The sequence below is a fragment of the Giraffa tippelskirchi genome, chromosome 10 (assembly GCF_054371585.1).
Source record: "Giraffa tippelskirchi isolate mGirTip1 chromosome 10, T2T-mGirTip1v1.2.pri, whole genome shotgun sequence".
In the NCBI taxonomy this organism is placed as follows: domain Eukaryota; kingdom Metazoa; phylum Chordata; class Mammalia; order Artiodactyla; family Giraffidae; genus Giraffa; species Giraffa tippelskirchi.
In genome coordinates this window covers 136594979-136736176 of record NC_137284.1, presented here as the reverse complement: position 1 = coordinate 136736176, position 141198 = coordinate 136594979, and the positions used below count along the sequence as shown (strand labels likewise).

The following is a 141198-nucleotide window of genomic DNA, read 5'->3' as shown; positions in this document are numbered from 1 at the left end:
AAAGGTGGATCCCGAAGGCTGATTATGCTAACAGCTAACTACTGTTAACTGCAGTAACCAAAGTTGGCCTGGGCAGTCAAGAGGCAAATGACTCACCCCTGTACTGTGGGCAGCTTTTCCTGCAGTTGCTGGACCCCAGGAAAAAACCCACCACCAATTCCTTACTGAGGTGGGAAATAACCCCAAGATGTTTGACTCTGAGTTTGGGACAATCAAGAAATGAGTCAGCTTTCTGGAGAAAACAGTCTATGATTCACCAGCTCTACCAGGCCCCCACTACCCCACCCCCACACTAGTGAGGGCTATGCATTTCTTTCAAGAGCATAATAATACCTTATATCGGAAAAGCATTGAAGTGCTGTACCTTTTTCAAAGTACTTGTGCATTCATTATCTCATTAGGAAACCAGATTTGCTATTTTTTTCTTTCAGATTCATTTAAAAAAAAACTCATATCCAGCAGAGAAATTTTGTATGTGGCTTTCAATGAGCTTTGAGAGGAGAAAAATCAGAATTCAATCCAAGAGTGAAGCTTTCCTGAGAGCCACAGATAAAATCCTTTTCTCTTATGTCAAACATAACAAGAGGGCAGAGGCTAGATTCTAGAGGAAAGAGCACTGAGTGGGAGTTGAAACCTGGGTTCTAGCTCCATATCTGCTGCTAAGTAGCTGTGTGACTTAAACAACCCCTTAATCTCTCTGGGCTTCCGTTTCTTCCTTGTAAAATGGTGTCATTGAGGCTTCCTGGGGAGGTTGGCCTTGGTACTTCCTGAAGGCTCTGAGTGTATACAGCTTGGGGAATAGAAGAGCCTAAAGGGACTGATTTATAAGCAAGTTGGCACATTTTAATAAGGCCAGCTGCTATTCTGGGGTGTGCAGAGGGGAGCCCCTATCCAGGGTGCTAGGACTCATGGCACAGTATGGCATAGAGCTAGAGACCCCAGAGACCACAGAGCCTCCCTCAGGACAGCCTCTGAGGGTAGTGGTTGGTTGGTAGTGGTTATTCAGTTAAATGAAGGATAAACACCTATCACAAAGTGCTGGCCTCCTGATTGATCAGAAAACTCTGTGGCCTGTGGAGCCACAAATGTCAGTATAGTTCTTAGAATAGAGGGAAGTGTAACCCTGTCATTTTTCTGAAGGCATGGCCTGTGTAGGGCTTGGCAGGCCAGAGTAGTGGGCCCTACTTTGCAAACACAGACCAATCCAAGAATTTTTCTTGTGGAGTTCAACATTCTCTCTACAACCCTTTCCTCCAGCAAACACTCTGCCCAGTGGGGACATAAATGGACCCCTCTCCTCCACAGACCCCTTCTGAAAGACTGTTGTTCAGTTGCTAAGCCATGTCCGACTCTTTGCTACTCTCTGCAGCACACCAGGCTTCCCTCTTCCTTCACTATCTCCTGGAGTTTGCTCAAACTCATGTCCATTAAGTCGGTGATGCCATCCAACCATCTCATCCTCTGTTGCCCCTTTCTCCTCTTGCCCTCAATCTTTCTCAGCATGAGGATCTTTTCCAGTAAGTTGGCTCTTCGCATCCAGGTGGCCAAAGTATTGGAGCGTCAGCATCAGTCCTTCCAATGAATATTCAGGACTGATTTCCTTCAGGATTGACTGATTTGATCTTCTTGCTATCCAAGGGACTCTCAAGAGTCTTTTCCAGCACCACAATTCAAAAGCATCAATTCTTCAGTGCTAAGCCTTCTTTATGGTCCAACTCTTTTATCCGCACAGGACTACCGGAAAGACCATAGCTTTGAGTATATGGACTTTGTTGGCAAAGTGTTGTCTCTGCCTTTTAATATGCTGTCTAATGCGTTTGTCATAGCTTTTATTCCAAGGAGCAAGGATCTTTTAATTTCATTTCTGCAGTGATTTTGGAGCCCAAGAAAAGAAAATCTGTCACTGCTTCCACTTTTCCCCCTTCTATCTGCCATGAAGTGACATGACAGGGATCTGTAGGACCCTAGTTTCCAATATATCCTGGCTCATCCTTCCTTTTCCAATGACTACTTTGAGAGAATAGAATGTCAGTGGTTTATTTCCCTAGTGCCTGAATGATGTCTCCTTTGAGATCAAGGACTATGATATATCAGAATGCCTCTTACATTAATCAGCACTGTTTTGGCTCTGAGCCTTCCTTCAAGTCACCTCCTCCCCATCAATAAAACAAAACAACCAATTACTATCACCACTAACACAGCAAAACCCCCTAACCATCCCAAACCGTATCTTGTCCTCAGGAAATTTTTCTTTGTTCCTAAACTAATTCATGCTGAAGTACTAATAGATGCTAAGGTTTATTATTGACCCACTCCCTGTCACTGCTCCAAATATGTATTTGCATCTTAACAGGGATATTGGATCCAATTTGGCAGAAACACTCCCATTAAAGGAACAAACTTGTTTTCAGAGTCCAAAATCAGTCCTATGATGGGAAATATTTTTGTCCTTAAGGAAGGACCTTTTTGGTCCCTCCAGTTACCGAAAGGAGGCTGGGTCCTGTGAGGTCAGAGCTATTGGAGGGCAGCCTGGCCAATCAGGACTTGCCCAGAGATAGCAGAGTCATCCTATTCATAATCAGACCTGCAATTTTAATACCCAGAACAAGATCTGCCACATTGCATTTGTCAGCCTCCCTGCATTTCACAAAGTTATTTTGTTGTTTCTGGGATCTTCTGTCTTTCTCCTTAAATCCTGGCCCAGCCTTAGATGCCCCTGGCTCTATATGGGCTATACGACTTAATACTAGGATGTGGAACCTTGGCATCCCCTGGGAACCCCTCAGATTTGTCTGCCCTCTGCCCCTCCACACACCAATCCTATGCCCATTACAGATTCTCTCCCATGGCCTGACCTTAAAACAGAACCAGAGAAAGGGACCATAATTCCATTAAGTAAAACCAAATTTGAATTAATCCCAGGAGACCAGCTGAGTTGCTAGAGCTTCCACTTCTTTGTTACAAAGGAACAACCTTCTATCCCAGTTGTTTGTGGACTCTTGAGTTTTGGTTCCAGGCCAGTACTCTCTGCTACTCCCCTTGCCCCACCCACTCCCCACAACAAGGTTGAGAATGTCCCTGTGAACAGGAGCTGGCCAGATCCCTCCACTTGGAAGTCAGCTTGATTTTTTGAGGGGAAAGTTTAGAAGGCTCAGGCCCAACTAGGGGACAACCTTAAATGATTAGATGCTCTGAGTTTTGCTGGCCTGTACTGGTGTTAATACACAAACATAGGCAAACTATGAAGGTGATTGCACTGACATATAAAATATGGTGGCCAAGAGAAAGTAATAAAGCAAATAAACAAATATAAGGAAGGTTAAAAGTTAAAAGTGTCTTGTAAGTTTAGAATTCTAAAATAGCACAGAGGTCCACGGGAAAACCAATACCACTCCATCCATTGTCCTTTCTCACTTCCACAGCCTGGATGGTGAGTCCGGGAGCTAAAGAAATGGGAAAGAGCCAGCTCTCTTCCAATTGCTGATTCATCCTGCTTGGCGCTGCGTGGTCCATGCCTAAATGCGCTGATTATAACTGTGGTCACTTCAGGCCTCTCCTGTCCACTCATCTTGTCCTGTTTCCTGCTGATGATTTGATGGACAACACAGTAAAAGCCACGGTGAGCCCTCTGGAGAGGAGCAGCACCACAGAAATTTGTTAGGTCACAATGTAGAGATCAGTGATTAGTGGCGAAGAAACTTATAGGGTCCATACAAAAAGAGATATGACTGGAAAGAAGGAGAAAGAAGGAAGACTAGGGCTGAGGCTGAAGGAAATCTATCAGCCAAGTTCAGTTCAAGGTAATCTTTGCAGCTGTGTCTGTGGTTGAGTGGACTCTTGCACCTGGGTGGGTCCATGAGGACCTTGCCCAGCAATAAAACTGGAGCAGCCAAACCCCACTTATTTTATATGAAAGAAGCTTTATCATCATCTCTAGGCTTCTAAAACCTCACCACTTTCTGCTAGTTTATTATCCCAGAACCAGTCTTGGGATAATACAGGCTATGGAAAAGATTCTTCTTCCAGTTCTCTGACTCACACACTAGCCAACAATAGTCATGACCACCAGCACCGAAAGAGCAGAGTGACTCTGGGTTAGCTTTGCTTCATGCAAAAATAAAATATAGAAATCCAGATTTTTTTCCCTGAAATGATTAATTTGGGAGGTGACTATATATTGATGTTTGTTATTTATTTATTTACAAAAGTATCTCAGTGTTTCTTCAGGTTTTCTATGGCTCTGGGGTTTTTTATTGTTGTTTTTTCTTCTATTTTATTGAAGTATAGTTGACTTACAACATTGTGTTAATTTCTTCTGTACAGCAAAGTGACTCAATTATACATATATATGTTTTTTTTCGTATTCTTTTCCATTATGATTTATCACAGGATATTGAATATAGTTCCCTGTGTGGTTCTGTTTTTTTAAAAGATCATCTTTGGTATAAAATAATATAATCATTTTATAAAAGACTTGGGAAAAACAACCAAATAAAGGAGATACTCCTACATGACTCCATCCTCTTAATGCATCTATCACATGCTAGCATTTAGAGATTTTCTTTCCCATCTTTTCTCCTACACATATTTTCCCCTTCTAAGCATTAGAGGATTGTTTTATTTTAAATCTGAAAAAAAAGTAATTGAGGTACATGATAAAAAGTGTGAAATAAAAGGTAACAGTCTCTCCTCTAGCTTTATCCCCAGTGACCACTGTCAACTCTTATATATCTTTTCAGGAAATAGCTTTTTATATAGGGTGCATGGCTAGGTTGGCACGTGTTGTGAGAGGCTAGGGCAAGTGGTAAATTTGATGCTGTTTGGGGTATGGATGCCTAAAAATGTGAGCAGTACCTCCTTAGTGTTAGAACAGCAAGTGCAAAATTTGGGAGCTGCCACGGATGGTGTATCTGGATATGTTACTAAAATAAATGACACAAGAACTGTAGAGAGAGCCCTGGTGCTATTAGAAATTCTGGATCTAGCTCATTCTGAGGTTGATTCATGACCCTAGCCTTTCTATGATTTAATTGTTTGACCTTTCTCAAAGTTCACAACCAATGAATTTTCTGTCTGCTTAAATCTATTTGAATTGGGTAGATGTCTTGTGTCAAAAAAAAAATTAGCGCATTCATCCTAAGCATGTTTTTCTCTGTACAATCTTCCTGTACATAATTTTCTTCCATTTTCATTGAGATATTACTGGCATACAGCACTGTATAAGGTGCACAACATAATAATTTGTCTTACATAATCATGAAGTGATGATCAAAACAGGTTTAATAAACACTCATCATCTCATATAAATACAAAATTAAAGAAACAGGAAAATATGTTTTCCTTGTGATGAGAACTCTTAAGATTTACTCTGTTAACAATTTTCATATATAACATTATAATTAACATTAACAGTAGTGTTAATTATGTTTAATATCATATTGTACATTACATTCCTAGATCTTATTTATTTTATAACTACTACTGTGGGCAAGAATCCCTTAGAAGAAATGGAGTAATCATCATAGTCAACAAAAGAGTCCAAAATGCAGTACTTGGGGCTTCCCTTGTGGCTCAGCTGGTAAAGAATCTGCCCACAATGCGGGAGACCTGGGTTCGATCCCTGGGTTGGGAAGATCCCCTGGAGAAGGGAAAGGCTACCCCCTCCAGTATTCTGGCCTGGAGAATTCCATGGACCATATGGTCCATGGGGTCACAAAGAGTCAGACACGACTGAGCAACGTTCACTTTCACTTTAAAAAAAAAAAAAAAGAACAAAATGCAGTACTTGGTTGCAATCTCAAAAACTACAGAATGATCTCTATTCGTTTCCAAGGCAAACCATTCAATATCACAGTAATCCAAGTCTATGCCCCAACCAGTAATGCTGAAGAAGCTGAAGTTGAATGGTTCTATGAAGACCTACAAGACCTTCTAGAACTAATACCCACAAAAGATGTCCTTTTCATTATAGGGGACTGGAATGCAAAAGTAGGAAGTCAAGAAATACCTGGCGTAACAAATTTGGCCTTGGAGTACAGAAGGAAGCATGGCAAAAGCTAATAGAGTTTTGCCAAGAGAACGCACTGGTCATAGCAAACACCCTCTTCCAAAAACACAAGAGAAGACTCTACACATGGACATCACCAGATGGTCAATACCGAAATCAGATTGATTATATTCTTTGCAGCCAAAGATAGAGAAGCACTATACAGCCAGCAAAAACAAGACCAGGAGCTGACTGTGGCTCAGATTGTGAACTCCTTATTGCCAAATTTAGACTTAAAGAAAGTAGGGAAAACCACTAGACCATTTAGGTATGACCTAAATCAAATCCCTTACAATTATACAGTGGAAGTGACAAATAAATTCAAGGGATTAGGTCTGATAGACATAGTGCCTGATGAACTATGGACAGATGTTCATGATACTGTACAGGAGATAGGGATCAAAACCATCCCCAAGAAGAAGAAATGCAAAAAGGCAAAATGGGTGTCTGAGGAGGCCTTACAAATAGCTGTGAAAAGAAAAGAAGTGAAAGGCAAAGGAGAAAAGAAAAGATATACCCATTTGAATGCAGAGTTCCAAAGAATAGCAACAGAGATAAGAAAGCCTTCCTCAGTGATCTATGCAAAGAAATAGAGGAAAACAATAGAATGGGAAAGACTAGAGATCTTTTCAAGAAAATTAGAGATACCAAGGGAACATTTCATGCAAAGAGAGCTCAATAAAGGACAGAAATGGTATAGACTTAACAGATGCAGAATATATTAAGAAGAACAAGAAGACACAGAAGAACTATACAAAAAAGATCTTCATGACCCAGATAATCACAATGGTGTGATCACTCACCTAGAGCCAGTCATCCTAGAATGTGAAGTCAAATGGGCTTTAGGAAGCATCACTATGAACAAACCTAGTGAAGGTGATGGAATTCCAATTGAGCTATTTCAAATCCTAAAAGATGATGCTGTGAAAGTGCTGCACTCAATATGCCAGCGAATTTGAAAAACTCAGCAGTGGCCACAGTACTGGAAAAAGTCAGTTTTCATTCCAATCCCAAAGAAAGGCAATGCCAAAGAATGCTCATACTCCCATACAATTGCATTCATCTCACACTCTAGTAAAGTAATGCTGAAAATTCTCCAAGCCAGGCTTCAACAGTACATGAACCGTGAACTTCCAGATGTTCAATCTGGATTTAGAAAAGGCAGAGGAACCAGAGATCAAATTGCCAACATCCACTGGATCACTGAAAAAGCAAGAGAGTTCCAGAAAAATATCTACTTATGCTGTATTGACTATGCCAAAGCCTTTGACTGTGTGGCTCACAACAAACTGGAAAATTCTGAAAGAGATGGGAATACCAGACCACCTGCCCTGCCTTTTGAGAAACCTGTATGCAGGTCAGGAAGCAACAGTTATTACTGGACATGGAACAACAGACTGGTACAGAACTTGAAAAGGAGTATGCCAAGGCTGTATATTGTCATCCTGCTTATTTAACTTATATGCAGGGTACATCATGTGAAATGCCAGGCTGGATGAAGCACAAGCTGGAATCAAGATTGCTGGGAGAAATATCAATAGCCTCAGGTATGCAGATGACACCACCCTTATGGCAGAAAGCAAAGAAAAACTAAAGAGCCTCTTTATGAAAGTGGAAGAGGAGAGTGAAAAAGTTGGCTTAAAACTCAACATTCAGAAAACTAAGATCATGGCATCTGGTCCCATCACTTCATGGCAAATAGATGGGGAAACAGTGGAAACAGTGAAAGACTTTATTTTTGGGGGCTTCAAAACGCTGCAGTTGGTGACTTCAGCCATGAAATTAAAAGACACTTGCTCCTTGGAAGAAAAGTTATGACCAACATAGACAGGATATTAAAAAGCAGAGACATTACTTTGCCAGCAAAGTTCCATCTAGTCAAAGCTATGGTTTTTCCAGTAGTCTTGTATGGATGTGAGAGTTGGACTATAAAGAAAGCTGAGTGCCGAAGAATTGATGCTTTTGAACTGCGGTGTTGGAGAAGACTCTTGAGAGTCCCTTGGACAGCAAGGAGATCCAACCAGTCCATCCTAAAGGAAATCAGTCCTGAATATTCATTGGAAGGACTGATGCTGAAGCTGAAACCCCAATACTTTGGCCCCCTATGGTAAAGAACTGACTCATTTGAAAAGACCCTGATGCTGGGAAAGATTGAAGGTGGGAGGGAAAGGGGGTGACAGAGGATGAGATGGTTGGATGGCATCACCAACTCAATGGACATGAGTTTGAGCAAGCTCCGGGAGTTGGTGATGGTTAGGGAGGCTTGGCGTGCTGCAGTCCATGGGGTCGCAAAGAGTTGGACAGGACTGAGGGAACTGACTGTACCTTTTGACTGCCTTCATCCAATTACCCCTCCCCTTACACTCCTCACCTCTCCCCTTACACTCCTCACCTCTCCCCTTACACTCCTCACCTCTGTTAACTACAAATCTGATCTCTTTTCTATGAGTTTTTCTTTGAAGTATAATTGACCTATAACACTATGTTAGTTCCTGTTACATAACATAGTGATTCCATATTTCTATACATTTCAACAAGATCACTATGATAAGTCTAGTTACAATATGTCACCATACAAAGATATTACATAGTTAATGATGATATTCCACACATAGTATATTTCATACCCATTTATTTTTATGAAATAAATAAATATTTCATACTCATTTATTTTGCACCTGTAGTTTATACCTCTTAATCTCACTCACCTATTTATTTTCTACCACCACTTCCCTCCCCTCTGGCAGCCACTTTTTTTTTTTTTAATTTATTAATTTTATTTTTGGTTGCACTAGGTCTTCATTGCTGTGTGAACTTTTTTTCTAGTTGCAGTGAGTGGGGTCTTCTCTTCATTGCATTGCATGGGCTTCTCATTGCAATGGCTTTTCTTGTTGCAGAGCACAGGCTCTAGGATGTGTAGGCTCAGTAGTCATGGTTCAGGGGCTTAGTTGCTCTGCAACATGTGGGACTCAAGTTACCTGCATTGGCAGGTGGATTCTTAACCACTCGGCCACCAGGAAGTCCAGCAACCACATTTTATTCTCTGTATCTATAACCCCATTTCTGTCTTATTATGTTTGTTTTCTTTATTAGATTCCACACAAGAGTGAAATCATACAGTGTTTGTCTTTCTCTGACTTATTTGAGTTAATATAATTTCCTCTAAGTCAATCCATGTTTTTTGTAAAGGGCATGATTTAATTCTTTTTTATGGCTGAATAATATTCCAATGTGTATGTGAATATATTAATATATATGTATATACACACACATGTATATATACACACACAAATAATCTTCTTTATCCCTTCATGGGCACTTAAATTGCTTTCATACTTGATTATTGTAAATAGTGCTTCAACAGATATAGAAGTGCATATATCTTTTCATAACGAGTGTTTTCACTTTCTTTGAATAAATAGCCAGAAGTGCAATTGCTGGATTTATTGCACTAAATAGTAATTCTATTTTTGATTTTTTGAGGAATCTCCATAATGTTTTCTGTAGTGGTTGCACCAATTTACATTCCTACCAACAGTGCACAAGGGTTCTTTTTTCTCCACATCGTCACTGTGTTATTTGTTGTCTTTTGATACCAGTGATTCTGACAGGTGTAAAGTGATACCTCATTGTGGTTTTGATTTGCATTAATCATTCTCTGGTTAGTAATGTTAAGCATCTTTTCATGTACCTGTTGGCTATCTGTATGTCTTCTTTGAAAAATGTCTATTTAGATCTGCTCATTTTTTTGAGCAGATGGTTTAATTTTTTGATGTGGAGTTGTATGAGTTCTTTGTCAGTTTTGGATATTAATCCCTTATTGGGTATGTTGTTTGCAAATACCTTCTCCTATTCAGTAGCTGGCCTGATAGTTTCCTTCACTGTGAAAAATGTTTTTAGTTTGATGTATTCTGTTTATTTATTTTTGCTTCTCTTTCCCTTGCCTGAGTAGACACATTCAAAAAAATATTAAATTGTGTCCGCAATTTTTAAGGATAAACAATAACAGCAAGCAACAAAAAGAAAAAAGAGGTAAATCAGACACTATTAAAATTAAAAACTTTTGTGCCTCAAAGAACATCATCAAGAAAGTGAAAAGATAATCCACAGAATGAGAGAGACATTTGTTGCAAATCACATTTGTGATAAGGGACTTGTATCTAGGATAAACTTAAAACTCTCACAAGTAATAAAAAAAAAAAGACAAACCACTCAATTTAAAATGGGCAGAAGATTTGAATAGACATTTTTCCAAAAGAGGCATACAAATGGCCAGTAAGCACATGAAAAGATGCTCAACAGGGAAATGCAAATCAAAATCACAACAAGATACCAGTTCACACTCACTAGGATGGCTATATCAAGAAGACAATCATGAGAAGCCTGGTATACTGCTGGTGGGAAAAATGGTACAAGTTGCTTTGGAAAACCATGTGGCAGTTCCCCAAAAGTTTGAACATGAAGTTACATATGACTCAGCAATTCCATTCCTCAGTACATACCCAAGAAAAATGAGAACATGTCCACACACGTGCACATGCACACAAGCAGCACAGTTCATAATAGCTAAAAGACAGAAACAACTCAAATGTCCATCAACTGATGAACGAATAAACAAAATATGATATATCAATATAATGAAGTAGTATAAACTACCGAAACACTACAAACTGGATGAACTTTGAATACACTGAGTGAAAGAAGCCAGAAAAGAAGGATCACATACTGTGCTTCTGTTTGCATGAAATGTCTAGACTAGGCGAACCCGTGGAGACAGAGAGTGGATTTGCCTAAGGATGGGAGATTGAAGGGAAATGAGGAATGCCTGCTAGTGAGCGTGATGAAAATGTTCTAAAACTGCATTGATGGTTGTGAGACTCTGTGAATATACTAAAAACCATTAACTTGGACACTTTTAATGGTTGATTTGTATGTGAGAATTATGATAAAACCATTATTTAAAAAAAAATAGCCTACTGAGTGGACGTGTCAAGGGGATTACTCACATTGTTGTCAGGTACAAACTGTTCCTCTATTATTTATACTACTCTGTGTTTCATATCACTCAACAAATATTTACTGAGCATCAGATGTGTCAGGAATATAAAAAAGCAGAAGAACATCTCACGCTCCAGCCAAGGAGGCAGCACTTGTCCACAGAAGGTAAGTAATTGGCCAAACAGAATATAATATATGCTACTGGGTTCAGGGGCTTCCCCAGTGGCGCAGTGGTAAAGAATCTGCCTGCATTGCAGGAGCCACAAGAGACACAAGTTCGATCCCTGAGTTGGGAAGATCTCCTGGAGGCAGGCATGGCAACCCACTCCAGTATTCTTGCCTGGAGAATCCCATGGACAGAGGAGCATGGCAGGCTACAGTCCATAGGGTCACAAAGAGTCAGACACAACTGAAACGACTTAGCAAGCATGCACACTCTGGGTTCAGAGGCAGGCTTGCTGTCACAGGCTTTGCACCCAAAGAAAGGCTTCACTAAAGATGGAAAACACTGAATCTTGAAGGATAAATGGCAAGAAACAAAACATAACAGTTACTGTTTGTCAAGCACTTCCTCTGATGCGCACTGTTCTAAATACAATACATGGAACGTGGAATTTTTAGATGGCAGAGGAAGGAGTTAGGTGGATCCTCTCCCCAGCAAAACAACAACTTAACTGGTAAAAACTGTAAAACAAAGCATACACTATCATTAAAAATCACTCAAAACTGCTCCAAGAGCAAAGAGCAAACAGAAAAATAGACAATAAATCCCTTCATACAAACCCTTAAGTTGTGAACTTTCAAAGGTGAGAATGTGCATTCAAGTGCTGAGTGAGATTGCAGCTTGCCCTCCCTCTCCTATTGCTGACGATCCTTCAGCTTTACCATCTCCCACCTCCCCTCTCTCCTCCAGTCAGCAACTCTTCTTGCCTGTTCACTTGATGCCAGCCCCTGTATGCCGGCTGTTGTACTGTACTACTGTACTTTTCAAGGTACTGTATGTTTGATTAAAAAAGTTTTCTTTATTTTTGTGTCTTTTTATGTATTATTTGTATGAAAAGTATTATAAATCTATGACAGTACAGTACTCTATAGCCAATTGTGTTAGTGGGTACCTAGGCTAACTTTTTTGGGCTTATGAACACGCTCTCGGAATGGAACTTATTCGTATGTAGGGGACTTACTGTACAAGAAACCCACATTTTAGGAAGAACGATAAGAGTCTACAGCATTTGAGCCATGACCCATGATTCCCTTAGGCTTCCTCTACCGGTTTTTTGTTACAGAAACTCTCCCGGAGAGCTCTCCTTTTAACAAGAAGATTCACCCCAGCTCCCAATCTGTGGCTGATTTCACCCTGTGAGAAGTAGACTGTCAGAATTTGCATCCCCTAGTTCTCTGTTATAGGCATGGCAGGCTGAGAATACTGGGGCCCCCAGTCTTACACCCCTCACCTAATCCCGTTGTAGAGTGGGGGTTCTACACCAGAAGGAACAGGCAGAGAAGATCAGTAGCTTCCACCCCCCACCTCCACCCACTGGAAAAGCAGGATGTTGCTCCAGGAAAAACGGGTCCCCGCCCCCAGCTCTGATGCTGTGGGTTATGCCAAGGAGGAAAGGCAACCCTTGAGGACAAAGAGCTTCAGAAGTCTGCTTAAGACGGTGTTGGAACAGAGCCTGGAGAATTCTGCCTGATGGTGTTGTGGAAAACAACCGAGTCCTGACGTAGAACAATTAAGAGGAGCTGGTAGCTCCATGATATAAGCAAAATAGCAGTGTTGCTATAAATTTAATAGAGAACCAGGGAAAGAAGAAGAAGTCAAGGTGCGCCCTCATGGAAGCCCGTTTAACTCTAGGGATCAGACAGGCTGAGTGCTCATGCCTGGCTGTTCCCACTCAGGGGCACTCAGGACAGGGCATGGAGCAGACTTGAAAACTTCCCCAAGACACACACTGGCTGTTAACACAGGGCTCCTTATGACACAAGGGGCTCAAATACAACTTCTGACCAAACACTGACAGAACAATAAGCTACTCTGACCAGGGACAGCGCCCGGGAAAGTAGTCTTAAAAATAAAATCAGAGCTTTCCCAGTGGTCCACTGGTTAAGAATCTGCCTGCCCATGCAGGGGACACGGGTTCAATCCCTGGTCAGGGAAGATCCCACATGCCTCTGGGGTGACTAAGCCTGTGCGCCACAACCACTGATGCCCCGAGCCTAGAGCCAGTGCTCCATAACAAGAGAAGCCACTGCAATGAAGAGCAGTCCCAGCTCACCGCAACTAGAGAAAGCCCTCGAGCAGCAATGAAGACCCAGTGCAGCCATAAATGCGTAAATAATTTTTTTAAGAAAAGTCAAATCACACTCACACCTGGCAGTCGGGATGACTGCAGGCATGCCCGAGGCTGCACCATATCAGGAGTGATCAGAGTGATATCTGATCAGAGTGATATCTAAGCTATATCTGGACAAACATGGGGCAAAAAAGTAAACTCCCTTAATGTGACAGTAGCCTCCAAGCCAAATACACATCCAGTGATAAAGGGTAAACATATAACTGGCTAAGGGGCTTTAAGTGCAACCTGCAGCCAATAAGTAGCTGAGGCCAATCCAGGGTGACCTCAGTTAGCCAGGCTAAAAGATAAAAACAAGGGCAAACTGTCTGAGCAGGAACATCAGAGGCTGCACATCAGAGGGGTAATAAACTTTGCAACATTAAACAATGCATCAGTCAAGCCATTAAACAAACAAATGATGATGAAGCAAACAACAAGAGCTACAACCCTCTGGGATGGGAAATCAGCATCCATTGTTGCTACAATCTATTATCCAAAATGTCCACTTTTCAATAAAAAATTATGAGACATACAAAGAAACAGAAAAGTGTGACCCATCCACAGGGGAAAAAATCAGAAAGTAGAAACTGCCTTGAAGGGTCCGGATGGTGCACTTAGCAGACAAAGACTCCAAAGCATTGATTATTTGTTGTTTCTGTTCAGTCGCTTGTCATGTCTGACTCTTTGTGACCCCATGGACTTCAGCACACCAGGCTTCAATGTCGTTTACCATCTCCTGGAGCTTGCTCAAACGCATGTCCATTGAATCAGTGATGCCATCCAACCATCTCATCCTCTGTCGTTCCCTTCTCCTCCTGTCTTCAATCTTTCCCAGCATCAGGGTCTTTTCTAATGAGTGGGCTCTTCACATTAGGTGGCCAAAGTACTGGAGCTTCAGCGTCAGCATCAATCCTTCTAATGAATATGCAGGATTGGTTTCCTTGAGTATTGACTGGTTTGATCTCCTTGCAGTCCAAAGAACTCTCAAGAGTCTTCTCTAACATCTCACTTCAAAAGCATCAATTTTTCAGCATTCAGCCTTCTTTATGGTCCAGCTCTCACATCCGTACACGACAACTAGAAAAACCATATGCTATGCTCTGCTTAGTTGCTCAGTCATGTCTGACTCTTAGAGACCCACGGACTCTAATCTGCCAGGTTCCTCTGTCCATAGGGAACCTCCAGGCAAGAATACTTGAATGGGTTGCCATGCCCTCCTCCAGGGGATCTTCCCAACCCAGGGATCGAACCCAGGTCTCCTGCATTGCAGGCAGATTCTCTACCGTCTGAGCCACCAGGCAAACCATAGCTTTGACTATACGAATCTTGGTTGGCAAAGTAATGTCTCTGCCTTTTAATATGCTGTCTAGGTTTGTCACAGCTTTTCTTCCAGGGAGCAAGCCTCTTTTAATTTCATGGCTGCAGTGACCATCTGCAGTGATTTTGGAGCCCAAGAAAATAAAGGCTGTCACTGTTTCCATAGTTTTCCCATCTATATGCCATGAAGCAATGGGACCAGATGCCATGATCTTAGTTTTCTGAATGTTGGAGTTTTAAGCCAGCTTTTTCACTCTCTTCATTCGCTTTCATCAAGAGGCTCTTTAATTCCTCTTCGCTTTCTGCCATAAGGGTGGGTGTCATCTGCCTACCTGAGGTTATTGCTATTTCTCCCGGAAATCTTGGTTTCAGCTTGTGTTCCTCCAACTCACATTCCACATGATATACTCTGCATTTAAGTTAAATAAGCAGGATGGCAAATACACAGCCTTGACATACTCCTTTTCCAAATAAAACCAGTCCATTGTTCCATGCCCAGTTCTAACTGTTGCTTCTTGACCTGCATACAGGTTTCTCAGGGGGCAGGTCAGGTGGTCTGTTATTCCCACCTCTTTAAGAATTTTCCACAGTTTGTTGTGAGCCACACAAAGGCTTTAGTGTAATCAATGAAGCAGAAGTAGATGTTTTTCCGAAATTCTCTTGCTTTTTCTATAATCCAACAGATATTGGCAATTTGATCTCTGGTTCCTCTGCCTTTTCTAAATCCAGTTTGAACATCTGGAAATTCTCGGTTAATGTAGTGTTGAAGCCTGGCTTGGAGAATTTTGAGAATTATTTTGCTAGCATGTGCTGCTGCTAAGTCGCTTCAGTCGTGTCCGTCTCTGTGCAACCCTACAGACAGCAGCCCACCAGACTCCTCTCTCTCTGGGATTCTCCAGGCAAGAATACTGGAGTGGGTTGCCATTTCCTTCTCCAATGCATGCATGCATGCATGCTAAGTCGCTTCAGTCATGTTGACTCTGTGCGACCCCATGGACAGCAGCCCACCAGGCTCCTCTGTCCACAGGATTCTTTAGGCAAGAATACTGGAGCGGGTTGCCATTTCCTTCTCCTGCAAGCATGTGAAATCAATGCAATTGTGCAGTAGTTTGAACATTCTTTGGCATTGCCCTTCTTTGGGATTGGAATGAAAACTGAATTTTCCACTCCTGTGGCCACTGCTGGGTTTTCCAAATTTGCTGACATACTGAGTGCAGCACTTTAATAGCATCATCTTTTAGGATTTGAAATAGCTCAGCTGGAATTTCATCACCTCCACTAGCCTAGTTCGTAGTGATGCTTCCTAAGGCCATTATAAATATGTTCAAAGAGCTAAAGGAAACCATACCTAAAGATTTAAAGGATTTATGATGACGACATCTCATTAAACAGAGAATATCAGTAAAAAGATAAAAACTACAAGATTCAAATTGAAATTCTGGAGTCAAAAAGTACAGTAACCAAAATGAAAAATTGACTAGAGGGGCTCAACAGTAGATCTGATCTGTCAGGAGTAAGAATCAGTGAAGTTGAAGGTAGATCAATAGAGATTATGTAATCATAAGAACAAAGAGAAACAAGGATGAATAATAATGAACAGAGCCTTGGAGAACTGTGGGACACCATTAAGCATACCAGCATATGCGTAATGGTAGTATCAGGAAGAGGGGAGAAAGAGATAGAAAAGAATATTAAAAGAAATATTTGAAAACTCCAAACTTGATGCAAAGCACTAGTTGACATATCCAAGGCATGACTCGATTTCCCTTTGTAGCTCATAACCAAATGCAAGAGGAAAGACACAAAGTGAAATAGAAACAATTTCTTACATATGACACCAAAGCACAAGCAATGAGAGAAAAAAGTAGATAAATTGGAATCATCAAAATTTCAAACTTTTTAAAATTAAAACCTTTTTGTGTTTTAAAGAACACCATCAAGAAAGTGAAAAGATAATCTAGAGGGTGGGAGAAAATATTTGTAAATCATGTGTTTGATATGAGACTTGTATCTAGAATATCCTACAACTCAACAATAAAAAGAAGAATAATTCAGTGGGCAAAGGATCTGAATAGACATTTCTCCCCAGAAGATACAGAAACGGCCAACAAGCATTAGTCATTAATAGTCATCAGAGGGTGAATTTTATGGTATTGAGTTATATATTGTTTTAAAAAGCAATGACATAAAATTATATACATAGGATTGTATTGCTGGGGCTAGAACATGTAAAAGTGTAACATATTTGACAATAACAGCATGAAGAAAGCAGGTGGGAGCAGAGCCGTACTGGAGTGAGAAATGACCCCAGAGAGAAACTCAAATCCAGAGGAAGAAATAAAGAGAAACAAGAGAGCAAAACAGAAGGTTAATGGAACAGCTCTGTAGTATATACTTGCTCTCCTTCTCTAAGCCTCTTTAAGTAATAATTAGAGCAATGTATTCCTGGCTTTATAATATACATAGATGTAATATATAAAACAATAAAAGCACAAAAAAAAGAGAGAATGGGGATGCAGTTATTTAGGAATGAAGTCTCTTTATTTCACTGGAACTATTTAAAATATAAACCTCTAGGTCTGCTGAGTCAGAATTTCAGAGGATGGCCAGGGCTTTCTCGGCCTGTATTGTGCCTTTGTGTGAACTCAAAGGCTCCCCTTCCTCTCATCAAAAGTAACTTCGTGCCAGCGCCGGTGGCTTCGGCAGCAGAACATGAACTGGCTCAACCACCCACTCCCGCTTCTACACTGAATGCTCTGCACAGCCACGTGAAAGAGGTGACCCCAGGCCACCCCAGGCCCACATCTGTAGTTTTAAAATGGTTCCTATAGTGATTCCAATGTGCAATCAGGGCTGAGAACTGCTGGGTTAGGGAAGCACTCAAAAAGAATCTGAGATATCAGGCAACAGATAAAATGTGAGCTGTGATTGTTGGGAAGAATTGGAGGGGGAACTCGGGTTTTTAATCCCAAAGACTGAGAGAATGGTAACAGAAATAGAGCAGTTGGAAGGAAACACCTGGTTTGGAGGGGATATGTTAATTGTGCTGAGTTTGAAGTCATGGCAAGACATGAGGGATGTTCGACTGACAATTAGAAGAAAGATGATCCCAGAATTGAAAAACTATCTATTTAGGGATCATTATATAGCATAACAGTAATGAAAATAATGTTTATAAAGAGCCTGTTGTGATGTTGTTAGTCACTCGGTTGTGTCCAACTCTTTGCGACCCCAGGTACTGTATGTAGCCTGCCAGACTCCTCTGTCCATGGGATTTTTCAGGCAAGTATACTGGAATGGGTAGCCACTCCCTTCTCCAGGGGATCTTCCCGAACCAGGGATCAAACCCGAGTCTCCTGCATTGCAGGCAGATTCTTTACTTTCTGAGCTACCAGGGAAGCCCATAAAGAGCATACACAGTGCTTTTCCTGTGCTGGTCAGTGTATACAAATATCAGTAGCAGTGGGCATAAAGGTGGTGACACAGACAGTTACTGTCCCCATAAGGTGTTACTTACTCCTCAGGTGTGTGGCCAGCAGTCTGGGAGGGGGTCTGATGAGAGCAGGGAGCAGGAAGTGAGGGGGTACTGGGAGGCTGGTCTTATTGCTGTAAATTAAATGTAAATTACAGACCACAAAGCCTGTAAGCAGTGCTGACAAGCAGCAGATAGTTAAGAAGTGGCTGCCACCTGAGGTCTCAGGGCATGATCCTAGCATCTTAAAACAGGTAAGTCTGGGTGTGATGGAATTTGGACCCTATGGACAGGCCCTATTTGATAAGGTGACTCAATACCTCTGTGTGTGTGTGTGTGTGTGTGTGTGTGTGTGTGTCACTCAGTTGTATCCAACTCTTTGTGACCCCATGGACTCTAGCCCGCCAAACTCTTCTGTCCATGGAATTCTCCAGGCAAAAATACTGGAATGGGTAGCCACTCCCTTTTCCAGGGGATCTTTCCCACCCAGGGATCAAACCTGGGTCTCCTGCATTGCAGGCAGATTCTTTACTGTCTGAACCACTAGGGAAGCCCAACTCAATACTTAGAAACTTGTGTCAATGACACCTGTTTCTACAGTCATGGGCACACAGCTGCAGTCATCCACCCAGAGCTCTGTGCTGTGGACAGGCCCCAGCCAAATTCCGGGCTTGCCCAGACTGGTGAACAGGTGTAGGTGGTTAGCCAGCTTGCCTTTCTGGGCCTTACCTTCAGGACCACCATTCCTGTAAGGCCACCTCCTTCAGCATCCAAGCTGGTTTATAGCATCATTGTGTTCAGCCCCTTTCAGAAATTTGCACAGAGGTCAAATCCAGACCTGTGGAAAAGACCCTGATGCTGGGAAAGATTGAGGGCAGGAGGAGAATGGGGTGACAGAGGATGAGATAGTCGGATGACATCATTGACTCAAGGGACATGAATTTGAGCAAACTCTGGGAGATAGATAGTGAAGAACAGGGAAGCCTGGCGTGCTGAAGTCCATGGGGTCGCAAAGAGTCGGATGCAACTGAGCGACTGAGCAACAACAAGAAATCCAGGGCTGGGAAGATCCCCTGGAGAAGGAAATGGCAACCCACTCCAGTATTCTTACCTGGAGAATCCCATGGACAGAAGAGCCTGGTGAGTTACAGTCAATGGGGTCGCAAAGAGTCAGACACAATCTAGTGACTGAGCAAATCCAGAGCCAGGAAACAGGTTCCATGAAAGACAGACTCACTAAGCTTTTTGTTGGCTGCAGTGGTCATCAGCCAGTGCCTGCTAGGGTCTTTTTTGTTCTAAATGATCCTGTGAAGAATCTGTACAGGGTCTTTCTGGCTGCACAAGGGGCAAAGACCACTTCAGACCTTCTCAGTAAGGCAGGAAAACAGAAATCACTCTGATTATCCTTGGGGCCTGGAGGGTCAAAAATTAGGCAGCTGCAGCAGAATGCCATGAAACTGTGTGGTCTTCGGTGTAGTTGGGAAGGTGAGGGGAAAACACTGTGGACCTGCCCAGCACTGGGGGAGGGTGGCGATGGTGCTTATGGGCTCCCAGCTGTGGGAGCTGGTTCCCACTAGTTGTGCAAGCTGGAATTCACCTCTGGAAGGGGAAACTTTCTTTGCCATGCTGAGTTAGCCAAGTGGAGCAAATGCCATGTGCCCGGGAGCTTTTTCTTCTTGCTTGACTGGTAATCTCAGAGTTTGCAAGTTAGCTACTGAGTAACCAGTAGAGAGGCAGTTGATGTGACCCTAAGGTCTTTTGTGGAATCAGAAATTTAAAGAGCTGTAGCCAGACTGTGAATCCAAGGTCAAAATCCTGAGCTAGACTGTAGAGCTACAGGGCAGAGAGAAACCAGTCCAAGGCACGTGAAGCAGGAGGCAGGTAAATGGAGCAAGAGAGAAGTGAATTTGTGTGGGATTTAAACCTGGCTTTGGATTGTCTTGGTGCAGTGGGAACAGTGCCATTAAGTGCCAGAGTCCAGCTCCAGCAGGTCCAGGGGTTCCCTCAGGATGGACGGCGTCGGCGATGCGAATGAGAAGACACAGCGAGTCTCGGTGTTTCCAAGTGTCTTCTGACTTTATTGTTTTTTAAGACAGCTTTTATATTTTTAGTGGTACATAGAAACAAATGTAAAGTGTTGCTGCTGCTGCTGCTAAGTCACTTCAGTCGTGTCCGACTCTGTGCGACCCCATAGAAGGCAGCCCACCAGGCTCCGCCATCCCTGGGATTCTCCAGGCAAGAATACTGGAGTGGGTTGCCATTTCCTTCTCCAGTGCATGAAAGGGAAAAGTGAAAGTGAAGCCGCTCAGTCGTGTCCGACTCTTAGCAACCCCATGGGCTGTAGCCTACCAGGCTCCTCCATCCGTGGGATCTTCCAGGCAAGAGTACTGGAGTGGGGTGTCATTGCCTTCTCCGAATGTAAAGTGTAGAGTCATACCAAATCAGCTTAATGGGTCGGCAGTTTTGACCCTCATGGAAACCGTTTGCATATCTTTAGTTACAAAAAGCCTCATTTTGTTTACATCATCTTCTGGCCTGGGGACCTGCTAACATCTTGTGACTCTCCATTGATAAGGGTTGATCAGTCAGAACACTTTTGTATCAGGCACAGCAGGAAAGAATTCATCAATAGAAAGTTTCAAGGTAAAACCTGTTTTCGGTAATTTATTCTACACCTTGAGCTTAACAGAAAAGAATCTGGTGCCATAAAGTCATAGAACAGCAAGCTGAAGGTCAGCTCTAAGTAAGAACCATCAGTTAAATCAACAATTGTCTTATTATTTGTATTAAAGCTAAACTTCTATTTATATAAATCTCTAACTATTATGCTTTAATTATATAGGCTAAATACGTTAAGAGCAAAAACATAGTGAGTAAATATAAACTAAGTAACAGTTTCATAAAGCAATATTTCCTATATTTCCTAACAAATCTTTTTCCCTACGAAAGGTTTCTGTGCCCATTGGGGCTTTCTGTGTGGAGGCTCTCAATGCTGTTTATTGTTAAGGAGCAGTCATGCACATTAGCTCCAAAGACACAGGTATATTTATTAAACAAACCAATATGTTATTTTTTTTTTTTTTGATGCCTGGACAGGGACTTGAACCCTGGGCCTTCAGATTAAAAGTCTGATGCTCTACCAACTGAGCTATCCAGGTTAAACAAACCAATATGTTAGTAAAAGGAATTTAGATTAGCATACTCTATATCCCAGATAATTTTATTTAGGGTGCTACCGTTCAGGGGCCTTGCTGATTTGAGGTTTCAGAATGATCTATTTTAGAAGGGAATCAGGAAAGGCCTTTTGCCTAAGTCATAGAAAATAAGAAGAGGTTTATTATAGTAAACATCAGAAAGACAGATATCATCTTTAAGATGAGTGCTGAGGCAGCCTTCCGAGAATCCCTGAGGCCTGAGAAGCCGTGCTCGGATCAGTCCTCTTCCTCGTGACCTTTCCATGGGTGGGATCTCATGAGCTGGCCCCCGGCAATTAAGGACGCGATTAGACTGGATGTGCTGAGTTTTGTGCCTTTAGAGCAACTATGAGCGTGAAGCAGACTGTGAGCTGTCACTCCATTACTCCTCATTTCCTGCTTGCTACCCAGGAAGTATGTTACTAGTTATACAACCTTTGCAAAATCTTCTGAATGGCCTTCCTTCACTTTCCCCCTCCTGTGGGCAGAGTCAGTGGGTCTCTAGCTCAGCGCTTAAAGTACACCTCTTTTTGCATGTATCTGTCTTCTGAGGGAATTCCCCAGGTGGCTCGGTGATAAAGAATCTGCCTGCCAATGCAGGAGATGCAGGTTCAATCCCTAGGAGGGGAAGATCCCCTGGAGAAGGAAATGGCAACCCATTCCAATATTCTTGCCTGGAGGAGAATTCCATGGACAGAAGAGCCTGGCAGGTTACAGCCCATGGGGTCGCAAAGAGTTGGACATGACTAAATCAACAAAAACAACAATACTTTCCTGAGAGTATTTGCATAGTCCTTTCTCCTCCCAAGACTGTGGCTCACTGAAGGTAAAGCCATTAGAAGTGCTTGACTTGGCATTGGGTGCATAGCAAGTGATAGATAAAATTCTTGAATGAAGGACTCAACCCACAAATGAAGGCACACAAGCATTCACCTGATCCTCCTCCCCTTTTTCAGTCTCATCTCTCATGGCATTTTTCCATTCCTCCCAAGCTTGAGCAAACAGGTTGAACTTCTTTCTACCTGAAGTTCCCAGTCAAGAATGCACCCTCTGTGGCGACACCATTGTGTTTACCCTATGGCCATCCCCTTAGCCTGGAATCCTTTCCATTTTTTGCTTTTGGACATGCAACTTCAACCTTACCTCTCCCTCTCCCAGACTGGATGTTCCTTGAAGACAGGATTTATTTGTACCCCCAGCAGAGCCTGACCTGGCACCTTGCACTCAGCAAAGGCTCAGGCAGCTTTTGGTCAGGGAAGGAATGAGTTACTTTGGCTTTGACTGAAGTGACCTTCTGGCATCCATCAGACAGCTTCTCATTTCATCTTGGTTGACAGTCATTTAAGGAGATGAGTAACTAACTGGGCAATGTGAAAATTCAGTGTTAAACAGGAGTTTGAGCAGGAGTAATTTGAGAATTGTTGGACTGATCAAGAATGGCTGGTTACTTCCTATTTCACTGTGACCATTTAGTGAATGGTATGAGGCCATCTGGCTTGTCCCAGTGGCTCAGATGGTAAAGCATCTGCCTACAATGTGAGAGACCCGGGTTCGACCCCTTGGTTGGGAAGATCCCCTGGAGAAGGCAATGGCAACCCACTCCAGTACTATTGCCTGGAAAATCCCATGGACGGAGGAGCCTGGTAGGCTACAGTCCATGGGGTCGCAAAGAGTCAGACACGACTGAGCAACTTCACTTCACTATACGGCCACCTTGGACTTAATGACTGAAGAATCCTTGGCTCTGCCTTATTCCATGAGGGCCAAATGGGTGGGAGGAGGAGGGCAGTGAGGAGAGACAACTCCACTCTCCAACGTGCCCACTCCCTGCCCCAGCCTTGGGACAATGCCCATTGACACAAAACCATAAAATGTTTAAGGTTCGGCTTTGTATTAATATATGCTTCTTTTCTCTCTTTGTCACTGTCTAACGTTTTCCCAGTTTATGGACTAAATGTTTCTGCTCTGTTCCTATCCTTCCAGGGTGGAGGAAAGGAAATCTGATCAATAACCAGAATTGGAAAATTCAAATGTTAGCAGAGGCCAAGGGAAACAAGACAAATCGGCTGGGCAAGGACAGTAATTGCGGCCTGATTGAAGGGGTGGCTGTTTTCCTGCTCAGGGACACGATCCAGGACTGCCTGATTATGTTTTGCATAGTCACCTTGGTTATGAGCCTTGGCATCATCAGGAAAGATTTTCCAAGACTAGAGAAAAGGCAAAAGAGATTATTGGGTATACTTTTAGTGGACTGTATCCTTTCAGTGGACCACAGGGTGTGGTCTCTTGTAGACTTTTCAGGGATCATTTGATTCACCTTGGAGTTTGCACCTTCGATAGATCTTGGGATGGGGAGACAATCCTGTAGTATCTAGGTGGGCCTAGGATAATCCCCAGGGTCCTTAAAAGTGAAAGAGGGAGGCCTTCCCTGGTGGTACAGTGGTTAAGAATCTGCCTTACAATGCAGAGGACCGGAGTTTGATCCGTGGTCCAGGAAGATACCACATGGCGTGGCACAATTAAGCTCATGCGCCACAGTTCCTGATGTTTGCTTACCCTAGAGTCGGTGCTCTGCAGCAAGAGAAACCACTGCAATGAGAAGCCTGAGCACTGCATCTAGAGAGTAGCCCCTGCTCTCCACAAATAGAGAAAGCCCATGTGCAGCAACAAAGACCCAGCACAACCAATAAATAAATAAATAGTGAAAGAGGGAGACAGGAGAGTCAAAGAAGATGTGACAATGTAGTCTGAGAACCCCGGAGAGCTGCAGGGTGAAAAAGACTCAACCCACCATTACTGCCTTGAAGATGAAGGAAGGCGACCAGGAGCCAAAGGGTGGGGGTGGCCTCTAGAAGGTGGAGAAAGCAAAGAAACAGACTCCCCACTAGAATCTTCAAAAAGAACACAGCTTTGCTGACACCTTGATTTTAACCAAGTGAAAACCATTTTGGACTTCTTCCCTCCAACTGTAAGATACTCCAACTAAACTGTAAGATAATCAATTTGTGTTGTTTTAAGCTACCAAGTTTTTGATAATTTGTTATAGCAACAGGAGAAAACTAACACCAGGTTTGGCTTTTGTTGTTGCTTGTTTGTTTGTTTTCTTTCATAACATATACCGACTCTGAACCGTAGAGGTAGAAGTTAAATTGTAGAAAATTGAGAGAAATACAAATACTTCCTGTCCATAGTTATGCAAATGTTCTGTTCATAGAACTGTAAAAAACCCATTGTCTAGAGTGTTAAATTTTCATTTGAATTTTAACATCCTATTGGTTTTTTTCATTAATCATAAGTTCAATAAAACCTTTGATGTGTTAATTTTATATTTGCATAAGCTTATGTTATTAATTTTTAAACGATCTATTGTTGTTGGTGTTTAACTGATAAGTCATATCAGACTCTTTTGTGACCCCAAGGACTGTAGCCTGCCAGGTCCCTCTGTCCATGAGATTTCCCAGCAAGAACACTGGAGCGGGTTGCCATTTCCTTCTCTAGGAGTCTTCCCAACCCAGGGACTGAACCCACGTTTCCTGCATTGGTATGTGGATTCTTTACCACTGAGTCACAAGAGAAGCCCAAACAATCTTTACACCAGTATAATTTATATATTTATATTATGTTTGTATGCTGTACCCAGTGCCTTTGAATTTAAGCTCCAGTAATACTTTTGAATCCACTGTGACATCCCTCAGTAGTTTGATTTCTATTTTTCAAGCAGGCCAATTATCCCCAATTTCAAAAAGGCATGTGTTAGCAAGGCCTGCAGTTGGGAATCTCAATGGGAAGGTGTTACTTTTACCAAGATTTTGGCCAGGATGAGGTAATTCATTTAGACTTGAGAAAGTGTCAACTAGTATTTTTTCATAGCTAAGGCTGTAAGGAGTATTTTCTGCTGAGGCAAGAGACATGTATTTTGATACTTCTTTTTGAGAGATATGCTAATATTTTCCATATCATCTACTGCGAATGTATTTGTCAATAGGACTGGAAAGATCAAAGGCACTGCATGGGGACTTCCCTGGTGGTCCAGCGGCTAAGACTCCATGCTCCCAAAGCAGGGGGCCCAGGTTCGATCCCTAATCAGGAACTAGAACCCACATGCTGCAAGTAAGAATTCTCATGCCACAGCTTAAAAAAGTGGAAAAAAAAAAATCCCAAATGTTGCAACAAAAATTGAAGATCTCTCCTGCCACAATTAAGGCCCAGTGCAGCCAAATAAATAAATATTGAAACAAATTTTAAAAAGCACTACCTGCATGGGAATTCCCTGGTGGTCCAGTGGTCAGGACTCTGCCCTAAGATCCCAAAAGCCACGGAGCATAGCCAAAAAAAAAAAAAAAGAACTACATGCAGAAAGTGAAAACATTAATAAGTCACCCAGTCGTGTACAACTCTTTGCAACCCCATGGACTGTAGCCCGCCAGGCTCCTCTGTCCATGGAATTCTCCAGGCAAGAATACTGGAGGGGGTTACCATTCCCTTCTTCAAGGGATCCTCCTGACCCAGGGATCAAACCAAGGTCTCTCACATTGCAGGTAGATTCTTTACCATCTGAGCCACTAGGGAAGCCCCAAGAAAACTGGAGTGAGTGTAACTGGTCAACTGTGCAAAGTGAGGTGGTTGGTGAACTGGAGCGCTGAGTGATGGGGTGTGAGGGATGGAGGCCGTCTCCATACAGCCTGCCAGCCTGCCGCAGGTTCACAGGAGACATAGCAACTGCTGTCGCTGCTGTGGAAGGCAGAGGCCAGCCCCATTGCTGGAGATAAGAAGCTCACACATGTTATGTGAATCGCTCAGGGTCTTACAGAATGAATGGCTCTCTGCTGAGCTCAGGTCTTCGGCAGTCTAAAGCCCAGCTTTTGGGTCACATTCCATATTTCAGGCTGGGGCTGTGCGGTACAGAACATGTGGCATACTGTTCTCAGTAGGAGCAGTACCGCTCCAAGGAGTTTCGTGTTGTCACCATGATTGAGCGACACTGCTGCCATTTAGAGGGAACGGCTAGGCCTGCTACGTTTTCCTGCAATGAATGTGACATTCTTGCAGAATGAAGACGTGTCCTGCATCTTGTCCAGCTTCTGAATGTATCAATATTCATCCGGCTGTCCATAATTATTTGAGTCAACACCTAACTCTCTTTTGCACTCAAGCAAAAAATATTTTTTACATGGTTTAAAAATACAGTGAATTTCTCAGGAATATGACAACTATGTGAGTTAAGGGTTGATTGTTTTGTTCAGAATGTTGTCTCAAGTTGTTCACCCATATGGAAAATCATGTCAGGGACAGCAATACACGAAATTAGAGTTGTGACTACAACCACTTGTGTTTATCTCTATTTGTGGCTGTTTGAATTTATAGCTAATCTTCTTTAAGCATCTATTATTTCATTACATGTTCTAGTATAGTTTTACTCAAGCATTTCATTTGCAATTATACTATGATTAGATTATTGTTTTGATTTGTAATTCTATTAATAGCAATTATTTACTATAAACCATTACTCGTTTATTTCTCCTTTATACCACGGGAGTAGCATACTGATTATCATTTGAAATTATCTGTAGATTTAATTTCATCGTGGTAAAGAGGGGCAGTAATACAAAGTATTTGTTATAACAGGTGGGGAGATGAAACTATTGTAGTAGAATGAGCACTTGGCCAGGAAACAGCAAAACCTTGGTCAAGGATCTTGATCCTACCACTTATTTTGAACATGTCACAATCTCCCAGAAACTGCTTCCTCTTCTGTAAAACAAGCACAACATCCTCTTCTGTAAAACGAGCACAACCTTCCACTCTTCAGAGAGCTTGTACTAACCAAATGACATCATGTAAATACCACACAAAGGTAAGAACCATCTCTCAGTGTAGCCCATGAAGAATACATGCTTTGGGGGGATGAAATGCTATTGAACAATGCTCTTATCACTCAGTACAAGGTTACTTCAGCTTTAAATTGTTTGCCTAACAGCATTGAATAGGCCACTTGACCAAAGAAGATATCCAAATCAAATGGCTGATAAGCTTGTGAAAAGGTGCTCAACTTCATTAGTCATCAGGGAAATGTAAATTAAAATTATAAGGCAATACCATTACCCACCTACTAGGATGACTAAAATGAAAAACAACATACCAGCGTTGCCAAGAACACGAAGCAACAGAAGCTCTCAAACATTGCTGGTGGGAATGTAAATTAGCACCTACAACACTTTGGAAATCTGTTTGGCAGTGTCAATGAAAGCAATCCCACGACCAGGCAATTCCACTTTTAGTTATAAAGCCAACAGAAATGTGGATTTTTATTTCCCAAAAGCTATGTGGAAGCTGAGTAGAAGAATGTTCACAGAAGCATTCTTTTTTTTTAAATTACAGTATACATGATTTATAATGTTGTGTTAATTTCTGGTAAATGGCAAAGTGATTCAGTTATACATATATACTTCTAAGTTTATATATGTGTGTATGTGAAGTCCACTCAGTCATGTCTAACTCTTTGCAACCCCACGGACGGTACCCTACCAGGCTCCTCTCTCCATGGGATTTCCCAGGCAAGAATACTGGAGTGAGTATTCCCTACTCCTATATATATATATATATATATATATATATAGGGCTTCCCAGATGGCTCAGAGGTAAAGAATCTGCCTACCAATGCAGAAGCCACAGGAGACGCAGGTTTGATCCCTGGGTTGGAAAGCTCTCCTGGAGGAGGAAATGGCAACCCACTCCAGTATTCTTGCCTGGGAAATCCCATGGAGAGAGGAGCCTGGCGGGCTACAGTCTATAGGTCGCAAAGAGTCAGACATAACTGAGCCACTTAGCACACATACATTTATGATTTGTGCATTTTTCTATGTCTATTTTAATTTGACTAATTTTAAAGAGTGCTGAAATAAAAAAATAGTTGTGTACTTAGGCTTGTGCTGCTTTGGTCATATGATTTTTTTATCTCCTTGTGGAGAAAAGTCCTGGCATGTTTAAGGCTCCGTTTGTGACCACACAGCAGAAAAAGGTAATGGGCTCTTACAGGGGTCAAAGCCACCTACAAGGTCCTGCAATTCAAGAATAAGGGGAGGTCAGGTTCACCCTTAGGCAAAATACAAGAAGAGTATTTACATAGGTTGTTAGTTTTCAGTTTTTCCTTCTCATTTTGGAATTAGGTGGGCGAATGATGTGAAAGGAAGTGAGAACGGATCACACAAGATGTTTGTGAAAACACCTTGTATACTGCAAAGCATTAGGAAAATAAGTTATTAATAGAGGGCAAGGAGAATCTGCCTGCAATTCAGGAGACCCGGTTCGATCGCTGGGTCAGGAAGAGCCCCTGGAGGAGGGCGTGGCAACCCACTCCAGTCTTCTTGCCTGGAGAATCCCATGGACAGAGGAGCTGGCAGGGCAGACACATGTGTCCATGGGCGTCACAAAGAGTCAGACACGACTGAGCGAGTAACACTAGAGTAAGTGGGAGCACTGGTTTGGGAAGGCAGAAAGGACTGGTAAAGTAGAAAGAGACAATGAGGAACAACCTTGACATCTTTCTTTTCTTCCTTCTCTTACCTGCTCCCTCTGACCCAGGAGAACTTTGGGCCTTCTCGGGCGGTATCGCCCCTGGCGTTTGTTCTCCTCAACAGGCGGAGTCCCGTTCTCCGCCGCAAGAGGGCGGTGTTGCTACACTGAGCTGGGGTCTCCACTGGCGAAAGGAGAGGATTTTTGCCCCGAGCGCTGGGGCAATGGCCTGGATTTAATCTGGTTTTGAGGCACCCAAATGGGCAAATTCTGCTTTGGCCAGCCCTGCCCCTAGAGAGCTATCAGGAAGCTGAGGAGTTGGAAGGCAAGGAAGCATTTTGCACGTTGTAATTACTCTCTGGTGTATTCAAACGTAGGGCACGGGGCTGGGAAGCTCAGGAGTGCTTTCTCCTGCAGGTTAGTGGAGAATAGTCTTGGACTCCTTACAGAGTCCAAGTCTCTATGGACCGGCTTCATGGGAACTTTCAAAAGGAGAATATTGATACAATAGGTTTTTTTGAAAAGACTTCCCATCAACATTTTCCCTGTTGAGCAATCTTCCCCTCCCCTTTCCCTTTTTTCCCTCTTCCCCATGATCTAGCTCTCTGACGTCTCCCCTCCAACTCCATATAAATCACACAAAGCAGAGCCAGAAGGAACCTAAAAGGAACCTATTCATTTGTGTCTCAAATTATGCACAAGAATGACCAGCATCAAAATCAGTTAGGTGCTTGTTTAAAATGTAGACAGGACCTTACCCCAGATTTATTGAGTTAGATCCACTGCTTGGGCCAGATACCTGAATTTTTTTAAACAGGCACACATACACAGAGCCCCGTGCACTACACGAAGATAATGGTAGACACTGAATGTTGACTTCTTGTTTAGTTCAGCCTCCTCAATTTTCGGTGAAAGAATCAAAACAGACGAACTTCAGTTGACTTGCCCAAGGTTACCCAGCTGGTTTGCATCATCCTTGTAATTTAAGACCCTGAACCCTGAGCTCACACTAGTAGCCTTCATTTTTCTGAGAGCCCTAGAGTTTTGAAGTGCTATGGGAGTTCTATAAATGTTTGATTGTAAAGTGACCTGCTTAATAGTAAAAAAAAAAACCTGTTATCATTTGCAACTTCTTTTAGTGAGAATTGGGGGCTTCCCTGGTAGCTCAGACAGTAAAGAATCTGCCTGCAATGCAGGAGACCTTGGGTCAGAAAGGTCCCCTGGAGAAAGGAATGGCAGCCCACTCCAGTATTCTTGCCTGGAGAACCCCATGGACAGAGGAGCCTGGTGGGCTACAGTCCATGGGGTCGCACACAGTCAGACATGACTGAACGACTAACACTAACTAACTAATAGTGAGAATCAGGGTGTGTGTGTGTGTGTGTGTTTTAAATACCACGTCAGCAGTTGTCATCCTTTATCCCCATTTAATCACCACAAAGTCCACTGTTACTGACTGGCTTAAATAATATAAACTTTTTTTTCCCTGTTTTATATATATTTGGATTTTGTGTAAAATTTCATTTGACAAAACAATTCTGCTGCTTATATGAAATTTAGTGGGCACTGATTAAGCTCTGTGAACACAACGTTAAGCATTCTAAAAATAAATGACCATCACCCAAATGAGAAGAAGCAGAAGCTATTTACTCAGAGCTTTGCTATAGTCAGGGGGTCAGCCACCATCGGGTGCATTTGCAGAGTCAAAGACAAGGAGGGGAGTGGAAAAACTGTGTAGTCAAAAAGCAGAAGGCTTCAGGGAAACCCTGAGAGGAGGTTGTTGGCTTGGGAAGGCTGGAGGTGGGCTAACAGTGGGGTGGGTATCTTATGTGATTGGTTTGGAGAGCAAATTTGGCTTTCTCTGCTTGGTCCTGAGTTGGAAGCCAGGGCAAACATGAGAGAAACTGGTAGTTATGACTTGGTCAAATCCTGACTGTTCTGGGTCAGTTCTTGCAGAGGCTTTGGTTTGGCTTCCTGGAGTGACTGCTGTGGGTCAGATATATGATCTGCCCAGTGTCTGCCTGTATTTTCCATCCCTGCAATATTTACAGTGTTTCACTTAAGCCCCATCACAATCCCATGAGATTGCTAATATTCTTACTTCAGCTTTATGGATGAGAAATGGACTTGCAGAGAAGTTAGGTAACTTGCCCAAAGTCAAGCAGCTAAGAAGAGGTAAGTCTAGGTCTTGAACCTATGCAGACTGACTGTGGAGCCCTGGGTTTTTCATTATATGCCATTTGTCAGTCTTTGCTCTACAGAAAAAGCAATTGTAGAAATTGACAAGCTGTTTAAAATTCTTATGGAAATGCAAAAGATCTAGAATAGCCAAAATGACTTTGAAAGAGAACAACAGAGTTGGAGGACTACTGAATTTTAAGACTTCTTATAAAATTATATGTATACGTGTTGTGTATGTGTATATGTGGAATTGATTTTTGAAAAATATCTAAAGACAACACAATTTAATAGAGAAAGGATGTTGTTTCAGTGAATGAGACTGGACAATAAATTTTAATCTATACCTCATACCAAAAATTAAGTCAAAATAAACCATAGACCTAAATGTAAAATCTAAAACTATAAAGCTACTAGTAGAAAACATAGGAGAAAATCTTTGTGACCTTTGATTAGACAAATATTTCATAAATATGACACTAAAATCACAATCAATAAAATAAAATTTTGATAAATTGGATTTCATCAAAATTTAAAACTTCTGTTCTTGAAAAGACACTGTGAGAAAAATGAAAAGATAAGCCACAGACTGGGAGAAAATATTTCCAAAACACATATCTGATAAAGGACTCATGTCTGAAATATAAAGAACTTTGAAAATTCAATAATAAGAACAGACAACTCAATTTTTTTCAGTGGGCAAAAAATTTTGAACAGACATTTTCAAGAAGATATAAAGATGACAGATAAGCACATGAAAAGATGCTAAACATCATTAGTCATTAAAGAAATGCAAATTAAAATCAGAAAGAGAAAAAATACAAAGAGATATTGCTATATATTTATTAGAATGCCCAGTTAAAAAGGCTGATCATACCAAGAGTTGACAAGGCTGTGGAGGAACTGGAACTCTCATAAATTGTTAATGGGAGTGTAAAATGGTACAATCACTTTAGAAAACAGTTTGGTAGTCTCTTAAAAAGTTAAGCACACCTACCATATGGTCTAGCCATTTCACTCCTATGTATTAACCTAGGGGGGAAGAAAGTATGTGTCCACACAAAAATTTGTGTGTGAATGTACATAGCACCTTTATTTTTAATAGCGAAAAATTGTAAACAACTCAAATGTCCATCAACAGGTAAACTGATTAGAAAACTTCAGTATATTCATATAATGGAATACTAGTCACCAATAAAAAGTAAAAAAAATTGGTAACAGCTTGAGAGAGAGGTAATTCACATACCATAAAATTCATCCATTTAATGTATAAAAGTCAAAGTTTTTTGACTCTGTTCACAGAGTTGTGCCACCATCACCATGATGACCTTGAGAACTTTTTATCGCCCCACAAAGAAAAGCTGTGCACCTTCAATTTCCCCTCAACTTTTGCATGCGGTCCTAGGCATCACTAATCTACTTTCTCTATATATACCTTTGCCAATTCAGAACATTTCATTAAGAAATGGAATCATGCAATATGTGTTTTTGTCTGTATGTGTCTTTCTTTCACTTGGCATAATGTTGTCAAGGTTCAACCATGTTGTAGCATGTAGCAGTACTTCATTCCTTTTATGGCGGAACAATATTTCATCATATGAATATATCACATTTCATTAATACATTCATCATATGGTGGACGTTTGGGTTGTTTCCACGTACTGGCTATTATGAATAATAGGCTTCCCTAGTGGCTCAGTTGGTAAAGAATCTGCCTGCAATGGGAGACCCAGTGCAATCCCCAGGTTGGGAAGATACCCTGGAGAAGGGAATGGCAAACCACTCCAGTACTCTCGCCTGGAGAATTCCATGGACAGAAGAGCAGGGCAGGATACAGTCCATGGGATTGCAAAGAGTCAGACACAGCTGTGTGACTTTCACTTTCATTATGAATAATGCTGCCATGAACATTTGTGTAAAAGACATATGCACATATTTTATTTTGGGGGGGTTATAAATGTAGAAGTGGAATTGTTGGGTCAAATCCTAACTCCCTGTTTAACTTTTTGAGGAACTACCAGACTGTTTTCCAAAGTAGTTGCACCATTTTAGATTCGCTCAGTTGTGTCCAACTCTTTGTGACCCCATGGACTATACAGTCCATGGAATCCTCCAGGCCAGAATACTGGAGTGGTTAACTGTTCCCTTCTCCAGGGGATCTTCCCAACCCAGGGATTGAACCCAGGTCTCCCACATTGCAGGCAGATTCTTTACCAGATGAGCCGCCAGGGAAGCCCATTTTACATTCCTACCAACAATGTATATGAGTTACAATTTCTCTACATACTCACTTATACTTCCTATTATCTGACTTTAACTATAGCCATCCTAGTGAACGAGAAGTGGTATCTCCTTGTGGTTTTGATCTGCATTTCCCAGATTACTAATGATGTTAAGCATCTTCTATATACATTTGTGTGTTTTCTTGGGAGAAATGTCTATTCAGATCCTTTGCTCACTTTAAAAATTGGACTATCTTTTATTATTGAGTTTTAGGAGTTCTTTACATAGTGTAGATATAAGTCCCTTACCAGAGGAATAAATGATTAACATACACAATTCAGATGAATCTCAAGATAATTGCACCAAGTGAAAAGGGACAGAAACCAGACCAAACAGAGTAAATACTGTAGACTATGTAAAATTCTAGAAAATGTGAAATAATCTATGGTTACAGAAAGCAGGGAGAGTCTGGGGTGAGGTACAGAAAGGGAGGGTTTATAAATTTGGCACAAAGAAACTTGGGGGTGATGTTTATTTTTGTTCTCTTCACTGTGGTGATGGTTTCATGGGTATACACCTAAGTCACAACTTACCAAATTACATACTTTAAATATGTGCAGTTTACTGGGCTTCCCAGATGGCTCAGACAGTCAAGAGTCTACATGCAATGCAGGAGACCTGGGTTCATTCCCTGGGGTGGGAAGATCTCCCTGGAGAACGGAATAGCTACCCACTCCAGTATTCTGCCCTGGAGAATTCCAGGGACTATATAGTCCATGGGGTCGCAAAGAGCTGGACAAAACTAAGCGCCTTTCGCTAACTTTTCAAAGCTATTTTAAAGAATCCAAGGGACTTTACTAGGTCATCAAAAAAGCAAGAGAGTTCCAGAAAAACATCTATTTCTGCTTTATTGGCTATGCCAAAGCCTTTGACTGTGTGGAACACAATAAACTGTGGAAAATTCTTAAAGAGATGGGAATACCAGACCATTTGACTGTGTCTTGAGAAACCTGTATGCAGGTCAGAAAGCAATAGTTAGAACTGGACATGGAACAACAGACTAGTTCCAAATAGGAAAAGGAGTCCATCAAGGCTGTATATCGTCACCCTGCTTATTTAACTTATATGCAGAGTACCTCATGAGAAACGCTGGGCTGGATGAAGCACAAGCTGGAATCAAGATTGCAGGAGAAATATCAATAACCTCAGGTATGTAGATGACACCACCCTTATGGCAGAAAGTGAAGAAGAACTAAAGAGCCTCTTGATGAAGGTGAAAGAGGGGAGTGAAAAAGTTGGCTTAAAGCTCAACATTCAGAAAACTAAGATCATGGCATCTGGTCCCATCACTTCATGGGAAATAGATGGGGAAACAGTGAAAACAGGGTCAGACTTTATTTTTCTGGGCTCCAAAATCACTGCAGATGGTGCTTGCAGCCATGGAATTAAAAAACACTTAATCCGTGGAAGGAAAGTTATGACCAACCTAGATAGCATATTTAAAAGCAGAGACATTACTTTGCCAACAAAGGTCTGTCTAGTCAAGGCTATGGTTTTTCCAGTAATCATGTATGGAGGTAAGAGTTGGACTATAAAGAAAGCTGAGCGTCGAAGAATTGATGCTTTTGAACTGTGGTGTTGGAGAAGACTCTTGAGAGCCCCTTGGACTGCAAGGAGATCCAACCAGTCCATCCTAAAGGAGATCAGTCCTGGGTGTTCATTGGAAGGACTGATGTTGAAGCTGAAACTCCAATACTTTGGCCACCTGATACGAAGAGTTGACTCATTGGAAAAGACTCTAATGCTGGGAAGGTTTGGGGGCAGGGGGAGAAGGGGACGACAGAGGATGAGATGGCTGGATGGCATCACTGACTCGATGGGCATGGGTTTGGGTAGACTCCGAAAGTTGGTGATGGACAGGGAGGCCTGGCGTGCTGTGATTCATGGGGTCGCAAAGAGCCGGACACGACTGAGCGACTGAACTGAACTGAACTGAAGGGACTTTACCGTCCTCTGTTGCTTTATGCTTGTCATGTTACTGTTTCTTCACCCTGAAACGCTCCCTCCCAACTCTACTCCACATCCCCTTCCCCATTTATTTTGCTCTTCTACCCTCACCGATGTTCTCTAACATCTCCTGTCCCACTTGACTCTATCACAGGACACACCTTATCTCCTGCCACGTTTATTGGTGCTTCTGTCCCTAATTCTTCCCAGGTCCTAGGACAGTGCATACTTAAGGCCCTTGCAGAATTTAGCCCAGTGTCTCAGTTCTGCTTAATGTAATGGTTAAAAGCACACACTCTGAGACAGATAGCTTGGGTTCCAATCCTGGTTTTCCTATCCTGACCTTGTGTGTGCTAAGTTACTTCAGTAGTGTCCGGCTCTGCGACCCTATGGACTGTAGCCCGCCAGGCTCCTTTGCCAGTGAGATTCTCCAGGCAAGAATACTGGAGTGGGTTGCCATGTCCTCCTCCAGGGGATCTTCCTGACCCAGGAGAGTCTCCTGCATCTCCTCTATTGCAAGCGGATTCTTTACCACTGAGCCACCAGGGAAGCCTCTTTATGTCTTAGTTTCCTCCTATATAAAAGGGGCATAAAATGAGTGCTCGCCTTTGTAGGGTTGGTGAGATGATTAAATGAGGTAATGTATGTAAGATTCTTAGATAAGTCCTTGGCACATGGTAAACACAGGTAGGGCTTCCCTGGTGGCTCAGTGGTAAAAATTCTGTCTACAATGCAGGAGACACGGGTTTGGTCCCTGGGTTGGTCCCTGAGTTGCAGGAGGGCATGGCAACCCACTCCAGTATCCTTGCTTGGAGAATTCCAAGGACAGAGGAGCCTGGCGGGCTATAGTCCATGGGGTCACAAAGAGTTAGACACAACTGATGTGACTGAGCACTTATGTATGCAAGCATAGGCAATTTTTTGCTATTATTTATTCTTGGAACGAGATTTGGCAAATTTGGAGATTTGCCAAAAATTGTTTAGTCTGCTATTTCTGGGAGAGAAAAAACTTTCAGGCTGTTTGGGAAATAGCTTCATCATGATTTTCTCTTTGTGGTAGGGTCTATTGCTGCTGGCCCTTCTCTTGTTAAAAATTCTGATTGGTGATTTTTATTTGTTGTGTTTTTCCTTCCATGGTACCTATAGAAATTGAGGGCATGGTGAACCTGTTACTAAAAGGAGATGAAACGGTAGCACAGGAATAAGATTATCACACTGAACTGAAAATGAACTGAAATATGCTCTGAGCCTTTGAACGTTTGTTGTTATATGAACCCGGGTCGGGGAATAGTATGGGCTTTCCTGGTGGCTCAGTGGTAAAGAAGCTGCCTGTGATGCAGGAGACCCAGCTTTGATCCCTGGGTCAGGAAGATGCCCTGGATAAGGGCATGGCAACCCACTCCAGTATTCTTGCCTGGAGAATTCCAGGGACAGAGGAGCCTGGCGGGCTACAGTCCATGGGGTCGGACACAACTGAAATGACTAAGCAGCAGCAGCAGGGAATGGTATACTCCAAAAACTGTTTTTTCCAGCCATGTTTTTTGGTCAGAAATTTGTTAACTCACTCCATCACAGTTCGTCAGCCCTGTGAGAACAAGGGAGAACTCTATATCCAGCAGAGCACGCTGACCCCAGCTCACCTCTCTGCGGGGGAGACCCCTGCTTTCCCTTTGTTTGTTGCCCCAGCCTTGTAAGACTTCTCTTTCCCTAGTAAAGCTTAATCCATCACCAGTGCTGAGTGATATTTTAGAATGCACTCTCAATCCTGGAACACAGTAGGTGATGACCCAGAAGGGCTCCCATGGCATGACAGAAATACACTCGAGAGTCTTGCAGTCTGTTCCTTTGTCTCACTCACTGTTTACTGTTGGCCTGGGGACCAGGATGATTCTTGGGGCGGAGAGGTCCCTACAGGGTAATTACAAGGTAATATAAACATTTCCAGAAATTAAACCTAGGAAGTGTACTTAGCTCTAGCTAAATCTCGATACTAATTGGCTTCCTTTGACCAAATTCTGAGGCCTTCTTTTAAAACTTTTATACATTTCTAAATTATTTTTATTGTGGTAAAAAAATGTATGACATAAAATCCTAACCATTTTTAAGTGTACAGAACAGTACCATTAACTATATTTCCATCACTGTGCAACCAATCTCCAGAAATTTTTCATCTTGCAAAACTGAAACTCTATATTCATTAAGCAACTCCCCATTCTGCCCAGCTCCTGGCAACCATCATCTACTTTCTGTTTTTATGAATTTGACTATCCTAGTTACTCCTATAAGTGGAATCACACTGAATTTATCTTTTGTGACTGGCTTAATTCACTTAGCTTAGTGTCCTCAAAATTCATACATGTTGTAGCATGTGTCAGAATTCCTCTGGATAATATTCCACTGTATGTGTATACTACATTTGGTTTACTTATTCATCTGTTGATGGACATTTGGATTGCTTCCATCCCTTAGCTGTTATGAATAGGACATGGGTATACAAATAAGTTTTCATGTTCCTGTTTTCAGGGTTTTCTTCGGGAAAAAAAATGAAATTGTTGGCTCATATGGTAAAGGCTTCCATTCTTATTGTGAAAAAAAAAAATCACATGCAAAAGAATGAAGTTCTCATAGGACATACAAAAATTAGCTCAAAATGGATGTGTTGGGTTGCACCCCACAGGCCTGCAAGGCCTGTACTTACCCAACTTCAAGACCAGAAAAAAGAGCCAGGAGTCAGTGACAAAGACATCAGGGGCTTAATGGATGAGGGAGCTAGAGTGACACCCCACCATGGGCAGCAAATAGCGGGCAGGACAAGGCAGTAGTCTTCCCTACCACAGAAAGAGGGAGTTTACCAGTTGTGAGGGAATTGATATCAGGTTGGCTCATCAATTGCCAAGGAAACTATCATAGTGGAGATAGTTCTGATCTAAAGATTAGGACAGTCACTAGCTGGGGCCAAGGGGAGTTCAATTCATTTCAGTTGCTCAGTGGTGTCCAACTCTTTGTGACCCCATGGACTGCAGCATGCCAGGCCTCCCTGCCCATCACCAACTCCCAGAGCTTACTCAAACTCATGTCCATAGAGTCAGTGATGCCATCCAATCATCTCATCCTCTATCATCCCCTTCTCCTCCTGCCTTCAATCTTTCCCAGTATCAGGGGCTTTTCCAATGAATCAGTTCTTTGCATCAGGTGGCCAAACTCTAGGTACTGGAGTTTCAGCTTCAGCATCAGTCCTTCCAATGAATATTCAGGACTGATTTCCTTTAGGATGGACTGGTTGGATCTCCTTGTAGTCCAAGGGACTCTCAAGAATCTTCTCCAACACCATAGTTCAAAAGCATCAATTCTTTGGTTCTCGGCTTTCTTTATAGTCCAACTCTCACATCCATACATGACTACTGGAAAAACCACAGCTTTGACTAGACAGTCCTTTGTTGGCAAGTAAGGCTCTGCTTTTTAATATGCTGTCTAGGTTGGTCACAGCTTTTCTTCTAAGGAGCAAGCCTCTTTTAATTTCATGGCTGCAGTCACCATCTGCAGTGATTTTGGAGCCCCCCAAAATAAAGTCTGTCACTGTTTCCATTGTTTCCCCATCTATTTACTGTGAAGGGATGGGATCAGATGCCATGATCATAGTTTCTGAATGTTGAGTTTTAAGCCAACTTTTTTACTCTCCTCTTTCACATTCATCAAGAGACCCTTTAGTTTGTCTTCACTTTCTGCCATCAGGGTGGTGTCATCTGCATATCTGAGTTTCTTGATATTTCTCCCGGCAATTTTGATTCCAGCTTGTGCTTCATCCAGCCCAGCATTTCTCATGGTGTACTCTGTATATAAGTTAAATAAGCAGGGTGACAACATAGGTATTTACTGATTAGGCTCTATGATTAAGAGGGAAAGTCACTCAGTAGACTAAGGTGTAGGTGAGGCAGGGACTGGTCAAGCGTGGGATGAACAGGGAGCAAGAGAACAGCCATCTGGGCTGGCCAACTCATATAGTTCAGTTCAGTCACTCAGTCATGTCCGACTCTTTTCAGCCCCATGGACTGCAGGATGCTAGGCTTCCCTGTCAATCACCAACTCCCAGAGCTTGCTCGAACTCATGTCCATTGAGTCAGTAATGCAATCCAACCATCTCATCCTCTGTTGTCCCCTTCTCCTCCTGCCTTCAATCTTTCCCAGCATCAGGGCCTTTTCTAATGAATCAGCTCTTCACATCAGGTGGCCAAAGTATTGGAGCTTCAGCTTCAGCATCAGTCCTTCCAATGAATATTTAGGACTGATTTCCTTTATAAAATGTAAGATATAAAACTATTAAATTCTTAGAAGAAAACATGGGGTAAATATTTATGACCTTGGATTTGGCAAAAGATTCCTAGAAATGACACCAAAAACATGAGGAGCAAAAGCAACAAGTAGACAAATTGGACTTTGATAAAAATTTTAAAGTTTTGTGCTTCAAAGGACAGTGGCTTAGTCTATTCAAACTGCTATAACAAACTATCACAGACTGAACAGCTTATAAAAAAACAGAAATCCTCACTGTTTTGTAGGCTGAAAGTCTGAGATCGGGTGCCAGAACGGTTGGGAGAGGGCCCTTCTCTGGGTCACAGACTTCCTCTTGGGATCTCACATGGCAGAAAGGACTAGGGAACTCTGGGGGGTCTCTTTTATAAGAGCATAATGCCATTCATGAGGGCTGCACTCTCATGACCTGAGCATTTTCCAACGGCCCCACATCCTAATACCATCACATTGGACATTATGATTTCAACGTATGAGTTTTGAGGGGCACAAATATTCAGCACACACTGTCAAGAAAGTGAAAAGATGATCTACAGAATGGGAGAAAATATTTGCAAATCATATTGGATAAGAGACTTGTATCCATGTATATGTATGGCTGAGTCCCTTTGCTGTTCACCTGAAACTATCACAACATTTTTAACAGGCTATACCCCAAAACAAACTAAAAAGTTTTTTTAAAAAAAGACAGACTTGTATCCAGTATATATAAAGAACTATTACAACTCAGTAATAGAAAAGATAACCCTCAAAATAAAAAAAGAAGAAAAAAAAAAGATAACCCAATTTAAAATGAGCAAAGGCTCTGAATGGGAATGAAATATTATTGACCCATGCTATAGTGCAGATAAATCTTGAAAACCTCATGCCAAGTGAAAGAAACCAGTCAAAAAGGCACATAAGTACATAATTCCATTCACATGAAATCTGTGCAATAGGGAAATCTCCATGTAGATAACATAGGTTAGTGGTTGCTGAGGGCTGGGGTGGGGAGAGGAGGGCTTGGGGAGAGGAGTAGTAGCTAAAGGGGACAAGGTTCCTTTTGAGGTGATGAATATTGTTCTAAAATTAGTGACAGTTGAACGTATCTGTGAATCTATTAAAAATCATTGACTTGGAATTTTTAAGTGGGGGAATTGTACCATATATGAATTATATTTCCATAAAGCTGTTTGAGAAAAAGAAGAGGAAGAGTTTATTAGAAGATAGACTTGGGACTTCCCTGGCAGTCCAGTGGTTAAGGCTTCATGCTTCCACTGCAGGGGCACAGGTTTGATCCCTGGTGGGGGAACTAAGATCTCATATCCCTAGCAGCTCAGCCAAAAATAATGAATCAATCAATCCAGAGACTTGAGCCACATGCCAGACCAATTAAATTAGAAGATCTGGGGGTAGCACCCAAGTCTCAGGAACCAAGATTTAAAAGAAAAGTACAGACTCATGTAACCCATGTAACACTAGGGTGGGGCTGAGCCTGTTGAGCCCTCAAAGTTTGAGAAAAAGAAGTGGGGGAGTTTATCAGATATAGACTTGGGAATTACTTGGGAATTCCTTGGCCATCCAGCGGTTAAGGCTCTGTGCTTCAGCTTGGCCAAAAAAAAATCTATCGATGCTGAAACTCTGGCCCAGAGGAGGGGTCCTCACAAAATTCCTAATTTGCAGCATCAACACCACCTGGAAACCCTTGGAAAAGCAGACACTTGGACCACTGAAGAGACCAACTGAATCACAAATTCTAGGGGTGCGGCCCAAAAAATAGTGTTTTAAGGGGATGCTGATGCAGGCTCAAGTTTGAGAACTACTTGAGCACCATGGGGAAGCCAGGAAGTTTCCTCCTCACCTCTGCATGTGTTTCTTTTGGGGCACATGTTTCCTTTGTTGCTACAGACAGATTTTCTGTATCACCCATCCTCCCTGACACATAACATTAGTCTTCACTGTAGCAAAGTGTTGTTATTGTTCAGTGGCTAAATCGTGTCCGACCCTTTGCAACCCCATGGACTACAGCACGCCAGGCTCTCTGTCCTTCCCTGTCTTCCAGAGTTTGCTCAAATCCAGTTCATTGAATTGGGGATGCTAACTAACCATCTCATCCTCTGTTGCCCTCTTCTCCTTTTGCCTTCAATCTTTCCCAGCATCAGGGTCTTTTCCAATGAGTCGGTTCAGGTGGCCAAAGTATTGGAGCTTCAGCTCCAGCATTAGTACTTCAAATGAATATTCAGGGTTGATTTCCTTTAGGGTTGACTGGTTTAATCTCCTTGCAGTTCTAGGGACTCTCAAGAGTCTTTTCCAGCACAATTCAAAAACATCAATTTTCTGGTGCTCAGCCTTCTTTCTGATCCAACTTTCCCATCCATACATGACTATTGGAAAACCATAGCTTTGACTATACGGACCTTTGTTGGCAAAGTGATGTCTTTTCTTTTTAATATGATATCTAGTTTTGTATAGCTTTTCTTCCAAGGAGCAAGCATCTTTTAATATCATGGCTGCAATCACTGTCCACAGTGATTCTGGAGACCAAGACAATAAAATCTGTAGGAAATGGCCACCAATTCCCAAATTTAAACCTCTTCAGAAGCACTAGCCAAATGAGACTAGCATCCAGTTCCAATTGCAAATTCTGGGGGAGGAACTCAGGTGGCCCAGTTTGTCAGGAACCTCCTCAAGGTTGTTCCCAGTGTAACCCTGGAACGGGGTTGGGAAGGGCCAGTTCCCAGAAAAAAGGTGAGAGAAGCAGACAAAACAATGAGGATCTCTCATGGGAGGTAGGAGAAGGAAATCTGTGGTGACTAACCACTGAGGTTTGCCTGGGACTTTCCTAGATTTAGCACTGAGAGCCTCATGTCCTGGGAAACCCCTGGGTCCTGAGCAAACTAGAACAATTGGTCACTTGAGAATTGAAGAGTGGGGTGGGAAGGGAGGGCCTTTCACTCCGGAGACGTAAAAAAGAAAAAGAAGGAGTTGGTAAGATTCTCAAGTGGGGGCATTTGGAGATGTTGGTGTGTTTCTGGTTGTCACCATGACTGGGGTGTGCTAGGGATACTCCGAGAGGCTTGAATCACACTTGCACAAGGAAGAACGGTCCTGCCCCAAATGCCAGTAGCTTTCCTGTTGAGAGACTCTCCTGTGACTAAATGAACACGCAGTCAACAAACTAGGTGCATAGTAGAATCACCTAATCCCAGACCTAAGCCCAGGGTTTCTGATTTAAGTAGTCTAGGGAGGTATCCCAGAGAAGGAAATGGCAACCCACTCCAGTACTCTTGCCTGGAAAATCCCGTGGATGGAGGAGCCTGGTGGGCTGCAGTCCACAGGGTCACTAAGGGTCGGACATGACTGAAGACCTTGTGATTTGTAAGTGTCTCAATAAGACCATAAGTGACAGTTTGACTCCATATTTTTGTAAAATGCTAATTGCTTTACAGCAGCTTCGTGTGGGGGCTAAGTTATGTCCAACTTTTTGGGGCCCCATGGACTGTAGCCCACTAGGCTCCTCTGCCCATGGAATTTTCCATGGCAAAAATACTGGAGTGGGTTGCCATTCCCTTCTCCAAGGGATCTTCCTGACCCAGGGATCCAACCCATGTCTCTTGCATTCTAAGCAGATTCTTTACTGTCTGAGCCACCAAGGAAGCCCTTAGGGTTGTTTACAATGAGCCAATTCCAAGGCACATTCATGTGATCTTACTTGCACCTCCTTGTAAGTTGGATGGGTAGGTATCATGCTCCTTTTGGCAGGGGAATTCAGCTTAGGAAAGTAGTTATTGATACTCTGTTAGAGTCACACAGGTCTTCCCTGTAGCTCAAACGATAAAGAAGCTGCCTGCAATGCAGGGGACCTGGGTTCAATCCCTGGGTCAGGAATATCCTCTGGAGAAGGGAATGGCAATCCACTTCAGTATTCTTGCTTGGAGGATCCCATAGATAGAGAAGCCTGGAGGGCTACAGTTCGTGGGGGTGGCAAAGAGTCAGACACCACTGAACGACTAACACCTACTTACTTAGAGTCACATAGCTAGAAGAAGGTGCTGTTGGGACTGGTACCTGGGGTCTGATGTTTAGGAGAGCCCTCCTTCCACCATGCCATATAAGGGAGAGTTATTTTTTTTTCTCCCTGTAGCCAGCTGGTGTGTGTGTGCATGCATGCTCAGTCTTTAAGTTGTATCTGACTCTTTGAGACCCCATGGACTGCAGCCCACCAGGCTCCTCTGTCCATGGCATTTTCCAGGAGCCTTCTGCATTTGTGAGGGGAGTGTCATCTTCCATCAGCCTGATTGGGTGACAGTTTGACCCACATCATATGAGTCCCAATATATTGCTTAATACACTGAAGTAAAGCTGGACTAAAAGTCAATAAACTGTGGATATTATATGACATAAAAAATTAATCTTGTTGGGATAAGGCTACTTTTCCCCTCATCTATGTCTGCCTTCCAAAGAGAAGAGTTAACAGGGGAAGGAAGACTGTGAGAGATTAAGGAGATGTGCACTCATCTCACACGCTAGTAAAGTAATGCTCAAAATTCTCCAAGCCAGGCTTCAGCAATACATGAACCATGAACCTCCAGATGTTCAAGCTGGTTTTAGAAAAGGCAGAGGAACCAGAGATCAAATTGCCAACATCCTATGGATCATCGAAAAAGCAAGAGAGTTCCAGAAAAACATCTATTTCTGCTTTATTGACTCTGCCAAAGACTTTGACTGTGTGGATAACAATAAACTGTGGAAAATTCTTCAAGAGATGGGAATACCAGACCACCTGACCTGCCCCTTGAGAAATCTGTATGCAGGTCAGGAAGCAACAGTTAGAACCGACATAGAACAACAGACTGGTTCCGAATAGGAAAAGGAGTACGTCAAGGCTGTATATTGTCACCCTGCTTATTTAACTTATATGCAGAGTACATCATGAGAAACGCTGGGCTGGAGGAAGTACAAGCTGGAATCAAGATTGCCGGGAGAAATATCAATAACCTCAGATATGCAGATGACACCACCCTTATGGCAGAAAGTGAAGAAGAACTAAAGAGTCTCTTGATGAAAGTGAAAGAGGAGAGTGAAAAAGTTGGCTTAAAGCTCAACATTCAGAAAACTAAGATCATGGCATCCGGTCCCATCACTTCAAGGCAAATAGATGGGGAAACAGTGGAAACAGTGGCTGACTTCATTTTTGGGGGCTCCAAAATCACTGCAGATGGTGACTGTGGCCATGAAGTTAAAAGATGCTTACTCCTTGGAAGGAAAGTTATGACCAACCTAGATAGCATATTTAAAAGCAGAGACATTACTTTGTCAACAAAGGTCCGTCTAGTCAAAGCTATGGTTTTTCCAGTGGTCATGTATGGATGTGAGAGTTGGACTATAAAGAAAGCTGAGCGTCGAAGAATTGATGCTTTTGAACTGTGGTGTTGGAGAAGACTCTTGAGAGTCCCTTGGACAGCAAGGGGAGCCAACCAGTCCATCCTAAAGATCAGTCCTGGGTGTTCATTGAAAGGACTGATGTTGAAGCTGAAACTCCAATACTTTGGCCACCTCATGCGCAGAGCTGGCTTGTTTGAAAAGACCTTGATGTTGGGAAAGATTGAGGGCAGGAGGAGAAGTGGATGACAGAGGATGAGATAGTTGGATGGCATCACCGACTTGATGGACATGGGCGTGGGTGGACTCAGGGAGTTGGTGATGGACAGGGAGGCCTGGCGTGCTGCGGTTCATGGGGTCGCAAAGAGTTGGACATGGCTGAACTGAACTGAAGGAGAAGGAGGGTGCTGCACTAGTGGTAAAAATCTGCCTGCCAATGCAGGAGATGCACATAAGAGATGCGGGTTTGGTCCCTGGGTGGGGAAGATCTCCTGGAGTAGGAAATGGCAACCCACTCCAGTATTCCTGCCTGGAAAATTCCATCGGCGGTGGAGTCTGGTAGGCTATAGTCCATGAGGCTGCAAAGAGTCGGACATGACAGAGCACAGGAAGGAACTACGGGCAGGTGGGTGGACCTTTACTGAACTGTGTATGTTTTTTCTCTACCATTGCCCTTGGGTACAGTATTTTTTTTTTCTGAAAAGAATATCACTTTGTGAATGTTCAGAAAAATTCCAATCTACTTAGGGTTTTGCCACCCCACTCCATCAGAACTGTCCCTCAGAACATCCCTCTTTGAACAAGGCTCCTTTCGACTGTGGACAGTTAATTCATGTTCTTCCTATTCCATAGAAATTTACCATCTCTATTCACCATCCTCCTATCCCGATCCCTCTCACGATTTGAATTTGCTTTGCAAGGGAATTTGAGGGCAAAGTTGGCCATGACCGAGGAAGTTCTGAGCTGGAGAGCCACTCAAAGGCAAATGCTGTCCTCAGCACGTGAGCCCCGGATGTGGGTTTAATGGAAGGAAAGAGGTTTAATACCAGGTTTATGACTATCTCGGGTTGTGCAGCTGGAGGAATATGATATAGGATATGTGCCCTATGGGTTGAAGTTGGACCAGAAGAGGCCTGTGCTGTGCAGCCTTTGGGCAAACAGCCACCAAGATTCAGTTGACAGTGGCTCCTGATGGTTATGACTTCAAGTTTACAGTGTCACTGTTTGGGAAAAAAATCAACCATGTTGATTTTGAGAAAATATATTTGTTAAAAGTGTAAATAATCATTATAAAGAAAAATTCAAGGCATAGAAACATTATTGATGCATTTAGCAAATATTTATTGTGTTCCTGCCATATGCGAGGAACCACTGAAAGCACTGGGGATATGACAGTTACTGAGAGCCTGCGTGTTAATGGAGGGAATGGCCAAAAAATGCTAAAAATATGGAATGTACCATGTGGTGATAAATGCTATGAAGAAATACACACAGAAAAGAAAGTAGAAAGTAGAAACCACTCAAAAGTCCATCACTGCAGCTAACCAGTGTTAACATTCTGTTGAAAATTCTTCCAGATACCTCTCTACCTATATAGAAACATAGGTATGATTTCCTGTCAATGAGTATTTTTACACGCTGAGTCATAACCTGTTTCTTTTTACAATAATATCTTTTCATGTCAATAAATAAAACTGACATAATATTTTCCAGTTATGACGTCTGTTTTAATTTGTAAAATTTCAGAGAAGTAGAGACAATGGTATAGTGACTACAATTACCTACTCCCTGCATTTAATAATTGTTAACATATTTGATCACTCTATTTTGGGGGGACAGGACTTATGCTAAATTACAGGCTTTGTGAACATTTTACTTGTCCTGTTTCTACCCCAGTGGGGTGAAGGGCAAGTCAATTCTGACACCATCTATAGTATCAGACTCCACAAGCTGAAAGGCTCAGTCCCCCTCACTACCCTCACTTTGGATGTCAGTCTTACTTCAGGAGTCCCCAGGCCACCTGCACTACTGAGCAACTGGTTACAAATTCAAGGGTTCCCCTACCCCTACAGGTTTGAAACTCTTCTAGAAAAACTCACAGAACTCAGTTAAGTGCTACACCTATAACTGAAGTTTTACTTAAAAGGCTATACACAGGGCAAGTTGTGGGAAGAAGACACAACTGCCCTGTCTTGGTGGAGTCAGGATATGTCACCCTTCTGGCATACAAACATGTTCCTCAACCAGAAATCTCTACTGAGCTTTGATGTCCAGTGTTTTGATCAGGGTTTCATTACTAGGTACAGACGATTATATTGATATCAGTGTTACTGATTGCACTTAATCTGGCCCAAAGTTGCACCCCTCTAATCACCTGATTAGTCTTTCAAGTAACCAAACCTTATCTTGTCATTTCATTGTTGAACTGTTCTTTATATATTCTGGATACTGACTAATCCCTTGAAGAGATCTCTAGTCTTTCCCATTCTTTTGTTTCCTCTATTTCTATGCATTGTTCACTTAAGAAGGCTTTCTTATGTCTCCTTGCTATTCTCTAGAACTGTGCATTCAGTTGGGTATCTCTTTCCCTTTCTCCTTTGCTTTTCCCTTCTCTTCTTTTCTCATCTATCTGTAAGGCCTCCCAGACAACTGTTTTGCCTTCTTGCATTTCTTTTTCTTGGGGATGGTTTTGATCACTGCCTCCAGTACAATGTTACGAACCTTTGTCCAAGTTCTTCAAGCACTCCACTCTGTCAGATCCAATACCTTGAATCTATTTGTCACTTTCACTGTATAATGGTAAGGGATTTGATTTAGGTCATACATGAATGGTCTAGTGGTTTTCCCTACTTTCTTCAATTTAAGTACAAATTTTGCAGTAAGGAGCTCATGATCTGAACCACAGTCAGCTCCTGGTCTTGTTTTTGCTGACTGTAGAGAGTTTCTCCATCTTTGGCTGCAAAGAATATAATCCATCTGATTTTGGTATTGATCATTTGCTGATGTCCATGTGCAGAGTCATCTCTTGTGTTGTTGGAAGAGGGTGTTTGCTATGACCAGTGTGTTCTCTTGGTAAAACTGTTAGCTTTTGCTCTGCTTCATTTTGTACTCCAAGGCCAAACTTGCCTGTTACTCCAGGTATCTCTTAACTTCCTCCTTTTGCATTCCAATCCTCTATGATGAAAATGACATCCTTTTTTTGTTGTTTGTTCTAGAAGATCTTATAGGTCTTCACAGAACCATTTGACTTCAGCTTCATTGGCATTAGATGTTGGGGCATAGATTTGGATGGCTGTGATGTTAAGTGATTTGCCTTGGAAACGAACCAAGATCATTCCATTGTTTTTGAGACTGCACCCAAGTACTGCATTTTGGACTCTCGTTGACTCTGAGGGTTACTCCATTTCTTCTAAGGGATTCTTGCCCAGAGTAGTAGATATAATGGCCATCTGAATTAAATTCACTCATTACCATCCATTTTAGTTCTCTGACTCCTAAGATGTTGATCTTCAATCTTGCCATCTCCTGCTTGCCCACATCCAGTTTACCTTGGTTTATGGACCTAACATTCCATTTACTGTGCAATATTGTTCTTTCTGGCATCAAACTTTACTTTCACCACCAGACACATCAACAATTGAGTATTGTGTCCACTCTGGCCCAGCTTCTTCATTATTTCTGGAGTTATTTCTCTTCTCTTCCCCAGTAGCATATTGGACATCTATTGACCTGGGGGTGCTCATCTTCCAGTGTCATATCTTTTTGCCTTTTCATACTGTTCATGGGGATCTTGAGGCAAGAATACTGAAGTCATTTGCCATTCCCTTCTCTAGTGGACCATGTTTTGTTAGAAGAAGTTAAGAAGAGGTGGCAAGAATACACAGAATTATACAAAAAAGGTCTTAATGACATGGATAACCACAATAGTGTGGTCAATCACCTAGAGCCAGACATCCTGGAGTGGGAAGTCAAGTGGGCCTTAAGAAGCATCACTACAAACAAAGCTAGTGGAGGTGATGCAATTCCAGTTGAAATATTTCATTCTAAAAGATGATGCTATGAAAGTGCTGCACTCAATATGTCAGCGAATATGGAAAATTGAGCAACGGCCACAGGACTGGAAAAGGTCAGTTTTATTCCAATCCCAAAGAAAGACAATGACAAAGAATGTTCAAACTATTGTACAACTGAGCTCATTTCACATGCTAGCAAGATTATGCTAAAAATCCTTCAAGCTAAGCTTCAACAGTACAAGAACTGAGAAATTCCAGATGTACAAGCTGGATTTAGAAACGGCAGAGGAATCAGGACAAAACAAAACCTTGTGCGCAACAGGACCCAGGGACCCCACAAAAGACTGAGCCAGACCTGCCTTTGAGTGTTTGAGTGTCTCCTGAGGAGGCACAGGTCAGCAGTGGCCTGCTGTGAGGACAGGGGCTCTGGCTGCAGCAAATCTGTGAGGCGTAGTGTGGCAGCCCCAATATAGAGCTATCGAGCAGAGAACCCACAAACTGGAGAACAATTATACCAAAGAAGCTCTACCACTGTGCAAAAGTTTTAGGGCCCACAACAGATTTTCCAACCTGGGGATCCAGCAAAGGGAATGAGAACCCTCAGGGACTTGGACTTTGAAGGCCAGTGGGATTTGATTACAGAACTTCCACAGGACTAGGGAAACAGACTCTCAGTTTCAGTTCAGTTGCTCAGTTGTGTCCAACTCTTTGCAACCCCATGGACTGCAGCATGCCAGGCCTCCCTGTCCATCACCAAGTCCCAGAGCCTGCTCAAACTCAAGTCCATAGATTCGGTGATGCCATCTAACCATCTCATCCTCTGTCGTCCCCTTCTCCTCCTGCCTTCAATCTTTCCCAGCATCAGGGTCTTTTCAGATAAGTCAGTTCTTTGCATCAGGTGGCCAAAATATTGGAGTTTCAGCTTCAGCATCAGTCCTTCCAATGAATATTCAGCACTGATTTCCTTTAGGATGGACTGGTTGGATCTCCTTGAAGTCCAAAGGACTCTCAAGAGTCTTCTCCAACACCACAGTTCAAAAGCATCATTCTTCAGCACTCAGCTTTCTTTATAGTCCAACTCTCACATCCATAAATGACTACTGGAAAAACAATAGCTTTGACTAGACAGACCTTTGTTGGCAAAGTAATGTCTCTGCCTTTTAATATGCTGTCTAGGTTTGTCATAGCTTTTCTTCTAAGGAGCAATTGTCTTTTAATTTCAAGGCTGAAGTCACCATCTGCAGTGATTTTGGAGCCCCCAAAAATAAAGTTTCTCACTGTTTCCATTGTTTCCCCATCTATCTGCCAGAAGTGATGGGATTAGATGCCATGATCTTAGTTTTTTGAATGTTGAGTCTTAAGTTAGCTTTTTTACTCTCCTCTTTCACTTTCATCAGGAGGCTCTTTAGTTCTTCTTTGCTTTCTGCCATCAGGGTGGTGTCATCTGCATATCTGAGGTTACCGATATTTCTCCTGGCAATCTTGATTCCAGCTTGTACTTCATCCAGCCAGCATTTCACATGATGTACTCTGCATATAAGTTAAATAAGCAGGGTGACAATATACAACCTTGATGTACTCCTTTCTCAATTTGGAACCAGTCCATTGTTCCATGTCCAGTTCTAACTGTTGCTTCTTGACTTACATACAGATTTCTCAGGAGGCAGGTAAGGTGATCTGGTATTCCCATCTCTTTAAGAATTTTCCACAGTTTGCTGTGTTCTACACAGTCAAAGGCTTTGATGTAATTAATAAGGCAGAAATAGATGTTTTTCTGGAATTCTCTTGCTTTTTCTATGATCCAAAAGATGTTGGCAATTTGATCTTTGGGTCCTCTGCCTTTTCTAAATCCAGCTTGAGCATCTGGAAGTTCATGGTTCACATACTGTTGAAGCCTGGCTTGGAGAATATTGAGCATTCCTTTGCTAGGGTGTGAGATGAGTGCAGTTGTGTGGCAGTTTGTACATTCTTTGGCATTGCTCTTCTCAGGGATTGGAATAAAACTGAACTTTTCCAGACCCATGGCCACTACTGAGTTTTCTATATTTGCTGACATATTGAGTACAGCACTTTCATAGCATCATCTTTTAGAATGAAATAGTTCAATTGGAATTCCATCACCTCCACTAGCTTTGTTTGTAGTGATGCTTCTTAAGGCCCACTTGACTTCCCACTCCAGGATGTCTGGCTCTAGGTGAGTGATCACACCATTGTGGTTATCTGGGTCATTAAGATCTTTTTTGTATACCTCTTCTGTGTGTTCTTGCCACTTCTTCTTAATATCTTCTGCATCTGTTATGTCCATACCATTTCTGTCCTTTATTGTGTCCATCTTTGCATGAAATGTCTCCTTGGTATCTCTAATTTTCTTGAGGAGATCTCTAGTCTTTCCTGTTCTCTTGTTTTCCTCTATTTCTTTGCATAGATCACTGAGGAAGGCTTTCTTATCTCTCCTTGCTATCTTTGGGACTCTGCATTCAGATGGGTGTATCTTTCCTTTTCTCCTTTGTCCTTCACTTCTCTTCTTTTCTCAGCTATCTGTAAGGCCTCCCAGACAACTGTTTTGCCTTCTTTCATTTCTTTTTCTTGGGGATGGTCTTGATCTCTCCCTCCTGTACAATGTCATGAATTTTTGTCCATAGCTCTTCAGGCACTCTGTCTATCATAGCTAATCCCTTGAATTTATTTGTCACTTCCACTGTATAATCCTAAGGGATTTTGATTTAGGTCATCCCTGATAGTATAGTGGTTTTCCCTATTTTCTTCAATTTAAGTCTGAATTTTGCAATAAGGAGTTCATGATCTGAACCACAGTCAGCTCCCAGTCTTGTTTTTGCTGACTGTATGGAGCTTTTCCATCTTTGGCTGCAAAGAATATAATCAATCTGATTTCTGCATTGACCATCTGGTGATGTCCATGTTTAGAGTCTTCTCTTGTGTTGTTGGAAGAGAGTGTTTGCTATGACCAGTGCCTTCTCTTGGCAAAAATCTGTTAGCCTTTGACCTCGTTTTGAAGGAGGTAAGCATTATCCCATCATAGTTTAGCCTCAAGCCAAGCTATAGGGAGGGAACCCAGCCCCACCCATCAACAGAAAATTGGATTAAAGATTTACTGATCAAGGCCCCACCCATCAGAGTAAGACCCAGATTCCCTCAGAGCCAGTCCCACCCATCAGGAAGCTTCCACAAGCCTCTTATCCTTATTCATCATAGGGCAGACAGAATAGAAACCACAATTACAGAAAACTAACCAAGCTGATTACTTGGATCACAGCCTTGTCTAACTCAATGAAACTATGAGCCATGCCATGTAGGGCCACCCAAGACAGATTGGTCATGGTGGAGAGTTCTGACAAAACATGGTGCACTGGAGAAGGGAATGGCAAACCACTTCAGTATTCGTGCCTGGAGAACCCTATGAACAGTATGAAAAGGCAAAAAGATAGGACACTGAAAGATGAACTTCCCAGGTCAGTAGGTGCCCAATATGCTACTGGAGAAGAGTGGAGAAATAGCTCCAGAAAGAATGAAGAGGCTGAGGCAAAGCAAAAACAACGCCCATTTGTGGATGTGACTGGTGATGAAAGCAAAGTCTGGTGGTGTAAAGAACAATATTGCATAGGAAATGGAATGTTAGGCCTATGAATCAAGGTAAATTGGAAATAGTCAAACAGGAGATGCCAATGTTGTAGCCACACGTTCTGGGAAACAAACTCACTCAGAAGGACAATGCAGGTAGTGGAGTGCAGTTTATTACACCGGCGGGCCCAAGGCAGAGTCTTCTCTTAGCCAAGGATCCTGATCAGCATTTGTGAAAATCTTTTATACCTCATGTGTAGGTGTCTGAACCCACCACCCCAAATTCCTTGAGACTTACATAAACAAAGGAAGGGTAAATGCAATCACAATAACCCCATCATTCATGTGTTATAAGACTAGATAAACAGTGGACATTTATCAATAGGCCTGTGGTCATATCCTGATAAACATAATGGAATTTATGACTTTGTTCTGTTATAGAGATAATTAGCATATTCTTTTAGGCAAGGAGAGTCCAAGTACAAGTCCTAAGGCTGTTTTATCCGGGGAGGGGGTCTGGTTTTCCATTGGTATGCCATTTCTATAGACACCTGGCACAAAGTTCAGAGTCCATTGGGAGGGTGACCATGTGTGTAGCCTAACGTTCGCAGCCTGGCCTAAGATGCAGTCCAGCTCTGTCTGTTTCCTCCTTCAGCAAGAGTGAACATCATCGACATTTTAGGAATCAGTGAACTAAAATGGACTGGAATGGGCAAATATAATTCAGATGACCATTATATCTACTACTGTGGGCAAGAATCCCTTAGAAGAAATGGAGTAGCCCTCAGAGTCAACAAGAGTCCGAAATGCAGTACTTGGGTGCAATCTCAGAAATGACAGAATGATCTCTGTTCGTTACCAAGGAAAACCATTCAATATCACAGAAACCCAAGTCTCTGCCCCAACCACTAAGGCAAAGAAGCTGAATGGTTCTATGAAGACCTACAAGACCTTCTATAACTAATACCAAAAAAGATGTCCTTTTCATCATAGGGGACTAGGATGCAATAGTAGAAAGTCAAGAGATACCTGGAGTAACAGGAAATTTGGCTTTGGAGTATAAAATGAAGCAGGGCAAAGGCTAACAGAGTTTTGTCAAGAGAATGCACTGGTCATAGCAAACATCCTCTTCCAACAACACAAGAGAAGACTCTACACATTAACATCACCAGATAGTCAATGCAGAAATCAGATTGATTATATTCTTTGCAGCCAAAGATGGAGAAGCACTATATAGTCAGCAAAAACAAGACCGGGAGCTGACTGTGGCTCAGATTGTAAACTCCTTATTGCAAAATTCAGACTTAAATTGAAGAAAATAGGGAAAACCACTATACTATCAGAGATGACCTAAATCAAAATCCCTTAGGATTATACAGTGGAAGTGACAAGTAAATTCAAGGGATTAGCTATGATAGACAGAGTGCCTGAAGAACTATGGACAAAAGTTCATGACATTGTACAGGAGGGAGGGATCAAGATCATCCCCAAGAAAAAGAAATGAAAGAAGGCAAAACAGTTGTCTGGGAGGCCTTACAGATAGCTGAGAAAAGAAGAGAAGTGAAAGACAAAGGAGAAAAGGAACGATATACCCATCTGAATGCAGAGTTCCAAAGAATAGCAAGGAGAGATAAGAAAGCCTTCCTCAGTGATCAGTGCAAAGAAATAGAGGAAAGCAAGAGAATAGGAAAGACTAGAGATCTCTTCAAGAAAATTAGAGATACCAAGGAGACATTTCATGCAAAGATGGACACAATAAAGGACAGAAATGGTATGGACATAACAGATGCAGAAGATATTAAGAAGAAGTGGCAAGAACACACAGAAGAGGTATACAAAAAAGATCTTAATGACCCAGATAACCACAGTGGTGTGATCACTCACCTAGAGCCAGACATCCTGGAATGTGAAGTCAAGTGGGCCTTAAGAAGCATCACTACAAACAAAGCTAGTGGAGGTGATGGAATTCCAGTTGAACTATTTCATTCTAAAAGATGATGCTGTGAAAGTGCTGTACTCAATATGTCAGCAAATTTGGAAAACTCAGCAGTGGCCATGGGTCTGGAAAAGTTCAGTTTTATTCCAATCCCTGAGAAGAGCAATGCCAAAGAATGTTCAAACTGCCACACAATTGCACTCATCTCACACCCTAGCAAAGGAATGCTCAATATTCTCCAAGCCAGGCTTCAACAGTATGTGAACCATGAACTTCCAGATGCTCAAGCTGGGTTTAGAAAAGGCAGAGGACCCAGAGATAAAATTGCCAACATCTGTTGGATCATCGGAAAAGCAGGAGTGTTCCAGAAAAACATCTACTTCAGCTTCATTGACTACACTAAAGCCTTCGACTGTGTGGATGACAATAAACTGTGGAAAATTCTTAGAGATGAGAATATCTGACCACCTTACCTGCCTCCTGAGAAATCTGCATGCAGGTCAAGTAGCAACAGTTAGAATCAGACCTGGAATAATGGACTGGTTCCAAATTGAGAAAGGAGTACATCAAGCTGTATATTTTCACCTTACTTTTTAAACTTATAGGTAGAGTACAACATGTGAAATGCTGGATTGGATAAATCACAAGCTGCGATCAAGATTTCCAGGAGAAATATCAATAGCCTCAGATAGGCAGATGATACCACCCTTACGGCAGAAAGCAAAGAGAAACTTAAGAGCCTCTTGGTGAAAGTGGAAGGAATATTTTCTCTCATTTTACAGACGATCATTTCACCCTCTTAATAGTGTTCGTTGAGACACAAGTTTTTAGATTTGATGAAGTCCAATTTATCTATTTTTCCTTTTGTTAACTGTGCTTTGGTACTATATCTAAGAAACCATTGTTTAATCAAAGGTCATGAAGACATACTCCTGTTTTCTTCTGGCTTAAATCTCAACATTCAAAAAACTAAGATTGTGGCATCTGGTCCCATCACTTTATGGCAAATACATGGGGAAACAATGGAAACAGTGAGAAACTTTATGTTCTTGGGCTCCAAAATCACTGCAGATGGTGACTGCAGCTGTGAAATTAAAAGATGCTTGCTCCTTGCAAGAAAAGCTATGACAAACCTAGTCAGCATATTAAAAAGCAGAGACTTTACTTTACCATTAAAGGTCCATATAATCTAAGGTATTTTATTTCCAGTAGTCATGTATGGATGCGAGAGTTGGACCACAAAGAAAACTGAGTGCTAAACAATTGCTGCTTTTGAACTGTGGTGTTGGAGAAGACTCTTGAGAGTCTCTTGGACTGCCACGAGATCCAACCAGTCCATCCTAAAGAAAATCAGTCCTGAGTATTCATTGGAAGGACTGATGCTGAAGCTGAAGCTCCAATACTTTGTCCACTTGATGCAAAGAACTGACTCATTGGAAAAGACCCTGATGCTGGGAAAGACTGAAGGCAGGAGGAGAAGGGGACGACAGAGGATGAGATGGTTGGATGGCACCACTGACGTGATAGACATGCATTTGAGTAGGCTCCAGGAGTTGGTGATGGATAGGGAGGCCTGGCATGCTGCAGTCTATGGGGTTGCAAAGAGTCGGACACAACTGAGCAACTGAACTGAACTGGGAGGAACTAGAAATCAAATTGCCAACATTCACTGGGTCAAAGAAAAAGGAAGAGAATTTCAGAAAAATATGTATTTCTGCTTCATCGACTGTGCTAAAGACTTTGACTCTGTGGACCACAACAAACTACGGAAAATTCTTAAAGAAATGGGAATACCAGACCAAGTTACCTGCCTCCTGAGAAATCTGTATGCAGGACAAGAAGTAACAGAACCAGACATGGAACAACAGACTTGTTCAAAATTGGGAAAGGAGTAGGTCAAGGCTCTATTTTGTCACCCTGCTGATTTAACTTCTATGCAGAGTGTATCATGTGAATTGCCACTCTGGATGAATCACAAGCTGGAATCAAGATTGCCGGGAGAAATATCAAGAACCTCAGGTATGCAGTGGAGGAGGCACTGGCTCCCCACTCCAGTACTCTTGCCTGGAAAATTCCAGGGACAGCGGAGCCTGGTGGGCTACCGCCTATGGGGTCGCACAGAGTCGGACACGATTGAAGCGATTTAGCAGTAGCAGCAGCAGCAGGTATGCAGATGTCTAATGGCAGAAAGTGAAGAGGAACTGAAGAGCCCCTTGATGAGGGTGAAAATAGACAGTGAAAAAGCTGATTTAAAACTCAACATTCAAACAACTAGGATCATGGCATCCAGTCCCATTACTTCATGGCAAATAAACTGGGGAAAAGTGGAAACAGTGGCAGATTTTATTTTCTTGGGCTCCAAAATCACTGCAGATTGTGACTGCAGCCATGAAATGAAAAGATGCTCACTCTTTGGAAGGAAAGCTATGACAAACCTAGACAGCGTACTAAAAAGCAGAGATATCACTTTGCCAGCAAAGGTCCATCTAGTCAAAGGAATGGTTTTTCCAGTGGTCATGTATGCATGTGAGAGTTGGACCATAAAGAAGGCTGAGCACCAAAGAATCGATGCTTTTGAACTGTGGTGCTGGAGAAGACTCTTGAGCATCCCTTGGACAGCAAGGAGATCAAACTGATCAATCCTAAAGGAAATCAACCCTGAATATTCCCTGGAAGGACTGAGGCTGAAGCCTTAATTCTTTGGCTACCTGATGCAAACAACCAACTCACTGGAAAAGACCCTGATGCTGGGAAAGATTGAGGGCAAGAGGAGAATGGGGTGACAGAAGATGAGATGGTTGGATGGCATCACCGACTCAATGGACATGAGCTTGAACAAACTTCTGGAGATAGTGAAGGATAGGGAAGCCAGCCATGCTTCAGTCCATGGGATCAGAAAGAACTGGACACGACTAGCGACTGAACAACTCATCCCTTATCAGATATTTGATTTGCAAGTATTTTCTCTAATTTTGTGGGTTGTCATTTCATTCTTTCAATAGTGTTCTTTGAGACACAAAAGATTTTAGTTTTGATGGAAGCCAGTTTATCTATTTTTCTTTTTGTTAATTGGGCTTTTGGTGCCATATCTAACAAACCACTGTCTAATCCAAGTTCATGAAGACATACTCCTGTTTTCTTGTAACAGTTTCATAATTTCAGCTCTTACATTTAGTTTTTTTTTTTTTTTAATATGGTGCAAGGTAGGTCAAACATCATTCTTTTACTTATGGATATTAATATACTTTTTAAAGTGTAATGAGTAACTTGTATTTCTTTGCATTTAGACTATAAATTCCATGAGGGCAGAGACCAAGATGGTCTTACTAAATTTTTAACGAATAGATGAATTAGGTAACCAAAATATCGTTTCTTTCCTCTTGTCAGAAATTATCTAGAGTACAGTACCTGTTTTCATTGCGACCTTGGTAGTTATAATCCCTTGACAATACCACTCAGAAACTAACTAGTACACAGGATGTGAGAGATGGTTTTCTTTAACAGGCTCTGGAGCCATAATGATTTGGATTAAATCCTGATTTTCATTCAAGAAATTTGTAACCTTGGGCAGATTACATTACCTAGTTCTTATTCTTTAAAATGGGGACTTAGTTTCTATTACCTGTTAAAAGGATTAAATAAGACCTTGTAACCACAGTCCTTCACACATTGTAAGCATTTATCAAATGGTAGCAGTTCTTTATTATTGCAAAGGAGACATAGCAAAGTTTGGAAATTTTCTCCCTAGCACGGATTCCAAGATTTCTATATTCTTTTCTGTATTGAGAATTGTTGTAGAATTGATGTTTAATTCAGAATGAAAGGCATACATAAAAACATAATTCAGTGTGTTTGTGCAAATACTCTGGAGTCAGTGTCCTGAGCAGTAGAATTACACCCTTTTGGGTGTAAGAATTTCGTGGAGAGAGGGTTCTAGGCATTTTCTACTTTTTTTCAACATGGCACATTTCCCAGGTTTGTACGCTAGTTATTTGATTGTATGTCTGTCTCCTCCATTAGAGTCAGCATACAATTTCTGTCTTAAGTAATCTTGGGCTTTCCAGTACAGTCAGTGTCAGGCCACAGTTGAATTGACGCGACTTGTCCACCGGGGTGCTAAAGGATTCTCCGGGAAGGGCTGAAGAAGTCGGAAGGGGGAGGAAAGACTCGGACCCATTGCCAAGGAGAGGAAAGCTGCACAGGTGTGCAAGCCACGAGAGTCGCAGAGCTCCAGTCCCAAGCAAGAAATGTAGAGATCCACTTCTTACCGGCTCCAGCCCCTGTAGGGTCACTTCCGGGAGGGGGCGGGGAGAAAAGAGGAGGCGTGCCGGCACGGAGGCCGTTTACAAAGCACCAGACGGAAGTGTGCCAAAGGTTTTGGTGCTGCTGCTTCCGGTCCGGGTAAAGGCTGTTGAGGTAAGCTTCGTGGTCTCTGTCTTGCCGGGACAGCCTTCGGAGGGCAAGTCAGCAGATCAAGAAGGCAGCACCGACGTCTGGAATCAGAAGTGTGGAGTCTTGTGGGAAGATCGGAAAAACGACCAGGAACTTGAATACGATCTAACCTGTGTTTCCGAGGGGGGTAACTTCCACGAGGAACCCATCTGCCCTGGTAACGGCCAAAGAGGAGATGGCGCCAGTCAGGGAGCGGCCGTGGCTGACACAGTGAGGAAGCGCGAGGGCGGAGCAACCGGAGGAGCCTCGGGAGAAGAGCCAGAGCCGTCGCTGCCGCCACCACCGCTACCACCATGGAAGGAGCAAAGCCGACACTGCAGCTCGTGTACCAGGCAGTGCAGGCGCTGTACCACGACCCAGATCCCAGCGGAAAGGAGCGCGCCTCGTTTTGGCTTGGGGAGCTGCAGCGTTCGGTGAGGGGCCGGGAGAGGCCGTTCTGCGCCGCGGGGCAAGGGCGAGATAGGACCTAGGCTCGAGCTGGAGTCCAGCGGTTGGCCTCGTGAGGTCTTCCTTGGGGAGGAGCTGCTCCCGCGGGGTGGGGCTGCGAACCTACATCGCCGCCGCTTTTCGGAAACTAGTTGCACTGATCGGTCGCGAAGTGGCCCTTTCCCCTCCCCGTAGAATGTGATTTGTAAGTCCTATACTTCTTGCTTGTGGCTTCGATCTGTTCCTCTTAAGTTTTACACTTGCTACTACTTGCTTCTTAGGCCTTGCTTTTCCGTTTTGTCTTTTTTCAACCAAATCCAATCCCGGTCTTTATCTTCTAAGGATGCTTTATCCGTCTCTCTTCGATGTCTCGGTGTTACGTCCGGTAATTCCTTTCCAGTCGTAGCTTACATCTTAACTGTTCTTTGCTGCTTTTCACTCTAGTTTGAGTGTTGTATTCTCGTAGCTTCTCAGGTTTCTCGATCCTTATCCACGTGAGTTTTTCTTGTGTTTTGGAGTGCAACATAAAAAAAATCAATTCTGGTTTCAGAAAATCTTTGCCGTTCTCTAATCTTATCTTTCTCCTGATTTTTACCTTCTTTATAAGATATAGATGTCAAAGCTGCCTTGATTATTACAGATAATTGTGTCAGCATTCAATGAGAGGATTAATTTATTGCAACCTATTATATACATTGTATTTTGTGCATTTGAATCACGTGCATTATGCTTCCTCCCCTCATTTTCCTACTTACCCTTGCTTTGCTTTAATTCTGTGTGGGTATGTGTACTTGGTGATCTTGTTGTCTTTACCTTTCTTATTTTTGCATTTCATACGCCTAAGCATATTTTTAAATTTGCCCCCTCCCTTCCCATTTCTTTTTTAAAGCTCATAACTAGTACTTAAAGATGCTCTGCCGTTTTGAGGGCTCCTTGGCTGTAAGTGCATAATAAGTATTTAAAATTTGCTACCTTGACTTTGAATATTACACTTAAAAAAAATCGGAAACTCAAGTCCTGGATGACCACATGAGAGGAGAAAGGAATAAGACTCACTGTAGGCTACATAAGAAAATCGTTCTTATATGGTCTTAGTTGTTGTTTAGTTGTTAAGTTGAATCTTACTCTTGCGACCTCAAGGACTGTAGCCTGCCAGGCTCCTCTGTCCATGGGATTTCCCAGGCAAGAAGAATACTGGAGTGGGTTTCTATTTTCTTCTCCAGAGGATCTTCCAGACTCAGGGATTGGGCCTGCTTTTCCTGTATTGGCAGGCAGATTCCTTACCACTGAAGAAGCCACCAGGGGTCTTAGTGTTTAGTTAGTTTTTGTGATCTGGGAAATATCAATAACCTCAGATATGCAGACGACACCACCCTTATGGCAGAAAGTGAAGAACTAAAGAGCCTCTTGAGGAAAGTGAAAGAGGAGAGTGAAAAAGTTGGCTTAAAGCTCAACATTCAGAAAACTAAGATCATGGCATCCGGTCCCATCACTTCATGGCAAATAGATGGGGAAACAGTGGCTGACTTTATTTTTGGGGGCTCCAAAATCACTGCAGATGGTGACTGTGGCCATGAAATCAAAAGAAGCTTACTCCTTGGAAGGAAAGTTATGACCAACCTAGACAGCATATTAAAAAGCAGAGACATTATTTTGTCAACAAAGGTCCGTCTAGTCAAAGCTATGGTTTTTCCAGTAGTCATGTATGGATGTGAGAGTTGGACTATAAAGAATGCTGAACGCAGAAGAATTGATGCTTTTGAACTGTGGTGTTGGAGAAGACTCTTGAGAGTCCCTTGGACTGCAAGGAGATCCAACCAGTCCATCCTAAAGGAGATCAGTCCTGGCTGTTCATTGGAAGGATTGATGTTGAAGCTAAAACTCCAATACTTTGGCCACCTGACGTGAAGAGCTGACTCATTTGAAAAGACCCTGATGCTGGGAAAGATTGAAGGCCAGAGGAGAAGGGGACGACAGGGGATGAGATGGTTGGATGGCATCACTGACTTTGGGTAGACTCCAAGAGTTGGTGATGCTTAGGGAGGCCTGGCGTGCTGCAGTCCATGGGGTCGCAAAGAGTCAGACACGACTGAGCGACTGAGCTGAACTGAGTCTCTATTACAGCCCTGCATCTTCACCATCATCATCATTATCACTGTGTACAGTCAGTCAGGTCCCAACAGAAACAGATGCACACTTGAAATAGGCTAATTTAAGAAGGGTTTGTTTTATAAGGGTACTATTTATAAAGATGTGGATATAATATGCCATTAAAGATAATGTAGAAACCTGTAGCCAAACTGTTAATAGCCCTAAGCCATAAGAAATAAGATAGGTAGTGGTGACTTCTTGAGCTCTCAAGAGGAGTATGGAGTTGACTGCCCTGAGAGGAATGGTAGTTTTCATTTGAAGGGCCCTAGCCATCATGAGGTGATTTTGCAGGGAGGAAGTTGGAGGAATAAATATCTACACCTTATTCTCCTAACTTCCTCTTGGGATTCCCCATCGGGCAAACCCAGCCCTGAACTAGGGGACTCAGGAACCTGTTGATCTGTTCTGTAGAGGTCAAGCATACTAGGGCAGAAAACATGGTAGTGAAGAGTGGAAAAGTGGACCTGGAAAATAGCACAGTCACACATCATCGTTTTTAGTCATCTTCAGCGCCTGGATTGACAATTCAGCTAACACATTGGCTTCTTAATTCCCTTACTACTTCTTCTCAGTCAACTAGTCACACAGTCACATCTTGGATCTTGTCATTGCTAAAAAAATCACCAACCCCCCAGATCACTGACTCACACATTGAGCTCTAATCACGTAACCCACTGAAATTCTTCTATTTTGCTGACTCGAGAATCTCAAATAATGTGATATAATACCTTTTGGTTTTTTTTGAAGTCTTAACATAATTTTAATTTTTATAAAAATTAAGGTTATTAACTATTGTTAGCTTAATAACAAGAGTTATTATTGTTAAAATAAGTTTTAAACCAGACTTCAAAAACTTTCTAAAAGTTATAAAATGGAAATAGTTTTACAAGATTTAGGATAAAAAGAGAGTAGTCTTATATAGACTTTCTCTTATGAAAGATGAGAATTTAGGGTCCTTTCACTTCTTCATACCCCGTACTCTAACATAGGTATACCACATTTTTGGTCATATCATTACCCGTTGTGAATCATGAAAAATACATACCATGATAATTTATTTTTTGTGCAACTTTGGTGATAATTTTTTTCTTTTTTTTAACATTTGCTTTATTTTCTGTGTATCTACAGTGATCCATCCCAAATTCTGTTAGTAGGTGTAAATATCGTCTTAGTATGTTCACTCTGATAATCTGTTTCCATTTTTATTGGAAGAAAACCTTTCCTGAGAGCCCTCTATCTTCCTGCTCCAATCTGATCTGGTTGCTCTCCAGGTCTGTTGCATAATTATAGTCCTGGGATCTCACCATCTTAAGGGAGTTCCATTCTCTTGTATTAGGTGCACTGAATCCTGGATCCCATGATCTTTTTTTGGATTACTCCCTCATTTGACAGATAATTGAAAAGGGAACCTTCATCTCTTTTTTCTCATTGTCTTTGTTGGTCTTTTTTCTTGGACCACTTTTTTTACTCTGAGAGTTCTCTAGTCTTCTCCTGGGTTGGGGCGGGGCAGTTATAAATTAGGCTGCTGGTGGCATGTGGGAGAATGAGCTGTAGGATGGATCTCACCACTAAGTATATAGACTTTATTTAATCTATTTTCAGTATGATACTCCCATCCATAGGTGAGCCTGTTGTCCAAAAGTCCAGAGTTCTTCTGTAGTCTCTCCAAAGTAAACCTTGAGTCTTACGTGATGGTGAGAGGATAGTTATAGTATCCTGGTCCCTCAAGAGTCAGGGAGAAAATCTAGGAAACTAAACTGCTGACAAAGGTTTTTGAACCCATTCCTTTCCTGTTCCATTTGTTCTGTTTTCTGTTTCTGTCTTCTTGAGTACTTGCAATTCTTGAGCTTTTCTGGGATTTTGCAAATGAGTTAGTTTGCCCCCTTTATTGTTGTTGTTGTTCAGTCACTCAGTCATGTCCAACTCTTTGTGACCCCCTTGGACTGCAGCATGCCAGGCCTCCCTGTCCTTCACTATCTCCTGAAGTTTGCTCAAACTCATGTCCATTGAGTTGGTGATGCCATCCAACCATCTCATCCTCTGTCGCCCCCTTCTCCTCCTTCCCTCAATCTTTCCCAGCGTCAGGGTCTTTTCCAATGAATCTGCTCTTAACATCAGGTGGCCACAGTATTGGAGCTTCAGCATCAATCCTTCCAATGAATATTTAGGGTTGATTTCCTACAGTTTGGCCTCTTGGCTTCCGCCATGCTTATCCCTTGTCCCTCCTTGCCCTCAGGCAAATTTCAGCTTTCTCAGAGCTGCTCAGAGGGTTAACAGTCACCCATTAGCTTTCTGGGGCTTCCCCGGTGATGCAGTGGTAAAGAATCCACCTGCCATTGCAGGAGATGCAGGAGACAAAGGTTTAATCCCTGGGTCAGGAAGATCCCCTGGAGTAGGGAATGGCAACACACTCCAGTATTCTTGCCTGGAAAATTCCATGGACAGAGGAGCCTGGTGGGCTACAGTCCGTGGGGTCCCCAAGATAACTGAGTGTTTGTGTGTGTGTGTGCGCGCGCACGCGCGCGCTTTCTAGTTTTCACAGTTTTGTTAATATTGTTCATGTTTGCATTGCCTTTGTGGGTTCCCTCACCTTTGGGGGGGGGAAACTTTTTACTCTAACTTTGGAAGGAACCCTCAGGCAAACTGATGTTTCAGTCAGTTTGATTGAGTTAAGAAGTCTTACTTAGTTCTTGAATTTCATCAAAACCTTATTCCATTGACTGGTGCTTTTCTTTGTTAGGTCTTGTATTTTTCAAGCACTGTCATTCTCCTCTTTCTCCAGTATACCACCATCCCTTCACGTCTGATTTGAAGAACTTGAGCATATGTATCCAGTTGCTTCTGTCAGATCTCAGTGCTCTGCATCTTCTGAATTCTCAGGAACCTTGATCTTTCGATTATCCTGTGTCTTGCTTGTATCCTCGAACTCCCTCTTTTCTGGGTCTTTTTGCATCAGCACTCACACAGCTGTAGTATCTCAAAGGAAGCAGATGGGTTTTTTGAGGGGAAGGAGGGAGGAAATGCTACCTTTGTCTGATTTTATGATTGATATTTTTCTTACCTTTGTGCTTACCTATTATTTTTTCCCAGTCCTATCTTCAAATGAAGAAATTAACCCATCTTTTCAAAGCCTAGCTTAAATTCTGTCTAAAGTCTTAACTGATTCTCTTCTGCTGAAATTCATTTCCGCCCCTTCCCCAACACTTAAAGCACTTTAATTGCGTTTATTGTGTTTTTACCTTTTTGAAAACTTGTTTTGTCTGCCCCAATAGACTGTTTGTAATATATACAGATCTATATAATCTATATATATATTATATATTCAGTTTATATAATCTGATATGCGTAGTTGAAGGAATAAACCATGATTAGTAAATGATCAAGATGCCTGACACACACAGGTTCTTAAAAATGTTCTTGAACGCATAGCTGCTTGTAGCATCTCCAAAGGGGCAGTTGGATGACTCAGATTTGTCTTTATCTATGAATTTCGTTTATTTTTGCTGCATTTCTCTAACATATCCATGGGTGACTGAAAATAAACAATATTACTCAGCCTCCTGTGATGTTCTGTTTTCAGTCTTCCGAATCTTTTAAAAGAACAGTCTTTATATGAGATAAGTTTTTATTACTCCCATTTTATACTTTGAACGACTTGAGTACAGAAAAGGAGACGAACTTTTTGCCACAACTATCCTGTCTTGAAGTGATCACTAAGTGACATTTTAAACAAAAAGCGTTTTAGTGTAGTAACAAATCATGCTAGTGTAGTATCATAAGGTTTTAATTTTCAGTTTGAAATTGATAAAGAATTCCCTTGTGGTTCAGTGGTTAGGACTCTGTGCTTTCACTGCAGAGGGTCCCAGGGTTCAGTCTCTGGTTGGGGAATTAAGATCCCATAAGCCACATGTTGCGCCCCCACCTCTGCCCAAAAAATCTACTTTAGTTAAAAACAGAAAATGTGGTAACTAAAATTATACCATATAAAGTAGCATCCAAAACTGTATAGTCCCTAAGAAAATAACAAAAAAATGAAATTGGTAAGGAATAGAATCTACCCGTTTGTTTCAAAACCACTTTGAATAATAGACGTTTTGAAAAACTATTATCTTTACTTCCCTGAACCCCATACTTTACTAACCTTAGAGCCATTTAGTATAGTTTTAACGGAACCTAGGGACAATAGATTTGGTATGAAGGTGTAATTTGGATATGGTTCTGCCCATGCTACCCATTAGCATCTTTTCTCTCTCTGAGATTTGTATAAAATAGCCATTTTCAGAAGAATCTACTTTCATTACTCATAACTTTTTTTCACCAAAATTCTTGGAAACAACTTAGAGCCATGGTTTTGTTTTATGTGATAGGCAGATATCACTGATATCTTCAGAGTGTTTTAGAAGAAAGAAAATTATTGTGAGACATTGTAAAAGAAGCCTATTTAACAATGGACTATTTTGAATACTTAGTTTCCATTGTTTACCTCTAAGTAACCAAAATGAGTAAAGGGTGTGGTATTGGAAGGAAAGACCATCTCTTTATAAGGCTAATAAACTGTGCTACTCATTTGTTCTAAATTTTTAACTTAGATTAGAAGGATACTACCTTTATGGAGACAGTCTGTGGATTAGAGGTTATCTCAGAAGTTTCCTAGTTCACTCTCTAAACTGAAAAGGGAATGATGAAAAGAATCCAAAGACATAAATCAACTGGAATCGAATCATGCTTTTATACACTAAGTTGGCATTGGTTTATCACATAACCTTGAGAATTTTCTTCTAAATATAACTAAAAGGTCATGGGTCATGGAGTATCAGTTTCAAAGTTCTTTCCTAGTAATTTTCCTCTTTGGAGTTTCTTGATTCTTTTTAGTTCTAAAACCTAGAATCTTTGATTTTTCCAATGCAGTCATTGATTTGATTCACCTGAAAATCTAGACATCTTTTAATGCTTCTGCTCTCATCTTCCAGTCAAGTGACTATTAAACCTGTTTTTGAAAGGCAGACTTTCTAGAAAATAGAAAATGTTCCTGTATGACTTCTGTGGGGTCAGTTAGTTCAGTGAATATAGGAATACTGTATGCTTTGCATTGCTGGAAGATGGGAATATATAAGTGGTAAAAACCGAAGACCTTTCTACTGAATATAATAGTGTACCAGTCTGGTTATGTTGTCTAATATGATTGCCATTACCCATATGGCTAATGTGGCTATTTAAATTTGAGCTAATTAAAGTTAAAATCAATTCCTTATTTGCATTGCCACATTCCAAGTCTTGGACAGTCGAAATATAGTCATTTCACATCCTTGTTGTATTGGAGCTTATGAATGAAGATTTGTGATGGTATTTCTGTGAGCATTATAGTCTATTATCTGGTGAGATTCACCTGTATTTTGATTAGTTTATTTCTCATCTTCCCAGGCCTTGGACAGAGTCAATGGTTTGAAACAATATAAAATTACCAGGGCAGTGCTACATTTTCTAAAAAATATTTATTTATTTGGCTGCACTGTGTCTTAGTTGCAGCACACAGGATCTAGGATCTTTGATCTTCATTGCAGCATGTGGGATCTAGTTCCCTGACCAGGGATTGAACCCAGGCCCTCTGTATTGGGAGCACAGAGTCTTAGCCACTGGACCACCAGAGAAGTCCCACTGCTACATTTTCTAACTTAACATTTTAACTATTTTTAGGTATATAGTTCAGTGGTATTAGGTACATTCATGTTGTTGTGCAACCATCACCACAATATGATCAATATAGTTTTATTTCAGTTCAGTCTCTCAATCATGTCCGACTCTGTGACCCCATGGACTGCAGCACGCCAGGCTTCCCTGTCCATCACCAACTCCTGCAGTTTACTTAAACTCATGTCCATTGAGTTGGTGATGCCATCCAACTATCTCATTCTCTGTCTTTACTAAAATTTTAAATATAATCATATAAAAACAAACATTTCAAAATGTGCAAAATATTAGAAAGTTAATCAGTGCTACAAACCTAGACAGCATATTAAAAAGTAGAGACATCACCTTGCTGACAAGGGTCCATATAGTCAAAGCTATGATTTTTCCAGTGGTCATGTACGGATGTGAGAGTTGGACTATAAAGAAGGCTGAGCACCAAAAAATTGATGCTTTTGAATTGTGGTGCTGGAGACTCATGAGAGTCGGTTGGACAGAAAGGAGATCAAGCCAGTCAATCCTAAAGGAAATCAGTCCTGAATATTCTTTGGAAGGACTGATGCTGAAGCTCCAATACTTTGCCCACCTAATGTGAAGAGCCGACTCATTGGAAAAGACTCTGATGCTGGGAAAGATTGAAGGCAAAAGTAGAAGGGGGTGGCAGAGGATGAGATGAGTTGTCACTGACTCGATGGACATGAGTTTGAGCAAACTAGGAGATAGTGAAGGACAGGGAAGCCTTGGGTTCTGTAGTCCATGGGATTGCAAAGAGTGGACATGACATAGTGACTGAACAACAATCAGTGCTATCTCTAGAATTTTTCATCTTCCCAAACTAAAACTCTGTACCTGTTGAAGAATAATTCTCCATTCCCTCCTCTCTTCAGCGCCTGGTAACCACCATTCTGCTTTTTTTCCTCTATAAATTTGACTACTCTAAGTACCTTATGAATAGAATAATACAGTACAACCATCACCACCATCCATCTCCAGAACTTTTCTCGTATTATAAAACTGAAAAATTTGTACCCATTAAACATAGTTAATTAACTCCCCATTTCTCCCCGTAGTTCCCGGCAACCACCATTCTGCCTTTTGTCTCCATGAACTTGACTACTCTAGGCACCTCATATAAGTAGAATCATACAGTATTTGTCCTTTTGTGACTGGCTTGTTTCACTTAACGCCTTCAGGTTTCATCCATGTTGTAGAATGTGTCAGAATTTCATCTCTTTTTAAGGCTGAATAATAATGTATGTATGTACCACATATTGTTTATTCATTCATCTGTTGGTACACACTTGGGTAACTTCCACGTTTTGGCTATTATGAATAATGCTGTTATGAGGACAGGTGTAGAAATACCTTTTGGAATCCCTTCTGTTAATTCTTTTGAGTATATCACCAGAAGGGGAGTTGCTGGACTGTATGGTAATTCTGTGTTTTTTGTGTTTTTTTTTGAGGAACTGACATGCTATTTTCTAGATTTTATAGAATTTTAAACTCTTCCCCCCTCCCCCTTTCTTTGACTGCACTGTGTGGCATACAGGATCTTAGTTCCCCAGCCAGGTAGCCGTGCCTCCTACAGTGGAAGCTCAGAGTCTTAACCACTAGAGAAGTCTCATAAGCTCTGTTGAACTTAAAAACAGATTCAATTCTTAGAAAGTTGAGCTTGCTCAGATTGTCTCTCCTGTATTTCCCTAGCGTGTACTCGGGTACTGAAATGTTACCAGAGAATGTTTTAAACTGGTGAAGTTCTAGAGAGAAGTTTATTTCTCTTTATTGGAAGTTCACAGTACTGCTAATGGGAATAATTTTGTTGTGTTTGGCATGCAGAACCCCTTGAAAGTATCAATTTAATTTTTTCCTCTTTCTGGTTAGACTTCTCAAAATAAAAATATTATGAAATTTGTATTTTTTTTCTTTTGGTAAGAAATTTCTGTTAACAGTTTACATGTTTTTCACTTTTTTTCCCCCAAGCCCATAGCACTCTTCTTTTCAGTTTTTCTCTGTATTAATTGTTACTTGTATTTTCTGTCTCAGCCATTATTAATACCCTTTATACATATGACCCTAAAGCAGAAGAATATACTTAGAACTGGTCCTAAAAAGGTATATTTTTACAGAAGCATTCAGAGTTTTCTGACACTATATAATGCATTTTTTATTAAACCTTAAGCTGCTGCTGCTGCTGCTGCTAAGTCGCTTCAGTCGTGTCTGACTCTGTGCGACCCCATAAACGGCAGCCCACCAGGCTCCGCCGTCCCTGGGATTCTCCAGGCAAGAACACTGGAGTGGGTTGCCATTTCCTTCTCCAATGCATGAAAGGGAAAAGGGAAAGTGAAGCCGCTCAGTCATGTCCGACTCTTAGCGACCCCATGGACTGCAGCCTACCAGGCTCCTCCGTCCATGGGATTTTCCAGGCAAGAGTACTGGAGTGGGGTGCCATTGCCTTCTCCGAACCTTAAGCTAGACATCTCATATTTCTATATGATTAAAAAACTTAATCTTCAGCAGAGTATTAGTGTAGCTTAGTATGTCTTAATAGTATTCTCATTCTTCAGGTTGATATGAGTTGTTATAAAAAACTTGTTCAGATAGGCAGGAATGGAGACCAGTGATTAAAGGAAATCCATTTCCCATATTTTTGGCTTTTAGGAAGCCCTCGTATGGGCTACTCATTTGCTTGAAATGGCTTCAAGCTTGGCATTTTCTACTTTTAAAGCAGGGCTGCCCCATGTAATTAGTAAGGTCCACAGTGAATTGATTTTCAAGGAATGCAAGCTTCAGTCACTCCTAACCCAAGTTGATCTTACAGATCCAGACATATCTTTTTCAGGGCCAGTCTTGAGGGTTAATAGTCACATGTATAGGTGACTGAGGGTTTTTATTCTGGATAGGTATTCTTTATAGTTGTTGGGAAAAAATATTGGCAAAATTTCTCAATATCATAATATATGTGACCAACAGCTACAGATTTGAGCCAAAGTTTGTTTATTTTATGACTCAGGACTGTTTGAAAATGCTTGTCCCAGAAACACGGGGATTTAATCAGAAACTGAGGAGACCACCGTGTACAGTGGTGTAGTCATTTGGTCTTAACCGATTCCTCTCATTGAGATCAAGATAGAGTGATACATATGGGCACTACAGTCTTCCAAAATTGTCTTGAACAGTATTTGAGTATTTCTTTTGGAATTTGAGTAGCTTTTGATGTTTTAAAGAATTATTTTTAGCCAGGAATCTCTTCCCTCCCATAAGGGAAATAATGTCTCCCTTTTAATTATCTGTTTAATTATTATGGGGATGGCTGTGAAAATGTAAATTGGCTGAACTTATCTCTATAAATGAGCTTTTTTGCTTCTAGAAAAGTAGTTGTTTATGCAAACATGGGTATTTTATGGTTCTGGGAGCTCACTAAGGGCTTTATGATTATTTTTCACTTAGGCTCTGTGTTTGGAGTTGGGAATTGTTTACTCATTACTGCTGTGGTGAAGGTATTAGCTAAGTTTCATTTCATCATAGTTTCTGTATTTCAGGCCATCTTGCAAAACAAATTATTTTGAAAGATAACAGTTTTAGGTAGTGATGGTTATCTTTTGAGAGCTATAAAATATAAGCTTATAGCTTATATTTTTTTAATATCCATTCATATCATTTTCTCTCCTCACTGTCTAAGAAAACCATTAGAAAGTAACTTGTGACAGACCTAGCAATTTGTCTTAAATTTGTAAAAGTTTCATAACGGATTAGATACAAAAACTTAAGATAGTTGACTGAGTTAAAAAATAAATTACTTTCTCTTTTTCAGGTTAATAAAACTAGTTTGTTCTTTACCTGTCTCATGAAAATGATTTTTTCTTGATTTGGGAAATTCTGAGTTTCTAGCTCTGTACCATATTGTTACAGGGCATATGTCTAAAAATGTTACATTGTCTGGTTGACAGTGTTTTTTAAGGGTTTTTTATACTGTACTCTTACCTAGTCTTCCTCTCCTTCCAGTATACTATAAACATTTAATAAATGTATTATTCATTAATTGAAATGCTTTTAAAAAGTACAACAATCTGACACATTTATGCTTACTTTTCAAATTCCATTGAAATATTTGGGTTTTTTCCCCATTGAAATATCTTTATTTCCATAATGTAATTTTCTTTTTGTTAGAGCTTTTCTGTATTCTGAGTAATTCTACTTAATTTGAGGAGTTTTTGTATAGGATTAACTAGCAGCTCTAATCTGCTTCTGATTTTTGGCAGCTAATGAATCCTTAGGCCCCTATCTGGGTATGGATTTGCATTGTTAAGGGTCTGCTCACTGATTTCTATTGATTCAGCAGTTTCTGTTGACAACAGCAGAACTGTTATTGTAGAAATGAGTCTTGGAGCAGTCGTGACTATTAAAGAAAAAAGGGCACGTACTTTTAGGATCTGCTGAGTAGTATAATGAAAGACTTGGAGCGCGTTAGTCAAAGGATTGCTGGGCCATTGCCTGTTTCATATTCATCACATAGTCCTGGAAATATCTTTTGAAAAGACTGATATAAAGGCCTGTTCTGCTACTGCTTTGTGAAATGGAAGATTGGAATTAGTTGCTTAAATGGAAAATGTTCTCTTGTTGCAGCCTCTTTGAAATGTGCTGCTAGTGGGAGCTGCAGCTTCCTCCTGCTGACTCTGAGCCCCACCCAGGCTTCCGTTGAGATGGTCCTTTCAGAAATGTGGAGCTTAGTTCAAGCCTGGATTTCAGTGGGTAGCACCTGGCATCTGTGGCTAGAAAGTCCTATGAAGTGTAAGTGCTTTATTCTCTCCTTGTAAAGAATCCTTTTTCCTTTCTTCTTTCTGCAGCTTAGCAGAGGGGAAGAACAGTGAGCAATGTACTATAGGGTCTACTGTCAGGATTTGGTTGTATTTTCTTAATGACTCAGTGATTAAAACAAGATTGCTTGTTGTTTGGATGCCAACAATTTTTAAACCCTCATGGAATTCAAAATAAAGGGACAAATTATGACCTCTTAATATATAGTACTGGCAATATCATCCTGGGTAATTTTTCACTGACAGTTTACTTAGAAGATTGTGATATTCAAGTTTCCCAGGTTTCTTTAGAGGTCATTCTTGTCTTATTCTTGTTCCAAAGAACAACTATTTGAAAAGAGAGGCACCATTGACCAGTGGGTGGGGCAGTATCAAGATAAATAAGGATGCTTGAAATGAGAAGACAGTTCTTTTTTCACTTTGGTTCCACTTGACACATTTACACAAGGAACAGTATGGGAATTTTCTAAGAGTGACTCTTCTAGAACTGTCCTAGGAAATACATATAGCTGCCATCTTATTTTAGTTTAGTTGAAAAACAAAAAACTATGATAACATAATGAACATTAGAAGATGCTGATTTTATATTTGGTTTAGTTGCCTCAGATAACCTGCTTTTCTCTCTCTCTCTTTTTTTTTGCTATTTCAGAAATACTGGTAATATTTCAAAGTAAGGTCATTCTAGAAAAGATTTCCAGTTAGGGAAGACTTTTTAAGTTTTCCTTCGCTGAGATTTTTTTGAGATTCTTAAATCTTCAGATTTTGGATAGGAAAATATTGAGCTTCATTTCATTGCTAAAGCAAAATATATATTGAAAACAAAACAAAACTAAGGCTCCATACAGAAAAGCAAGCAGAGTTCAGCAAATGAGGACTCTGAATGAAAAACATCTCATCCTTTCAGAGCCCTTGTTTTCTTTATCTGTAAGAACTGGTTTGCTTGTTTTCTCTTGCTCTTTCACTTTCTAAACATTGTGGATTCTGTTCTTAACAGCTTACTCCCAAGCCAGTAAGTATCCCAGCTACCTAGCAAAAGAATTGGCTTTGTGTTGGGGAAGTCAAAGAGGTGTTATAGATTTATGAGATGATAGTATCTTGTCATTTTGCTTCATATTTAGTAATTTAATATGTGCGTATGTGCTTTGTGTCCAACAATTTATGACCCTATGGACTACAGCCCACCAGGCTCTTCTGACCATGGGATTTTTCAGGCAAGAATGCTGAAGTGGGTTGCCATTTCCTATTCTAGGGGATCTTCCTGACCCAGGGATTGAAACTTGCATCTTCTGTATTGGCACAGATTCTTTACCACTGAGTCACCTTGGAAGCCTCTGATTTAATATATATTTCTTTATATTGCTCTGGCTACGGAATTTTTGAAAAATGCAGAAATAATTAAGGTTGTTCTTTCCTTTTGAAGAGCTTACAATCTATTAGAAAAGATGAACAAAGGCCCAAATAATTACAGTATAAAGTACTACAATTGAACTGTTGCAGTCAAGGGTGCCTCAGTAGTAAGGAAAAAGGATTTCTCCTCCAATATTTTTCTTTATCTCTGGCTTTCATGAGTTTGAATATGATGTGTTTAGCATTTGTTTGTTTGGAAGAGTTGGAGGTGGGATCATTCCCTGTTGCCCTCATCTGCGGTACATAGTCTTCAGCACCTCCAGTGTCCAGTGTCCTCATTGGTGGGGCTTTCTCGGTGATTCTGTCATCCCCTGTGGCATTCACACTCTGTCTTGCATCTGGTGGGTCTTGTGCAGGATACATTTTTTTACCCTTCCTTCGGGGTAGGAGACCTCTGTGGTGGTGATGTTATTATAGTATGATGGGCTCAAGACCTTGTGCCCTGCCCTGTAGGGTGGAGGGTTTCTTCTGTTACCCTTAGTATAATAGCAGTGGGTTGGGCGGTGGGGTGTGTGACATGGTTTGCTGCCCCTCCCACACCAATTAAGACTTTTATTCAGTAGAGGAGAAGGGTCTAGTCAGAGCTTTTTGTATCCTTTCTGCAGTTTTGGCTACACCTGTCCTCCAGGACGGTACCACCAAAGAGATTTTCTCTAGTCTCCTGCTCTACCCCTGTTCTTTCTCCTCTGAGTATTTGGTGGAGTTGCAAGGATAAGAGCTTATGGGTGGTGTGAATTCCCCCTGAGTCTCAGGGGTTTTATAGTTCATACTAGCCCACCCTCAGTCTTGATCAGTTGTTAATAATTTTAATTGAACTTTTATTACTTGGTTGTCTTGGTGTTCCACATCTTTCTTGTTTGTCCTGCCCCAGGTGAACCAACGCTTGTCTTCTGTCTCCTTGGAGAGGTGTCTTTAAATTTTAGTTTACTTGCTTGTCCTGGGACCTGAGCTTCCTGATCATTTAAGAAAAGTTACTATGTCGTTTGATTTTATTTATCATTACATGGAAAGCAGTGTTCTTTTCAACTTTCTACATGTTAGGTGGATGTTGAATTCCACTCAGGTACATAGATTCATTTATTTTAAACCCCAGGAGATATTGTTGCTTTATTATTCTTCATTCCTCCCTAATTTCCATGTTTCCATCCAGAATTATTTTCTTTCTGCTTGAAGAACACCCTTTAGTTTTAGTATTTTCTTCTTTGTTCTATTAGTAATGAACTCATTGCTATTCTTTTTTTTTTCTTTTGGTCTCAAAGTGTCTAAATTTTGTTGCATTTTGGAAGGATTTTTTTGCTGGGTATAAGTAACCAACTGACAATTATTTTCTTTCAGTACTTTGAAGATACTTAATTCCCATTTTTTATGTTGGCAAATCAGCTATCGGTCTAATTAACTGTTCTTTTAAAGGTAATACATATCTTTTTCTCTGGCCTTTAAGATTTTCCTTTTTGTCTTTAGCAGTTTTTTAGCAGTGTTATTTGATGTGCTTATGTTTGGCTTTTCTTTCCTTAGGGTTTACAGAGCTTCTTAAACTGTGGCTTGGCGTCTTTTATCAGTTTGGAAATTCCTCAGCCATTATCTTTATTTATTATTATTATTTTTTACTTTACAATATTGTATTGGTTTTGCCATACATTGACATGAATCCGCCATGGGTGTACATGTGTTCCCCATCCAGAACCCCCCTCCCACCTCCCTTCCCATCCTATCCCTCTGGGTCATCCCATTGCACCAGCCCTGATCACCCTGTATCATGCATTGAACCTGGACTCGCGATTCGTTTCACATATGATAATTTACATGCTTCAGTGCCATTCTCCCATATCATCCCACCCTCGCCCTCTCCCATAGAGTCCATAATACTGTTCTATTTATCTGTGTCTCTTTTGATGTCTCGCATACAGGGTTATTGTTACCATCTTTCTAAATTCCATATATATGCATTAGTATACTGTATTGGTGTTTTTCTTTCTGGCTTACTTCACTCTGTATAATAGGCTCCAGTTTCATCCACCTCATTAGAACTGATTCAAATATATTCTTTTTAATGGCTGAGTAATATTCCATTGTGTATATGTACCACAGCTTTCTTATCCATTCGCCTGCCGATGGACATGTAGGTTGCTTCCATGTCCTGTCTATTATAAACAGTGCTGCAGTGAACATTGGGGTACACGTGTCTCTTTCAATTCTGGTTTCCTCGGTGTGTATGCCCAGCAGTGGGATTGCTGGGTCATATGGCAGTTCTATTTCCAGTTTCTTGAGGAATCTCCACACTGTTCTCTATAGTGGCTGTAGTAGTTTGCATTCCCACCAGCAGTGTAAGAGGGTTCCCTTTTTTCCACACCCTCTCCAGCATTTACTGCTTGTAGACTTTTGGATAGCAGCCATTCTGACGGGCATGAAATGGTACCTCCTTGTGGTTTTGATTTGCATTTCTCTGATAATGAGTGATGTTGAGCATCTTTTCATGTGTTTGTTAGCCATCTGTATGTCTTCTTTGGAGAAATGTCTGTTTAGTTCTTTGGCCCACTTTTTGATTGAGTCATTTATTTTTCTGGAATTGAGCTGCAGGAGTTGCTTGTATATTTTTGAGATTAATTCTTTGTCGCTTCATTTGCTATTATTTTCTCCCATTCTGAAGACTGTCTTTTCACTCTGCTTATAGTTTCCTTTGTTGTGCAGAAGCTTTTAATTTTAATTAGGTCCCATTTGTTTATTTTTGCTTTCATCTCCAATATTCTGGGAGGTGGGTCATAGAGGATTCTGCTGTGATTTACGTCAGAGAGTGTTTTGCCTATGTTTTCCTGTAGGAGTTTTATAGTTTCTGTCTTACATTTAGATCTTTAATCCATTTTGAGTTTATTTTTGTGTATGGTGTTAGAAAGTGTTCTAGTTTCAGTCTTTTACAAGTGGTTGACCAGTTTTCCCAGCACCACTTGTTAAAGAGATTGTCTTTTCTCCGTTGTATATTCTTGCCTCCTTTGTCAAAGATAAGGTGTCCATAGGTGTGTGGATTTATCTCTGGGCTTTCTGTTTTGTTCCATTGATCTGTATTTCTGTCTTTGTGCCAGTACCATACTGTCTTGATGACTGTGGCTTTGTAGTGAGACTGAAGTCAGGCAGGTTGATTCCTCCAGTTCCATTCTTCTTTCTCAAGACTGCTTTGGCTATTTGAGGTTTTTTTGTATTTCCATGCAAATTGTGAAATTATTTGTTCTAGTTCTCTGAAAAATACCGTTGGTAGCTTGATAAGGATTGCATTGAATCTATAGATTGCTTTGGGTAGTATACTCATTTTCACTATATTGATTCTTCTGATCCATGAATACGGTATATTTCTCCATCTATTTGTGTCCTCTTTGATTTCTTTCACCAGTGTTTTATAGTTTTCTATATATAGGTCTTTTGTTTCTTTAGGTAGATATATTCCTAAGTATTTTATTCTTTTCATTGCAGTGGTAAATGGAATTGTTTCCTTAATTTCTCTTTCTGTTTTCTCATTGTTAGTGTATAGGAATGCAAGGGATAGCCGTTATCTTTAAATAGTGCCCCATTTTTTTGTTTTGTTTGTTTTTCTTCTGAGGTTTCAGTTATGTTAGATTTTTTTCACTTATATCCCATATGTCGCTTACATTCTTCCCCTTCTTTACCTTCTATTCTTTTTTGAATTTGTGCTTCAGGTCTTATTTTTCTATTGACCTATTTTCTAGCATAGTAATCTTTTTTCTGTTGCCTAATTTGCTGTTTAACCCTTTCATTTGGGTCCTAATTTCAGTTAGCCTATTTTTCAATTCTACTATTTCCCTTTGATTCTTTGTTTTTTAAGATTCCATTTCTTAATGTAAATTCCAAATGTCTAATTTCTTGAATATGTTAATCAGCTACTTAATTTTTCCCAGCTGTTTATTTTGAAAATTCATAACTTGAAAGAATTGTATTGTGAACACTGATTCATAATAAGCTCGCTCCTCAAACTGCCTGTTCCCATTTGCTTTTTCTCTGTTTCTTTTTCTCCCTTTTGGAATCTTTCAGAAGTAAACTGCATATTTTATAATGCTGTATCCCTAAACATTTTTGAGTATTGTTTGTAAGAACAAAGACATTCTGCTAGACTAAAATCATTGTCACATTAAAGAAATTGAACATTAATCTACAATAATGTTATCAAATACATAATCCCTATTCAAATTTCCCAGTTGTTTGACAGATTCCTTGCTTTTTAAACATTTTATTTTCCCTAATCCAGGATCCACTCAAGGATAATGCATTGTTTTTAGTGTTATATCACTTTAGTTTCCTGTTTTTTAAAAAATGATGGTGATATTAAAAAAAAAATTCAGGCCCACTTTCTCTTTGTTCTTAATATGACCCACTCACTATTTCGTGCCATTGTTTTCTCATGATAGTGTTTAACTTAAGCAGTTTTTGGAAAAATACTGTGTGAATGAAAAATTGTTGTTTTCAGCAGTGAAAGTGAATCACATTGACTCACTTAAAATCTGTTTGTCCCATTACTGGTGATACTAAATTTTATCATTTTGATTGAGACGTCACAGTTATTTTAGTCCTCATTTGATAATTCTGTTATCTAGATAGGTTATTTTCTATTGTCTGTTTCTACCCCTACCCCCTCTTTTGATTTTATTTGATAAATATTGGATATATTGTTTATGAAAAATTGAGATAATCAGTGATGTTTTTCTCCTGAGGTAATTTCTTTTGTTTCTGACAGGTGTTTATCATAGGACCAGATTCCTTTAGTCTAAAAAGCCCTTAGATTTTGGTAGGGATTGCATTAAATCTTCCCTGTAGCTCAGATGGTAAAGAATCTGCCTACAATGCAGGAGACCTGGGTTCGATCCCTGGGTCAGGAAGATCCTCTGGAGAAGGGAATGGCAAATCCAGTCCAGTATTCTTGCCTGGAGAATCCCATGGACAGAGGAGCCTGGCGGGCTAAAGTTCGTGGGGTTGCAAAGAGTCAGACACGACTGAGCCACTAACACTGCTACTGCTGCGTTGAATCTGTAGGGAACTTTGGCTAGTTTTAACAACTGTAGGAACTCTTCTGATCCTTGAACTTAGGATGTCTTCATTTATTAGTGTCTTCTTTAATTTCTTTCACAAGTATTTTGTAGTTTTTAGTGTAACAACTTACTTTATTTATGAATATTTTGTTCCTTTTGGAAGCTCTTGTATATGTAGTTGTTTTCCTAATTTCCTCTGTAGCTTATTCATTGGCAGTATTAAAAACAACTGATTTAGGGGTGTTGACTTTGTGTTTTGACTCTTTGCTGAATTTATTTATTATTTTTAATAGGTTTGTGGGGAATCTTGAGTATTATGTATATAAAAGATCATGTCATATGTGAGCAATGATCATTTTACCTCTTCTTGTCCAATTGGAATGCCTTTTGTTTCTTTTTCTTGCCTAATAGCTCTGGCTAAGAACTTCCAGTACTATGGTGAATAGAAGTGGGCATCTTTGTTTTGTCCCTGAGTTTTTTAAAGTTTTTTTTTAAGAGTTTTGAAAAATTTTCAGTCTTTGAACATGAAAATGATGTTCATTGTGGGTTTTTCATATGTAGTCTTTATTATATTGTGATAGTTTCCTTCTTTAATATACTGTTGAATTCGGTGTGCTACTATTTAAGTTTTTTCTTTTTTTGCATCAGTATTCCTAAGGGGTATTATTGATTTGTAGGGTTTTTTTGGTTTTTTTCCTTGTAATATCTTTGTCTGGCTTTGGTATCAGGGTAATGGTGGCCTCATAGAATGAATTAGGAAATGTTTCCTCTCTTTTTCAATTTTTGGAGTGAATTTGAGAAGGATTGGTGTTAATTCTTTAAATATTTGGTAGAATTCACCAATATAGTCATCCGGGCTTTTCTTTGTTGGAAAGTTTAGATTACTGATTCAGTCTGTTCACTAATTATAGTAATATAGCCTATACAGATTTTCTGTTTCTTCTTGATTCAGTCTTGGTACGTTGTATATTTCTAGGAATTTGTCCATTTCATCTGAATTATCCAGCTTGTTGGTGTACAGTTCATAGTATTTCTTATAGTCTTTTTTATTCCTGTAAAATTAGTAGTAATGTCTTTACCTTCATTTCATTTTTTTTTCTTAGTTAAAATCTAGCTAAAGGTCTTCCCAGGTGGCTCAGATAGTAAAAATTGACCTGTAATGCAGGAGACCTGGGTTTGATCCCTTGGTCAGAATGATCCCCTGGAGAAGGGAATGGCTACCCACTCCAGTATTCTTGCCTGGAAAATTCCATGGACAGAAGATCCTGGCAGGCTACAGTCCATGGGGTTGCAAAGAGTTGGACACGACTAAGTGACTAACACTTTCAAGGTTTGTCAATTTTGTTAATCTTTTTCAAGAATCAAATCATGGTTTTTCTATGTTCTGTTTGTCTTTGTTCTAATCTTTATTATTTCCTTCCCTATTCTAGCTTTACAACATCAAATCTTGCTTCTATCATCAGTCCCATTCACAACCGGGTGTTGTTTTTGCTTTGGCTCCATCCCTTCATTCTTTCTGTAGTTATTTCTCCACTAATCTCCAGTAGCATATTGGGCACCTACCGACCTTGGGAGTTCATCTTTTAGTGTCCTATCTTTTTGCCTTTTCATACTGTTCATGGGGTTCTCAAGACAAGAATACTGAAGTGGTTTGCCATTCCCTTCTCCAGTGGACCACATTCTGTCAGACCTAGCCACCATGACCTGTCTGTCTTGGGTGGCCCCACATGGCATGGCTTAGTTTCATTGAGTTAGACAAGGCTGTGGTCCATGTGATCAGATTGGCTAGTTGTCCATGACTGTAGTTTCAGCCTGCCTGCCCCCTGATCCCCTCTTTCAGTGCCCACTGTCTTACCTGGGTTTCTCTTACCACAGCGGCTGCGGTGGTGCACTGAGCATGGCCAAGAGGAGCTACCCCAGGCTGGAGGTCAGGGGCAGCGGCCGAGTGGAGCTACCCCGGCCCGAGATACCAAGGGAACATTTCGTGCAAAGATGGGCTCAATAAAGGACAGAAATGGTAGGGACCTAATAGAAGCAGAAGATATTAAGAAGAGGTGGCAAGAATACACAGAAGAACTGTACAAAAAAGTTCTTCATGACCCAGACAATCACGATGGTGTGATCACTCACCTAGAGCCAGACATCCTGGAATGGGAAGTCAAGTGGGCCTTAGGAAGCATCACTACAAACAAAGCTAGTGGAGGTGATGGAATTGCAGTTGAGCTATTTCAAATCCTGAAAGATGACACTGTGAAACTGCTGCACTCGATATGCCAGCAAATATGGAAAACTCAGCAGTGGCCACAGGACTGGAAAAGGTCAGTTTTCATTCCAATCCCAAGGAAAGGCAATGCCAAAGAATGCTCAAACTACCGCACAATTGCACTCATCCCACACGCTAGTAAAGTAATGCTCAAAATTCTCCATGCCAGGCTTCAGCAATATGTGAACCATGAAATTCCAGATGTTCAAGCTGGTTTTAGAAAAGGCAGAGGAACCAGAGATCAAATTGCCAACATCCTCTGGATCATCGAAAAAGCAAGAGAGTACCAGAAAAACATCTATTTCTGCTTTATTGACTATGCCAAAGCCTTTGACTGTGTGGAACACAATAAACTGTGGAAAATTCTGAAAGAGATGGGAATACCAGACCACCTGACCTGCCTCTTGAGAAACCTGCATGCAAATCAGGAAGCAACAGTTAGAACTGGACATGGAACAACAGACTGGTTCCAAATAGGAAAAGGAGTACGTCAAGGCTGTATATTGTCACCCTGATTATTTAACTTATATGCAGAGTACATCACAAGAAACGCTGTGCTGGATGAAGCACAAGCTGGAATTAAGATTGCCGGAAGAAATATCAATAACCTCAGATATGCAGATGACACCACCCTTATGGCAGAAAGTGAAGAACTAAAGAGCCTCTTGATGAAAGGGAAAGTGGAGAGTGAAAAAGTTGGCTTAAAGCTCAACATTCAGAAAACTAAGATCATGGCATCCGGTCCCATCACTTCATGGCAGATAGATGGGGAAACAGTGGCTGACTTTATTTTTCTGGGCTCCAAAATCACTGCAGATGGTGACTGCAGCCATGAAATTAAAAGACACTTACTCCTTGGAAGGAAAGTTATGGCCAACCTAGATAGCATATTAAAAAGCAGAGACATTACTTTGCCAACAAAGGTCCGTCTAGTCAAGGCTATGGTTTTTCCAGTGGTCATGTGTGGATGTGAGAGTTGGACTACAAAGAAAGCTGAGTGCCAAAGAATTGACGCTTTTGAACTGTGGTGTTGGAGAAGACTCTTGAGAGTCCCTTGGACTGCAAGGAGATCCAACCAGTCCATCCCAAAGGAGATCAGTCCTGGGTGTTCATTGGAAGAACTGATGTTGAAGCTGAAACTCCATACTTTGGCCACCTGATGCAAAGAGCTGACTCATTTGAAAAGACCTGATGCTGGGAAAGATTGAGGGCAGAAGGAGAAGGGGACGACAGAGGATGAGATGGCTGGATGGCATCATTGACTCGGTGGACAGGGTTTGGGTGAACTCAGGGAGTTGGTGATGGATAGGGAGGCCTGGTGTGCTGTGGTTCATGGGGTCGCAAAGAGTCGGACACAACTGAGCAACTGAACTGAACTGACTGATTCTAGCTTTGGGCTGTTTTTTCTTTTTCCTTTTTTTCTAGTTCCTTGCGATATAAAGTTAGGTTGTTGATTTGATATATGTTACTTTCAATTAAGTATATATATATAGCCATAAATTTCCCTTTTAGCACTGTTTTCACTCCATCTTTTAAGTTTTGATTTGTTGTATTTCCATTTAAATTTGTCAAGATGTCTTCTTAATTTCCCTTTTTTAATCCATTGGTAGCTTAATAATTGATATTTAGTTTTTTTCCTATTTGTCAATTTTCCCAGTTTTCCTTTTGTTAATATCCAGTTTCATTTTATTTTGCTTTATTTATTTATTTGGCTGTGTGGCGTCTTGTTTGCTACACATGGGATCTTCGTTGCATCATACACATCTTTCATTGTGGCATGAGGGCTCAGTAGTTGCAACTTGCTGGCTCTAGAGTGCAAACTCAGTAGTTGTGGTCCACAGGCTTAGTCGCCTGGCAGCATGTGGAATCTTCCCAGACCAGGGATCAAACTTACATCCCCTGCATTGGCAGATGAATTCTTAAACACTGGACCATCAAGGAAGTTCCCTTTTTACGTTTATTAAGACTAATTTTGTGGCCTAACATTTGGTTTATCCTGGAGAAATGTTAGCCTTTTTGAGGTACATTTCTTGTTCCTGTACTGGCCCCAACTGAAAATCTGGACTATTTACCAGTCCTCTTCCTTGGTGAGCTCTGAATTCCACCTTTTATCTCCCCATTCTTGTGAGATTCCTCAAAACTCTTCAGCTTCTTAAGCGTCTTGTCTTCCATTTCAAATACATAAATGCCTTGAGGAGAGAGTAAAGCCAAATACTTGGCTGAACTCTCCTCTGTCTTGTCTCTGGAATCTGTAGCTCATGTTCTAGATGTTTTGGTAGTTCTGATGTCTTCAAACTAGTTCTTTTGATATTTAATTCATTTTTTCTATTTGTTTTTGGCTGGAAAATTGGTGTAAAGCCAGCTGGTATGGTAAAACCAATGTTGAAACACTTGATTACTGCTATGAACGTTATAGCTTCAGATTGTTTAGGAAGCATGTAGTGCATGAAACTAACTCCTATATATTAAAAAGCTTCACTATGCTTTCCAAAAAAAATGTAATTTAAATTTTTACAAGAAAGATTTTATGATAACATCTGCATCTCCATTTTTTAAATGTATACCTTGGAGATAACTTTATATTAGGACTGCAAATTCATATTTATTCTTAAAGACAGTTCCAAAGGACATGTTAAATAATATTCAAACATCATCAATGGTGCTTGAAAAATAAATCTTTGCATCCGTATACCCAAGTTAACAGTTCTGCAGAGGGACATAGCTGTTTTGTTTTGTTTTGTCTTTTGGTTCTGCCCTTTGTTTCTGAGATCTCTGTTTTTAAGGAGATAAGGGTATTTGTCAGAAATACAGATATGATTTATACAGAAATACAGATAAATATTAATGAGAATGATATGATTGATGTTTTTTGCTGGTTTCTGCCATTCAGATTAAAGCACAACATGACACTGCACCATCAATGCACTTTTCCACAAGGGTTCTAACCTGGTGGGTTGACAGATTTCACTAGAGAGAAAGACTTCATACTAGTTTATTATGCGGTACTGAGTTTTGTTCCGTTTTGTTTCTTAAACACAGATATAGGAAAACCACACAAAGCAAATGTATAACTTGTTGAATTAAGGTAGATTTTTTGAGTAACTTTTAATCTTCTTTCTCTCCTTGTTCTGTAGAGGAATCTGGGTCATTTGACCTCTTGAGTTTCCCTACCATCTTGATTTTGTTTATTACGTAGTTAGGATGCAGTTCTACTTTCCTGTGTATTTCCTGCAGATTGCCACCTGGATCCTGAGGCTTAATGAGATGCAGGTTTGTTCCTCTGGCCTTGTGGTGATCTGCTCTTTCAACAGGAAGCACATAATGTCTGATTGTCTGTCTGCATGATCTACTACTGTGAAACAAATTACTCCGAACTCCCAAGACTTTGTGACTTAAAACAGAAACCATTTCATTGTATCTCATACCTTTGTAGGTCATGGGAATGTGAGGAAATTCAAGCAGGGCTCTGAATGATTCTGCTCCATGAGACTCCATTTGGTGGATGGACTCTTCTGCAGGTTTTGAGATGACTTCAGTTAAATGAATGATGCTCTAGTGGCAATGGCTGTAAGACTTGACTTAGTTGGGCTTCATTTGCTTTCCATGTAGTCTTAGGCCTCTTTACATTGTCTCTCTAGCAGAGTAGTCTGAGTTTTCTTAATAGTAAATGTTAAAGAATTTAAGGGCTTCCCTTGTGGCTCAGCTGGTAAAGAATCTGCCTGCAATGCAGGAGACCTGGGTTTGATCCCTGAGTTGGGAAGATACTCTGGAGAAGAGAACGGCTACCCACCCCAGTATTCTGGCCTGGAGAATTCCATGGACTGTATAGTCCATGGGGTTGCAAAGAGCTGGACATGACTGGGTGACTTTCACTTTCACTTCAAAGAATTTAAAACCACCACAGTAACCAATGAATATTTTGGGAAGATAGTTTGTTGCATTTTCTCATTTATCCATGAATCTTGCTTGTAGCAATTATTTCTGAGGTGTTCTAATGGTGGTGATTTTCTATTCCCCTCCTTTCCTTCCACATTTATTAACTAGCACTCTTCTGTTAAAAAAAAAAAAAAAGATATCCTATATCCTGCAAATAACTTCTCATTTATTTAGTTGTTACTCAAATCAGTATGTACTCATGGATTTTGTTTTATTTTTGAATTATAATCCAATACTATCATAATTTGTTACTCCCAGGTTTTGTAGTTTAGGCCATTGAGAGCTTTTTCAGTTGGCACCTATGTCCTTTAGTTTTTAAAATGTTTTTCTGGCCTACTTTCCTTGTAGTGATGCTATTCTGCTCGTTGTCATCCCTGCCCCACCCTCAAACCACCCCCCTCCCCATTGCTGTATATATGGCATTTAAACTCAGTGGTTTCTTTTTTTGTGAAATCAGTTGTTTGTTTGTTTTTTTAACATTTAGAAGGAGGCATAACTAAGGGGGTAGTATTTCCAACTTCATAAAGCTTCCTTTTCTGTTGTTTTCAGATAGTATTTACAGATATGGTGGTTCGATTTCTAAGATTTCCCTGCTTTGTTCCCTTCTCCTTTTTCCCCTTTGTCTCTGTTGTACTTGTTCTGTATAATATTCTTTTCACAGCAGTTTCTCCTCATTTGGGGCCTTGCCCTGACTTCAGTTTCAAGAATTGATAGAGGCTCGACTTCCATCTCCTTAGACCTTACATAGGCCTGTTTTACTCATTTGCTTTTGGATTGGGCAAAAACCTTTTCTGTTGTCAGCTGCAGTCTTCAGATGGTTTCTCTGTGTTTTCTAGTGACTGCCTGTTGACACTTGGTGTTCTCTGCTCTTAGATCCATTAGATACCTCTTGTTTCCCTCTGCTTCTGTTTTTACTAAGGTTGAAACAGGTCTTACAGATGTCACTGGTATGTCTCCATCCACTTATGTTTTGGGTTTCTTGGAGATAACTAGATAATACCTAGTTTTGTTGTAACTGTCTATAGTGCTTTGGTTTTTCTCTTTAATTGCTCTTGTTTTCATGAGGGCACTTATGGTTATTCTAAGGCTTGCTATTGGCTATTTTTTAAAATATCAATTTGAGCAAGATATATTTTGATATATTAGATAATGAATGGCTAAAAACTATGTGTCTTGGAAGATTTTTTGTGACATGGTAGGGATAAAAAGGGCAAAAAAATTAATAAATACATTTTATCAAGAAGGAAGTTAATGTTTCATGCTTGATTTTCATCAACTTATTACTTGATTAAAGTTAAGTTTTATGTCATTAAACATTGTGAGTTTTAGAGTCTCTTTTCAGTTTATTTTGGGAACTTATATAGGCCATTTCTTTGACTTTCCATTTATCTTTGGGAAGATCTTGAAGAATCATTGTGTATAACTTGTGAAGTGCAGTCTTCATAAGAAATTAAGTAGATAAATCTAAGTGATCTCTCTCTACAGTTGTCTCTGTTACTGAACTGAGATTAAAAAAATTTTTCAGTCTGTTATTAGCAGCCCATTTTAGCCTACTCCCATGAAGAGGAGTTTGGTATCATTTATCAGTTGTTAATTAGTTGCCTACTTTATACTGAATGAGTTTGTTCCCAGAGTATCTTTCAAAATAAACTTTTTTAAGTCTTACAAGCTTTTATAACTAAAGAGACCAAATTTACAGAGACCAAATTCTGTGCTTTCGTTCTATTTGTTATTTCCGTAGATGCTCCTGTGAAAATGATTTTAGTAGCATATATAGCACTTTGGCAGATATAAAAACATTAGAAAATTAAGTATGTGAGATAGTTTTTCTGCTGTTTTAGTCAGCAACTAAAGATTGAAATGTTTTAGTCAGCAACTAAAGATAAAGGCCTATTTAAATATGAAATACCAATATATTCTCCTATTTATAGATATATTAATATAGCTTCCAAATACAATTCTCAGAGTGAACAAAAGCTTACTTATTTTAAATGAGTAAGAGAAGAAATATCCAACTTATAGATTAGCATTGGGAGCTATACAATGACATTTTAGTTTTATTAGAAACTTTGAGACATTTTTCTTTACACTCTCCCCCCTACGCAATTAATAATTCTAATCAACAAGGCTTTGATCTCTTTATTCAATTGATAACTTTCATGCCTTCCTAGAATCAGAAGATTTTAGGTAGTACTTTTGTTGAGCTCGGCCTATAAAAATATACAGTAGTTTGAAGTTTTGACTGAATTAGTTAGTAATTTATCTTTCAGATTTTTTTCTTTCATTATACTTTGGTCTAAATAAGTTTGTATGTGTATTGAGGTTGCGTGGCATTAAGGTTGTTTAGAAAAGTAGTTTCTATGACTTTTTTTTTTTGTCGCTTTTAGGTTCACGCATGGGAGATTTCAGACCAGTTGTTACAGATCCGGCAAGATGTAGAATCATGCTATTTTGCTGCACAGACCATGAAAATGAAGATTCAGACCTCATTTTATGAGCTCCCCACAGACTCTCATGCCTCTTTACGGGACTCATTACTAACTCATATCCAGAACTTGAAAGACTTGTCACCTGTTATTGTAACGCAGGTAAATCCTATGCTTCTCAGTAGGAAAATTTGTAAGGCCATTTGGATTTATCAAGTTAATTTTGATTAATATTGCTAGGCCATGAGAAGTGATGTTAACTTTTTAAAGACTCATTGCTGTATTCTTACAAGTGAATAGAACATGAAAAATTTAAATCTTTGTATTAATCTTAGAATTCATTTGATATCAGACTAACTTAAATAACAAAATTGAAGGAGGCGTTTAGGTTTTCACAGTCACGTTATGTGGGTGTGTGTGCGCGCATACACACACTCTTGTTAATTTGTAGATGATAAAGTACTGTCCTGGGTCAGAGGTCTACATAGTTGCCTTTTTAAAAAATCCTTTCTGGACTGATTAGCTATTAAAAAGTCTCATGAATGAAATGGTAAACTGGAGCATCTGGCCTTTCCACCTTAGATAGGGAAATACGTTACAAAGGAAAAGTGGACAACACTTCAGTGAATACATACTCATTGTGTTCTCTGCCTGGCATAGAAGTGCTCTTGAAGAGAAGAAGGCTTTTGCATAAGACTTCAAGATAAGACATGAAAAGAGAAGGGATATAGCACTCTATTACTAAGTGAGTCAAAGGGCTGACTGTCAGTAGCTTTGGGTTTTGGACAAAGTATATTTTATAAGTCCGTGAAGTTCTATGGTATTGCCAAATAAAAGTAAGTATTGATATAATCTGAGGAAAATCTACAGTCTGTTCTTTCTGACTTCTTTTTTGTTATGTTTTAATTTGGTTTTTCATTTTTAAAGGTTAAATTTTAAATCCCAGCAATTTGTAGTTAGCCCAGAAGAATTTACGTGATATATAGTTGTGGGGGTGAGAAGAAGAGTGATATCGCAGTCTAAGTTGTCATATTGTTTGGAAGAAATGTAGTTTCTTTGCTTTCCAGTTAATATTGTTGGTAACTCTATTTCTGTTCATCTATCTATTCATTTATTTACTCTTTCTTTTTACTCAGCTGGCTTTAGCAATAGCAGACCTTGCCCTGCAGATGCCTTCCTGGAAGGGATGTGTACAGACATTGGTGGAAAAGTAAGTAGCTCATTTTGACTATATGCTGGCGTTTGGAATTACCATTAACCTACACAGAGAAATTTGTTAGCAAAAGCTGTACATTCAGATTATTCCCCCCAACTTTCCAGTATTCTTGCCAGGATAATCCCCTGAACAAAGGAACTGGCGGGCTACAGTCTGTGGGGTTGCAAAAAGTCAGACATGACTAAAGCGACTGAGCATGCCCAAACTTTTGGCATAGAATTATTTATTATTAACCTTTGTTAGAGTATAAGAAAATCATTTAAAATTTAAATACTAGATAAGTATGTCATGTGGGACATTAAAGACTCATATAGTTTACACACACATGCACACACACAAACATACACACACTCTTCTTGAATTAACTACAACAAAACCTTTCATTGTCTTGTGGATCACTCCCACTAACCGTCATATCAATGGTTTTTATATAAAAATATAGTTGGAATGTTTATTCTTACTAATTGGGATTCATTTCATGTCTATAAAAAGGACAGTATTATTTTTAGATATATGGAGCTTGCTGCTTTGAATAAAGCATTTCCTCATGATCTTGGCAAGATAATCTTGATACTTGCTTGCATTTTGGCATTTGGTTAGGAAATTATTTTTAAACAAAGTGGGTGTCCTTTTTACTACCAACTATAGTGTGTCATTAAAACCTTTATGTAGATAGTTTATTTTTTGTTTTAAGAAACTTTTTATTGATAATATTATGCATGCTCCTTGAAAAAATTCTAGCAATATGGAAGCTTTCAAAGTAAAAAGCGAATACTTTTAGCTCTTCCTATTCCTATATTTTATGAGTAACCACTATTAGTGATTGATTGTATAGCCCTCTAGACTTCCCTTTAAGCATTTTAAAATAAAGAAGTGCATATGTATTAATATGCATAAACATGTATTTTCTTCAGTTATATGTAATGTTTCATATACTTTTTTCACTTAATTGTGGACATCTTATGTTATGACATAGATACTCATCATAATGTCTATATATTCTTCATTGTATGATAGCTGTAACCTTTTTTATCCTAATTATGAAGGACCTTTATATTTTCTCAGTATTTTTGGTATTATTAAAAAAAAATACTTGTGCATATACATCTCCATGTGTGTGTGAAATTTTTCTGAAAGATAAATTTCTGAAAGTGGAATTGCTCAGTCATAGATTATTATGCAAGTTGAAAGTCTGATTTCTAGATGTCTTTCCAAGAGAGTGTATCAGGTTTTTCTCCCCTTTAACTATAGTGAGAATTCTACTTTGTTGTCATGGGTTATTCTGATGGCTGTTTTTATCTTATGTGATTGTGTAGTTTGGGGCTCTAAATAACTTATAGCTCTCCTCTTTTCTTACCTAGATATAGCAATGATGTAACTTCTCTGCCTTTTCTGCTGGAGATCCTTACAGTGTTACCGGAAGAAGTACATAGTCGTTCCTTACGAATTGGAGCTAATCGGCGTACAGAAATTATAGAAGATTTGGCCTTCTATTCTAGTACAGTAGTATCTCTGTTGGTATGTTTGAAATACTGAGTTGTTGCCCATGTGCAAAAAGCTTTGGTGGTTATTTTGTAATTCAGTAGCACTATTGTAAAATAGCTTTCTTAGCAAAATTTGGCAATGATAATACTATGGCGTTTATATAACACTTTACAGTTAGAAAGTACTTTCAGAAACTATACTTTTTGAGCTTCTAAGTAATGCTGTCAGGGTGGTATTATCTCCATTTTATGAATGAGAAACAGGTTTTAGAATTACACAACTGCTAATTCAGAATTTGAACTCAGGTCTTCTGATTACATATCCCTTGTTCTCCTCCTTCCTGCTACCAGCTGTAGGCTCTTGAGTAAGGACTGTGTTCCAGGAAGTGCATATAAATTTACTTAAGGAAAGGATCCTCTCTAAGGGATAAATTGAGAGTTTTTGATAGGGTGGTGGTACAGGACTTTACTTGCCCTTTGAACAATATCACAATTATAGAGTATACTGTTCTTTAATAAAAAAGAGTTAAGTGTGCTTGCATCCTTTTTGATTAGGTGGAAATTGTAATGTCCTCGGCCAGGGTAGGTAAATTTATGGTCCATGGGCTATTTGTAGATGAAGTTTTACTGGGACAGAGTCATGCCCATTCAGTTACATGTTGTCTGTGGCCATAATTTTGGACTAACAGAGCAGAATTGAGTAGTTTTCACAGAGACCACATGGTCTGCAAAGGCTAAGATATTTACTATCTGACCCTTCTATGGAAAAATTTTGCTGATTCTTGAACTAATAAACGGTATTAAATTGATTATTTAGCCCATATACCATTTTTAGGTCTTGTGTCCAGTTCAGTTTTTTCGACAGTGTGGTTGTAGTAGCTTATTTTCCAGGAATGTATTTCAGTACTTCAGCATCATAGAACTTTTCATTTGAAAAACAAAGTTTTGTTTAAAATTGTGTTCATTAGAAGTTCATTGGAAAATTACTTTTTTAAGTTAAATGTGTTTCTCCATTAACCATTTATTTTAAAGAAATGGTGTAATAGAAAATTAGAAAATCTAGATAATCAAGTTACATTCAAACCATCTATCACGCTGTTAATCCTTTATTTTTATTTTTTTTTAAATAAATTTATTTATTTTCGTTGGGGGCTAATTACTTTACAATATTGTAGTAGTTTTTGCTATACATTGACATGAATCAACCATGGGTTTACATGTGTTCCCCTTCCTGGACCCCCCACCCACCTCCCTCTCCATCCCATCCCTCTGGGTCATCCCATTGCCCCGGCCCTGAGCGTTTGTCTCATGCATCGAACATGGAATGGTGTTCTGTTTCACATATGATAATATACATGTTTCAATGCTATTCTCCCAGAACGTCCCACCCTCACCTTCTCCCTCAGAGTCTATGTTAATCCTTTAGTATGTATCCTCTGTGAACGTGTATACAAATTTTGAAAATCCAAATGAGAATATGCTTTACCCAGCCTTCTGGAGCCTGCTTTTCCAGTCCTCCAGCTTCATCTTTCCATTTCAGTAAATTTTTTATCATCTAATAAATACCTAGACCATATTCACATTTCCTGAGTTGGTCCTAACATTGTAGCATTTTTTCATATCAATAACTAGTCTAGAATCATGCCTTGTATTGAGATGTTATGATCACAGTCCCTCTTCTTCCTTTTTTAAAAATGACACTGATTTGTTGAGACTGGACTAGTTGTTTTATAAAGCATCTTTTTACCTCCTGGATTGTCTTTGTTGCCTTGTCTTTGTATCATTTAGTTTGTTTTTCTGTTCTCTTTGGCTTCCCTGGTGGCTCAGATGGTAAAGCGTCTGTCTGCAATGTGGGAGACATGGGTTCGATCCCTGGGTTGGGAAGATCCCCTGGAGAAGGAAATGGCAACCCACTCCAGTACTCCTGCCTGGAAAATTCCACGGATGGAGGAACCTGGTAGGCTACAGTCCATGGGATCGCAGAGTCGGACACTACTGAGCAACTTCACTCTGTTCTCTATAATTCCTCTAATTGGAAGTTACATCTAAAGCAGCCCTACTCAGTAGGAATTCTTCAAGAGAATTAAGCCTTAAATGCCCTAAGGCATCTATAGTTTCTCCTATATACCATTCATAGGATGATTGAGAAATTAGACACTCAAATCATTTTCTGCAGGACTTAATCCTTACCCAGGAACCTGGTAAGAAAGACTGAAAGACTTTGATGGGTTAGTTTTAAAAGGTTAAATATTTTTAGCTAGGAAACAACTTAGATATTTCATGCAGCAATTTATCAGAAGATATATTTTGGACTTCTCTGGTGGCTCAGATCTCTTCAAGAAAATTAGAGATACCAAAGGAATATTTCATGCAAAGATAGGCTCGATAAAGGACAGAAATGGTATGGACCTAACAGAAGCAGAAGATATTAAGAAGAGGTGGCAAGAATACACAGAAGAACTGTACAAAAAAGATCTTCACGACCCAGATAATCACGATGGTGTGATCACTCACCTACAGCCAGACATCCTGGAATGTGAAGTCAAGTGGGCCTTAGAAAGCGTCACTACAAACAAAGCTAGTGGAGGTGATGGAATTCCAGTTGAGCTATTTCAAATCCTCAAAGGTGATGCTGTGAAAGTGCTGCACTCGATATGCCAGCAAATTTGGAAAACTCAGCAGTGGCCACAGGACTGGAAAAGATCAGTTTTCGTTCCAATCCCAAAGAAAGGCAATGCCAAAGCATGCTCAAACTACCGCACAATTGCACTCATCTCACACGCTAGTAAAGTAATGCTCAAAATTCTCCAAGCCAGGCTTCAGCAATACGTGAACCGTGAACTTCCAGATGTTCAAGCTGGTTTTAGAAAAGGCAGAGGAACCAGAGATCAAATTGCCAATATCCGCTGGATCATTGAAAAAGCGAGAGAGTTCCAGAAAAACATCTATTTCTGCTTTATTGACTCTGCCAAAGCCTTTGACCGTGTGGAACACAGTAAACTGTGGAAAATTCTGAAAGAGATGGGAATACCAGACCATCTGACCTGTCTCTTGAGAAACCTGTATGCAGGTCAGGAAGCAACAGTTAGAACTGGACATGGAACAACAGACTGGTTCCAAATAGGAAAAGGAGTACATCAAGGCTATATACTGTCATCCTGCTTATTTAACTTATATGCAGAGTACATCATGAGAAACGCTGGGCTGGAAGAAACACAAGCTGGAATCAAGATTGCCAGGAGAAATATCAATAACCTCAGATATGCAGATGACACCACCCTTATGGCAGAGAGTGAAGAAGAACTAAAGAGCCTCTTGATGAAGGTGAAAGAGGAGAGTGAAAGGGTTGGCTTAAAGCTCAACGTTCAGAAAACTAAGATCATGGCATCTGGTCCCATCACTCCATGGGAAATAGATGGGGAAACAGTGAAAACAGTGTCAGACTTTATTTTTTTGGGCTCCAGAATCACTGCTGATGGTGACTGCAGCCATGAAATTAAAAGACGCTTACTCCTTGGAAGGAAGGTTATGGCCAACCTAGATGGCATATTTAAAAACAGAGACATTACTTTGCCAACAAAAGTCCGTCTAGTCAAGGCTATGGTTTTTCCAGTGGTCATGTATGGATGTGAGAGTTGGACAGTGAAGAAAGCTGAGCGCTGCAGAATTGATGCTTTTGAACTGTGGTGTTGGAGAAGACTCTTGAGAGTCCCTTGGACTGCAAGGAGACCCAATCAATCCATCCTAAAAGAGATCAATCCTGGGTGTTCATTGGAAGGTCTGATGTTGAAGCCGAAACTCCAATACTTTGGCCACCTCATGGGAAGGGTTGACTCATTGGAAAAGACCCTAATGCTGGGTAGGATTGGGGGCGGGAGGAGAAGGGGACGACAGAGGATGAGATGGTTGGATGGCATCACTGACTCGATGAACATGGGTTTGGGTAGACTCCGGGAGTTGGTGATGGACAGAGAGGCCTGGCGTGCTGCAATTCACGAGGTCGGAAAGAGTCGGACACGACTGAGTGACTGAACTGAACTGGTGGCTCAGACAGTAAAAGCATGTGCCTACAATACGGGAGACCCAGGTTCGATCCCTGGGTCAGGAAGATCCCCTGGAGAAGGAAATGGCAACCCACTCCAGTACTCTTGCCTGAAAAATCCCATGGACAGGAGCCTGGTAGGCTACAGTCCATGGGGTCTCAAAGAATCGGACACGACTGAGCGACTTCACTTTCCTTCTTTCTGTTAGTGATACTAGGATTGACTAGATTAGAATGATGACAGTTTGATTCTTCCATTTATAAAGTTTGTTTTTCCCTTACAATATAATGCAGTTTGTATGAATGTTAAATTCTAAGTTTATAATCCTTGCTTTTATAATTTCATCGTGGTTTGCAAGATAAAGTTTTGCTAATTCTTTCTACATGTATATTAGCATTCTTCTGAGTTCCCACTAGACAAGCAGGATGAATCTTTAATTTTTAATTATTCTGTTTTATATATAAGGATTTTGTTTTAAAATGACTTAAATGTTACTTTTTTCCCTTGACTTTCTCTTTATGGTGTATTATGGGCCCATGGGTTTCATTGATTCAGGGTCGTTGCTTAAGTTATTCTTTTGATGCTTTAAATGTTACGACTTTGGCCACTGGAGCACATTTTATTTCCTCACAGAAAAAGATAACTAGTATTCATCTAGTTACTGCTTTGCCCCAGATCTAGAACCCTTGGTTCCTTTTAGTATCAGTTTGGGTCCAGTCAGGAGAGAGAAACCACCTATTAATTTATTGGGACTGTTCAATATAAAGAATGTTTAACTACAATAGGCATCTGTAGTAACGAGGGATTGTCTAGTAAGAGGTAAAGAGAGCTGTAAAGAATATAGAAATAAAACAGATAGAAGGAGCAGTCATTAAGGTCAAGGCTAATAAGATGGAGTTTCTAGGGAAGGAAGAGTTCACCCCTCTCCCAGGACTGAGATTCAAACCCTGTTGGTGATGGTTTGGTCATGGTAAAGAAGTCACTGTGGTTCTGCATGCCACTGAAAATCTCTCCTCTCAAACCTGCTAGAAATCTGCTTTCTAGGAAGGCCAAGAAAGTTGTTAGGGAAGGTATCTCACCAGAGGCCCTCTGCAACAAAATCAGCTGGGTGTGGGAATGCCAGAGGCAGCTACTGGCTACTGTGCACTGTAGGCACTGGAGAAGCTAAGTGCACTGAATCTGTTGCTAAAGAAGAATGTATATTCCTTAGGAGCCAGGAGCAGTTTGCTGAAAAACTTGGTGAGGATGAGAGTTGGTGCTGGAGAAAGTGCTGGCCAATGCACTGCAAGAGCTGGACACCAGTGAAGCTATGAGTCTGGGACTGAAGAAGCTGCATGTTCTTTAGAAGGCTGCTTAGTGAGCACACTAGAATCAGGAAGCAACACCCTTTTCCTTCTGCACTTTCTCTCTGGTGACCTTCTGACAAAAAGTTAGTGCCAGCTGGCACAGGACAAAAATATTTAAAGGGCTCAGATCCATTTTCACAGAGTAGTCTAAAAGGGTGAATTTGGAGCTGAGAGGCAATAGCTCTGCAGCTGGCCACAGTCTTGCCTTTTAACTTAGCTTCCATAGGTACTCTTTTACACATATTTAAACACCAGTGTAGTGGTGTAACAAGCAGATAGAAAATATTGAGCTACTACAGTCCTCACTTATATTGATTACAAGGCTATAATTGGTATATATGGCTCTTTTCTTCCACAACTCATTTCATGTTTTCTCTGCTGCTATAGGTTGAATATTTGTGTGTGCCCCTGCCTCGAAATTCATATGTTGAAAACGAATCCCCAAGGTGATGGTATTGGAGATGTGGCCTTTCGGAGGTGATTAGGTCATGACAGTGGAGCCCTCATGAATGGGATTAGTGCCCATATAAAAGAGACCCCAGACAGCTCCCTTCCCGTTTATGCCATATGAAGACACAGTAAAAAGACAATTGGTAATGAAACAAGGAGCAGGTCCTCAGCAGAGACTGGTACCTTGATCTTGGACTTCCAGTCTCCAGAACTGTAAGAAAGATTTCTATTGTTTATAAGCCACCTTTCTGTATTATTCTGTTAATAGCAACCTGAATGGACTAAGACACCTGCCCTGACAAGAAACTTAGCTGCTCGGGATTCTTTACTCTGTGAAGTTACCCAAGACTTCAGTCCCCAAAAGTCTGAGCCCTCAATCATCCTGCCTTGTGGATTGTTGTTTCTGTAGTTTTCCATTAACCTTTTGGGCATGGAAGTAACAAAGAGACTCCCTAGAAAATCCTCTGGGTTCCAGACCTAGAACTCCTTGCTTTGATTATATAGAAGCAATACAATGTTTCACTGGTAATTGTGATTCATCACTCTATTCTGTAAAGTAACTCCTTTTCCTGTTGGTTCAGTGGCATAAGAAGCTCCTGTTGTCCAGGTGGTAGTCTTATGTTCCAATTCACTGGAATTATTTTTGAATTTCCTGGTGGAAGCGCCTTCTTTGGGACCCAGATCTCCAAACTAATAGAGCTCAGAGTTGCCCATTACTGTACTTCTTTTACTCTGATATGAGTTTCTTGATTCGATACGATACCATGAGGTTAGATGTGGTATTCTTTGAGTCTATGAATGATAGTGCTGATAGAAGCATTACAAGCAGGGAAGACAGTTCTGTGTCCAGAATTTGGGTCTATTCCTATGAGGACAAATCTCTGCTTCCTCCATGACAGAAGCCAATATAATCAGTGAACCTGGTCCCCGTGGGAATTGGTGCCACTGGGGACTCTGTTCATCTGTGCTGTTGACAGACACTCATCAGTAGTGTTTACCTGTTAAGCCTTGGTAAAGTGGAAATCCATGTTAATACATGTTTAGCCTCCATCTGTACTACTGTGACCACTTTGTTTATGAGCCTACTGAGCAAGCACTGAGTGGGTAGGGAAAGAGGCTGACATTGTTAGTTTGTCATTTTGTCTATCTGTCATTGGGAAATTCCATTAAAGCGATGCTCTGGTGGGTATTCACATAGGGCAGAAATCTGTGCCCATTTATGTGTCATTCATATACCTCTTTTTCAGACTTGGCTTGTCACCAGTCTTGCAATCTTGTTTCTACCAAATCCCTGATCATCCATCCAAATGACTGACAAGAGTCCATGAATTAAGTGGTGATCCGAATTTCTGGTCATCTCACTGCAGACATAGTGGACAGCTATACGTACTGCTTGAAGTTATGGCCACTAGGAGGGTTTTCCTTCAGCACTGGCCTTCACTATGGCCCCAGAGTGGGCCTGTAATGCTGTAGCTGTCTGCCTTCAGGTGGTACCAGCATATTATGCAGATCAATCTGTAATCCAGGCTTGAATGTTTTCTTCTTCAGTTATCCAGTTGTAAGGAACATCCCAGGAGGCCACAGGCATGGACTAAAGGGGATGAATCAATGTAAGAAAAAGTGGTGTCAGACAATCTGAGCCACCTATACTCATGTAACATTTTTGTTGCTTCCAAATCTTCCTATACTCAACCTCTTTATATCATTTCATCTGATGACAGGTCTCTGTTATGCATGCCCAATCTTAAGGCTAGGTAGTTCAGACAATACTTAGTTCATGGTAGGAAGCTCAGGCCACATGATCACCTGCTATCCTATGGATAGGCCTGCCCAGGTCTTATAGCAAGCCAGAAGCTGATTTTCAAAAGACAAATAGTTACCTGCAGAAGAGTGCATAGATTAGTTCCAAAATTCTAGATGTTTGCACTGTGATGTTCCTATTGGTACTTCCCAGAGACTCCATACACTCATTGAACGAAGACTCTCAAGGAACTATACGTGTGTCAATGTTTGGCTCAATCTAGTGTTCTATTCCAGCCTTCCTCAGTCTAACACCTTTCTGTGTGTTTTCTAGGTTTCTTCAGACACATATAAGCAAAGTTTCACAGTTCTTTTGGTGTATAAGTTATTTCCTCCTGTTCCCGTAGAACATTCTGAGATTTGACCCTAGTTTATGAGTGTTATTGAGGATGTTTGTGGAAGGTGTTGAAGAGATTGGGCATCTTTTTTTAAGGCCTCTGTCTCAGATGGGGTTATTACAGGGCTTTCAAGCTGAGGAAGGCTAGTCTCAGACACTGGAAGTCAGAGGCTACTTCTATTGGTAAAGGAGACTCAAAGTGACTTGGATTACCCATTTCATTAGGGTCCAATCGGATGTCCCCATTCCAAACTTCAGAAATCCACTGTTTACCAGTCAATTTCAGAACTTTCACATGAGAAACTTGGTAGGACTGTAAATTCAACTGTTATTTGTAATTCAGCAAGCCACACAATTAAATTTTGTGTATGAGTTTGAGCAATATTATAAGAGCTTCATTTAGAGCTGTCGTGGAAGTTTGCTAGTTCTCAGACTGTGACCTGAGCTGGGTTAACAGACCCAAGCTTGTAATTTTGTAAGCACTCAAATGACTAAAAAAAAATTCAGCAGCCGCTATAGTCCTTATAGTCATTATTACTGCCGTGGTGATCAAGTGCATTTAGCTACTTGGGACTTGATTTAGCACTTCGTAATTGACAACAGGTGATCATGATATCATCATGATATCTGAAAAATACTGATATATCCTTGTGGGACTTAATAAGGTCTATAAGTCTCTCATGTCTTTTGTCATGTTTTAGAACTTAGAGAATGAAATTAGTCCACAGTTACCAAGAAAAATATGTACTTGGCAGTGATAGCAGATACTAAAGACTTCTTAAAACTTTTTTCATTGAGTTCCCCCATGTTCTCTTTAATGTTTTTAGTCCATCTTTTTATTTTGTCAGTATTACACTTTGTGGTCCATTCAAATGGGCTTATTCCTAAACATTGTATTGAACTTTAAAATTTTTTAAAACATTATTATTCTTGCTCTTGAACTGGGCCTGGACTCTAATATTTTTCTCCCTTCATTTATTCTCCATTTTGTTAATTCAAGATCAATTATTATTTGTTCTTATTCAGTCACTAAGTCCTGTCCGACTCTTTGCGAACCCATGTACTAGAGCACACCAGGCTCCTCTGTCCTCCCCTCTTTCCTGGAGTTTGCTCAAATTCATATCCATCGACTCAGTGATGCTGTCTAACCATCTCATCCTCTGCTGCCCGTTTCTCTTTTAGCCTTCAGTCTTTCCCAGCATCAGGGTGTTTTCCAGTGAGTCAGCTCTTCATATCAGGTGGCCAAAGTGTTGGAGCTTCAGCTTCAGCTTCAGTTCTTCCAGTGAAGATTCAGGGTTGATTTCCTTTAAGATTGACTGGTTTGATCTTCTTGCAGTCCAAGGGGCGCTCCAGAATCTCTTCCAGGACAATTCGAAAGCATCAATTTTTTGACACTCAGCCTTCTTTATGATCCAACTCTCACATCCATACATGACTACTGGAAAAGCCATAGCTTTGACTGTACATGGACCTTTGTTGGCAAAGTGATGTCTCTGCTTTTTTAATACACTGTCTAGGTTTGTCATAGCTTTCCTTCCAAGGAGCAGTTTAGTTCAGTCGCTCAGTCATGTCCGACTCTTTGCAACCCCATGAATTGCAGCACGCCAGGCTTTTCTGTCCATCACCAACTCCCGGAGTCTACCCAAACCCATGTCCATCGAGTCAGTGATGCCATCCAACCATCTCATCCTCTGTTGTCCCCTTCTCCTCCTGCCCCAATCCTAGCCAGCATTAGGGTCTTTTCCAATGAGTCAACTCTTCGCATGAGGTGGCCAAAGTATTGGAGTAAGAATTGGTGGTAGTCACCATCTGCAGTGATTTTGGAGCCCAAGAAAATAAAATCTGTCACTGCTTCCACTTTATCCCCTTAGGTTTGCCATCAAGTGATGGGACCAGATGCCATGATCTTAGTGTTTTGAATGTTGAGTTTCAAGCCAGCCTTTTCACTCTCCTGTTTCACCCTCTCTTTAGTTCCTCTTCACTTTCCGCCATTAGGGTGGTATCATCTGCATATCTGGGGTTGTGGATATTTCTCCTGGCAATCTTGATTCCAGCTTGTGACTCATCCAGCCCAGCATTTCAAATGATGTACTCTGCATATAAGTTAAATAAGCAGCGTGACAATATATAGCCTTGCCATACTCCTTTCCCAATTTTGAACCAGTCAGTTGTTCAGTGTCCAGTTGTAACTGTTGCTTCTTGACCCACATACCGGTTTTTCAAGGAGACAGGTAATGTAGTGGAACTCCCATCTCTTTCAGTTTTCCACAGTTCGTTGTGATCCACAGAGTCAAAGGTTTTAGTGTAGTCCCTAAAGCAGAAATAGATGTTTTTCTGGAACTCCCTTGCTTTCTCCATGATCCAGTGCATGTTGGCAGTTTGATTTACCTTTTCTAAACCCAGCTTATACATCTGGAAGTTCTTGGTTCCTGTACTGCTGAAGCCTGGCTTGAAAGATTTTGAGCATAACCTTGCTAGCGTGTGAAATGAGTGCAATTGTACAATAGTTTGAACATTTTTTGGCATTGCCCTTTGGGATTGGAATGAAAACTGACCACCTCCAGTTCTGTGGCTACTGCTGAGTTTTCCAAATTTGCTGACATTTTGAGTACAACACTTTTAACAGGATCATCTTTCAGGATTTTTAATAGCTCAGCTAGAATTCCATCACCTCCACTAGGTTTGTTTGTTGTAATCCTTCCTAAGGCCCACTTGACTTCACATTCTAGGATATCTGGCTCTAGGTGAGTGACCACACTATCATGGGTATCTGAGTCATTAAGTCCTTTTTTGTATAGTTCTTCTGTGTATTCTTGCCATGAATACACATGAAATGTTTCCTTGATGTCTCTAATTCTCTTGAAGAAATCTCTAGTCTTTTCCATTCTATTGTTTTCTTCTATTTCTTTGCATCGTTCATTTAAGAAGGCCTTCTTGTCTCCCCTTGCTGTTCTCTGGAACGCTGCATTCAGTTGGGTATATCTTTCCCTTTCTCTCTTGCCTTTGGCTTCTCTTCTTCCTCAGCTATTTGTAGAGCCTCCTCTCACAACCGCTTTGCCTTCTTGCATTTCTTTGGGGTGGTTTTGGTCACTGCCTCCTGTACAATGTTATGAACCTCCATCCATAGTTCTTCAAGCACTCTGTCTACCAGATCTAATCCCTTGAATCTATTCATCACCTCCACTGTATAATCATAAGGGGATTTGATTTAGGTCATACCTGAATGGCCTAGTGGTTTTCTCTACTTACTTCAGTTTAAGCCTAAATTTTTTAATAAGGAGCTCATGATCTCAACCACAGTCAGCTTTTTAGGTATTGTTTTTACTGACTGTATAGAATGTCTCCATCTTTGACTGCAAAGAACATAATCAATCTGATTTCAGTATTGACCATCTGGTAATGTCCATGTGTAGAATCATCTCTTGGGTTGTTGGAAAAAGGTGTTCTGTAACCAGCATATTCTCTTGATAAAACTCTTGTTAGCCTTTGTTCTGTTTCATTTTGTACTCCAAGGCGAAACTTGCCCATTACTCTGGGTATCTCTTGACTTCTTCCTTTTGCATTGCAATCCTCTACGATGAAAAGGACATCTGTGTGTGTGTGTGTGCGCGTGCGTGCGTGCTAGGAGATGTTGTAGGTCTTCAACGAATCGGTTAACTTCTTCAGCATTAATGGTTGGGGCATAGACTTGGATTACTGTGATGTTGAATGATTTGCCTTGGAAACAAACTGAGATCATTCTATTGTTTTTAAGATTGCACCCAGGTACTGCATTTTGGACTCTTTGTTGACTGTGAGGATTACTCTGTTTCTTCTAACGGATTCTTGTCCACAGTAATAGATATGATGGTCATCTGAATTAAATTCTCTCATATGAGTCCCTTTTAGTTCACTGATTTCTAAGATGTCGATGTTCAATCTTGCCATCTCCTGCTTGACTGTGTCCAGCTTATCTTGATTCATGGACCTAACATTCTAGGTTCCTGTGCAATATTGTTCTTTATAGCATCAAACTTTACTTTCCTCACCAGACACATCTACAACTGAGTGTTTGCTTTGGCCCAGCCAGTTCAGTCTTCCTGGAGCTATTAGTAGTTGTCCATCCATCTTGAGTGGTGCTGTATGGCACGGCTTATAATTTCATTGAGTTATGCAAACCCCTTCGCCACGACAAGGCTGTGAAACGTGAAGGGGCTGAGATGATGAGTGCTAAAGACAATTCTCATGATAAGATTATATTAATGCAGAAGTGGAATCTAAGAAATATAGTTGTTTCTGAAACACATGTATCTTTGAACCAGTCTCTACCTCTGTGTAGCTCAGCTTCTCAGGTTAGAAGGTGGAAATAATAAAGATAATAATAGTATATACATATGTGTACAATTTTAGTGGGGATTAAATTAATTAAGAGCAGTGAGACATTGGCATGTAAAAAGCACTTTTAACTGTTGGCTGTTATTGCTATCTTTCTCAGTATCATATCTATAAAGTGATTGTAAAAATATTTCAGTTTTTAACAGTTTTAAATATAAAAATTGGTATTATTTTTGTAATTTTTTTCTTCTTTTCAGATGACTTGTGTAGAAAAAGCAGGAACAGATGAGAAAATGCTTATGAAGGTCTTTCGCTGTTTGGGAAGTTGGTTTAACTTAGGAGTTTTGGACAGTAACTTTATGGCTAACAATAAGTTACTAGCACTCCTTTTTGAGGTTTTGGTAAGTAATGGCTTCATTTATGAAATGGCTTTTGTTTATTTCTGGCACATAGTCACTTACAGTAACTGCCCTTATGGGATAAGAGTGTTTTCAGATTTTTGCAGTGTGAGTAAGAAGTGTATGGTAAGAAAGCACTGTCCCTTCCTTGTTGCCAAATATCAAATTAAGATATTATTTTTAATGCTCAGAATAGAATGTAGTTAGGTTTAAGAGAAAAGCAGTCTTATATGTAGATCATTCATTTACATATTAAAATTCAAGTAATAAGTACCATTGACATCTTTTTCATTATTTTTAAAGTATTAAGTTGTGTGTTTCTAATAATGACCATTGGGTGGTTGAGACAATTACAGATCAGAATATTATCTTTGTAGTTGAGATAGTTAAACATTCAGGTATGTATAAGATGAATTTTGGGTTTTTGAGGTTAAAAGTAGTGTCTTTTTATATACTGGTACATTTCTTTCTTAAACTTTAAAAGTAATAATGCCTAGTAGTACATTCCTCTGTCTTGGTTGATGGGAGTGCTAAGACTAGTTTTTAGAACAAGAAGCAGCAGTATCTCAAGCACAAATGTTAAACAGGTCTTTGGAGGTGGGTGTCACTTTGTCTCTTTCTCCCTGATGGTTTCCCTTCCATGAACACATATTAGGGTGGAATCTCTGTATTTCCATATTGGGTGTATGCTGGTACATTATTTAGAAGATGGTAGCATGATATTAATTGATATCATTGTGGATTTAAGAAAGAAAAGGAAAATGGATTCTTCAAGGAGACATTTTTGGTATTATATATAATGTTTTTAGTGTATTTTTGCTGTCATTCTTGCATCAGAAGCTAAAATTTAGGAAAATTAAGATGCTAGTAATTGTTTTGCTAATCATCATCTTTGTCTCCATGTCTGTTGATGCCATACCTCAATGATGGTAATTCTGATTTTCATCTCACCAGGTTGTGTGAAAGAGTAGTCAGTATTAAAAAATTCAGGTCCCACTTTAAAAAAAAAAGTATATAAATATCATAACATATGAATGGAGGACAGTCTAAAATACACTTCAAACTTCAGTGATGACTCTTGGGAACTGAGATTGGGGTAAAGAACAAACTAAGTAATGTGCCAGATATATTGCTGTTATTTTCTCTGTTGATCCAGTGTCATGACCAGTCCTCTGTTACTTAAGAGTATTTCTAGAGTCAGAGTCAAATATATTCTCATTCTTATACTCTTTCAGTGGTTTGCAATCATACCACATAAAACTAAATAGTTTAGTTTCCTTTATGCTAGGGCTTCCCTAGTGGTTCAGTTGTAAAGAATCTGCTTGCAGTGCAGGAGACATGGGTTTGATCCCTGGGTCGGGAAGGTTTCCTGGAGAAGGAAATGGCAGCTCACTGCAGTATTGTTAGCTGAGAAGTCCCATGGACAGAGGACCCTGGCAGGCTACAGTCCATGGGGTCGCTAAAAGGGTTGGACACGACTTAGCAACTAAACAAACGTTTAGGCCAGGACCTTATTATATAGCTTTTTCCCTTATAGTTCTTTTTTAAAAATATATATTTTAAAAATAATACTTGATATATACAAAAGAGTAAATTTGAACATTTATTTAACTTTTGAAACATTGTAGTACAACGAATAGTTTTGAGTTCACCACCAAAGAATAACCTAATGAATACTTTGTGTCTTTGTGCTTTTCATACCCTGCTTTTATAGCTTTTTACCCCCTTTGAGATTCTAAATGTCCTTGTTTTTTATTATTCACAGAAGACCAATATGCCTTCACTAAATTTATCCAGCCTCTGGACTGTTTAATAGAAACCATAGAGGCCTCCCTCCTTGAACCTTCTAATATGCTCTAGTTTGTATCAGTTGCTCCCAGTTGTCATCCTGGGACTTCTCGTTACTCTGCTTATGGATTGGATTAACTTTTTTTTTGACCCATCTCAAATACTTTCCTCAGAAGGATATGTGGGAAATAAATACTGAGTTTTTGCATGCATTCTTGAGAAATATTTTTGTTTCATTCTTAATTAATGATTTAGCTTAGATATAGAGTTCCAAATTCAATATTCTTTTTCTTCAACATTTCCAAGGCCTTGTTTCCCTATATACTGTCAGGCATCATTGCTAATGAGAAGGTGAATAACTTGATTTTTGCTCCTTTCTAAGTTACCTTCTCTTTTCCCCGGAAGCTTTCAGAACCTCTGTTTTACCTTAGTATTCTGAAATATCACAGTAATGTGTTAGGTTTGAGTCCTTGATACTTGTTGAGCCTTTTCATTTTAAATAGTACTTGAATATCAGAAAAAAGATGGAGATTTCCATGGCAAATAGGGCAGGGAGCACAAGACATTCCAGGAGGGACTAGTAAATGGGAGAAAACATGAATTTTAGAAGTCATGTGACCATGATTGAGGTACCAAAAGGCAGATTTGCTTGGCAAATAGGAAGAAATAGGAAGATTGATGGATGTTGTCTCGTTGAAGGCCATGAATATTAGGCTGTTATGCATATATAAAGTACATGTTCAGAAACAGGCTTTAATTGCTATCCTATTAGATTACAGCTTAATTATCTTACTTCCCTTTTCCTGCTACCTCCCAGCAACAGGATAAGACCTCATCGAACCTACACGAAGCTGCTTCAGACTGCGTGTGTTCAGCTCTCTATGCCATTGAGAATGTGGAAACCAACTTGGCATTAGCCATGCAACTTTTTCAAGGAGTCCTAACATTGGAGACAGCCTATCATATGGCTGTGGCACGTGAAGATTTAGATAAGTGAGTAATTATTAAGGGCAGTAGACCATACGGCCTGGGATTCTTTTAAGTCACCTTCTATTCATCCATATTTTTCCACTGAAGCCCTGTCTCTAGCTCCAGTTATTCTTTAGAGTTTACAGCTAAAAAACATACCAGATCTTAACTGTACCTTCAAGTTTTAACATCCAAAATTTTTCTCCAAATGATGGAAGGAAATGAGAATGAGATTGAAGAGACTTAAAGAGTCTTCTTCATCTCCAAATCTCTAAGACATGCTGCCACTTAAGTTTGCTAGATTTTAAATAAAAACCTCCATTCTTCATGACCCTGTGTAAATATATACATTGCATCCTCAAGATGCTCTGCTATTCACCTCTGAACCAGGAGTGGCAAATCAAATACAGAGGGAGATGTCGTGATCATGCAGAATAGTAAGTTTTAGCACTTACAGAGGATAAGGCTCTAAGAATTAGGGATGATATTTGAAGTATCAAATGTGATTTAATGGGAATTTTCTTCAGATGTTTTAATAATTGAGAATTTGAACTGACTTACTTACATTTGTTTATATGTTTAAAAGTATATGATTTAAGGAAAGATGTTTGTTAAGGAGATAGTGATACACCATAGCAAATAATCACTACATGTCTCTTAGGCCGAGGATTGTTTCTTTATTTGATTAACTGTGTCTGTGAGTATGTGCACATAATATACAGATATCTGACTTGGTGTTCTTATTCCTCTTTCCTTTACAGAGTTCTGAATTACTGCCGTATTTTCACTGAACTTTGTGAAACTTTTCTTGAAAAAATTGTTTGTACGCCAGGCCAAGGCCTTGGGGACTTACGAACTCTGGAACTGCTTCTTATCTGTGCAGGGCACCCTCAATATGAGGTAGTGTTTACACCATGCTAATGCCATTCTTTTTCAAGTTGTATATTGTATATTGTCTACATTCTATTATATCCTATCCAGCTTTTTACTTGTGGGAAATTATAGTTTCATTTTTTAATTAATGTCATGAAGAGTTTACTCTGCTGTGAATTTTTTTTTTTTTAATTATATTTCAGCTTATGCTTCGATTCTTTTCTGTTTTCCTACTTGTTTTTAGCTGGGCTGACTGGTACAGGAGCATGAAGGAACCTGTTAGAAAGAAAGCTTATTACTTTTCCACTGAGGCCCCCTGTCTAGCTTCAGTTGTTATGTAGAGCTTTATAGCTTAAGAAATATACCAGATATTAACTGTACCTCCAAGTTTTAACATCCAAAATTTTTCTCCAAATTATGGATGGAAATGAGAATGAGATTCAAAGGACTTAAAGAGTCTTCTTCATCCCCAAATCTCTAAGACATGCTGCCACTTTTAAGTTTACTAGTTTAAGAGGAAAAAAAAAAACCTGTTTATTCAAAAGGCTTTATCTCCTCTTAATAATACAAGAAGTGAGAAGAACTCCCAAGATCGGTTAGCTCTATTTAAATGGCTTCATTTTGGATCTTTGATGGGAAAAGGATGGTAGGGCCTCTCTCAGGGAGGGGCCCAGTAGTTCTTGTGAGTCTTAATGTTTTTTCTGTGATCACATAGAAGATAATATGTGTTTGCTTAACATACTTTCATGACAATATCTAGATTTTGTTAAAACTCAAAACAGTTTTGGGCAGAAGTATTGTTCTACTTAATAATTATCTCCCCTTTAAAATAGTGCCACATATAAGATAAGCTGTGGTTTGTACAGGTATTTGTAGGTTTATCTGCTGAGAAGTGTTTAATCTCAAAAATAAAGAAATAATTTCAGAATCTAGGGGAAAAGACTAAATTTTAAAGAGATTTCTGTATCTGTTGCTCTAAATTTAGAATCCAGTGTACTGCTGGAGAAGTTATCCCAGGCCTAGACAGAGAATGTAAAGCTAGTCGTCTTAAATGTTGAGTGTTGGGTCTAACATGGAAAGATAATTTGGGAAGATAGTAATCTGCTAGAGAAAAGGTGCCCTGCTAAACTGGTTCCACTCATACTAGTTTAAAGTGTTTCTTTCCTATTAGCTCTAGTAATAATAAAACTGCCTTCTTTTCTGGTCCAAAGAAACCATGTTTTCTCTTTCTTTTGATAGGTAGTAGAAATTTCCTTTAATTTTTGGTACCGATTAGGGGAGCATTTGTACAAAACAAATGATGAAGTTATTCATGGCATCTTCAAAGCTTACATTCAAAGGCTGCTTCATGCCTTGGCTCGCCACTGCCAGCTGGAACCAGATCATGTAAGTTTTCTTCTCTATTTAATCATGTCTTGATTTCCTCTTCTTTTCAGTGCTAACTTGGAAAGGAACTGAAAAGATAGAGAATAAAACTAATGGAATCTGCAGGTTTTCTGTCACTCTAGCTTACACTGAAGAAGTCAACGCCAGTTTAATGAAGAGTGCTATGCCTGTGTAGAAAGAAATCAGTCCTGCTGAGTCAGTAGTTCTTCGGGGAATTCACCTTAAATAATTCTGCTGAAGAAAAAAATTGTTATGTACAAGGCATTATCTATAAACCTAAAATATGGTAAATCCATGTACAAGAGTATAGAAGAGGAAATTCCTTGGGGGGCCAGGGGTTAGGACTTGGTGCTTTCACTGCTGTGGGGCCCAAGTTCAATCCCTGGTCAGGGAGCTAAGATCCTGTAAGCTGTGCGGTGCACCCTTCCCACAAAACTGTATTATAGAAGAGTTACATAAATTATTATGTAGCAACTTGATGGATCATAATGCAGCAGTTAAAAATAATAACTTGAGGGACTTCCCTGGTAGCCCAGTGGTTAAGACTTCGCACTTCCAGTGCAGGGGGTGCGGGTTGGAGAGCTAAGATCTCATGTGCCATGCAGCCAAAAAAGTAAATAAAAATAAATAAAACCAAAAGAAACTATAGAAAAAGTAATGCGTTTTAAAAATAATAACTTGAGATAGCAATAGTTGGTATGCTAAATGAAAAAATGAGAATGTAAAATTTTATGCTGTATATTTTTAATAGTATAAAATATGTGGTTGGATTAAAACTAAACACAAAAATGAAATATTTGTGTGAGGACATGGAAAATAACATGACTCTCCCCTGAACACATATGTGCAAATTTTTCTTTATATTACTTATGCTGATTTTATAATTTAAAATGTAGAAATAACCTATTTGCTTAGAAGAAAATATACAAGAAATACTATAAAATAGTTAATTGGAAAATGCTTCAACCACATTCTTTGCTTAGTTATTTCAAATTTTATAGTGTTTATTTTATCACTTTGGTTGGGCGGTTTAATATCTCTGTCCTTCAGCCTATAAATTGGAGTGGATTTTTTTTTTTCCTATTACTATTAAACCTGGCATGAAAACTGCCTGTCTCTTTATTTTAATGTTAATGTTGTCATCTGAGTTATGGTATTTTGTATTTCCACAGAACTTTAGTGATGATTTAGTTCAGTGGTTTTCACTACTTTTTTTTTTTTTAACTGAGGAATCCTGTCCTTAGCTCCATAGTGCTTGGAAGCATGATAAATAAATAAAAACAGGGCTACTCTAGTTTAAATGGCTGTGTTTGCTTGATGCCTTTCTTCTCTTTGCTAGTTCTGTGGTACCATTTCCCTTGTAGGTAATTCCATACGTTTGTAGGTGTGCCAGGCTTCATAATTCATTATCTCATCCGAGTCAACCATTATTTCCTCCTCATTCTTTGATTTTAATTTTTTTCATCTTAAAGCAAGAATGTTGAATTAGATCAGCAATTCTCAGTATTACTAAGGGCTTTTTCCCAGAAACTCATGGTCCAAGATTCTTATACATACCATAACTATCTCACAATTAGTAAACCTTAGTGTACTCACAGGAGGATGTTAGAATAGGAAAAACTTCGGAAGCATGAAATGTGAATGATCTCTGTATTTTTTAATGAACAATTTTAAATATACAGCAACGGTGAAATAATTTTATAATATCTGTATACCTACTACCTTACTCCTACCATTAATATTTTGTTACACCTGTGTTATGTATCTGTACACCTATATAAAATTCTTTTTAAAGTCTAATATTCTGTGTTATGGTAATGGTTGATTTTGGTAGGTCTTGAATCATAAAGTTTCAGAGGCTTATTCAGTAATAAAAAGCTAGACTTTATCTCTTATAGATAGACTTATATTCTAGAGCACTTTCCACCTCCACCACTCCAGATTTTTCCAGCAACAGGGCAGGATATAGCTTGGACATGCCAAAAAAAGAGTTTCTCATAGTAAAGGTAGAGGATAGGTTGTATTGATTTGACTTACCTTAATGTTTGGGATACTTTCTATAGTAAAATGTCATTGTGATTTATGCAATTTATCTTTTTATTCATTGAGACTGAACTGCTTAATAGGTTTTTTATTCTTTTATAAAGTTAGTGAAAGCCTTAGTGAGTTGAAAACAAATGTTATCTGATTTGAAATTTCAGGAGGGGGTTCCTGAGGAGACTGATGACTTTGGGGAGTTTCGGATGCGGGTGTCAGACCTGGTGAAGGACTTGATTTTCTTGATTGGGTCTATGGAGTGTTTTGCTCAGGTAAGCCCATTTGAAGATTCTGATCATCTTTACCAGTCATTTTAATTGTGTTCACTTCTGTGTCTTCTCTAAGTGTTCCATCTTTTTCTTCAATCTTGATGGCTAAATGGGACAGTAGATATGCAGGTGCCTAGCACACTGCCTGGCATATAGTAGCTATGTTTATTTAGTATCTTACAAGCCAATTGCAGTGAACAGTTCAGTTATTGTTTTACACTATATTCTTGCTAGTAAGAGCTGTTCCACTTGTACAGTTGAAATGGAAGATCATAGATAAACCTTAAAGCCCCCAAGATACTTAAAGGGAATTTGGACCTAGCCAGGAAAAACAGACAAGTTTTTCTGCTTTTAATAATTATGTATCAACTCCTGGCAATCTTAGTTATTTAGCATTTCCTTTGTTCACAGTTATGGTTAGATTCCTTTGCAGTTTCATCCCAGAAATGACTGTAGTAGAGTAGAAGAATCATGTCCTATGGTTTTCCTAACAGTGAGTAACATTTTAGGTCATAAGGTTACAGTCATCACCATTTCATGTCACTTAACATTAGCATAATGTCAGGTGGTTTTCATATTGCTGGATCATGCTCTGAATCCTGGAATACTGATTTTGATGGTTTATCAGTCATACTGAACTGACCTAATTTGGAAGATGGGTAACCCATGCACTTGGTGTATTTTGGGGTATCATCTGATCTAGAAAGTGTTATTGTAACTATATTTCTTTATATTAAGCAAAGTGTGTTTCTTGACCTAATTACAAAGGGTTAGGGATTCTTAGAAAGCAGATTTAAGTGAGATCCCCACTAAATCACAGGCAGATGCTCTATGTTCAGATTTCAACTCTTCTCTTACTGGCTCCATGACTTTGAACAAATTACTTATTCTCCAGACCTCAGTTTACAAATGTACATTAATTGTGAGTCTTGTCCAAGATGTATACCGTGGAACACCAGTCTCATAAGATGTTCTTTTCTGGAAAAAAATAGTTCTGTCAGTTGAAACTGGAAAATGACCTAAATAGTATATTTAAAGGTTCTGTGAAGTCATACAAGAGAATTATTTAATTTCATTTTACCTAGCAGTGTGTTATTTGATTACAGAAACCTTACTAAGACTAATAGCCAGTCACATTCCACTGATAGCTATATATACCCTGGGAAATTTTAGGACATCTCTGAGTATTCTGCTTGGTCTCTCCCCACCAACCCTTGCTTGGACATGGTATTGTGATGGGTGCTTCAGAACAGCTACTTTTTAGGAATTTAATCTGTACTACTAGTGTTGATGCAGACAAGTAGTTAAAATAATAAATGTAAAGCCAATGCATATGCGGAGGTTTTACATGTTTCATTTTTAAGTGTGTTAATGTATTTATCAGTTACCAGAACCAGGAAAAGGCACTCAGTAATATGTTTTGTTTTTCCATAATACTATTTTGTAGGGACAGACGATAATCTTGATATACTCTTGGGAATCTAAATGGATTTGTTTCAAATATTAAACTAGTATTGATTTAGAGTTAGTGAAGATTTGAAAAATGAAAATACTATTCTCCCCTGGCTCTGGGAGATAATTAAATTTAGAAACAAGGGGCTGAATTTATTTTAACTAACAGGTTTTTTGTTTTGTTTTGGAACTCTATTCTGTTTTTCTTTTAATGGATCCATAATCCACCTCTTCTTCTCTAGTTATATTCTACTCTGAAAGAAGGCAACCCACCCTGGGAGGTGACAGAAGCGGTTCTCTTTATCATGGCTGCTATAGCAAAGAGTGTTGATCCGTGAGTGTCTATAAGTCTTTTGCTGGGAACTCTTAATATCAGAGGAAGGAAAATTGCGCCATTTTTCCTCATGTGGGATATATTTGGAAACTCGTAGAACTTCTTTCTTCTATAATGCTGTCTAGTCTTCTGACTTCTAAGAGTCTAGTTCAGAGTAGCATGCATTGCTGATATCCATGTTTTAACCACATTTTCTAGAGTTAAAATTCTTTTGTTCTTGATGCTAGGAAAAGAATGCTGATTTATTTTTCCAACCCAGGCTCCCTTGTGAAAGTTGATATAATCAAAAATTTATTAGACTGTTTAAATTGTTGGCATTTGCTTAAAAGCATTTGCATAGGCACTAATTTGTCTCTCACCTGCTTTTGTGATCTTGGGTAAGTTATCCTTACAAATATTTAATTATATTATTCTCCTTTTTCCCTGTCTTGGAGAATCATTTGTAAGTTTCAGAGAGGCACAGCATAGTTACCATATCTCTTAAAATAATAGCAAAATCTAAAGGGCAATTATTTTTGTTATTGCTGTTGGAAATTTTTAAATTATTAGAATTTGATTTCTCATTGCTTAGCAAAGAAATTCTATTTATTATTTCAACATGAATCCTTAAAAACAGAATTTACTTTGTTCTGTGAGTTTATAAATTGATGCTGATATCTGTCAAGTTTTCCTGTATTGTATGTAATCAGACACCTTCAGTTGAGCTCTCTGTACAGGGCTTTGGTTGGAGAGATAGTTAAGGCATGTATTCATAAAATGTACAGTGCTTCTTTCTTAGCTGGCTTTCAGGGTCTAGTCAATGAAATCTTATATACGTTCTAATCAAGGAAATATTTAAGGAGATAGAGTTGGTTTGTTTTTCTGTATTAAGAAGTTCTGGTCCTGAATCACTTATCATACTATTTGCTTTTAAACCCTTTTTGGTATCTTGGAACCTTCAGTAGCAGTCTGAAGATATTACGCTAATGATCTAACTGATTTGTGATTGTGTATGAGAAAGGATGCGTAGAGAGTCTCAACACTAGCTTAGTGCTTTCAGAAAACATAAGGCATAAATGAGAGAAGATTTTATTTTGTGTTTTCTTTATCCACATTTCACACCAACTGCATGATTACAGGTGTGGGTTTGTTTTTGTTTTTTAATGTATAAAGGGCTTAATAGACTTAGTTTATCAGGAAGGAGTGTTCTTGAGCCAATCCAGGATGTATTTAAACATCTTTCATTTCTGGATTACGTTCTGGTCATTTGGGGCGCATCCTCCACTCTGCTGAAAAGAACTTGAGCCAGTATCCTTGAGGGGTGGGAAAAAGAGAAGGAAAAGGAAAAAATAAACTCATGGAGTTGTGAAAAGTATTTGGATAACTTTAATTTTCCCTCGTGTTGTAAGTCAGAGCACCTTTATCTATTCCTGCAGCTTTTGTTCTTGATTCTTTAATCAGAGAGCTGGCCCACCCATGCTTACTTGTTCTTAAGGTTTCCTTTATCCAGCCATAAGAAATCTTTTGGAGAATAACAACTAATAGGAAGTCGTCTATAAGAATTATTTATTCATTTAGTTATTCAGCAATATTTATTTATTGAGTGCCCACTATGTGCCAGGCACTGTTCTAGGTGCTGCAGATATAGGAATAAATAAAATGAGTTCACTAAAAGACATTGGTCCACAGTAAATGCCTACCTGTCCAGTTTGAAGAGCCTTATTTGATAGCAAGATTTGCCTTTAGACACTTCACTGACATTCAGAAGATTAAGGAGCAGTGTGCTTCTCAACTGAAACAATGATAACTTTCGATTTCTGTCTTTTACCCCTTTTTGAGGATTAAAAATCTTTATACCAGATTTAAGCACTTTTATCCAAATGGTTACTTATTTAGAAAGAAACCCTTAGCAATGATTTGTGTCATTGCAGCCTGTTTTATGGCCATAACCTCAGCTCTGAAATTGTTAACTCTGAGTACTTGCCTTCTAAACTCAGGGAGAACAATCCAACACTTGTGGAGGTCCTAGAAGGAGTTGTCCGTCTCCCGGAGACTGTGCATACAGCTGTGCGCTACACCAGCATTGAGTTGGTTGGAGAGATGAGCGAAGTGGTCGATCGAAATCCTCAGTTCCTTGGTATGTGTGAACACTTCCTTCTGCAGCTACTGCTTCTGATTTTTCTGATTTCTTTCTTCCTCTCTTACTTTTGCTTTTGTTTTTCTACTTTCTCTTTTATTGATAAATAGACTGTTTCTAGACACCGAGAATAGATATATGAGTTACTGCTCAGTTGATACATTTTATAATCTGATCACAGACTTTGGAGAAAGGACCTTTGAAAATTAGATCTCTGGATAGGGTGACAGTTTGCAACTAGTACTCTCCTTCAGCATAAATATTTCTGTCTTTGTTAGGCTTTGGCATAGGCTTGAGCTAATCAGACTTTCCTATAGTTCTAACTTAGAAGCTGCCAATAGACTAGAGCGAAAGGGAGGGCATTTCAGTGTTAAATACATTCACTATTTAAAAACTAAGAATTATTATTGAAACTAAGTAAGTACAAACTAAGATGAAGAGTATTGAGTTGTATAACCTCTGGCTGTCTTGAAAAAATAAAGATCATATAAAATAATTTTAGAATTGAAAGTAAATTTAGAAAAAATTTCTTCTAATTCCCTCATTTTCAAGATAAGGAAAGTGGAGTCCAGAGAGACTAAAGAATTTATCTAGGTTTAATATATGTAAAGTCCCACTGATACTCAAGACTGATAGATTCTGAGAATTTTAAGAATCCTTAAATTTGTGACTGTCATTAAGTTTGATGTGCTGTGCTTATCTCTCCTTTCTTTTGACTGTGCTGGGTCCTATGCTTATCTCTCCTTTCTTTTGACTGTGCTGGGTCTTTGTTGCTGCTCAGGCTTTCTCTAGTTGCGATGAGCAGTGGCTGTTCTTCAGTTGCAGTGCCCGGGCTTCTCATTGTAGTGGCTTCTCATGTTGCGGAGCACAGGCTTCAGTAGTTGCAGCATGTGGGCTTATGCTTTGCAGCATGTGGGATCTTCCCATACTGAACCCTCTCCTGCATTGGCAGGCAGATTCTTTACCATTGAGCCACCAGGGAAGCCCTGTGCTTATCTTTATTACTACCTTTTGACTTGATTTTATTTTACACATGATCTTTTTTTTTATTGCCTGAAACTCTTACTTAAAAAGAGCTGTGTTGAACTTCCTTGGTGGTACAGTGGATAAGAATCCGCCTGCAGGGGACACGGGTTCAGTCCCTAGTTGGGGAAGATTCCACATGCCATGGAACAGCTAAGCCCATGTGCCACAACTGCTGAGCCCGCGTGCTGCAACTACTGAAGCCTGTGCACCTAGAGCCTGTACTCTGCAACAAAAGAAGCCATAGCAATGAGAAGCCTGCCCACTGCAATTAGAAAATAGCCCCCAATCTCCAAAACTATAGAAAGCCCAAGCGCAGCAACAAAGAACTATCATATCCAAAAATAAAACAGAGAAAGATGTGTGTTCCTGTTCTCTTGTATCTGTATAGAGAGCATATGATAGGTAGGCTTACATTGTAGTTGAGCCACTTTCAAGTTCAACATACCATTAAAATTTTTTTCAAAATACCTATTTTCTAATTGTTAAATGTCTTCACTTATCTGCCACAACATTTGGCTTTCTTTTCTGAACAGTTTTTCCACAGATAAACAAAGTGAGTTTACCTGTTTGTTAACACTTATCATTCAGTCCCACCTTGTATCTCATTTAAATTTGTGCCTCAGAAGACACAGTGCTGCGTATTCATACTTACTGTAGAATAGTCAAAATCACAAATATTTAATTTGAGAATCACTGAGGCCTATAGTGTTGGACAGGGAAGCCTGGCATGCTGCAGTCCATGGGGTCACAAAGAGTCGGACACGACTGAATGACTGAACTGAATTGAATAGTATTGGAATTACTTGGACTAGGTTTTAGATTCTAGTTCTGATTCTCATGCTAAATAGGCTGTGTGTTGTGGGAAAGCAGGGGTTCCTGCTGGGTTGCTGCCTTATTTTTCTCATTAGGCTAAAAATGGAAATAACTTTTAAATGGGCTTTCAGAGATTATTTCTTTTATGATTTGGTATGAGGTTACTCTATAGTTCACATAAAATGCTCTTTAAACATGTATGATTTTTCTTAGGGTTTTTTCATAGAAAAACTTTTACAAAGCAAGGTAAAGGATAACTAGGATTTGCTGTATAGAAATTTACCTTTATAATCAGTTTTCTTAGAACACTTACATTGGTAACAAGTAAGACATAATGAATTAATTCTTCTCAAAGTGCTAAGGATCCGTCTCTGTGGTTTTTATAATTATAAAGAAGTAAGTATGAAAGTGTCAGCTTTAGGTAACTTGTCATTGTCCTGATCAATGTAGGTGATTTTTTTTTTTTCACAAGTAGTGATTAATCTCTGAATATTGTGGTACTCTCTGAGTTTTATCTTCTTTCTTACTTTAACTGTATTCTTAATACTTGGATGGTTACATACATCAGTGTTTCAAACTGAGTCAGTGGTTTTCAGACCATACTCTGTGAAGCCCTAGCACTAAGCAGCAGTTCATGTCCACAGGGTAAGAAATGCAAGATAAATAGATAGGCCTCGGGGCTCTCTGACACTTCTTGTCACTGAGATCAGCTCCATTTTTATATGTAAATACCTTGGGGTTTAAACATATTTCATTTCTAAAAAATGATTCTTGTGCTTTAAAGGAGAATATAAACCTCTGTTCTAACAACCTAGAAGTTTTCCTTAAGTTTCAAATATGTAATCTTTATGTATGACTTTTCTCCTTAGACCCTGTGTTGGGCTATTTGATGAAAGGCCTGTGTGAAAAGCCTCTGGCTTCTGCTGCAGCGAAAGCAATTCATAACATTTGCTCCGTTTGCCGAGACCACATGGCTCAGCACTTTAATGGACTCCTAGAGATTGCCCGTTCTCTTGATTCCTTCATGTTGTCTCCAGAAGCTGCTGTGGGCTTGCTAAAAGGTATTTACTTAAGATATTAAGAAAGAACTGTCTCTAAGCCACTTCTGGGGATTATCTTGTGTCAGTTGTATCCCACTTTTCAGTTGCAATTTACTCAGTGATGAGGAAGGTCACTCTGGGAGGAGAGAGTGTTGATTATGTATGCATGCATTCTTAGAATGTTTTAAGGCTATATAACTGATTCAAAGTGCTTATAGAATTTATATCATGATCCTAGATTTTGAGTGGAGTTAACATATTGGAACTAAATCATAGTTCCTTTTTGAGTTGGAGGAAAGAATAAAAAGGGAGACCAAATAAACATCGCTATACCAAAGAGATAGGTGGAAATTTAAAGGTAGTGTGCCTAGATCAGTCCTGTAACTCAAAGCCGAGGGTTCTGGTCACTTAATGGTCTTTAACCATTACTAATCAGTTTACACTGAATGATGCGAGAGGCAAACAGCCAGGGTAGTGATAAACTCAAAATAATAGAAGAATTAGAGATATTAATACTTGGGGAAAAGACTTAGAGAAGTGGCTATTTTTAAATATTTGAAGGATTATTTTATAAAAGAGGGAGCAGATTTATGAGTAATTCATTATTGACAGTTTATTGGCTTTTAGAAAGAAAATGCTTTCTAACCATGTTTTCTGCAAATAGATTGGTGTGTCCTGTCAGGTAGTGAAGTTCTTACAGCTGGTACATCAAATAAAAGATTGGGTGATAGGACCTATGCAGCATCTTTTAAGTTTCTGTGAGTGGCAGACAGCCTTGTCCAGATTGGATGACTGTTAATGTGTCAGCTAACTATTCTTTCTCACTTCTGTGATCAGGTTCCCTACCAGCCAGTGTAACCATGCATTTTTAAGACAGGCTTTTTTTTTAAGCATGGGTTTTTGTTGTTTCTCTTCAGAGGCATAGATAATGAGGCATTAAATCAGGTCATATATTTTCTTCACTACTAACTGTGGGTATCGCTGCCATCTTGTAATTTTCTAGTGAAATTTAACCTGGATGATAGCATGACATCTAACTTGTAATAAAATGTGGTGTCCCAGTTATATTGGTGTTATCTTCTAGATGGAGACACGTTTTTAGTAACATTCTTTTCTGTAGGGATGAATTAAAAGGAAAAATTGTGTTTGTTAGATTTTTACCCCCTCTAGTTTTAAGTAAAAAATCTAATTCATCCATGGTTATAGACTGTTAAGAAAAGTCATTCAATGTTTTATTCAAATTTGAAGATTTGAATTGATTACTGTTCTGTTGAATAAAATTTTAGATGAGAAAAATAATAGTCAAAGGAATATAGCATAATGTGTAATCCTTTGGATGTTGGGGAGATACTTCAGCATTTGGTAGGGATTGTGACACAAGGGAAGCTGGATAGGAAGGATCTGGGCCTTCTGTCCCCACTTTAACCTACCTCTGTTTCTTTTTTAATCTATTTTATTGGAGTTCCAAGTTAAGATTTTATTTGGGGAAGAGGAGAAAGGGGAGATTTTTGCAACTATTTAAAAGTGAAATAAAGACAAACTCAACTATTACTGTTCTGTTCAAAGCGCTCATTTTTACAGATAAAGAAACTGATGCTCTGAGAGAATGTCTTACCCAGCTCATAGGGTCTGTTATGGTAGAACTAGAGTTAATCTCAAATTTCAACTCATGCTTCCAGTAATAATAACAATAACGTCCCTATTTCTCAGACTTCTCTGATGATAAGAATTGCCTATAGTACTTATCAAAAGAAAAGGCTTTCCTTGACCTCTGGGAAGTTTGAGAACCATTGTACTATGCTATATAAACTAGTTTTGGCATTGGCCTTGTGAAGGAGATTTTTAAAGTCTTTGAAGGATTGGAAGCGGAGAGACATATTTCAACATCTTTAAGCCAGTAGGCTACTGAGGAGAAATAATTTAATATTAACTTCAGTTGTGAATGTCAATGTGAAAGTCTGTATGGTCTTCCTAAGCCAAATAAAAGCCCAACTGTAAATAACAAAATACTGTAATTTAAAATACAGTGCTGCCCATCATATTATCAAAATTTAAAGAAAATTTATAAAAAAAAAATTAAAGCAATGAAGTGTTTGTTTCAAAAAAAAAAAAATACAGTGCTGATCTTTTTAAAAGGATAGAACCAGTTAGCCTTTGTAAGCCATATAATGTAGATCAATGAATTACTTCAGTTCAGCTTTTATTTTCTTCATTTGTTTCATCCTTTGTCTTTCAGGGACAGCACTTGTCCTAGCCAGATTACCTTTGGATAAGATTACTGAATGTCTTAGTGAACTATGTTCTGTTCAAGTTTTGGCATTGAAAAAGGTGAGTCTACTTAAGAGGTGAAACAAATATAGTATGTTTATATATAACATATATAAATATAGTATGTTTATATATAACAGAAAGGAAAAGAGAAAGTTCTTTTATTTGCAGGTGGTCTTTTAACTACCTAGGCAAGTCAAGAGAATGAACTGAGACGTTATTAAAATTAATAAATTTATCAAAGTAGCTACGTGTATGAAATAAGTATTCCCAAATCAATAGATTTTCACTGTATCAGAAATACCATTTAAAAGATACAGTGGGGAAAACACCATTCAAGTTAACTTCCAAAACCATAACCTACCATGTTTCCTTGAAGACTGTTGTGAAAATGTCAGCTCTTCTCAAATTACATTTATGGTGCAATAGCAATGAACATACCAATGGTAGTTTTAGGAGAGCTTGATGAAATGACTCTAAAGTTTATCTCTAATGATATACTGGTAGAAGTGTCTAAGAAATTTTAGGAAAGAAGAGGAAGCAACTTGCTTTACCTCTTAAAATACAATAATTTTGAAGCTTTATATTATAAAATTGTTATATAAATATATATTATATAGTATAATACATATAACCTATCTTATAATATGAATGCCTATAATATCCTAATCATTATAAAAGTAAATGGGAAAAAATTAAATGATCTGTTTTCCACTGTACAATGATCATATAGTAAAAGTTAATACGCAGTCTTGGCCAGGATGCAGTAGGATGGAGGAAAACAGTTTGCTAATATGAATTTAGAAGTTTTTACCATTTTGAGTAACTTTCAGGAATCAGATATAAGGAAATAGAGATTGAGACAGAGGTTGATGTACAGAGACATATGTTGCCATGTTTGCTATAGGTTTGTATGTTTAATGACTGGTTGTTAATATCTTTCTGTCTCTTCAGCTGTTGTCTCAGGAGCCCAGCAATGGCATATCCTCAGATCCCACTGTGTTCTTAGATCGCCTTGCAGTCATATTTAGGTAAGAAGGGAAATGCCAGGTTCCTGTCCTAGGTTAAAATCTCTAATGAGACTACTAGATAGAAGTAAGAAAGTGTTTTTTCCTCAGCTTCTGAGTACCTCCTGTAAACTGCGTCTGTCAGAAGACTAATTTACTCCTATTATAAACTGCAAAGGCAAATTCTAAGAATTTATTTCTGGTAAACTTTTTTCAAAAGACTTTAAAATGTAATTCTTTTGGTCTCTGAATCAGTGATGCTCAAACTTTGAAAAGTGAAAGTGTTGGTCGGACTCTCTTGCAACCCCACAGACTGTAGCCCACCAGGCTCCTCTGTCCATGAAATTCTCCAGGCGAGAATACTGGAGTGAGGAGCCATTCCCTTCTCCAGGGGATCTTCCTGACCCAGGGATGAAACCTGGATCTCCCACACTGCAGGCAGATTCTTTACCGTCTGAGCCACCAGGGCAGGCCCTCTCAAACTTCAGCGTGCATCTGAGTCACCTGTGGTGCTTCAGTTCCCAAGGCAGCAGATTGCTGGGTCCCATTCCCAGAGTGTCTGATGGATTGGATCTTGATAGGACCCAAAAATTTGCATTTCTGTTAAGTTCCCAGGTGCTATTGCATTGTATTCCAAAGACCATACTTTCATAATCATTGCTATGTAATAGTGTATGGGGGCAAACAATGAAGTCTCTTACATGACCAGGTGAAAATAAACCTTCTTTGATGTTAAGAGGAGCCTAATAATTAAAAAAGCATTAGAGCTACAGTATTCAGAGAGGATCCTTTCTTAGTTGCATAACATAATTTATGTTTGCTAATGGTATATCTGGAATATCAATTAATATTTGTATAAAAACCTTTGTGGAAGAAGTTGAAACTGAGGTGTTGTTTTAGCTTGTTCTTGTCTACGAGTATCTCTTTCTGAGTTGGTATAATGCTTTTCTTGTATAATTAGGGGAGCCCCTGTTGCATACCATTCTGAGACCGTATTAACAGTCTTATTTCACAATAAATGAAAGAAAATCTGCAAAAGGTGAAATGCCTTAATGTAAAGAAAAATTATATTTTTTGATATTGGGCTTCCCTGGTGGCTCAGCAGTAAAGAATCCACTTGCAATGCAGGAGACTTGGATTCAATCCCTGGGTCAAGAAGGGAATGGCTTCTCCCTCCTGGAGAAGGGAATGGCTCCTCTCTTCAGGATTCTTGCCTGGGCAATCCCATGGACAGAAGAGCCGAGAGGGCTGCAGTCCATGGGGTCGCAGGAGAGTTGGACACAACTGAGCAACTAAAACAACAACTAAGACAGCAGATATTTATTGAGTTGCTGTTGAGCTTTTTAAAATTAAAGAATTGTTTTCCTTTAAAGAAGTTGGTAGTTAATCATAGTTTCTGTTTTTTCCTGCTTTCCTTCAAATTAGTGAATTCTAGAACTAGATAGATAGTTGAATTCAGTGTATTGTGGATGGGCCCACCTTGTGTATCATTTTTAGACTAGAACTGTGGGAAACATCTTTGGTAGACCAGAGTTTCAAAAGCTTTTCCCTTTTAAGTGCTGGGAATGAAGCAGTACTTGAGTTTTCATAGTGGATTCAGACAACTTGAATATATCTATTAATTTGGAGAAAACTACATATTCAGGTTTATAAAAGGAAAAAAAATGAAAAGGATAGTTGTAGTGCTCCATACCTGCAGCCCATGTACCCAGAGTTGACTATCTGGTTTTCTTTAATTGGTGAGAGTGATACTAAGTAAACTAACAGGGATTAGGGCTCTGTGTCCTTGATGAAATTGCTCTTCTTTCACTAATTTGGATCATTGTCTTTCCCCAGACACACCAATCCTGTTGTGGAAAATGGACAGACTCATCCGTGCCAAAAAGTCATACAGGAAGTAAGTACTAATCGATGCCTGTGGAATAAGGCTTGCTTCCTTTTTTCTTATAAGACTCGAGGTAACTAAAGTGAGAAGGTACTGTCTTCTAGGTTCGTAGGAAGATTCAGTTTGTTGATACGCATTCAATATCAGTGAAAAGATGAATGGAACCATCCAACTAAATATTTTTTATTTTAGATTTGGTAAGAAAACAGGCTGTAAGGAAACACAGTGAAAGGCCAAAGTAGGAAGAGATTAACTGTGTGAATCCTAGAGTTGTTGAGAGGCCTTGTCAGTACTGGCAGAATGTTTTTGACAAAGCTGATTAACCATCATAGCTTCCTCTTTGACAATACTTCCTTTGTAAAAACTCAGGGTAACATGAGGATCAGAGGGCATGTTTTGAGAAGTGCTTTTCAGACTTAAGGAGAGAAACACCAGTTATCCTTGAGTGTTCATTGGTATCAGATATCTCTTCCTTTAACTTGTTCTACTTCTTCCCATCCTGAATCAGAAGTTCAGAGTTTAGGAAAACAGAGATCTTTGTCTTTTTAGTAAAATTTGTCATGCTTCTTTTCTGTTGTAAAGAATTACTGTGCTTCCCTTACGACGTGGTTCTTTTTATTGATGGATAGTGTATTGAACCCCAGCACATGTACACACCCCCACTGACCAGAATCAGGCCGTGTGTGTTCCTGTAAAGAAAGATTTCCCCAAATTATTTAAAAGCCAAATCAGTTGTTACCAACTTGAGGGGAGCATTTTTCTCAGCACTTAGTTGTTCATTATTTTCTTTCTTGTGCTCTTTTCACTTTTGACTCAGATTTGGCCAATTTTATCTGAGACTCTAAATAAGCACCGGGCTGATAATCGGATTGTAGAGCGTTGTTGCAGGTGCCTCCGTTTTGCTGTTCGCTGTGTAGGCAAAGGATCCGCGGCCCTGCTGCAGCCACTAGTCACACAGGTGAGTTCTCTGAAAGATGGAAAATGTAAAGGATACAGAGTTTTGAAATAGGAGGCTTTAGAACAAAAGCTGTTGCTAATGAAATGAAACACTTCAATATTTCTTAAATACAAACTAAAAAATATTTGAAAGATAAATAGTACCTGTGGTAGGTGTGTTATTTTTATGGCAAATAGCCTGTAATCTGTTCTGTGTAGTGATAGTATAAATAGCAGCATATCTCAGTGTAAAATTCATAAATGGGAATGACTTTAATGAATCAGCTCTTACGTATTAAACACTTTATATTAATTTCCTTTCTAAAAATGTGACAAGTCAAGCTTTGCTATTTCTGGCCTGAAGAGATTTTCTTCTTTATAGTTAGTTGTTCATATAAGTGTCTTATTTGTCAGGAAATAAATTTGACTCTTTCAGTCAGCATGATTGGTATGTAATTATGGTGGTGTGGCTCATTGTACATGGCTGTCTGAGATCATATCATCTAGAATATTCTTTTGAGACGCCTATGACTAGTGGCTTAATTCACTAAGTAATATATGTTGGGGTTAAGCTAACAGCAGGGCCAGAACTAGATTTAGGCAAGTGAGGTGCCATGACCTAGAATTGATGGAGGTGAGGCAAAGTGCCAGTCTTGCATTTGCAGGACTCTGAGCAAGTACCTTCTCAAATTTTGCACTCATCTGTGAGGAAAGCTACTACAGGGCTTCAGGCTAGACCTCACCCACTCAACCTGAAGTGGCCTTCTCCATCTGGGCAGGGCATCTATTGGACCTACCCTGACAGTGAGTGCCCCTCAAGTTCTTAAGTTCTGCCTCACTTTTAAGGAAGCTCTTTTCCTGAACCAGGGTCATCCTGTTGCTGTGTCAGTTGGCACTTAGATGATCACGCTTCCTTAAATTGTAGATTTGATTGAAGTTTATAAAGGTAAATTTGTTAACAGAATTTTTTTAGTGATTTTTCTGCGTTTACTATACCCTGAATACAACCATATGTGTTACATTTAGACTGTGCTCAGTTCTGGTCAAGTGTCTTCTTAAGTGCAATACATTATGGGTCCAGTACAATGTGGTTTAATTCCTCTTTGCTATTGGAGGGTATGCCCATGACTTCTGGGCTTCCTTGGTGATTCAGATGGTAAAGAATCTACCTGAAGTGCCGGAGACCTGGGTTCAATCCCTGGGTTGGGAAGATCCCCTGGAGAAGGGAGTGGCTACCCACTCCAGTATTATTGCCTGAAGAATCCCATGAACTGAGGATCCTGGCAGGCTACAGTCTGGGGTCACAGTCAAACAGAACTGAGCGACTAACACTTTCACTCATGACTTTTATATTACTCTTTTATTCCAATATCATAGGAATAAAATATCATCATCACCTTATATAGAAAGTATGTTCAAAAGTCTGTACATGTGATAAGAAACCTACAAATTCGAGGTCACTAAACTCCAGCCAGTGGGCCTGCCACTTGTTTTTGTAAATAAAGTTTTACTGATATTCGTGCTTATTCATTTAAGTATTGTTTATTGGCCATTTTTGTGCTTCAGTGGCAAAGTTAAGTGATCAAAAGATTGTAAAGCCAGCAGAGCCTAAAACCCTTTTGCTGTCTGGCCCAGCCTGTAACTTATTCATTAAGTACAACATACAATTTTGAGTATACAACACTAAGCAGATTTATAGCTTCCATCTCATGTTCCTTTCATGCCGTATGCTGATAAGAGCCGATTACTGGACCCTTCCACCCAAGATCAAAGAATTGAATTTATGTAATAAGATCAAAACATGTGTGTTATGATGGCTTTTTTTTTTTTGCTGCACTGCTTGACTTGCACGATCTTAGTTCCCCGACCAGGTATTGGACTCCAGGCCCCAACAGTGAACACACTGAGTTCTAACCACTGTTTGACCAGGGAATTCCCATGTGATGGCATTTTGAATAGATGAATATATGGTGGCCTAATTTTTGGAGTATATCAGGGTAAAAATTCTAAACAAATAATTTAAATACTTACATTGTATTAAAATTTTTATTCTCCAGAGACCTAGATATCTTGATTAGAAACACTGTTCTTTACCCAAAAGATTAAATAAAGGAGTTGAGAAACCAATTTAAACAATGCCTTCAGTCTCCTCTAAAATGAGGGGCATTTGATACTTTGTCTCTGCTGTGGTTGTTTTTTTTTTTTTTTTTTAAAGAATCATCTTTAATGCATATAAGAGCAACCTGTTGGTTAGAAAGTTTAGGTATACTTTATTAGGGCATTGCAAATATAACAGAAGCCTCAGAAAATAACTTATAAATAGTTCCAGTCTGTAGTATTATACAACTCTCCTACAGCATTGTTTTGAAAAGGTGAAAGGTCGAAGGCTTGAAGGAACTCTAAATAGAGTACTTGAAAATTATTGAGCCCTATGTTTTAGAAAATGTTGCCAACAAGCTTTATTATGTTGTCTTAAAAAGAAGAGACCAATCTATCTCAGAATTTCTTCCCTCAGACAGCTACCTAAGCTGATACTCTTTGAGGGATGAATAATTGAACTAATTGGTTTTTCCCTTGGCAGATGGTAAATGTTTACCAGGTACACCAACATTCCTGTTTCCTGTACCTTGGTAGTATCCTTGTGGATGAATATGGCATGGAAGAGGGCTGTCGGCAAGGACTACTAGACATGCTCCAGGTATGTTCTCTTGGAGGGTCTGAAGGCCTGGCAGTGTGTTCTTCACCATGTCTTTAATTCTGTTGCTTCTTCAGGTTTCCTTCTCGAGCATAATGATTTCCTAATAGGGAGGTAGATCTTCCTAGTTATTCTGTGTACAGGCCTGCTTGGGAGAATGAGAGAGAGATTGACTACACAAATGTGCTGGTCATTACAGTTATTGCTGTCCAATTTATGTTCTCCAGAGATAGGATTTTTGGGGAAGGTGGGCAAGTGGATTTAAAATAAAGGATCTCTTGGCTCAAGCATGATTGTATTTTTAATTTCTTGCCTGAACAGCCAGTGAACTAGTTTACTTAGCAGGGATGGTCTCGCCTTAGGGTAAATAGCAGGCATTGGAAAAGGCTTCTCATATACTGCTTTTACCCTCTCCTAGTCAAAGAGGGGAAAATATATTAGGGAGTTAAATTATGGTGCTCCTTTCCCCAAGATGTCTTTCCCTTTAAAATTGACATTTCATAATTATTATTATTAAAATGTCAGCTACTCCCTTAGTTGACCAGATCATATCTAGTACATAAGCACAGTTGTCACTTTTAGAAACTTCTAAAACTTTGAGATGACATCTATCCAGTTTCATCAACAGAAGTCTGTACCCTCAATCCTTTCTGAAATGTAGACCTCATATGTGAAGACTGTTTATGTCAACTGAGAAGGATTTTTGTCTTCCCTTTCTTGATCTGAATCTCATCACAGTCTTTTTCTTATCTGTGCTTTACCTCTGTGTTCTCTTTGTGTATGTTGTGATATTTAGCAAGTCTGAATCCCATGGCATTTATTTACAAGCATTTGTTTTAAAATCACTTCTGTTTTAGGCACTGTGCATCCCCACCTTTCAGCTCTTAGAACAGCAGAATGGACTCCAGAATCACCCTGACACAGTGGATGACCTATTCAGGCTAGCCACGAGGTCAGTCCTTCTGAAAAGCAACCTTTTCTTTATTGGTCATCCTCATCATTGCGTGGTCTTGTCACCTAACACTTAACTGTTTCCTTCTCTGTAAAATGAGATAAGAGAAGTAGGCAGAGTAATTATTCATAATCCAAAGTTAAATCATGAACCAGAGTATTCCCATAAATGAAGAAGAGTTGGATAAGCACAAGGGGAAATAACTGAGCTCCTTTCACAAAGGAGGGAACACACCCAAGACAGTAAAAATGAGTTTTGCAAGAACATTTGACTAGACAGTCTCTAGAATCCTGTGTAGTTTTAATTTTTATGCTGCTATGATGTCATGCTTGACTTCCAACTTTCCCTTGAGAAGCTTAGCATCCTTAAGATATAATCATATCTCAGAATAAAAATTTTTTAGACTTTTAAGGTACTTTCAAAATTATCTGGTACTGTACTTCCCATCTCTGCTCCTAGCCTGCCACCCCATTTGTTGCTTAAATCCTTTTACTAGTAACACTGACGTTTGTATTCATTCTTAGTCCCTAGCTCAGGAATTTGATCCAAATCAGTTGGTAATGAACACTTTTTTTGGTTAGTTTTTGGACAAGTTAGAAAACCCTTTTTATTTATTTATTTATTTTTTGAGTTGGTATGAGAAAACTGTTGGGTGGGCTGTCAACCTGTTTTCCTGGTGTGTTTCTTGAAAAATTAATCTCAGGAGATTCTCTTTGCACAAATGATTGCCTGGTAAAATAAATTTGGAATGTTATTTTACTTTTTCTTGGAGATTTTCTTTGAACATTAGAGGATCTGAGAAAATTGGGAAGTATCGAGTATAGAGTTCCCCCCTCCTTCCCTCAGAGCCTACCTTGCTATCAGTATCCCCCACCAGAGTAGCCCATTTATTAAAATTAATGAACTTCCATTGACACATCATTTTTAAAGTACTTACCTTACATTAGGATTCTGTCTTGGTGGTGGTCTTCCTATTGTTGTTTAGTCGCTAAGTTGTGTCTGACTCTTTGTGACCCCATGGACCATAGCCCACCAGGCTCCTCTGTCCATGGGATTTTCCAGGTAAGAATACTGGAGTGGGTTGCCATTCCCTTCTCCAGGGAATCTTGCCAACCCAGGGATCAAATCTGTGTCTCCTACATTGCAAGCCGATTCTTTATCACTGAGCCACCAGGGAAGCCAAGGTCTTTCTATGGGTTTGGACAAATGTATGACATATACCCACCATTACAGTATCATAGAGAATAGTTTTAGTACCGTCAGTATCCCCTATTCTTTACCTATTCATGTTCCTACCCTCCACTCCCTCAATCCCTAACAACCACTGATCTTTTTACTGTCTCCATAGTTTTGCTTTTTACCCTGGCTACATTTTTATAGCCTAATTTTGTAATTTTTACCTTGCCTGTCTTTCCATAACAGATTTATTCAGCGTAGCCCTGTTACCTTGCTGAGGAGCCAAGTTGTTATCCCTATCTTACAGTGGGCCATTGCCTCTACTACCCTGGACCACCGGGATGCCAATTGTAGTGTCATGAGGTTCCTACGAGACCTCATCCATACAGGGGTAGCCAATGATGTAAGTATAAACAGTGTATTAAATAGTTTTTCTACTTGTAGCTCATTATCACCTCATATATCATTCCTTAGGGAAAAAGCAGCATCTCATTTGATCTGTGTTGGTAGGTATATTCCATAGTGGATAATTCACTAACCAAAATATCAACTTGTAGATTTAAGACAACCTATACTATGTGTTGTAAGCTGTATCAACTAGTCTAAACTATCTCTGCTCCCAAGCCATTTGGTGTCTAACTGAAGAGAGAAATAGAGTTGTAAAGAACTAAACAACAGCAGCAAGGCAATATTTGATTGTCAGGTAAGTGATAAAAGTTGTGATTGCTATGAGATCAGAGGAGGGAAAACTCTTTGGAAAGAAGTAGGTTGGGATAACTTTCTGGACAAGGAGGGACCACAGTGGAGCCATTTGGATGGATTGGAGGAAAATCTAAATGGGTATATAAATCATAATCAGAGAAAGGACTAAGTTTGTTAGTATACACTTTAGAGACCTTTTTGGCTGGAGGTAAAGTGGTTCACAAAATTTTCAAAAGTAGGTTTGACTAGATGTGGAGTAGAATTGAAAGTAAGGGAGAGCAGTGAGGAAGTAAGTATGTGATAGACTAATTGAAGAGTTTTGACAGTAAAAAAAGAGGGAAAAGAAGACAATAGCTAGAAGTGAAAGGTACTTTAAAAGGTTTTTTCCAACATATTAGAAATATGTATATTCAAAGACTAAAAAGGAAGAAAATAAGTAAGATTTTTTTTTACATTTTATTATTTTTGTGGCCACACACAGCATGTGGGATCTTCGTTCCTTGACCAAGGATCAAACCCAAACCCCTTGCAATGGAAGTGCAGGATCTTAACCATGGATCCCCAGGGAAGTTCCTAAGTAAGATTTCTTTGCTAGAGAAGGTTAGATATTTGATAGAAGTCTTCTTTTTTCAGTTGCTTTTTAAAAAAGGAAATAGGAATACTTTATTTTTTACCAGAATAAAAGGTTAAAATGATCACTACCCTTAATCTCTAAACCATTGTTTCTCTTCTGTGTTCTATTCATGAAAAACCTAAGGGTTAAGGTTAATCTCAACTGAAGCCCTTACCCATTTCCTTGAAACTAAATTCTTAATATTTTCTTCCTAGTGACAGACAGTGCACCTTGTGAGTCCAGCTATTATATACTTTCTTTTCTGAGAAAGAAAATTACTAAAGGGGAAAGAGTACTTGCTCTTCAAAAAGTTGAAATTAGCACTTTCCTATTGTTCCTGTTTGCTTAACAGCATGAAGAAGACTTTGAATTACGGAAAGAACTAATTGGACAGGTGATGAACCAACTTGGACAGCAGCTTGTAAGCCAGCTGCTTCACACATGCTGCTTCTGCCTCCCCCCATATACCCTGCCGGATGTGGCCGAAGTGCTCTGGGAGATCATGCAGGTTGACAGACCGGTAAGATTGTTTTCATAAGGAACCCACTTTCAGTCGTGGACAGTTTCTTGAGAGGCTGACTCTAACTTTGAAACTAGTCCTATTGTATGCTCTTGGAACATAATTTAGGCACATTGCTAAGTTTAATTGTTAAATGAAGAAGCCAATAGAAGGATTCTAGAGAATATGTTTGTGTCATTGTAAGAATCTAATACAGTAGTATTTTTGTTTTTCTAAAAAGTACTCTTTGAGCCCTTGCAGACTGACAAGTTTATTCCAAACATCATTGATAAGAGAAATAAGATTTCTGTACTCTTACTTTTTAATAAATATACTTGGTTTCCAGGTAACAAAAAACCTTATATACATTTAACTTTACAAAAAATGTTGGATTTGTAAGCCTTTGTTATCTCTTATCTTTCTGATCATGACCTTTCTAACAGGCCTTAAGATGATATGTCTTTATAGTTTTAATTTGCATTCCCATTATGATTGGTGACACTGAGCATTTTTTGTGTATCTGTTGGCCTTTCGTGTATCTTCTTTCAGGAAACGTTTGTTGAGGTCCTTTGCCCATTTTTTAACTGGGTTATTTGGTTTTTTGCTTGACTGCTGTGGTTTGTTTTTTATGTATTTTAGATACTAACCTCTTACCAGGTATATGGCTTACAAATATATTTTTTCCCCCATTCCTTAGGTTTTCTTTTTACTTTGTTGATGGTTTCTGTGCAAAAGCTTTTAAGTTTGATGGAGTTTCCTGTGTTTATTTTTATTTTGCTGCTTGTGCTTTAGGTGTCATTGCCAAAAAATCATTACCAAGACCTATGTCACAGTACTTTAGGCCTTTGTATTCTTCAAGGAGTTTCATGATTTCAGGTCTGTGTTTAGTCTTTAACCTGTTTTGAGTTACTTTTTGTGAGTGGTGAAAGGTATGAGTCTAGCTTCTTTGTTTTACATGCAAATATTCAACTATCCCAGCATTATTTATTGAGAAGGCTGTCTTTCCTACGTTGGATATTCTCATCTCCTTTGTCCTATATTAGTTGACAGTATACAATTTAGTTTCTTACTGTTTTTATTTCAGGGGATACCATGGTTAACTTCTGGGTCATTTTGGATGCCAAAATGTTGTCAGTTAAGAGTTTGTTCTTCCTGTTTGCCTCTGCTTGTTTCTGTCTTAGTGGTGCATTGTCTTCCTTGGGGGCAACACTTGGAGAATTCTGTGGTACTTTTAAGCATTTATAGTGGAATATTACTTTTGTTCTAGTCTGTTGTGATCATGTGCTTAGTCACTCAGTCTGTGTCTGACTCTGTGACCCCATGAACTGTAGCCCACAGGCGCCTGTGTCCATGGGATTTCCCAGGCAAGAATACTGGAGTGGGTTGTCATTTCCTTCTCCAGGGGATCTTCCTGACCCAAGGGCTCGAACCCACATCTCTTGTGTCTCCTGCATTGGCAGGCAGACTCTTTTCCACTGTGCCACCTAGGAAACCCCATTGTGATCATAAATTAACATAGTGGAAAAACACATAATGTAAAAAGTTTAGGTATAAAAAAGTTCTTTTACAGCTAAAAACTATGACCAAAGCATACATCCTACTTAAAGACATGAAGAAAAATTAGAGCCAAAAAAGAAAACAAAAAGAGCAACAAGAAAGAATTTTCTTAACCCACAGACTAGGCAGTTATCTCAAAGGAACTGACTGGATGTGACTTCTACTGAGAGAAATGACCTTAAAATCCTTAAGATTCTGGATTCATATTTGTATATACACTTTTTAAAATGTTTACTTGTTATACTTTTTGACCCTGCTCTTTCTAGTTCCTGAACTTTTGCTTTGGGTTCCCCTTGATCTCTAAGCTCAAGAGATGTTTGGCAGCAGTCTAATTTTTTAAATATTGCATAAGTTTAATGATAGAAACAGAATAATAACTTGAACCAGAAGAGACTTTACTTCCAAGCTAGAAGGGCTCCATCTGAAATGATGTCTGCTGCCCCCTTGAAGGGAGTCTGGGCATGCCTTTATAGGCTGTTCCAACCCTCAGTAGGTTCGAAGGCCAAAAATAGTACTTCTGTTACCTCCTTTATTTACTTCCAAGTCTGGAGCACTAATGCTACTAGGGAAAACTTGTGGGTTTTTGTTATTACCTGCAGGGTCTCAATTGAGTAAGCCCTGCCTCCTTTTAAAATGCTTATCCTTCTTCTCTGTACAGACTTTTTGTCGATGGTTAGAGAATTCTTTGAAAGGTTTGCCAAAGGAGACAACAGGGGGAGCCGTCACAGTGACACACAAACAACTTACAGATTTCCACAAACAAGTCACTAGGTGAGTGATAAACAGCAGCTGGCGTATGTAGAAAGAATATCTTTGTTTCTTGCATCATCTTAGTTACAAATATACCCAGGAATATTTTTGTGTGTATACCTTTATAAATTAAAATTTTGTGTCTTCTTAACTCTTGAATTGCACAAATTGGTATTGGAAACCAATCTGGGGGGAAATATCACCATGCTGTACACGTGTGCCTATTTTATTGTTCATATGTATCAAACATATCCTAATAGGTAAGTGGAAGCATTATGTCTTCCAACAGAACAGCAGTGCCTTGAACAGCTCACTATCCTTCAGGAAATCTGTATCTTTTAAAAGTCCTTCCCAGTTCTTAGCCATATTCAGGTGTCAAGAATGCAGGTGTCTGACTAGGTGAAGCAGTGGTTATAAAATATTATGGAGTGATGCAGACTGATTGGGAAATTTTTGCCATGCCTAATTTAGAAGATAAGTGAATTCTAATGTAATGCAGGCCAAACAAAACCTCTCTCTGGGATACATTAGTCTCATGAGCCACTTGCTTACAGCCTAGTTAAAATGTTAAGTATACATGTATGGGTTTGTTGGGTTGTTTTTTTTTCTTACTGTAAACGTAATAGACATTTTAAATATAGCTACATAGTCTTCCTAATAACAATTTTATAGCTGTAAGATATTGATTGATTCCCTTACAGTGCTTCTATTAATTTTCATTTTTTTAGTATTATGAGTAATATTGAATGTCTAGCCCTTAACTTTTTTTGACTATTTTCCTTAAGAAACAATCACTGACTCAAAATTACATGACTTTTATGGTTCTTGATAGTATTAACAACAGCAAACAAATCCATTTAAGTTGGATTTTCTAACTGTGTGTTAACCTTGCTCTGATATTTCTTTTTCTGTCTAGTTTTTAGAATTTTGACTAAATTTTAGGCAATGGCTTATATTCATACAGTTGTATAATGATTTTAGGTCCAAAAATGAGTTATTGCAGTGAGGGTGGTAATAGTGGAAAAGAAGAAGGAAAAAAATACATGTGATGATACAGAAAAATATATAAGATATAGGGACTTCCCTGGTGGTCCAGTGGCCAAGACTCTGAGCTCCCAGTGCAGGGGGCCCAGGTTCGATCCCTGGTCAGGGAGCTAGATCCCAGATGCTACAACTAAGACCTAGAGCAGCCAAATAAATAAATGAAATTAAAAAAAAAAAAAAAATATATATATATATATATAAGATATAAAGGGGGGGAAACTATCATATAACCCAACTTGCAGTTAAGATTTTTTTGATTTAAAATTTTGATAAAATGCAAACAAAATTTACTATATTAACTTTTTTTAAACCATTTTTAAGTGTATTATTCAGTAGTGTTACTGCATTCACACTGTTGCGGAATTAACCCAAAACTTTTTTTATCTAGCAAAACTGAAAGTATACTTATTAAACAACTCTCCTTTCCCCCCTTCCTCTAGCCCCTAATAATCATCGTTCTACTGTCTAACTACTCATAAAGTGAAATCATATAGTTTTTGTCCTTTTGTGATTGACTTAGCATAATGTCCTTAAGGTTCATCCAGCATTGTAGCAGGAATCAGAATTTCCTTCCTTCCTGAATAACATTCCATTGTATGTATATGTTGTATCTTATTCATCCATTCATCCTTTGATGGACATTTGGTTGATTCTGCCTCTTGGCTATTGTGAATGATTCTGCTATAAACATGAGTGTATAAATACCACTCCAAGACCCCACTTTCAGTTCTTCTGGACGTATACGCAGAAGTGGAATTGCTGGATCATATGGCAGTTCTGTGTTTAATATTTTTTTCGCGTAACTGCCATACTGTTTTCCATAGCACCTATACCATTTTGCATTCCCATCAATGGTGCACAGGTTCTAATTTCTCCATATCTGTTTTTCTTTTTGTTGTCTGTGCTTTTGGTGTTACATTCAAGAAATCATTACTAAATATAATGTCATGAAGCTTTTCCCCAATATTTTCTTCTGAGAGTTTTATAGTTTGGGGATTTACATTTAGGTCTTTGATTCATTTTGAGATAATTTTTGTATGTGATGTATGTTAAGGGTCTGACTTCATTCTTTTGCAGTTTTCCCTGCACTGTCCTTTTTTCACTGAATGGTCTTGGTACCCTTATTGAAAATCATTTATATGTAAGGGATTTATTTCTGGACTCTTTATTCTATCCCAGTGGTTGTCTTTATTTCAGTCCCATACTGTTTTGATTATTATAGCTTTGTAATAAGTTTTGAAATTGGGAAATTTGAGACCTCTAACTTTGTTTGTTTTTTCAAGAGTTTTTTGGCTATTTGGAGTCCCTTGAGATTTCATATGATTTCTTTTTTTTGCACTCTAATCCTAGGTTTATTCAACATAATCCTTTTACTCTACACAACAAAGTAGTACAAACACGACATTATCTAAAATACTACAAAGTTACAAAACTCAAAACAAAATTTATAGTACTGAGTAGACAATAAAGGCCAAAGAAGCAGTGTACACATTGCTGAGGTAACCTGCCTTGCCACCATGAATACCAGCACAGCAGGGGGAGCTGTGTTTATATGAATTTTAGGATAGGTTTTTCTATTTCCACAAAAAAAAAAATGACATTAGGATTTTTGACTGGGATTGCATCATATCTGTTGATCACTTCATTATAGCATTGACACCTTAACAATATTAGGTTTTCTAATCTGTGAACATAAGATGTCTTTCCATTTATTGGTGTCTTTAATTTCTTTCAGTCACATTTTATAGTTTATTTTACTCTTTTTCATGCTGCTGTAAATGAACCAACTCGCACTTTTAAAAGCTGTTCTGTTATATATTATACACACACACACACACACACACGTAGACTACTTTATTACAAATAATAAGTAGTAAATTTATAGAAAGATGTATATAGGATTTTCCCAACCTGTGCTATTTGTTGTTGTTGTTGTTGTTTTTCGTGAGCATGGTATATATACTTTTACAATTAAAACCAGACCTAGTTTTTTAAAAGGAGATAAAATTAAATGTTAATCTTTTTTTCTGAGAATTGATTTCTTGCTGCTCTTGAAAATAGTTTACTTTCTCATTCCCCAGAGTCTCCAATAATTTTGTTAATGTTGAAATCCCTAATCTTTGAGTATTACTTTTTTGTAGTTTACAAAGTGGCCTAACTTCATGTCCCAGAAATAACTGACTTTGGGCCACAGATCAAGTGACATGCATGACTTAAAAATAGCATGTGACTGCCTTCATGACATATTTTGCAAAAGGAGGAGATCTTCTCTCTAGTAGGTAGTCATGTATTAATTGGGATGACCATAAAAAACTCTTTAAAAAAAAAAAAAAACTATGAATCTTCCCAGTAGAAGTAATATTCTACCTACAAGGTGTCTCAGGGGAAAGAAGTATAACAGTTGTTTCTCTCTGCTTCTGTTTTCCTCTGTTTTATCCAGTATTGTTCTTTAGAAGGACAGTATCATATTGGCCCTAGATTAGGGTGAATGAGAGCATGGGGAGAACCCTCAAAGGAGGACTGGGCTTAAAGTCAAGGCTGTTGCTTTGAATCTTGCCAGTTACTGTTACTTTGCAGCAGATATTTTATCTGTAAAATAGGGTTAGTGATACCTAGTTCACAGGGTTATGGTGAAATACCAACTGGAAATTTAAAGATGACCTGGCACATAGTAGGTGATCAGTGAATGTTAATTTTCTCCTTGGAAAAGAGCCTGCCAGAATGTCATTATGTACTTGCAAAACAAGCTAGAGCATGTCTCCCTCAGCTCTAAGGCAGCCACCCACACACGGAATAAGTCTCTACCAAGTTCATATTTCCTCATCTAGGCTAACACATGATAGGTAGAAATACAGCATAAGTCTGAAATAAAAGTCATGGACATTCCATAATGTAAGGAAGATCTTGAGGCAAGGAAAATGAACCCAAATAATGCATTGCTTTAAACAAAAATATCTGATCTTTGTCCTGTAATACAGGAAAATAAGATACATTATCAACCTGGCCTGCTTGATTTCTTACTGCTAAGCAAGTTTTACAGCTCCTCCTTTAGTAGGCTGTGACATATGGTGGAAAATGAACAAAAGTAAGAGGTAATACTGAGGTTCTAGAGAAAGGATTTGAAATTGCTCACCTCCTCTTAGTAATTCTCTTTCTCTAGTGTATGTATTGCCCTTGAACTTTCTGTCCCACACATGACTCAGTCTCCCTTTTGGTTTTAAGGTCCTGTTACTCCTGCCTGAACATGCTGCTTTGTTTGCCATCCTAGCAGGGAAGGTAAACTGGTTCAGTTTCATTTCAGCGAGTCCAAGCCTGTTTCTCATATGGTACTGGTAATTAATTCCCTGGCATTTTTAGTTGGCCAACTTGAAGAGAACTGGAGTTTTTCATTCTAAAATATCATTCTTGCTTTCCAGATACCACTAAAGCATGTCCAGAAGAAATTTTGCCATCATTTCCCATTTCTCTTGTCTTGGTACTTCCTCTGTGAGTGTCACTTGCATGAGGATCTCAAGGTCAGCAGACAGGAATACGAAGCCGTGACACTAGAATAGGCCAGTGTGGGGGTGTCTTCTTGCTGAAGTCAGTAGTTAGAGCTTGATTACTTTCCATTATGTACATCAGATGAAAAGGGCTACATTTCTCAGCACACTACTGGGATTATGGGGCTTAAGGAATAGTGACCATGAAGTTACTCAAAGGTACAGTGAAAGTCTCCTGGGCATGTATCTGGAGAAAACTATAATTTGAAAAGATACATGCACCCCAGTGTTCATAGTGACACTGTTTACAGTAGCCAGGTCACGGAAGCAACCTCTAAATGTCTGCCAGCAGATGAGTGGATAAAGATGTGGTGTATATACACAATGAAGTTCTACTCAGCCATAAAAAGGAACGAAATAATGCCATTTACAGCAACATGGAAGGAGCTAGAGATTATCATACTAAATAAAGAAAATCAGAAAGAAAGACAAATAACATTATGATCTTACTTACATGTGGAATCTAAAATATGACACAAATGAACATATTTACAAAACAGCAACAGACAGATATAGAAAACAAACTTATGATTACCAAAGGGGAAAAGGTTGAGGGAGGGATAAATTACACCACATTTTCAATCAACTCTACTTTGATTATTTAAAAATAAATAAATAAATAAAGGATAAGAAGGATTAGGATGGTGGGACTAGAAGCCAGAAAATTCTACAAAAATATGGCAGTTTTGAATGAATGAATATAAATAAATAGGCATAAATTAAAACAATCCCAAAATATTAAATGCCAGGAGGACTGAGGCAGAAAACAGAAAATAGTGCTAGTTTTTAAGGAAGTTTTTATTTTATTTATTTATTTATTTTAAATCCATTTCTTTGGACTTAATCACCAAGGACACTTAAGTTAAACATTGACTAAAACTCTTGACAGCAGAGCGTTTGTGAACAGGATTGGGGGCAGAAGCTGAGCTGATTCAAGAGACTGTAACCATACCTCATTTCACCCTGTCTCACCACAGTTCTCCTGTACTTGTATTTGGGTTTCAGTACTTTTTCTTGTGTCATGAAAGACGCTAAGAATGGAGTTGTCATTTCTTTTCCATAGTTAACCATGATCTCTGGTTGAAGAAGGGTAGAATTGAAGAACATGTAAGGCTTTAGGATCGCAAAAGATTTTGAGTCTCTAACATTATCCTAAGTTTATGTCTTTCCTATTGTCTTAGTCGCTTATAATATCAGTAATACACCACACAGTGACTTTTCTAGAGTTACATATCTTCCTCCTTCATGACTTTCAGAAGCATGCATGATAGGGGTTCACTCACCAAGGCTACATACTTACAGTCAGAGTTGATTTGGAAATAGAGAAATGTTATGCTTTTATTGAAACATGTTAAATTCACAGGGCAGAATTTCCATAAAACTAGAAGATATTTAATTTCCTTACATTTTAGGGTGGAGGGAGATTAAAAGAAAGTTTCTGTTTAATCAAGTCCTAAATCTAAATCAAAGTTCTTAGTGATATTTCAGACCCTATAATAAATAGCTGGGGAATCCAGATGTAGGCACTTAAGGTGATAGCTCTCATTACCTTCTTTTATGCTGGATCATGGTTAGTGATTCCCGCTCTGATGTTTAGCCATTACAAGAAGGAGAGAGCTTTTTTCTGACGTAGAATCCTAGGCTCTATATAGGCTGTGGTCCCTGACTTTTTCAGAGCCAAAGAGAGGGCCACATAAGGATGAGCATATTATTAATTGAATGTGCTTTGTTTTCCACTGTTTTAGCTGAGCCTCATGTTCAGTTACCAAAAACTATTATGAAGACTGGCTGAAAAGAATGCAGCTGGCATCAACTGGTTGTTTGGTGACAGTCTTAAAACAAAGGAAGCCTTTTGAAAAAACAGGGTCAAATGAATATTGGGCTATTCATACCACCTAGGCATCTCTGTGCTTGCCTGAAGACCAAGACCAGCTTCCTCCTCCTCCCTTTCTTCATGCCTTAACCCTTTCCTCTCTCCTCTCCCTTCTCCTCCCACAGTGGGAAATCTTGAGCAGCCTGTTCAACTAGACTGATTGAGAGTTACTTGCTGAACTGGGCTTTAAAACAAAATCTGCTTTTGGAAAAGAATGAGGAAACCAGGGTACCTAAGTTAACTCAGTTCATAGAGTTAAAATGATCCACCTTAGGTGAATATGCTTGCTTTTTTACTTTGAGGGTTCTGACTTTTCTTAGATTTATCAAGGACTTTAACCAAGTATTGTTATTGTTATTTGGCTGCACAGCATATGGGTTCTTAGTTCCCTGATCAGGGATCTAAACTTTGCCCTCTACAGTGGAAGCACAAAGTCTTCCACTGGACCACCAGGGAAGTCCCACAACCAAGATTTATTGTTATAGCAGCCTATATTTGTCAAATGCTATTTTGTTCACCATTCTGTTATCGTAAGCACTTTACATACAGGAACTGATTTAATCCTCAGAACATGTTGGAGTGGATAATGGGTGAGGAAACTGAGGCAGATTGGTAACTTGCTCAAAGACACAGTGAAACCAAGATTTAGATCTAAGCAATTTTTTCTCCAAAGCCCACTCTTTAAGGGCCACATAGCTTATAATTATTCTCGTACACAGTAGTTAATATTTACCCCTGAGTTACAGAAAGATCGAAAGTAGAGTCTAGAGATGATGGAGAGAGCAGAGCTGGGACAGTTCTCAGGGTCCCTCAAAGTTGTAATTGCTTTTCAACGTATTATACTTTTCTTATCAGGCAGGGACCAACCTACCTTTTCTTTTCTTTTCTAGTGCTGAGGAATGTAAACAAGTTTGCTGGGCCTTGCGAGACTTCACCAGGTTGTTTCGATAGCTCACACTCCTGTACTGTGCCTGTCACCCAGGTGAGTGGTATATAGTTCCCAGCCTTCCCCCTGGCTGTCAGGAGTACTTGAGGGTGGGCACAGGTTTTAATGCCCATCATGGGGCTAGTACTATAGCTGGAGTTTTGGGTGCCATTCACCCCCATAAGAAAGTTACTATTGCAGAATATCTTTTTTAAAAAATTCCTCCCTTCCTCTTATAGATACTTCCAGAATGGTAAGTATGTGTGGTGACAGATGAGAGTATTTTTCAACCTGGCTATTTTGGTGAAAGCAGTGCTGGCCTTAAATCCATGATACATGGCACTGCCCTCCTAAAACCAGTCTTTCAGATTTGAGGAGCAAAGAGGCTTGTTCTTACCATTTTTTATAATTTTAACACTGAAATGCCAGGTTTTTGACCGAGGCAGGAGATATAGGAAAGGAGTTAGCCTCTTTGTCTAGCCCCTGATCATCATCAGTTTTCTCCATGTACTTCCTGATTCTGAAGTAAAGCAGAGAAGCTTAGCTGAGGGAGGGAAGGACTGAGTGGTGGGATCTGGGTGCCTGTTTCTTGACAGAGAAGAAAGGCAGCTCTCCTGTAAGCCCACTCTTTGATGTCTTAAGGCAAATTTATCCTCCTTGGAGGTAATTCTTGATGAATGTGCAGCCCTCTCATTGGTGCTTTTGTGATTAAATGCTTTATGGGTGAAGATGCTCTTCAGTAGTGCCTTCCCATACCAGAAATTGTTCTAAACTTCAGTTTTTTTAATTAGTAATATCATTTGGAATCCTCAGGTTTTGCAGTGTCTGAATAGCTAATATTGATGCACATGGGGTTATTTGTGCATAGCTGTGGGTGTTCATAGCTAACATTTATGGAGCCTTGATTGCGTGTCTGGTACTATCCTAAGCACTTTGTATCATGTACAAAGCATATTATGTACTAACTGTAAGATAGTCCTTACACAGTCCTCTGGATTAGTTACTATTATTATTTCCATTTTACAAATGAGGAAATTTGTAAATGAGGCTTGAAGATGTTAAGTAATTTGCTTGATGCCACAGTCAGTAATTGATAGAGCCACAGTTCACTCTTCTGGTGTCAGAATCTTCACCTTTACCCACTCTACTTAATGCTTTTACATAGTACCCTTTACATAAAGTCTAAAACAATGGTTTTTAAACCTTTTTTTTAGTAGTCAAAGCCTTCTTTCAAAATAAAATCTTGCATGAAACCCTGGTATTTAAGCAGACTTAAATGGAGGTTTCCGGGTTTGGTTTTGGAGTGGGCAGCCTGGATCTGATGGCTACGGTTTACCCCTACATATTACCCCTGAGCACACTCAGAACTGGAAAAGAACGACAGACAGTATTTCATTAAACCAGTAGCTCCTTTAAAATCACAAGGTAAAAAATCCAACTACTTCTTTTCCTTTGTTCTTAAACTGAAGTTCTTACATCAAAGGCCAGAGTGAGGTACTGGAGCATGTATAGAAACTTCTGCCTTGTGGTTGACTTTATGAAGTGCTTGCCATCTCCTGGACCACAGTTAATTGACTGTCTTCTCTCTTTTGTCAGGAATGTCTTTTTTAATTAGAAGACAGGAAGAAAACAAAAACCAGACTGTGTCCCACAATCAGAAACCTCCATTGTGGCAGAGGGGCCTTCACCGCCACCAGGGCATCCCACCAGACAGGGAGAGACTCCAGCCTTCCAAGGCCACCCTGAGGAGTTCCTGTTTGGGGATGTGAGGGAGAATCAGCGCTGTTTAGAGAGATGGCTATGGCCTGTCCGGCGTGGTGGGAGGGGAGCTGGTTTCCTGGTGAACTTGTTTCTAAAAGGAAAAATAATTTTAAGGAAATAAAAAAGAAAAAAAAAAGGAAAACTAAACTGAAACTACAGTTGAAACATTCTCCTGGTAGCAAATGACCCACACACATACATACATGCACCTACACACACACATGCTACCACGCATGTGTGCACACGGAAAAATAAAATTACAAAACTTTCTGTGAAGCAAAAACATTTACTTAGGGGAGATGGGAATTCAAATGAATTAAACGGCTGCAATTGGAAGGAAAGGGTCAGGATCATCTCTTAAGGTTTTCTATTTTTTCCTTTCCTTCTCTCTTCCTTTCCCCTTCCTCTTTTAATGAAAGTGAGTAGAAATTTCTCCTCGTGTCCCAACTCAT

At 39.6% G+C, this 141198-nt stretch overlaps 1 protein-coding gene and 1 non-coding gene across 14 annotated transcripts; one reads left to right on the top strand and one right to left on the bottom strand.

Annotated features, from left to right (window-relative positions):
• Positions 1-21254: 21254 nt before the first annotated feature.
• On the bottom strand, positions 21255-21327 carry TRNAK-UUU (transfer RNA lysine (anticodon UUU)). The gene has a single exon. It is a non-coding gene; the product is annotated as a tRNA-Lys (tRNA).
• A 37541-nt stretch (positions 21328-58868) lies between these two features.
• Positions 58869-140893, top strand: TNPO3 (transportin 3). Of its 13 annotated transcripts, none has more exons than XM_081531275.1 (24): positions 58869-59345; positions 71818-71982; positions 87032-87232; positions 88207-88280; positions 89648-89804; positions 102318-102461; positions 105064-105239; positions 105977-106115; positions 107328-107474; positions 109676-109783; positions 111475-111566; positions 113543-113682; positions 116391-116582; positions 118798-118889; positions 119784-119860; positions 121673-121733; positions 122539-122679; positions 125239-125355; positions 126210-126304; positions 127727-127883; positions 129148-129315; positions 131510-131622; positions 138951-139042; positions 140582-140893. In XM_081531275.1, the coding sequence occupies exons 3-23, from the start codon at positions 87110-87112 to the stop codon at positions 139009-139011; spliced, it is 2574 nt and encodes an 857-aa protein (XP_081387401.1). In that variant the 5' UTR covers positions 58869-59345; positions 71818-71982; positions 87032-87109; the 3' UTR covers positions 139012-139042; positions 140582-140893. The 13 variants fall into 13 exon arrangements, with proteins under 13 accessions (XP_081387401.1, XP_081387396.1, XP_081387402.1 ...); XM_081531270.1 differs by having other exon boundaries at positions 105977-106118; XM_081531274.1 differs by lacking the exon at positions 58869-59345 and adding an exon at positions 59413-59563.
• Positions 140894-141198: the final 305 nt, after the last annotated feature.

Coding starts and splice junctions, on each gene's coding strand:
- TNPO3 (XM_081531266.1), top strand. CDS start 59,226: ATGGAAGGAGCAAAGCCGACACTGCAGCTCGTGTACCAGGCAGTGCAG. Junction 106,119..107,327: donor GGCACCCTCAATATGAGGTA/GTGTTTACACCA, acceptor TTCTTTTGATAG/GTAGTAGAAATTTCCTTTAA. Junction 126,305..127,726: donor CTATTCAGGCTAGCCACGAG/GTCAGTCCTTCT, acceptor TTTCCATAACAG/ATTTATTCAGCGTAGCCCTG.